This window comes from Ixodes scapularis, unplaced genomic scaffold (assembly GCF_016920785.2).
Source record: "Ixodes scapularis isolate PalLabHiFi unplaced genomic scaffold, ASM1692078v2 PGA_scaffold22__2_contigs__length_789307, whole genome shotgun sequence".
NCBI classification, from domain to species: Eukaryota; Metazoa; Arthropoda; class Arachnida; order Ixodida; family Ixodidae; genus Ixodes; species Ixodes scapularis.
Genome location: NW_024609849.1, coordinates 323,597 through 425,105, shown reverse-complemented (window position 1 = coordinate 425,105; position 101,509 = coordinate 323,597). Strand labels below are relative to the sequence as shown.

The following is a 101,509-nucleotide window of genomic DNA, read 5'->3' as shown; positions in this document are numbered from 1 at the left end:
CCCCCTCTTCTTCTTTCAACCCCCCCCCCCTTTTTTCCTTCTCTGCTCCCTCCCCTGAACCTGCTCGATGGCCGTCGTTTGAACGGAGACGAAATAAATCTCGTTGAGAGTTGAAAGAGTTGCATGCGTCTGTTTTCGTCCTGAATTTGTGTTTATTCTACCGGATTTACTTTTCGCCCGAACGACCGAGCGCATGCTAGCACTAAAGTTAGCGCATAAGTTAGCGCGCGCTCTGTCAGGGTGTTTTAGAATAACGTTTCTACACCGCAACGGAAAGGCCTAAGCACCTCGTGCTTGCAACGCCACAAAGATACAGTAACACTTTTTATTTTGCACACAAAATACTGTAACTTGAGAAGAAAAAAAGTTTCTTGGTTCACAGTAATAATTTTAGATTTGTTTAAATATGAGAATGCAACGAAAGCAGTCGACTGGTAATGTCCACCTGCGTCGCCTAAGCAAGAGAGGTCTCGTGTACTGACCTTCGCACTCCATAACTTCACCGAGAAACGTTTGCGCGTCGCAAGTTGCCGGCAGTTGTTGCCCACCTTGTTGGGTCCTATTAAACGTTTCTGACGCTCACCTCCTATAGCAGTGGTCTCAAACTCATTTGAGTCTAAAGGCCAGATATCCCATACCGGAAAGGTCGAGGGCCAAAGCAACGGGGGGGGAGTTAGACGATTTTAAAAATGAAAAGACCTCGTCCTCTATGCTTTTTGTAACTCACAGTTTTGCCAGTGACATGTTTAGATTTGATTGGTTTATATGACTACTTTGGGGCCTCACGTCATGTGATATCAATAATTAAAATGACACCGCCCCGCCAGCATGCTAGCATTTTTAATGGAACAAGAGAGAAATTGCACTGTCGTTTTCGTTGCTTAATTTGCTCGGAAATTCACCAAGTCCAACTTGTCTCTAAAAAATCAATCAGTTAATTTGACAGTCCTTGCTTTCCTGACGATTTTTATTACAACACACTGAGAAAATACTGTGATGGATCTAGTCCTGACCTCGTAGCTTTATCTTTGGCAGCTACTCCTGCTGATAGAGAGTTCGTGCAGCCGAGATGTATCCTGAAACGAATAGTTTGCGCTTGCAGCAGTAGCGTAATTGCTGTACATTACAAAAAAGCCGGGAAGCAAGAAAATAAAGCGAAACAAAGGGCGAATGAGCACAGATAAGTATAAACTATGTGAATATGTTAAAATAGCAGAGCTACTTTTCGAGCGGAAATGAATCTGCGTGATGAGATCACTATGGCGCATGCCATTTCCAGCGCACAGGAACCGGAACGCGTAGCCGGTTGCCTGCGGGCCGCGTCCCAGCGAGTCGCGGGCCGCGTGCTTGAGACCCCTGTCCTATAGGAATGCAATGTCGTCCTGCGTTGTAGATCGCAGCTGAGATGATGTGGTGAGGGTCTAGGACAAATCGTCGACGGTCAACTCGTCGGCGGTTCATTCGTCGAATAGGTCGATTCGTCATAGGGCAATTCGCTGCACGAAAAATCGTTGCAGATGTTAACTGGATGCAGCTTTTTAAAAGCCAAAATATACTTTTTTCCCTGACATTTTAAAGCAAATACTGCACCATAGAAACCCCTAAAATTGCAGCAAGGTAATTTACCCCCATGTGCCCTTCCTTGTCGAAGAAAATAACTTGCCACTTTCACGGTGCCATGCGTAGTATTTTTTAGGAGGGAGGGGGGGGGGTGGCTGGCTGAGGAGGCTGGGATCTTTATGACCAGGGGAGGGAGGGCTGAAGCCCCATAAGCCTCCTCCCTGTCCACGCCACTGCAGTGGGGGACGACCACTATGTTGCACACGTAACACTAAGGCGCGTGTTAAAGGGATACTGAACCGAGATTTCGAGCTAACTAAACAAGGCCGGGCGGATAGGTGGTAAGTTGCAAAACCAAAAAATACCACACATACGGCGATATATCTAACGGATCGCCATATTTTTTTTGGGAAAGAAGTGCGCGATTGAACCCGGCCGACGAGACAAGGCACGTCAGGATTCACATTCTCTCTCCTCGCTACGTCCCGCCAAGCTGGTGAACCGAAGCGAGGAGGAGAGAAGCGAGGCCGCTTCTCCTCATTCTCAAATTCTCCCAGAGGACAGTTACGTCAAAGAACTCGCTTGATCGCGCCCTTCTTTTTGCAAAAGTATGGCCATCCGTTTGAGATATCGATGTACGAGGGATGTTTTGGAGTTCGTAGCATCTGGTTCAACACTTCTGCAGCCTTACTTTGGGAAATCCAAATTTCGGTTCAGTATCTCTTTAACCTACCTGGTCCACCCATTCAAGCCGCTTCGCGGTGACAATCTGCGACGACTTGTTACAAAACGTAAGAAATAAAATTAACAAAAGGATGATTCCGAGATGACACATTTTTCAACTTGTCTCAAGGTCCTTTCCTGTCTTTGCACTCTTGCAATCTTTTTTTTTTTTTTTAGTTTTGTGGTTTAACGCGGGCGCTGCGCTTAGTCCAGATATAGACCCTTTCAGGCAACATTTCATGGGCGCCGCCATCTTGGCGTCACGTGACCCTGCCGCCATAGCCGCCCTTCAGTTTGTCGCCGCTCCTCCGCGTTGTGTGCTGCACCGGCCGCTACCGGAGCTTTGTTTTCGCGTTCTTTTACGTTCCGCATTGAAATCGTGTGTTTTCTTTAGGTCTTTTTGATATTTCGGGCTTTCATTCAATCATTTGATATCTATATTTCAACATAGCTCTTGTGTTTTCTAATTTATGAAATGGAATCGGACAGCGAATGGATCGACGATACAAGATTATGGCTTCAGAGACCATGTAAGTTAATCCCATTCTAACGTTTTTCTCGCTAATAAAAGGCAGTCAACACCATTGCGACATATGCAAATTTCTACTGACGCAGTAAGGCTATCCAGTCGTGCTTCTCGCTGCATGTGCGCGCTCGTTTCCGTAAAGCCGACCCGAATGTAAGCGATTTAGCGTGCGACGAGATGAGCGACGGCGGCGACGACGAGAGTCAGCGACGAAGATTTCTCACTGTCGCCTGTTGCATCGCTCGTTTTTTTGGGTTTCTAGAAAACGTCGCTCACCGTCTTGGTCGCTTGCTCCCATCGCTTCCGTGTAATTTGCCTCATCGCCCGACTGCCCGAGCGACAGCAAAGCGGGTCACCGTCGCTTGTCTCGTTGCTCGCCGAATCGCTTGCATGCGGTTTATACTTAATATCGAGGCGCCAATGGTTCAATGGTGTGTGCATGAAAATTAATTGAGCATAAACCACATGTAAGCTATTTGGCGAGCGACCAGATAAGCGACGCCGACCCGCTTCGCTGTCACTCAGTCAGTCGCGCGACGAGGCAAACCGCATGGAAGCGACGGAGCAAGCGACCAAGACGGTGAGCGACGTTTTTTAGAAATCCCAAAACCGAGCGATGCGACGGGCGACAGTGAGAAATCTCCGTCGCTCGACTGTCACACGCTAAATTGCTTACATGGCGGGTCGGCTTAACGGAAACGAGCGCGCTCATGCAGCGAGAAGCAGAACTGTGATAGCCTTACTGCGTCAGTTGCAATTTAAATATGTCGCAATAGTGTTGACTGCCCTTTATTAGCGGCAAAAACGTAAGAATGGGATTTACTTACATGGTCATTGAAGCCTCATAATCCTGTATCGTCGACCCATTCGCTGTCCGATTCCATTCCATAAATAAGAAAATGCAAGAGCTATGTCGAAATATAAATATCAAATGATTAAATGAAAGTCCTAAATATCGAAAAGACCTAAAGAAAATCCAAGATTTCAACGCGCAACGTAAATGAACACGAAAACGAAGCTCCGGTAGTGGCCTGTGCAGCACACAACGCGGAGCAACGAACGGCGAGAAACTGAAGGTCGGCTATGGCGGCCCGGAAAGCGCGCGAAGGGCGCGCCGACTGGTGGCAGCTCGAGTAACTGACTCGCTGAAAGCGTCTATAGAGTAACTGTATAGGCATTGCAGAGCTAGAGTATAGCATTCCTTTTCCTTTTGCCGCCAACTCAGTATTGGCAGACTTGGTAGCAAAAACCGGGCACATCTTCCCTCCCTCCCCCTCCCCCTCCCCCCTCCCCCTCCCCCCCCCCCCCCCCCCCGAATCAAAATCCTGGCTATGTGCCTAGCTGAGAACATGGAGGCGGTGAGTCTTGTCTTGTTGGCAGCAGAAAAAAAGTGGGCACAATCCTGGGTGTCCGTCTGTAAGTTTCTCTCGAGAAGAAACGAAAACCTTTCTTGCCATTGTAAATGAGCTGAATATTGGAGACTCCAACGAAATCAACGCTGCGTAGCGGCAACACCGAGAAGCTCAGGAGAGGAGGTCGTTTCCACTCTGTCGTCTGTTATCGCTGCTTGGTTCACGTAGGCAGCATAGAAACAAACATTGCTTCCAGTAATTATTGTTATGCTTCCGCCGTGTCATTCCTACGCACTGACTAGAAGGTTTCTACCATCGAAAAATCGCTTTGCTTTCACATGTAACACCGATCTTATGCTGCAGTGAAAGAATTTATGGTGGTCAGCGTGCTGAACAACGAAAGCAACCTCCTTTCGCCCGCCATACTGCCTAACCGGCGCGCCCCTATAGTTCGCTGGAGTCGCAAATAGCTGAGCTGCTCGGCGAGGGCGGCACCCACTCTGGCCTTGTGCATCGGAGGGAGCCCCTAGAGTAAGTTGTAAGCAGGAATGGCGTCGTGAGCTCAAAGTGCTGGTACTGCAGAAAAAGTAGTTCCTACCTCAGTGCTGCTCCTGCTTGCACTGGAACCTCTCGTCCTTGTGGTCCAACCATGGTCGAAGTAGCTGTAGTGTCTTGAAAGCCGTTGGAAACGATCTTGCTCGCCATGTCGTGTGCAGTATTGTTCCCTCGGTTCTAGAGTGGCAAGGCCCAGAACTATCAGCGCTTTCTTGCATCCTGTAACTTCTTGCAGAGCATCAAAGACCGTGGTTAAGATCTTTATGCTATCAGAAAGGCCACCGCATGCGGAACACCAGACAGAAAATTTGATTACAATGTTCGGCTTGAGTTGGAAATGCTGGTTTAACTTTGAGATGTGACACAACATGGTGCCATCTTAGCATAGGACTTGAGCATTAAAGGGACCTTGCAATGACTTTTTTACTGGTTTTTAATTTGCACCGAACTTAAGCGCACTAAACATAGTAACTTAATGAAACTTTTTTTCCCCTCGAATTTCGCTTTATCTTAAAAGTTATAGGCAAATTAATATAACAAAAACAAGCAAAAAATAACTTCCTTCGTGACGTCTTTGGCCACTTCAGTGGCCGTGAACTAGAGGAGGGGTAGTGAGCGCAGCAAGCGCTCATGGCTGCCGCACTCTGCGTCGACAGCTCGAGAGGGTGCCACAAAAGCATGTTCTGGATAGGCTGTAGGAGCAGGCAGCCAGGGCGGCTCGCATTGCATTTGCTGCACAATTAAACACTAATTCGGCATGACACTTGATTGGCCACAAACGACAGCAAACACGGGGTAAAGACCAGTTCAGAACAGGAGCCACTTTGCGCTGCCATACCGCGAAACAGCCAAACTGCAAGCCAAACCTGTGCCGAACGCTCGGAACCGGTCAAATCCTCGAGTCCGTAAATGACCGCAGTGCCACCGCATACATCCGGGACCTTTCTACGCTAGCCACCCGTTGGAGCCAGATCCTACTATTCGTTTCTAGTATGCGCCGCCTTTTTTACCGCTTGGTGGCGGGTATGTCGACGGGTCATTTCTGGTTTCCGGACTTTATAAACTGCATTTGTTTCTTTTCTGATCTAAAATACTGAACAAAAACTACTTGCATAAATAATTGAGACGGTTCTTGCCACTTATATTTTGTATTTCGACTAAAAGAAGCTTTTAGCGGCTCTCACCAGTAGTAAGCCCAGGACCAAAGACGTAACATTTCGTGCACTTTCGGTACCGCGGGGCGCCCCCGTAGGTGGAGGAGGTTTCCGCGTCGTCCGGTTAAAATATGACGCAATGATATTTGGTTACTCTTTCCATACCCGCTGGCTTGCCCGGACCACAAGAGAAGTGGAAACCGCAAAAAAGGTTGACGCTTAAATATGATTGCAGGGCCCCTTTAAGGTGAATGCTGGCGTATCGGCTTAATTCTGAGAATAATTAAAGTCTACGCACTCAAGTCGGATTTATGTAAACGTGGCAAACTTGGACGACATAAACGGTTATTGAAGGTAACAATACTGGACAGGAGACTAAGAGAGAAGGGGAAATGAGAGAGCGTGGGGACATCAGAATGCCAAGCTTTCGTTTGAATGATTAGTGGGTAGATCTAAATTTAGCTGCCTTTGTCTTCATTGCACTTGTCGAACCAGCTAGAATGCGTCTGGCGTTATGCTCTTGCATCAGAATGTGTTCGACACGTGCAGTGCAGACCAAGGTACCTGGCTTTAGGTCTACCCACTAATCAATCCGACCAGAGCTCAGCGTTCTGACGTCCTCGCGCACTCGTCTCTTCCTCTCTCTCAGTCGCTTGGCGCATTCGACACACTGAAAGCCGGGACAGGTAAAGGACAAACACAACGTCGCTATCCAGCAAACCGGCCCAGGTCACAAGCATACTAGTAGCCCCTCCCTTGGCAAATAGCACGCGCTCGCCGGGCGGATTCTTGTGCCGCTGGTAAATCTGGAGCCGGTAGAGCGCTCGGCGAGCGGCCGTGTTTTCAGACCACGCTATTCGTAGCGGGAGCTCGCGCTGCCACTTCGATGCATGCTCTGAAGCGCGCGCCCGTAGCAGTACAGAGCCTCTGAAAACGATCTACTAAAAGTCTAGCTCCAACCGATCCGTGGGAAAGGGGCGGAGCGCGTCGAGCGAGCCACAGAAGTTCTCTGCCTTTTTCGGAGCAGTTTATTCGGAAATCACTCGCAACATTTCAGCTTCAATATTTCTGTTGGCGATGTTGTGGCACTCACGAAACTGATTATGCCAGTGCCACTTCACAATAGAAAGTTGCGTGGACATCTGAGGGATGCGGTACTGTTACAAGCCCAGTTACGAGCATCAGAAGTAGGCGAATCCGATACAACGCGGTGCCGTCGCACAACCACGAAGACGAGTCCAAGTGCGAAACAAGCGCTCGCGATTTGCCAGGGAAAGGGGCTCAAGGTTAGAGCATAGCTTAGCAAGCTTACGGCAAAAGTAACACTTCGTTCTGAACAAAGAAAAGAGTTGTGCTCACCGGCCGTTTGAAGTTTTCGTAGCCTCTCGCTGCCAGCCAACGGTCTATGACTAGACGCGGCGTCTCCGAGATACCGTTTGACACTCTTGAACAAGGTACTAGTAAGAAACGCCCATTATTAAGGTTCTTAAAAGTAAAAAATAAGCGGCGAACGCCGGCACAAGACGACGACACCCACACCCGACGACTCGCCTCTGAGAGCAAAGTTATGGACGCCCATTCAAAACAAGATATGAGCGGGGAGATTTTGGGCGATAGCTAGCGCCACCTGTCATAGGCACCCTGTTTCGGTTTCGGTTTCAAAACCGAAAAATATAAAATCGCTTTATCGGATACAAATAGTACTTAAAACCACTAAAATTATCGGAACCTGAATTTGAAAGGTAGATTGAAGATAATGCTGCCTATCGCTTTGATACAAAATCTTTTTTTTTTTTTTTGCAAATGAATTTTTGAACATATTTATTTTTGCACGTGATTAGGAATGCCGCGAACCACCCTAGGGTCGATTTCGAAAGGTTTCGATATTTTCGACCCGAACTGATGCTCGAATTCGAAAGGCTTCTATATTTTCGACCATACGGAGGTTTGAAATCGAAAAATTCGCAGCTTTCCTAAATCGCGGGGTTCGAAATCGAAAAGTTCGAAGCTTTCACGGTTTCTAAAAGTTGGGGTCGATTATATCGAATTTTTGTTTACTTGAGGTTCGATAAATTTGAAGATTTCGAACTTCCCTAATTTGAAATTCGAGAGATTTGAACGTTTCGAATTGCTTTAGATCTAAAATTCGAGCGTTTCGAATTTTTAAAGACAAAGGTCGATAAATTCGAAGATTGCGATTTTCTTTTTACATAAAGTTCGAAAAGGTCGAAGGTTTCGATTTTCTTTCAAGACTAAATTTAAAAAGAAAAAAAAAACTTTTAAGGTTTTAAGTTTTTTTTATGTCCAAGTGCGCAAAGTTCGAAGTCGGGTTTTCATGTTCCGCCACCAGTTTCAGTTTCAAATAACGTTTTCACACCACACTGGTTTTCACGAAATCAGGTTTAGAAAAGTTCGGGTGTGATATTTAGACTGCGCGAAGTTGGTCAGGCAATTAAATGAGACGACGAGTGTCCGGGATGTGCTGGAATATTTGCCAGTGCAGAGTGACGTGTGACAATAGATCAGTAATTGTGACTGCCAGCCCGGGGTGGTCATTAACGTGCATCACGAAGTAGTGATCCTACGAACGCACTGTTTAACGATACTCATCCAGTTCAAAACGGCCGGGGACAGGCAGGTGGTTGAGGCTCAGAGAAACCTTGAAGTGATCTGGCAAACTGCCCCCCTACCCCCTTGCACGCTGGTACTAATCCGATCAAACGCCGCCCGAGTGACGCTGCCATATAGTAAGTTTAGTTTGTACATGATGCAAAATCCTGAGACTGGGAATGAAATTTTGAAGAAAAAGTGTAAGAAGGCAGAAAGAAAGGGACAGGACAACGCCTCAAACTCAGCTCTGGGAATGAAATTTTAAAGAAAAATTGTAAGAAGACAGAAAAAAAGGGGACAGGACAACGTCTCAAACTCAGCTCAGGAAAACGTCTCAAACTCAACTCGGCTGAGTTTGAGACGTTGTCCTGTTCCTTTTTTTTCTTTCTTTTTACACTATTTCTTGCGAATTTCATTCCCAGTCTCGGGATTTTGTATCATGATCAACATACACCAGCTTGCCTGCATCTTGACATTTTTTTTCTTTTGTTTGTAATTGCTTTGGAGGTTTATTTTCTGGAACTGATGAAACGCCGAGCAAAAAGCACAGAAGCTGACGCAACTTGAGGTCGAGGAGCGTTCTACAATACCAGTGGCGCCGGAAGCGGAAAAACGGAGGGGGGGGGGGGCGAAATATCTGGGAGGGGGGGGGGGGGGGCTCCAGTCCCTCCCCCCCCCCCCTCCCAGATATTTCGGGCTGTTAAAGAAAACAATACAGGGAAAGAGGGCATGGTCTAGCTTCTTTTAATCTGAAATTATCTATGCATATGTATAGCTACTGTCGCTCTTCACTGCATAAAAGATCGCGTAGATGGTCATTGTTAGAAACTCGTTGTCAGAAGGCACTACTCGTCACATGCTCGGTGGCTCGGAAGTTAAAAGCTATGTCTTTTCGCCCTAAATAACTGTGCCATTGGTAAAAAATAATCAATAAATAAACATAACAATGAATGCGAAAATAAAAAGCTGGAGAGAAAAAGTAACTATCAAGAACCAGCCGGAAGTGTTGTATTCTTGCATATTCAGAGGCCCAGAACTATGAAACAAGTTTCTTCCACCAAAATGTGCACAGGCCAAAAGAAACACGTCCCAAAAACGTAAATTGAGAAAAAAAATGTGTTTTTTTTTTATGACGTGCTGAACTTGAACAATTTAAGAAACACGTCCCAAAAACGTAAATTGAGAAAAAAAATGTGTTTTTTTTTTTTTATGACGTGCTGAACTTGAACAATTTTAGAAATCTTCCCCCATGAGTTAATTTGTTCCTCAACGGGGGGAAAAAAGAAATACATTATCTTGTAATCTGCAGATGGTAATGATATGTACTGTCTCTGGTGTTAATTTAACTGCGATACCTAAAGAATGTAGGCGAAAAAAATTACGAAGTTTAGGGCATAATTGCCCGTAGGTATATGTTTTGATATTTCTTCGAAACTCGTCTTGAACAACAATAATCATATCTTAAGACGACACTTACCTAAGCTATACATAGATCATTCTTAAAAAAGTTTAACATCTCTACCATAAATAGCTTCGGCTATAGCGCGCTTCAAATACGGCCCGAACGACAATTGTCAAAAACCCGTCGTTCTTCCTCGCTCCTTCGGGAATCTATTTCTTTAAAACCAAGCATGCCAGATGATTGAAATAAACGGCATTGTCTTTCGCAAGGAATGTGGCAACGCATGTAAAATTGCGAAAAAAAATTGCGAATGTACCTCACTGCTTGAATCCAAATGAAACCGCCCGCCGGTTTTTTTAAGTTCGACGAACTTGGAACTTTTACCCTAAAAGCTCGAAGTTCGTCAAACCTTTGACGTTTCAGGAATCGAAAGTTCGACAATTTTTGAATTCTGTAGATTAATAAGTTCGAAAGTTCGTAAATTTTCGAATTTCTTAGCGTAGGAAGTTTGAAAGTTCGAAAAGCTTCGAACTTTTTAGTGCAAGAAGGTCGAAAGTTCGAAAATCATCGATTTTTTAGTCTATCAAGGTCGAAAGTTCGACAAGCATCGAATTTTGCCGGGTAATAAGTTCGAAATTTCGGAAAGCGTCGAACTTCTTAGTTTAATAAGTTCGAAAATTCGACTTCCGTCGAATTTCTCAATATGGAAAGTTCGAAAATTCAAAATCTTTTGAACCACTTGAATCGATCATCGAAACTTCGGTCGAAAAAAGTTCGCGGCATACCTACACGGGATTAAATATAAAGATGCACGACTTTGATTCACAGTATGATTGATTTTGTTTATGTGCCTAAATCTTGTCACTTTACCTGTTGATATTTCACGCACATTTTACGCCATATCGAAATAAAAGGGCACGGCGAGATTGGTGCGTTTTCCACCCATCGGAGATAACACGCCAGCTCGTTGTCCTTTTCGAGCATTGCACGGCGATCCGGTACGCGAACAGTCAGAAAGCAGTCCGCCAGTGCCGTAGCCAGGAAATGTTTTCAAGGGATGCTTTCCTTTGCCCAGACCATTCAAAAGTAGGAAAAAAAATATGAAGAAAGAGGAAAAGAAATCCCGCAAACACAATTTTAGTTGCTATTTTTCTGTTTCTCAGAAGACAAGAATTCAACCTTTTTTATTTCGTCCCTCCGATCTTTAGAGAGGGGAACTTTACTGTGGAGCAACGAAAACACGCAATCATAAAATATAATAATGCGCTTTGAACAAAAAAGTCTAGACAGGCTCACAAAATATTCCGGTGCGTTCCCTTCTCTGTGGAACACTGGGGTATCCAATGACTGAAAACTACGTAAGACTGCCAAAGAATAGCGAAGTTTAGAATACGATTACACATAAAAACTCCAACGCGCACTGACCGGGGCAACGAGCAAGTGAAACGTCACGCTCATTGTTCCTGCGCACATTTTTCAGAAATGATCGTGTTGTGGTCATGTTTCTGATTTTTTCCGTTCTTCGTTGTGGTTTTCCGAGAAAGTGGCAGAGAAAAGTACCAGTTTCTATCGTTTTGTGGGGTCTAAACATTTAGTGGAAGCCGCGGTCGGTCGATCGAAAGAAGCGAGAGGACCCTTTCGGAGCTGTCTTGGATGTTCCCGTGAATGTTCAAAAGCGCAACCCCTATACTCCGTTCACCCTTAGCTGAGACTAGAAGCTCCGCCTTCAGCGCGAGCTTTCTGCTCTTGCTGGCACAAGTCTGAACGCGCAGGCGCGCGCAAACAAAGCACAGCGGAAGCCAGCGAGCTCGTGCTGAAGGCGGAGCTTCTGGTCTGAGCTAAGAACGGAGTAGCAAGCGCTCCGGGGACGTTGATGCTCTCAGGTATGGCTCCCGTCTTCGGAGTCTCGAGACCGAACGTTCCGCCTCAGCGGCGCTAACGGGCATGGTGGCCAGGATTTGCAGCAGGCGGTTGACATTAGAATACAAGACCTGGGGACCAAGGCAAGTTGTCTCTACCGGTGACACGCGCTAAGCGGTGCGGTCCCTTCACATCTGTGTCCAAACCAGAACTTCCTCAGACAGTTTGTTTAATGAAACGAATGCTCCGCACAGGCTGGTGATTGGCCAAACCCGAGGATTGCGACATTGATACCGACGTCGTTGGCCATGACATTGCTCTCGCCTAGGGCGGACGATGCTGCCTGACGTGAATGTGCCGACTCTGTTGGAGACGTTGATGGCACGCTTGAAGTTGTAGGTCAATAATCATTATTTAAAAAAGCGTCAAGCGACAGCTTTGGCTATTGAATTAATTTTTGAGTGTCTATATACGTAAAGGAACTTTCACGACTCACGTGTTGAACGCAAGATTATAAACATTACCCACTGCAGTGATTAAAGAAGTAACCTCGGTACGCTTTGAAACCAAAAGAATTATGAGCATTCCAAAGTGCTTCTAGGGTGCATATGCTGCCGCATTTCTCTCCCGCTTTTTTTTTTCTTTCTTTTTTACATTTTGGTATGCCCCCAAAACAAATAAAAGACGGGACGAAACAAAAAAAAAAAAAAAGAAAGCTAAGCTGTTTGTCATTTTGTCGTCCTGTTTGTAGGGTTGTAGGGTTTGCAAAGTCAAAGTATTGCTATTTTGAAATTTTGTTTCGCTGCCCTGATAGTGGCGTGGAGTCCTTGAGGCTCAAAGAGTAGAGGAACTTTATTCAAGCCGCCTGCATTCTCCGAGGCGAGGCCAGCGTCCTTCGAGTTCAGGATATCGCGGCTTATGTGACGTCAGGAGCGGAGTCATCCGCACCTGCGAGCCCGAAGAAAGGCTTAGGTTGCTAATAACACTGTCGAGTTTGGCGAGAGCTCTTCGGAAAGCCGGAGCCGGACTTCTATTTCTCACGCTCACGCAGTCCACGGACAGTGTTGTCATCTTCGTTTTGCTTTGGAATGTTCCGGCCCCTCGCCGTAGTGGGTTGTCGAACAGAAAGAGAAGCACATAGGACTTTTAATGCCTTCACAAAACAAAAACAAAAAAAAAAAAAGAAAAAAAAAGTTGACAATGAAAAAGGGAAAGGGGGAAAGAGGAAAACCATGCAATTTCGAAGGTGCTTCGACCCTTGAACACGACCTGGCTACGCCAATGTCTGGTTTATCAGCGCGGCCAGCCAGCGCATCCCGACGAGCTGCCACCTTGAGCATGCGTGTCTTCGCGGCAACCGCGTCGTATTTACACGTACCGTATGTCGGATTCCCAGTCGGTACCTTTTCGTTCCCGTGGTTTGGACCCGCTTTAAAACAACGATTCGGAGTAGTGGTTAGCAGATCGAAAACAAACAAATGTTGGGGGATAACGAATGCAGACCAGCATTTATTTTCTCCAAAATCTCACACAAATGTGACAAAACACAAATCACACTATCTGGTTTGTCGAAACTAGCTGCTTGGCGGATTTTCCGGAGTGGTGTCAAGCGACTCTGGTGATTCCGCCGGAATGCTTCAATGAAATCGATATTCCACAGCAACCTCTTTCTGACAGATGGCCAGTCTGTTCGCCGAGTCAAGAAACTGACACCGAAGAAAGCGGACGAAGCCTAATTACACAACGTACGCGTTTGAAATTGTAGCGCATTTCACAGAACCTTTGCAAACAATGCAAAAATTCAGTCCCACTTTCATCGCGGACCGCTACTATCGTTCACCTAGCCGAGACACTCCAGATGAAAATTTCTGGCCGGCTTGGTAAAATGTTTCATTGGGTCCACCGTTCCCGTACATTCGATGGCGCTTGTTTCGACCGGGAACGGCTGCCATTACGTACGACTAGCACATGATAAAATATAGCACACACACACATGAGGTCATCCTTAATTCGAATTAACTCTACCTTTGGCGCGTCATGGAGATTCCCGCTTGTGCCGGCACCCCACCACCACCACCACCGGCTGTTAGGCCTATGGGCCCGAGCTCGCTAGACAGATAGGCCTAATGGCGGTAGCACATCCTCGGAGCAGTCCACGTCCACGCGCACAATCGCCCAGTCGAGCGCACGAACGTTAGAAATGCACACCAGCACGGAAAAACGTGTACAGCAGACGACACGCGGCAAGAACGGCAGATTCAGATCGCAGAAGTGAGCGCCTCGAGCACCACACTGGCCCCAGCTGCCCCGAATTCCGTTCCCGTACATTCGATGGTGCTTGTTTCGACCGGGAACGGCTGCCTTAACGTACGACTAGCACATGATAAAATATAGAACACACATGAGGTCATCGTTAATTCTAATTAACTCTACCTTTGACGCGTCATGGAGCTTCCCGCTTTCGCCGGCACACCACCACCACCACCGGCTGTTAGGCCTATGGGCCCGGGCTCGTTGGACAGATAGGCCTAACGGCGGTAGCACATCCTCGGAGCAGTCCACGTCCACGCGCACAATCGCCCAGTCGAGCGCACGATCGTTAGAAGTGCACACCAGCACGGAAAAACGTGTACAGCAGACGACACGCGGCAAGAACGGCAGATTCAGATCGCAGAAGTGAGCGCCTCGAGCACCACATCTGGCCCCACCTGCCCCGAATTCCCGAATGGGGCGCTCGCGCGTGGGCTTCTGGGTAGTCACCGCCGTCGGGCAGCGCTCTCCGGGCTCGTTGATGACGCGAATAGAGCATTCTTGGCGGCGGCGTGCAACGTTCGCGCTCGTCGCTACGAGTGCACAAAAATCGAGAAAGCTGCCACGCGCCACCGATCTGTGCGCACCCGAACTCGTGTGGACCAAGAAAACGCAACCTACGTATCCATCCGTGGATCGCGCCGTGTTTATTTACTTTTTTTCTGCTGTGGCTTGGAATCGGGAAGAAATCTGGCCCCGCCAGGTACCGACGCAGGTATTTTCAGAGAGGGGAGGTTAGCGTATCAGATGTCTTTTGAAACCCCCTCCTCCCCCCCCCCCCCCACCCTTTCCCTTTGTTTTCCCGCCCTAAATTTTTACACATGCACAAATCAGGAGGAAGTCAGAACATCTGGACAGACCGCCCCCCCTCCCCTCCCTCTTAAGCCGGCTCGCTTATCCTTTTGAGATCGCGTGAAAGCTTTCTCGAGAGGCCGTTGGCTGTGTTTTTCGTGAAAACCCAGGGAGATGCAGACACACATTTTTCGGTCCTGTTCAGACGGCGTATTCACTTCACGAAACTCGTTTCGCGAGTCAAAATGCGCCAGAAAAATGCACCGTGTGAAAGGGCCTTTAAACAACACACAATGGTTGCACTATACTTGAGTCTGCCCGAAAAAGAGCTGGATTGTCTTCTGCTTCCCCATAGTACACTCAACTTTTGAGTATTCGCCAGATTGAGCGAAAAGTTCGTATTTTGTGATTGTTTTTTCACTGGTGTAATATTTGTTGTTCGAGAGCGTCGGGATTTTGGACAAAAACCAGCCCCAAAACGTCTTGGACCCATTATAACGACCTCTTCCACGACGGGAAACCCGTTGGTGCCAGAGCCGGGACTGAGCGGGACGGGGGAAACGCCGGCTGCGTCAATGGCGGCCGATCTCCGGCAGACGGGTGGACGGATGGGGGTATTTTCAACTCCCATTTCGTCTTGCGGAGGGTTGTCATACAAGAACTCCAGTTTAAAATGGGAGTAAAATCAGGTGTTGTCGCTTTTATACCTCGTCTCTTAGCGACCAGAGTAAAGTGGTGGTTTCTAGTTTTTGTACTCCCATGTGCGGGAGTGAATGCTTTAGGCTTGGGAGTTTAATCGGTATCTTATTCTTTAAAACCCCCATCCGGGCTACTTTTCGTTTACAGTGCAGAGCGCCCGAAAACTTGTTTTGCCTTCCAAGTAAGTGGTTAGATCAAAATATGAAGAAGAATAACTCCGTTTAAATTCAAATAATTTTGACACCTATTAGAGAAGTTCATTAGCTTTCGGAAAATATATACTTCGCTATGCGTAAAAATATTTTTCGTTGCGTTAGAGAGTGAAACAGGTCAAGCTGTAGAGTCCGGCGCGCGCTCGAGCCGCGATTCGATCGTCCAAGATCAGGCAAAAATTAAAGATAAAAAGAACTACTCGCTTCAGAAGAGTCTCTTTTTCTGTGCTCTTAGCGCACACGTTTTTTTAGCGGCACACAAAATTAAGAATCTGCATCTGCGTTTATTATTACCTTTTTAAACTCAAATCGACCATCCACCCAGAGCGCCCGAAAACTTGTTTTGCCTTCCAAGTAAGTGGTTAGATCAAAATATGAAGAAGAATAACTCCGTTTAAATTCAAAAAATTTTGACACCTATTAGAGAAGTTCATTAGCTTTCGGAAAATATATACTTCGCTATGCGTAAAAATATTTTTCGTTGCGTTAGAGAGTGAAACAGGTCAAGCTGTAGAGTCCGGCGCGCGCTCGAGCCGCGATTCGATCGTCCAAGATCAGGCAAAAATTAAAGATAAAAAGAACTACTCGCTTCAGAAGAGTCTCTTTTTCTGTGCTCTTAGCGCACACGTTTTTTGAGCGGCACACAAAATTAAGAATCTGCATCTGCGTTTATTATTACCTTTTTAAACTCAAATCGACCATCCACCCAGAGCGCCCGAAAACTTGTTTTGCCTTCCAAGTAAGTGGTTAGATCGAAATATGAAGAAGAATAACTCCGTTTAAATTCAAATAATTTTGACACCTATTAGAGAAGTTCATTAGCTTTCGGAAAATATATACTTCGCTATGCGTAAAAATATTTTTCGTTGCGTTAGAGAGTGAAACAGGTCAAGCTGTAGAGTCCGGCGCGCGCTCGAGCCGCGATTCGATCGTCCAAGATCAGGCAAAAATTAAAGATAAAAAGAACTACTCGCTTCAGAAGAGTCTCTTTTTCTGTGCTCTTAGCGCACACGTTTTTTTAGCGGCACACAAAATTAAGAATCTGCATCTGCGTTTATTATTACCTTTTTAAACTCAAATCGACCATCCACCCAGAGCGCCCGAAAACTTGTTTTGCCTTCCAAGTAAGTGGTTAGATCAAAATATGAAGAAGAATAACTCCGTTTAAATTCAAATAATTTTGACACCTATTAGAGAAGTTCATTAGCTTTCGGAAAATATATACTTCGCTATGCGTAAAAATATTTTTCGTTGCGTTAGAGAGTGAAACAGGTCAAGCTGTAGAGTCCGGCGCGCGCTCGAGCCGCGATTCGATCGTCCAAGATCAGGCAAAAATTAAAGATAAAAAGAACTACTCGCTTCAGAAGAGTCTCTTTTTCTGTGCTCTTAGCGCACACGTTTTTTGACCGGCACACAAAATTAAGAATCTGCATCTGCGTTTATTATTACCTTTTTAAACTCAAATCGACCATCCACCCAGAGCGCCCGAAAACTTGTTTTGCCTTCCAAGTAAGTGGTTAGATCAAAATATGAAGAAGAATAACTCCGTTTAAATTCAAATAATTTTGACACCTATTAGAGAAGTTCATTAGCTTTCGGAAAATATATACTTCGATATGCGTAAAAATATTTTTCGTTGCGTTAGAGAGTGAAACAGGTGAAGTTGTAGAGTCCGGCGCGCGCTCGAGCCGCGATTCGATCGTCTAGGATCAGGCAAAAATTAGAAATAAAAAGAACTACTCGATTTAGAAAAGTCTCTTTTTCTGTGCTTTTAGCGCACACTTTTCTCTAGCGGCACACAAAATTAAGAGTCTTTATCTAGCTTTTTTTAAACTTAAATCGACCAGCCACCCAGAGCGCCCGAAAACTAGATTTGGCTTCCAAGTAAGTGGTTAGATCAATATATGAACAAAAATAACTCTGTTTAAAATCAAACGCTTCCTACACCTATTGGAGAAGTTCATTAGCTTTCGGAAAATATATATTTCGATATGCGTAAAAATATTTTTCGTTGCGTTAGAGAGGGAAACATGTGAAGCTGTAGAGTCCGGCGCGCGCTCGTGCCGCGATTCGATCGTCTAAGATCAGGCAAAAATAAAAATAAAAGTACTCGCCTTAAAAGAGTTTCTCTTTTTTGTGCTGTTAGTACACACTTTTCTTTCGCGGCACACGAGATTAAAAGCCTGTATCTACGTTTATCATTGCATTTTTTAAACTTAAAATAAGAACACTCGAATTTAAAAGCAAGTTATTTGATACAACCGTGGCTCTAAAAAGAAAAACGCTGCAACTCGAAAACACAACACTTTGGAGTATGGGCTCCCAACGGCTAAAAACCACGCGAATATATCCTTTACATACGCGAGCGATGTGCAATATTTAGGAAGGTCACTCGTGCCCTCAAAAGCAATGAAATACAATGTTTTTTTTCACCGAAACAAAATAAACGACATCCGACTGTGGCTACAAGAAGCCAAGTTCGACTGCACAACAAGAAAAAAGACATACTCTTTGCAAACATGCGCGATGCAGAAGCACTGGGTACTCACATATTTCTTGAAAAGAGAGACACGGGAGTTGGAAGTCATCGAGAGACGGCCGTTTTGCAGGGATGAGTATGGCCCTCAAAAGGGCCGTTTGTACATACAGTAGGGAGATAGCTCCTGGGTGTTACTTGGAACTGGTGTACTTGGTGACAGCCTTGGTGCCCTTGGACACCGCATGCTTTGCCAGTTCACCCGGCAGCAGGAGCCTCACAGCTGTCTGGATCTCCCGACTCGTGATGGTCGAGCGCTTGTTGTAGTGAGCCAGCCGAGACGACTCTGCTGCGATGCGCTCGAAGATGTCGTTCACGAAGCTGTTCATGATCGACATGGCCTTGCTGGACACTCCGGTGTCGGGATGGACCTGTTTGAGCACCTTGTAGATGTAGATGCTGAAGCTCTCCTTCCTCTTGCGCCTCTTCTTCTTCTTGTCGGTGGCACGCACATTTTTCTGTGCCTTGCCCGCCTTCTTCACTGCTTTTCCGCTCGGTTGGGGGGGCATCCTCGCGCGACTTGTCTTCGGGAGAAGATCGACGTTGTTACTCGCAAAAAGATGGCGAAACAACAACTGGGGCAACCTGAAATTTTTAGTTAGTTAGAGTATTGGGAGGAGGAAATCAAAGGAAGTGTTGCTGAGCCGGAAGCTCAATATGTCACCTTTGTTTTGGGGAAGGGGAAGGGGAGTAAAAGATAAAGATAGAAAGGGTTGTTGCGCCAGCTTCGCGCCGCCAATGCGCGCTGCCGCGCCACGCAAGCCGCACGAAGAAGCCCCCCCGGCCGAGCAGAGCGGCCGGTGAAATGCGCTTCTTCTAAGTTGAAGTTGGGCAGAGTCCCACTTGATTCTTGAGATAGTCTTCAGAGGTCTTCCTTAAATGGGCCGTCACAAAACACACCAGCGCCAAGCACCACCCAGGAGCCCTGTTGTACAAACCTAATATTAAGCCGAATTAGGACCGAATCAGAATGGCAAATAAATAAATAAGTAATTAAATAAAGTTGGGCCGGAATGATAAAAAAAAAATGTGGCCAGGAGGGAGTTTGTTCCCAATAGTCTTGCGCCGCGATTGAAGTGTCAATCGCGGTGGCAATTTGTTACCGAGGGGCCCAAGCGAGCCGTCTCATAACGGCCGACCGTCCTAGGTCAGGACGGTCGGAGCTCCTATGAATCAGGCCGCGGTGCGAGGAGAACGCAGCGCGGTGAGAATTCAGTTACCTCCGCTAGCGATGCAGAGGCCCCGCGAGCAGAGAGTCCCGCGCGAGAAGCTAAGTCAGCGCGAAGGACAAGGGAGCGGATCGCAAAGATAAAGTCTCCGCGATCGTAAGGAGAAATACCTTTGAGTTTGGTATCAATCCAGATGTGAGGGTCGCCCGGTGGTCCGGAACGCCAGGCGGTCGCTTCCCAGAGCGGCAGCAGCGAGCGAGCCGTTCAGGAGGACAGCGGCGCCGGGGAGAATCCAGGCGCCCGACTAGGGCATTCCAGACGACAGGCGACCGGCGCGATGTCCGGGAGGGAGAAGCGGCGGTGAGTCACCGCGCGATGCAGTCAGACGAAAACATCACGTGATGAGGAGAGGGGTACTCGGTCAGTGAGAGTAGTTTTGTGGGGGCGGCGAAGGCGTCGCGGCAAAGGCGCGGCGCCAACGCCGCCTCCTGGTGGCGACGAGAGACACCACCCGCCCCGCCGAGGCGGTAGCCCCCCGCACCGCGCGCCGCCCGGAAACCGGGAGGCGCGCGATGCCAGAGTAAGCGAGCCGATGCCTCTCCCCACCCCCTACGTCACGGCGCAGGGGCTAGTCGGCCAGCGGGCCGCTGAAACCAGGAGAGCAGAATTTGTAGATTAAATAGATACTAAATAACCTGGGGGATCGACCTCGATGATGGTGAACCTCTTGCCTTTAGCGCGCGCACCACCACCGATGAAGATCCCACAGTTTCAGCCAATGGCGAGCGAGGCCCGCGTCTGGCCAATAGCGGCGGCCGCAGCTCCTGCCTCGCGCGTTCCCGGCCGCGCGCTGGCCAATCAGCGACCAGTCGGCAGCGGGGTGCAGAGGCGCACGGTCACGGACAGTCCTCTCCTTGCAGCGAAGCGCGCCGTCTCCGCGATCTCCGTGCTCGTCGGTGGTTTACAAGTTATTTTCCAGGCGTGTTTCCACCAGGAATTTTGCCAGGGCCTTTAGCGCTGTCTCTGCCGCAGGTCCTCTCGGTCTGACGACGTCCTCCAAGGTGTCCGTGGTGCATCCCAGGGCGGCGTATCTCCGCCGCAGTTCCGTGCGCTCGCGGGCGAGCGGGCGACATCGGAGTACAAGGTGGCTGTCGTCCGCGTCTGCCTCTCGGCAGAGCGGACAGGGGCTGTCTCGACTTCCATTCCAGCGAGCCAGGTTGGTCGGGGAGAAGGTACTTTTCGTGCGAAGTCTGTGCATAACTGCGGCGACTTTTCTTGGCAGGTTCTTCGGGAGTCTGGGCGGTATGGGGCCGTGCTCGAGCTCGGGATGGCGCATGCGGATGGACCGCGCAACCAGGAGCCGTGCGTCGGAAAAAGCAGCCACGCTTGAAGTGGGGAAGGCCTCGTCACGCTGGGCCGTGGTGGCCAAGCGGTCTGCAGCCTCGTTTCCCCGGATGCCGCAGTGGGCGGGCAGCCACTGGAAAGCAATGGTCCAGCCTCGGCGCTGCATGAGTATCGCCGTGTTCCCGACTTCTCGGCCGAGCGGGGTTGCTCGGTCGAGGTTAGCCAGCTGGGTCAGCGCCGCCTTGGAGTCACTGAGCAGTACCAGACTTCCAGGCGTGCTCTCTGCCTCGGCCACGGAGAGGGCGAGCCGCAGGGCTGCAAGTTCTGCTGTCGTCGACGACGAGAAGAAGGAGAGACGCTCTGCCGCGCTGGATCCAAGGTCCGCTGCCACAACTGCGGCAGTGGCTGTGTGTGCATCGGGGTCAACCGACCCGTCCGTGTAGCACCTCGCCCAGCCCCGGAATTGTTCTTCTAAGTAACCCTTCTGCCAGTTGTCTGGCCACCGATGGTGCCAGCCTGTTCTTCGGGCCCCCGAGGCCTGCATCGAGTTCGACGCGGAGTGGTGGTGGCTCGCTCGGCGGCGGCGGTCTTGGGTTCGGGCCAGGGCTGCCTGCCAGTCTGTGAAGTTCTCTGGCAAGTGTAGAAAGGTGCGATTGGGTGCGTGCCCAGATTCGCTCTGGCAGCCCTGTGTTGTGCGTGTTGCCCAACCGAATCAGGTGTCTCATTGCTCGCTCGTCGGCGGCGAGCCTCACCGTTGTCACTCCGGTCTCGTTCAGTGTGTGGCGTGAGCTTGCTCCGCGTGGAACGCCGAGACACACCCTGAGTGCCGTGCGCTGTGCCATCTCCAGTTGTGCCCAGTGTTTGGGTGAGAGTTTGAGTAGTGGCAGTGCGTAGAGGGCACGTGAGAGTATGAGCCCCTTGTACAGTGTGATAAGCATAGCTTGCGATGCTCCGCGTCGTGTTCCCGCGAGCATTCGGATTACGTTTAAGTGCCGCTTCATTTTTTGGATTACATCGCGGACTGCGGGGCTCCATGTGGGCCCCCTGTCCAGCGTCACCCCAAGGTAAGTCGCATGTTTTCGAATTGGAATTGTTGCTCCGCCTGCTCGAATGTTCATTGCGAATTTGTATGTCTGATGTCGCGCACTGCTTAGTACTACCGATTTTGCGGGTGAGAGTGTCAGACCGAGGCGAGTTAAGTAGAATTCAGTGTTTGTTACGGCGCGTTGTAGGACTGTTCTGACTGCCTCCCTGTTCCATCCTCGGCCTGTGACGAATAACGCGATGTCGTCCGCGTATATAGCGATCCCTGGTCGTATGATTCCTTCGCTTCCTAATCCGATAATTTGGGGGAGAGCGGCTAGGGCAACGTTGAACAGGAGGGGGGATAACACACCGCCCTGGGGGACACCCTGATTGATCGGACGCGCGGTGCTCAGCTGGCCCGAGGAACGAACTTGAGCAGTCCTGCCCGACAGGTAGGCTCTCACGTAGTTGAGTGGGCGACCCCCCTGAAATTTTCGTTTTCTTTGCTCTTTTTATAGGTTTTCACAGCATTCTGAAAAATGTGCTCCGATTGGCCAGCATTCTAGAGTGCGGGAAACAGTGCGCTGTGATTGGAGTACGCCCAAAATAAAGCTTCGCGATTGGTTGCTGCGCGAACCAATGAGCAAGCAGTTGAAACTACAATTTTTTGGGAGAGGAGTGCTATGAAGCAGAGGCAGTGCAAGGCGAAAACGCGCTCTTGCAGCGCCCCCCAAGCGGAGAGGACTGGCACTTCCTTTGATTTTCTGCTTCTCGATGCGCTGACTCCCTCACTCACTCAGTGTTCGTTGGTTTGTTCGGTTGTCCACTTCTCACCTCCACCAAGATGTCTGGGCGCGGAAAAGGAGGCAAGGCAAAGGGCAAGAGCAAGACCCGTTCCAGCCGCGCGGGGCTCCAGTTTCCCGTGGGAAGGATCCACCGACTACTGCGAAAGGGCAACTACGCGGAGCGAGTAGGTGCCGGTGCCCCCGTCTACTTGGCGGCCGTACTCGAGTACCTGGCTGCCGAAGTGCTCGAGCTGGCAGGAAACGCGGCCAGGGACAACAAGAAAACTAGGATCATCCCTCGACACCTGCAGCTGGCCATTCGCAACGACGAAGAGCTCAACAAGCTGCTGTCCGGCGTTACCATCGCGCAAGGAGGTGTCCTGCCCAACATCCAGGCCGTCCTCCTTCCCAAGAAGACCGAGAAGAAGGCCTAAACCATCCCGCGGCATCCGCTACAGAAAAACGGTCCTTTTCAGGACCACTCATGACTTGAGTACAGGATACTCATTTCCGTGCGCTAGTCTTCCGTGTCTCTAAACGCTCGGGTATGTGCATTTCAATTTCCTTTTTGTGCAATGCCGACAGTGTTTCTCTTTCATCACCTACAGGCCTTGAATGCCACCCTTAGGCATTCTCCCATGCATAATATTTACGCTGCGTTTAATGCCAAATTCTTTCACGTGTGCGAATTGCCCGAACAAGACTTGCTGTCGGGTGCAAAGGCCAGCATTGCTTGTTATTTGAACTCGTAAAACCACCGCTGCACTGCCTCGCTTTGAGAGGATTTGAAGCTGTTTCTACGAGAGTCAACAATCGGAGCAGCATTTCCCCGAAACCGGCAGAGGGCAATAAATGTTGTGGACATCCCTCAAAAACAGATAATTACTCCACGGGTTTTTGTTGGTCGAATCTATAATCGTGATATTCGCTGATTGCTAGAAAATGAACCCTGTAATGTCTCGGGAAAGGTTTTTTTCTTCTTTATTTATTTCATTCAACAACACTTTAGAAAACAAGGAACACATGAAGGAATCGTTGGAAGCAACTGCGAACGGAGCACTTGGCACAATGCAAACTAGTTCAAAATGGGAGAATAAATAGAAAGTACTCACAGCTTTTGAACTCCTGCACTTGGAACAAGTCAGCATCGGAGATTGAGACACGGGAGGACGTCGCTTTACACATGTCCGAAAAGCATGTCTGATGTGGCCCTGAAGAGGGCCGTTTTTGTGGCGTTGCCTGCCGCTTCCAAAGAAGCGACATTAAGCGCGTTCACCGCGGATGCGACGAGCCAGCTGGATGTCCTTAGGCATGATGGTTACCCGCTTGGCGTGGATGGCACAGAGGTTGGTGTCTTCGAAGAGACCGACCAAGTAGGCCTCGCTGGCCTCCTGCAGGGCCATTACAGCCGAGCTCTGGAAGCGGAGGTCCGTCTTGAAATCTTGCGCGATCTCCCGCACTAGCCTCTGGAAGGGCAGCTTGCGGATGAGCAGCTCAGTCGACTTCTGGTAACGACGAATCTCACGCAGCGCGACCGTGCCCGGCCTGTAGCGATGCGTCTTCTTGACTCCACCGGTTGCAGGAGCACTCTTCCGGGCGGCCTTCGTAGCCAGCTGCTTGCGCGGTGCTTTTCCTCCCGTGCTCTTGCGGGCGGTCTGCTTCGTACGGGCCATTCCGAAACGTTGGGACAATAAAACGAGAGAGCTAGCAAACAGCAACACACCTCGACTCCTGACGACCAACTGCCTCAGCGCGAGTGGCGAAACTTCCTTCCCGACAAGGCCTCTCGGCCAATCAGAGAGCTTGTTCATTCTGGATGCTGTTTTGGGCAAGTTTCTTGCGAGGGACAGCGCACGTGGCTCGCTAGGACAATATTTCACGATTGAAGTGATCTAAACTTGTGGGGATAATGTGGAACCAACGTTAGAGCACAGAATCGAGCAAAAATTAGACTCCCAACCTTGTTATTTTAGAAACGGCACGGTTATAAACATTCGTTACCTTCTCCAGTGGGCCGCGCTCGCCTCTCGTCCAATCAGCGCGCTTGTTCATTCTTGGATGCTGTTTTGGGCGACTTTCTTGTGAGGGCCTATGCGCTTGGCTCCGTAAAATAATTTTTCTCGATCGAAGTAACTCAGACTTGTGAGGATAATGTGGAACCTATATTAGAGCACAGAATCGAGCAAAAATTAGACTCCAAACTTTGTTATTTTAGAAACGGCATGGTTACAAACATTCGTCACCTTCGAAGGGCTTCTCCCGGAGGTTCGCGCTCGCCTCTCTCGGCCAATGAGCGCTTGTTCTAGACGGTTTTTTTTCAGTCTCTCTCTGCTTACGATTAGAGTGGGTCATGTCCGAAGAAGTGTCCGCTCCTGCTGGGGTCGCGGCCCCCGCTGCCCTCAAGAGCCCCAAAAAGGCTTCCACGAAAGTGTCCAAGGGAAAGGCAAAGGCCGTGCCAACGCATCCCAAGGTGTCCGCAATGGTGACAGCATCCATCAGTGCGCTTAAGGAACGTGGTGGTTCATCTCTACAAGCCATCAAGAAATACATGTCTGCCAACTACAAGGTGGACGTCGAGAAGCTGTCTCCTTTCATCCGCAAGTATCTCAAGTCTGCCGTGGCTGCGGGAGCATTGGTGCAGACCAAGGGCAAGGGAGCTACCGGATCGTTCAAGCTGTCAGCCAAGTCCGACAAGCCCTCACCTGCTGCTAGGAAGCCCAAAAAGGAGGCCGGTGCTGCAAAGAAGCGCCCAGCCTCGGCAACTGCCGGTGCGGCCAGGAAGAAGAAGCCCGGGACTGCCAAGAAGTCGCCCGCAAAGAGGGCCAAGTCGGCCAAGCCCAAGTCGGCCAAGCCGAAAAAGCCAAAGGCAGAGAAGAAGGCTGCAGCACCCAAGAGCCCCAAGAAACCCAAGGCAGCAAAAAAGACCCCTGCCAAGAAGCCGGCTGCAAAGAAGGCTTCCTCCAAGAAATAGGTCTTCTCCTGGATATCCAGAGCGAAAAACAAAACGGCCCTCATCAGGGCCATAATTCGTTTGCATATCGGGGGATATGCACTTGCGTGGCATGCAGCTCCCGTGTCTCTCGCCACCTCTCTGTTCCAGCCTCGGTAAGCTGATTCCTGCTCTTTTTCAATGTGCACGAGGCATACTTGGTGTTATATTATTGTTTGTTCCCCTGTTAGCAGCATTTTATCTTTGTGTGTGGTACTCGTGAAGTCGTGGAGGCCCGCTTCACGCTCGAGCCGCGATTCGATCGCCTAAGATCAGGCGAAAATAAAAACAAAAAAAAAAACTACTCGCTTTAGAACAGTCTTTTTTTCTGTCCTCTTAGCGCACACCTTTTTTTTCGCGGCACACGAAATTAAGAATCTGTATCTACGTTTATTACTACCTCTTTTAAACTTAAATCGACCAGCCGCCCTGACCGCTTGAAAACTAGTTTTGGCTTCCAAGTAAGAGGTTAGATCGAAATATGAAGAAAAATAACTCCGTTTAAATTCAAATAATTTTTACACCTATTAGAGAAGTTCATTAGCTTTCGGAAAATATATACTTCGCTATGCGTAACAATATTTTTCGTTGCGTTAGAGAGTGAAACAGGTCAAGCTGTAGAGTCCGGCGCGCGCTCGAGCCGCGATTCGATCGTCCAAGATCAGGCAAAAATTAAAGATAAAAAGAACTACTCGCTTCAGAAGAGTCTCTTTTTCTGTGCTCTTAGCGCACACGTTTTTTTAGCGGCACACAAAATTAAGAATCTGCATCTGCGTTTATTATTACCTTTTTAAACTCAAATCGACCATCCACCCAGAGCGCCCGAAAACTTGTTTTGCCTTCCAAGTAAGTGGTTAGATCAAAATATGAAGAAGAATAACTCCGTTTAAATTCAAATAATTTTGACACCTATTAGAGAAGTTCATTAGCTTTCGGAAAATATATACTTCGCTATGCGTAAAAATATTTTTCGTTGCGTTAGAGAGTGAAACAGGTCAAGCTGTAGAGTCCGGCGCGCGCTCGAGCCGCGATTTGATCGTCCAAGATCAGGCAAAAATTAAAGATAAAAAGAACTACTCGCTTCAGAAGAGTCTCTTTTTCTGTGCTCTTAGCGCACACGTTTTTTTAGCGGCACACAAAATTAAGAATCTGCATCTGCGTTTATTATTACCTTTTTAAACTCAAATCGACCATCCACCCAGAGCGCCCGAAAACTTGTTTTGCCTTCCAAGTAAGTGGTTAGATCAAAATATGAAGAAGAATAACTCCGTTTAAATTCAAATAATTTTGACACCTATTAAAGAAGTTCATTAGCTTTCGGAAAATATATACTTCGCTATGCGTAAAAATATTTTTCGTTGCGTTAGAGAGTGAAACAGGTCAAGCTGTAGAGTCCGGCGCGCGCTCGAGCCGCGATTTGATCGTCCAAGATCAGGCAAAAATTAAAGATAAAAAGAACTACTCGCTTCAGAAGAGTCTCTTTTTTTGTGCTCCGAGCGCACACGTTTTTTTAGCGGCACACAAAATTAAGAATCTGCATCTGCGTTTATTATTACCTTTTTAAACTCAAATCGACCATCCACCCAGAGCGCCCGAAAACTTGTTTTGCCTTCCAAGTAAGTGGTTAGATCGAAATATGAAGAAGAATAACTCCGTTTAAATTCAAATAATTTTGACACCTATTAGAGAAGTTCATTAGCTTTCGGAAAATATATACTTCGCTATGCGTAAAAATATTTTTCGTTGCGTTAGAGAGTGAAACAGGTCAAGCTGTAGAGTCCGGCGCGCGCTCGAGCCGCGATTCGATCGTCCAAGATCAGGCAAAAATTAAAGATAAAAAGAACTACTCGCTTCAGAAGAGTCTCTTTTTCTGTGCTCTTAGCGCACACGTTTTTTTAGCGGCACACAAAATTAAGAATCTGCATCTGCGTTTATTATTACCTTTTTAAACTCAAATCGACCATCCACCCAGAGCGCCCGAAAACTTGTTTTGCCTTCCAAGTAAGTGGTTAGATCAAAATATGAAGAAGAATAACTCCGTTTAAATTCAAATAATTTTTACACCTATTAGAGAAGTTCATTAGCTTTCAGAAAATATAAGAACTGGTACAAAAGGACACAACCCTCCAAGAGAGCAGAAAAAAAAAAGAAAAATGCCATCAGCACTCCGTGTTCCCAGGTGGTCACCCTCCCAAGTACTGACGGAGCCCGATGCTGCTTAGCTTCGGTGATCGGACGAGAACCGGCGTATTCAGCATGGTATGGCCGATGGCAGGTACTAGGGCAACGAATGTTCGACTGCTGCCTGAGAAGATTGGTACACTCGGCTGTGGCGCACAAAATGGTAGAGACCCGCGGCAAAACAACACTCATGACAAAAGAGGAATCACTCACCCAAAGCAGTGCTTGTTTTCAGGATTACAGAGAGACACGGGAGGGAGGCGTTGGAATGAAAACCCGTTTCCAAGATAGATCGGTACTGGTTTGGCCCTGAAAAGGGCCGTTTTCGATGTGTGTCCGACGGCGAGACGGCTGTTAACCACCGAAACCATAGAGGGTACGGCCTTGCCTCTTGAGGGCGTACACCACATCCATGGCCGTCACGGTCTTCCTCTTGGCGTGCTCGGTGTAGGTGACGGCATCGCGAATGACGTTCTCCAGGAAGACCTTGAGGACGCCGCGGGTCTCTTCATAGATGAGGCCGGAAATGCGCTTGACACCACCGCGGCGGGCTAGGCGACGGATTGCAGGCTTGGTGATCCCCTGGATGTTATCGCGAAGAACCTTGCGATGGCGCTTGGCACCACCCTTGCCCAGGCCCTTGCCGCCCTTGCCTCTTCCAGACATGTTTGCTGCAAAAACAGGGACGGAAAACACGACCGCACCGTTCGCCTACTTCAACAAAGACTGGCGGCAATGCTCTACGGGTCCGACCAAGTGAACCCACGACGCCCTCCTCCTCTCCCGCCGACGAATGGGAGCAGTCCTGCAGCTTCGTATTGTGGCCGACAGGTGGCTGCGCACTGGAAGCAAGCGTGTGTTGATGAAATGCATGGCTTTAGCAAAGGCATTCATACACCTCGCCCATTTTGAGTCTTCATAGTTGTATGTGCAAAACATTGTTTTTTCTAGGTTCCAGGAGATATATATTTTAGCGGGATTAAGATTCGTTTTCGCTAAGTCAATGGGAGAAACATGTCAACTCAGGAGTGCCGAGCTTCGCACCGATGCAGCTAGTCAAGGGCCCGTTTTCACATGCGAATAAAAAAGAGTTTTATAAACGTTCGAGCAATCTATTCATCGGAACTTGTACAAGACACACTCTTCTCACGGCACACAAAAATTAAAGTTTCTTATCACTGGCGTTTTTAAGCGCGCAGTGCAATTCACCGCCATGGTGAGCCGGGTCGACAGCAAGTTGGGTCACCCAAGAACACAGTTTGATCAAAATATTGACTTATATAAAAGGGTCCGGTTTTAAGTGCTCATTACACGGGACGAAAAGTCTTTTTGGCTGGCAGAAAATTTGATACTGAAAAACTTTTTACCAAGCCTTCGGTCTGTTAAGAAGCAAAACCTGCCACCCGAAAGCGGCCAGTTCGTGCCGCTGCCGCGAATCGCGCAAATGAAGTAAAGTAATAAAACAATTTCGTCTAAATTCAAATGCTTTTTACACCTACCGAAGAATTTCATTAGCTTTCAGAAAATATACACTTCGGTAAGCGTAAAGATATTTTTCGTTGCGTTAGAGAGCGAAACAGGCGAAGCCGTAGGGCCGGCTTCGCGCTCGGGCCGGAATTCGATCGTCCAAGATCAGGCAAAAATTAAAAATAAAAAAAAACTACTCGCTTTAGAAGAGTCTCTTTTTCTGTGCTCTTAGCGCACACCTTTTTTAGCGGCACACGAAATTAAGAATCTGTAGCTACGTTTTTTATTACCTTTTTTAAGCTTAAATCGACCAGCCGCTCTTAGCGCCCGAAAACTAGTTTCGGCTTCCAAGTAAGCGGTTAGATCGAAATATGAAGAAGAATAACTCCGTTTCAATTCAAATGCTTTTTACACCTATTGAAGAAGTTTATTAGCTTTCGGAAAATATATACTTCGATATGCGTAAAAATATTTTTCGTTGCGTTAGAGAGTGAAACAGGTGAAGTTGTAGAGTCCGGCGCGCGCTCGAGCCGCGATTCGATCGTCTAGGATCAGGCAAAAATTAGAAATAAAAAGAACTACTCGCTTTAGAAAAGTCTCTTTTTCTGTGCTTTTAGCGCACACTTTTCTCTAGCGGCACACAAAATTAAGAGTCTTTATCTAGCTTTTTTTAAACTTAAATCGACCAGCCACCCAGAGCGCCCGAAAACTAGATTTGGCTTCCAAGTAAGTGGTTAGATCAATATATGAACAAAAATAACTCTGTTTAAAATCAAACGCTTCCTACACCTATTGGAGAAGTTCATTAGCTTTCGGAAAATATATATTTCGATATGCGTAAAAATATTTTTCGTTGCGTTAGAGAGGGAAACATGTGAAGCTGTAGAGTCCGGCGCGCGCTCGTGCCGCGATTCGATCGTCTAAGATCAGGCAAAAATAAAAATAAAAGTACTCGCCTTAAAAGAGTTTCTCTTTTTTGTGCTGTTAGTACACACTTTTCTTTCGCGGCACACGAGATTAAAAGCCTGTATCTACGTTTATCATTGCATTTTTTAAACTTAAAATAAGAACACTCGAATTTAAAAGCAAGTTATTTGATACAACCGTGGCTCTAAAAAGAAAAACGCTGCAACTCGAAAACACAACACTTTGGAGTATGGGCTCCCAACGGCTAAAAACCACGCGAATATATCCTTTACATACGCGAGCGATGTGCAATATTTAGGAAGGTCACTCGTGCCCTCAAAAGCAATGAAATACAATGTTTTTTTTTTCACCGAAACAAAATAAACGACATCCGACTGTGGCTACAAGAAGCCAAGTTCGACTGCACAACAAGAAAAAAGACATACTCTTTGCAAACATGCGCGATGCAGAAGCACTGGGTACTCACATATTTCTTGAAAAGAGAGACACGGGAGTTGGAAGTCATCGAGAGACGGCCGTTTTGCAGGGATGAGTATGGCCCTCAAAAGGGCCGTTTGTACATACAGCAGGGAGATAGCTCCTGGGTGTTACTTGGAACTGGTGTACTTGGTGACAGCCTTGGTGCCCTCGGACACCGCATGCTTTGCCAGTTCACCCGGCAGCAGGAGCCTCACAGCTGTCTGGATCTCCCGACTCGTGATGGTCGAGCGCTTGTTGTAGTGAGCCAGCCGAGACGACTCTGCTGCGATGCGCTCGAAGATGTCGTTCACGAAGCTGTTCATGATCGACATGGCCTTGCTGGACACTCCGGTGTCGGGATGGACCTGTTTGAGCACCTTGTAGATGTAGATGCTGAAGCTCTCCTTCCTCTTGCGCCTCTTCTTCTTCTTGTCGGTGGCACGCACATTTTTCTGTGCCTTGCCCGCCTTCTTCACTGCTTTTCCGCTCGGTTGGGGGGGCATCCTCGCGCGACTTGTCTTCGGGAGAAGATCGACGTTGTTACTCGCAAAAAGATGGCGAAACAACAACTGGGGCAACCTGAAATTTTAGAGAGAGAGAGAGAGAGAGAAGTCTTGCAAAAGAGGAAAAACCATCGTTGGAGTTACAGCCATGGGCCGAACGGTCATCGTTGGATTGGGGGGAAGGGAAGGGGATAAAAGCTGATAGAAGAAAAAATTGTGAAAAAAAAAGAGAGAGGGAGGTTGTTCGCCAAAGCCGACAAGCGGGGCGCGAGGAGCCACAGAAAGTGGCTGGCAGAAAAGGGGGCGGAGCCGAGGAAGGAAGGAGATCCTTTAAATGTCCAAGTGTCTTGTCCAGAAGCCTGTAGCACATCTTCACAGAGTCCAGGGTGAACGAATCGGGTTCGGCACGCGGTGTCCGAATTTCCAAGCACTGTCACCAGTCACACCAACACCAAGTTTCCCAGTATTCCGAGCCAAAGTGCAATGGGTCGGCGAGCATCTCTCTGCTGCATGTATACACAACACGGCGTTGCGAAAGGATTGGGGGGAACATTAATAGATTCCGTTCCCTCAACAGGGGCGGTCGAGCCTATTGTATGCATAAGGGACATTCTTTGCCTGTGTTTGGCTGAGTGACCCACGCGATTTAACGCGTGGTTCACCAAACGCAAAGGTAGAAATTACTTGTATGGCATTTTCTGAAAATGCCTGACCCTTGGCTTGCCTAGGGTTTACTAGCTTCCGAATCTATCATTCGAAAACTTTTCACTGCTGGGCGAGGTTAGTTCCTGCCCATTAAAAGGAAAAAAAAAAGAATTCCGAATTTATTATTCGAAACTCTGACTCAGTAAGGTTATTCCTTGCCTGCGAGAGAAGAATCAACATAAATAAGAAAAATGGCACGGCGCCAGAGCGGGACAGCGCGCGGGGAGATTGTTTTGCCAAAGCAAAAGGGGCCCCGCGCGAGGGGCAGACCTGGCGAGAATAAAGAATAGAAAAACAAGGCGCCGGAGGGAAGCTATCAGTTAGGATTTGCACAAGAGCAGTCCCTGCTGCGAGGCAGGAAAGAAGAGATCAAAAATAAAGCTAAAAGCAGACAAAGAACGCGAGAGAGAGGCTGTCAATCAAGTCGTGCGCGAAGGACGCACCCGACAAGAAGCGAAGCCAGAGAAAGAAAAGATAGCCAATACAGTCTAAAAGTGTTAAGTGGTTCAGGGGGCCCTCGCAAAGGGTGGGCCTGCGCGCGCGTTCTAAGTGGAAGGCAGTTAAGTAAACAGAAAGAAAAGAGAAGCTGAGTCTAAAGAGGAGGCTACAAGAAAGGAGAGAGAAAAAATAACAGCCGGGGGTGCAGCGCGAGGGAGAACCAAGGCGAATAAAGTAAAGAGAAGAAAAACGCGAGAGAGGAGCTGTCAATCAGCTCGGCAGCAAGGAGGAGAGATTACGGGAGAGGAGGACGCGACGCCCTGCAGGCCCTGCCTGGATAGCGATCGCGTCCCCCTCCGCCACGCGACCGGCGGAGAAACCGAGTTTCCCCGAAGGAGGGAAAGGAGGAGCGTTTTCGGCGGGCGGGCAGCAGCGCCAGGCCAGGCCTTCCTAGTGGGGTGAGCTTTCCCCGAAGCTCTGCGGCTGTCGTCTGCTACAGATCCTTTGTCTCTTGCGCGACCGTTGCAGCCTAGATCTCGCCGGCCAGCCCCGTCTCGACGAGGAATCCTGCGAGCGCTGTTAGGGCACTTTGCGCCGCCTTACCTTGCGGTCTGATTAGAGTTTCAAAGCTGTTCGTGCTACATCCAAGAGTGATGTAGCGACGAAACAATCGCTCACGTTCCTCGCCGAAGTCCGGGCACTCGCGGAGGAGATGATCGGCGTCCGCGACGGCCGCCGCGCATCTCGGGCAGCTTCGGTCGCCGTCGGCTCGCCACCTCGCTCTGTAGTCGGGGGTGAAGGCGCTGCTCGTGCGCAGCCTGTGGATCACCGCCGCTTCGCCTCGCCGCATGTTCCTCGGGGGCCTCGGGGGCAGGGGCCCGTGCTCGAGCTCGGGGTGGCGGGCGGCCACCACTCTTCTGACCAGCAGGCGTGCATCGGAGAAGGCCGGGACCTCGGAGATCGGGTATGCAGGATCCTCCTGCGCTTCGGCGGCAAGGCGATCTGCTCTTTCATTACCTGCTATTCCACAGTGTGCAGGAACCCATTGGAAGGCCAGCGTCCATCCCCGGCGCTGCAGCTCGATGGCTTTTTGGGTCACCACCTTGGCCAGTGCTGGGGCCCTGTCCAGGTTCTTCAGGAGTCCGAGAGCAGCCTTGGAGTCACAGAGTATCACCAGGCGGTCTGGCTGCCCCTCGGTGTCCACGATGGACAGTGCCAGGATCAGCGCCGCCAGCTCAGCTGTCGTGGAGGTCGCCTGGAAAGAGAGCCTCTCGGCGGCCGTGCGGCCGGTGTCCTCCGACACGGCCGCGGCGCTGGCCGAGTGGCTCGCCGGATTTACAGACCCGTCCGTGAACGTCTTCGCCCAGCCCAGGAAGTGCTCGTGGATATGATGCTCCGCGTGCTGCCTCGCCGTCGTCTCAGCCATGTGCCTCTTTGGTGCATCGAGACCTGCGTTCAGTTCGACTCGCAGCGGGGGCTCCTCGCTCGGTGGTGGTGGTGTAGGGTTGTTCCCCGGGCCGCCCGCGATCCGAAAAAGTTCCCTCGCGTGCGCGGCGAGTTGGGACCGTGTGCGTTGTAAAATACGCTCGGGCAGCCCGGTTGTGCCCCTCGACTCACCGATCCGGATGAGGTGCCGCATCGCTCGTTCGGCCGCTGCGAGTCTTACCGTGGTGACGCCTGCATCGTTCAGTGTGTGGCGCGAGGAGGCCGTGCGGGGGACTCCGAGGCAGACGCGAAGTGCAGTGCGTTGCATCCGTTCGAGCAGTTCCCACTGGTTCTCTGTGAGTGTTAGTAGCGGCAGTGCGTACAGTGCGCGAGAAAGAATCAATCCCTTGTAGAGGGTCAACAGCATACCCTGTGAGGTTCCGCGGCGAGTACCTGCAAGCATTTGGATTATACGCGCGTGGCGTCGGCACTTACGGATTACCTCTGCAACCGCAGGAGCCCATGTGGCTTTCCTGTCCAGTTGCACCCCCAGGTAAGCTGCTTGCTTCTTGATTGGAATTTCTGTGCCGCCTGCTTTGATTGACATTGAGAAGCGATATGTGTAGTGGGGGGCATTGCACAGAACGACGGACTTGCTCGGGGAGAGGGACAGGCCGAGCAGGGAAAGATAGTGCTCAATGTTGGTGACCCCTCTCTGCAAAGCTTTCCGCACGGCCCCTCGGTGCCATCCCCGAGCAGTTGCCCAAAGTGCAATGTCGTCTGCGTAAACCGCTATTTGGAGGCGCTTGACTCCCTTTTGGCCAATGTTTATGATTTGCGGGAGGGCCGACATAGCCACATTAAATAGCAAGGGGGAAAGCACGCCCCCCTGGGGGACGCCACACCTGATCTTCCTGGGAGTGCTGAGTCCCTTGGCTGCTCGTACCTGCGCCTCTCTGCCGCTGAGATATGCCCTCACGTAACGGAGCGGTCGGCCCTCGATTCCTGACAGCCTGAGCATGTCCAGAATTGCTGAGTGTTTGACGGCGTCGAATGCTTTAGACACATCGAGAAGGACGACTCCCGTCGTCCATCTCTTTGCCTTGCTTTCCTCGAGCGTGGTCACCAGATCCGCGATGGCGTCTGCGGTGCAGTGATGCCGTCGGAATCCACACGTGCTTTCCGGGTATCCGCCCACCTACTCGAGATGGTATTCGAGTCGGCTTTTCACCATTCGTTCGAGTAGTTTCCCCATGCACGACGTGAGCGCGATGGGTCGGAACGAGCTGGGATCTTTTCTGGGCTTACCCGGCTTGGGGATCGGGACGACGACTGCCGAACGCCATTCGGAAGGGATGTTGGCGTCTCGCCACGCTCGATTGAACAATTCTAGCAGCGCTGGGTAGCTCGCTTTGTCGAGGTTTCTCAGCGCTGCAGCGGTGACGCCGTCTGCTCCGGCGGCCGACTTTTTACGTGGGAGCGATGCCAGGGCGCGTTCCAACTCGTGTAGCTGGAAGTCTCCGAGCCCCTCTGTCATCTGGGGCTTCGCGTGCCACTTCCAGTCTCGCCATCCGGGCGGTGCATCTCGGGCGGCAGGCGCGGGTGGGGGGGAGAGCAGTGCGTCCGCTAGAAGTTCTCGGACGTCTGCATCGGAAACGTTAAGCGCGAGTGCCATACCTGCAATAGGATCTCGCGGTCCCGGTCGGTTGCAGAGGGTCTTGGCCATTTTCCACGCCTTGGTGGCCCCGCGGGGGCCGTCGAAGGACTCACACTTCTGCTTCCACTGCTCCCTGGCGAGCCTCTTACCGTGTCGCTTGAAGAGTGCATCCTGGCGTCGGTAGCGGAGTGTGTCCTCGTGACGGCCCGTCCGCAGGGCCACCCTCTGTGCCTGGCGTCTTTGTGCTCGGAGTTGGAGCCAGCGAAAGTCAGGATTAGGACGCTCAACGGGGATACTCACTGACGTGGTGGCCTCTTTGAGTGCGGCGCCGATGGCCTGGCTGTCAAGGGGCCAGCCCATCGCCTCGTACTGGCGGAGGAAGGCACGATACCTGTCCCAGTGGACCACCTTGCACGTTCGATTGGGTGGCCGTGGGGCAGGTCCCGATGTTATGGGAACGTGGTCGCTCCCCCAGCTGTCTTGCTCGAGCACCGTGGTCAGTGGGAATCGCGCCGAGCAGAACGTTAAATCGAGTACGCTCCGCTCGACGCCTCGTCCGATGAATGTGGGCTGCCCTGTTCCGCTGTACTCCAAGTCGGTTTGGGCGAGGGCCTCCTGCAAACGCTTGCCGCGCGCGGTCGTTTTCCTGTCCCCCCACAGCTCGTTGTGCGAGTTAAAGTCTCCGCCGAGAATGATTATGCCCTGCTCTCGCGCGTGAATTTGTTTTACAACCTCTCCACCCCACGCCGCGTTGGGGTGAACGTAGCAAGAAAAGATAGAAAATGTCTGGTTATTTTTCTTTACCCGAATACCTACAAGTTCCGAAGTGTCCGAGCAGTAATCGGCGCTCTCGATCCGGCAGTGGGTCGCGTCTTTGTGGACGAGCACGGCCGCCCAGGGTTGTTTTTCCCGGCCGGGGCAGCAGTAGGTGGTGTAGCTGGGAATGGTTAGTTTGCTCACGTCCATTTTTGGCTCCTGCAGCAGCACCACCTCGTACGGCCTTGCCAAGAGTTCTGCCCTCAGGTGGGTGAGGCGGTTGCCGAGCCCGTTCGCGTTCCACTGGAGGATCGAGGGACAACCTTTCACAGCATTAGGCTTACTTGTTTTCTTAGGGCCTGTAGGAATTCTCAGTTCCTTGCCGCGAACGTTGCATCCCCGCGGTGATGCTGTGTAGTAAGGTCCCCTCCGGGATCATGGCTGTAGCCTGCCGATTCTTGAGGAAAAGCGGGATTAGTGTTTGGAGCAGATCCTCCAGGGTGTGGATCATGTCGCGCATTTCCTGCGCGGTGGGGGGCGTGTCCGTCTCGTCCCGCCGAGGGGAATCCCCGGCGCTGTCTCCTGGGGAGGCTGCGGGGAAGGGGGGTGAGGGGGGCACCTGTTCTTGCTGGGGGAGAGGCCTTTCCCTCTCGCCACCGGGTCGGTCGTCCGCGCGGGGAGAGGAGGATCCTCGCAGGTGCCGTGCGTCAGCTGGGCGCCGGTCATTGACCCCTCGCTGCTGCTGTTGGCTGTCTGGACGGTAGGACCTGCGATAGACCTCCTTCCGCCGCTGCGGCTTACCGACTTCGGGGATTTTGGCGCTGGGTTCCGTGTTAGTGGAGGCCTCTCTTGTCTTGACTTGCGGGGGCTGTGGGGCGACTGGGGGGATTAGTTCGCGAGTCGCACTCACCGCGTTTGGCCGACTGCGCGCTTCCAGCGTTGGGAAAGTGTCTCCCCAGACTGAGCTCGCTGGGAGCACGCTGGTCTGCCACGCGGGAGTCTGGCTGGCTCCGCTGTGCATCCAGGGGGGCGGGGTGGCGGTCTGCTCCTGCGCGCGCTGCGTGCTGCGCTCGCTTGCCTTTTTCTTGTGGAGTTCGGCGGCGACACGTTTGGCCTCCTTCCAGCTGCAGCCGGTGTCGCGGACCGCCTCGGCCTCGCGCTTGTGTTGTTGGTACACGCTGCATCCCTTGTCGAATGCAGCGTGTCTGCACTTGCAGTTGGGGCAAATGGGGGTGAGTTTTGTCGCGCACTTACCCCGAGGGTGCCTGCCCCTGCATGTAGGGCAGGCAGTGGGCAGCGTGCACGCGGACTGCACGTGGCCGAAGCGTCCGCATCCCCAGCACTGCGTTGGCCGGACGTGTCGTGCCTCCACGACAAACTCGATGTCGTAGATCAGGACCGTGGCTGGTAGGGGTCCGCCGAAGAAGAGCTCCGCGTACCGCCCTCCGCTGAACCGTCTGATGTGGTCCACGGGTACCTCGCTTTCGAGGCCTCGGGTCAGCTGTTCTGTTGCGTCATTGGGGCAAAGTCCGCGGATTACGCCGATACTCACCGCTCTGGCCGGCGCGAGGGTGGCATGGAGAGGGAGGCTCGCCAGCTTGTCGGTGCCTAGGAGGCGGTGGGTCATTGCCGCGCTCGTTGTCTCGACCGCCATCACGTTTCGCCTGAGATTGAAACGTGTGGCGGCCGCCTTGCCGCCCGTGACTTGTCGAAGGCCCTGCGCCAAGGAGACTCTGTTCTCCAGGGTTAGCTTACCTGTTCCCGTTGGGCGGAGCAGGACTGTGGACCCCTTTGCGGGGAGTTCGTCTAAGGAGGGAATTGGTTGGTTAGCCTTGCCTGTGTTTTTCTTACGTGAGGCCCCGGATGTTGGGGGGCTTGTCACTGTGGGGGGGGTTGTCGCTCGGGGAGGGGTTGCTGCACCGTCCTTCCTTTTTTGGTGCAGTTCCTCGATGAGGGTGTTGCAGTCCTTGCTGCCTGCTTCCAGAAGTGCTGCAAACTGGTTGGAGGTGTTTACAGTCACCTGGAGTTGGTCGTCGTCCTCCTCGGAGGTGTTGTCAGGTGTGGAGTCACTGGGGCTCGATGTTGTGTCCCCGCTTGCTTCAGAGGGGCTGTCGCTGTTCTCGCAGCCGTGGAACAGCTCCACGACTTCGTCCGGGAGCCGATCTGCATTTGGGTGTACTAAACCGGCACTTTTCAGTACACCTAGGATGGCGTCCGGTCGGGGGACGCCATCCTTCGGGGGCTCGTCGCGCTCCACGTGGGCGCCGTCCTCGTGGCTCTCGGGTGCCACGCGGAGGCTAGCCTCCGCGCGGGATCCGGTCCCCACGAGGTTTTCCGCGTTGTCCACGTGGCTCGCGCCGGCTGGCGGTAACGAATGGTTACCGTCTGTGTTTGGTTTGGGCTTCATGGCCCTGCTCCGCAGCAGGTACCCCGAGGGGTCCTCTGTCTCCTTTGAGTGGTCCGTGGTCAGTTGGTCCGGGGGCATGCCTGCGTCGGTGCCCTCCCGAGGGAGGGCGGGGGGAAACTACAAACTGTTTAAATAAAGGTCCCTCCGCCTCTTTAAGGCAGAAGGATCTTTAACACTAACTAGCTCTACTCTATCTTAATTCTTCTTCACATTACGAAGTTAGGGTTAAAGCTAAGACTAAATTCAAAATGGCGCTTAAATTGGAGCTAACAAATCACACGTCTACTTTATTTGCCAACTCTTCTCACCTCCTGACCTCACCTCCTGAAATTTTCGTTTTCTTTGCTCTTTTTATAGGTTTTCACAGCATTCTGAAAAATGTGCTCCGATTGGCCAGCATTCTAGAGCGCGGGAAACAGTGCGCTGTGATTGGAGTACGCCCAAAATAAAGCTTCGAGATTGGTTGCTGCGCGAACCAATGAGCAAGCAGTTGAAACTACAATTTTTTGGGAGAGGGTTTTGGGAGAGGAGTGCTATGAAGCAGAGGCAGTGCAAGGCGAAAACGCGCTCTTGCAGCGCCCCCCAATCGGAGAGGACTGGCACTTCCTTTGATTTTCTGCTTCTCGATGCGCTGACTCCCTCACTCACTCAGTGTTCGTTGGTTTGTTCGGTTGTCCACTTCTCACCTCCACCAAGATGTCTGGGCGCGGAAAAGGAGGCAAGGCAAAGGGCAAGAGCAAGACCCGTTCCAGCCGCGCGGGGCTCCAGTTTCCCGTGGGAAGGATCCACCGACTACTGCGAAAGGGCAACTACGCGGAGCGAGTAGGTGCCGGTGCCCCCGTCTACTTGGCGGCCGTACTCGAGTACCTGGCTGCCGAAGTGCTCGAGCTGGCAGGAAACGCGGCCAGGGACAACAAGAAAACTAGGATCATCCCTCGACACCTGCAGCTGGCCATTCGCAACGACGAAGAGCTCAACAAGCTGCTGTCCGGAGTTACCATCGCGCAAGGAGGTGTCCTGCCCAACATCCAGGCCGTCCTCCTTCCCAAGAAGACCGAGAAGAAGGCCTAAACCATCCCGCGGCATCCGCTACAGAAAAACGGTCCTTTTCAGGACCACTCATGACTTGAGTACAGGATACTCATTTCCGTGCGCTAGTCTTCCGTGTCTCTAAACGCTCGGGTATGTGCATTTCAATTTCCTTTTTGTGCAATGCCGACAGTGTTTCTCTTTCATCACCTACAGGCCTTGAATGCCACTCTTAGGCATTCTCCCATGCATAATATTTACGCTGCGTTTAATGCCAAATTCTTTCACGTGTGCGAATTGCCCGAACAAGACTTGCTGTCGGGTGCAAAGGCCAGCATTGCTTGTTATTTGAACTCGTAAAACCACCGCTGCACTGCCTCGCTTTGAGAGGATTTGAAGCTGTTTCTACGAGAGTCAACAATCGGAGCAGCATTTCCCCGAAACCGGCAGAGGGCAATAAATGTTGTGGACATCCCTCAAAAACAGATAATTACTCCACGGGTTTTTGTTGGTCGAATCTATAATCGTGATATTCGCTGATTGCTAGAAAATGAACCCTGTAATGTCTCGGGAAAGGTTTTTTTCTTCTTTATTTATTTCATTCAACAACACTTTAGAAAACAAGGAACACATGAAGGAATCGTTGGAAGCAACTGCGAACGGAGCACTTGGCACAATGCAAACTAGTTCAAAATGGGAGAATAAATAGAAAGTACTCACAGCTTTTGAACTGCTGCACTTGGAACAAGTCAGCATCGGAGATTGAGACACGGGAGGACGTCGCTTTACACATGTCCGAAAAGCATGTCTGATGTGGCCCTGAAGAGGGCCGTTTTTGTGGCGTTGCCTGCCGCTTCCGAAGAAGCGACATTAAGCGCGTTCACCGCGGATGCGACGAGCCAGCTGGATGTCCTTAGGCATGATGGTTACCCGCTTGGCGTGGATGGCACAGAGGTTGGTGTCTTCGAAGAGACCGACCAAGTAGGCCTCGCTGGCCTCCTGCAGGGCCATTACAGCCGAGCTCTGGAAGCGGAGGTCCGTCTTGAAATCTTGCGCGATCTCCCGCACTAGCCTCTGGAAGGGCAGCTTGCGGATGAGCAGCTCAGTCGACTTCTGGTAACGACGAATCTCACGCAGCGCGACCGTGCCCGGCCTGTAGCGATGCGGCTTCTTGACTCCACCGGTTGCAGGAGCACTCTTCCGGGCGGCCTTCGTAGCCAGCTGCTTGCGCGGTGCTTTTCCTCCCGTGCTCTTGCGGGCGGTCTGCTTCGTACGGGCCATTCCGAAACGTTGGGACAATAAAACGAGAGAGCTAGCAAACAGCAACACACCTCGACTCCTGACGACCAACTGCCTCAGCGCGAGTGGCGAAACTTCCTTCCCGACAAGGCCTCTCGGCCAATCAGAGAGCTTGTTCATTCTGGATGCTGTTTTGGGCAAGTTTCTTGCGAGGGACAGCGCACGTGGCTCGCTAGGACAATATTTCACGATTGAAGTGATCTAAACTTGTGGGGATAATGTGGAACCAACGTTAGAGCACAGAATCGAGCAAAAATTAGACTCCTAACCTTGTTATTTTAGAAACGGCACGGTTATAAACATTCGTTACCTTCTCCAGTGGGCCGCGCTCGCCTCTCGTCCAATCAGCGCGCTTGTTCATTCTTGGATGCTGTTTTGGGCGACTTTCTTGTGAGGGCCTATGCGCTTGGCTCCGTAAAATAATTTTTCTCGATCGAAGTAACTCAGACTTGTGAGGATAATGTGGAACCTATATTAGAGCACAGAATCGAGCAAAAATTAGACTCCAAACTTTGTTATTTTAGAAACGGCATGGTTACAAACATTCGTCACCTTCGAAGGGCTTCTCCCGGAGGTTCGCGCTCGCCTCTCTCGGCCAATGAGCGCTTGTTCTAGACGGTTTTTTTTCAGTCTCTCTCTGCTTACGATTAGAGTGGGTCATGTCCGAAGAAGTGTCCGCTCCTGCTGGGGTCGCGGCCCCCGCTGCCCTCAAGAGCCCCAAAAAGGCTTCCACGAAAGTGTCCAAGGGAAAGGCAAAGGCCGTGCCAACGCATCCCAAGGTGTCCGCAATGGTGACAGCATCCATCAGTGCGCTTAAGGAACGTGGTGGTTCATCTCTACAAGCCATCAAGAAATACATGTCTGCCAACTACAAGGTGGACGTCGAGAAGCTGTCTCCTTTCATCCGCAAGTATCTCAAGTCTGCCGTGGCTGCGGGAGCATTGGTGCAGACCAAGGGCAAGGGAGCTACCGGATCGTTCAAGCTGTCAGCCAAGTCCGACAAGCCCTCACCTGCTGCTAGGAAGCCCAAAAAGGAGGCCGGTGCTGCAAAGAAGCGCCCAGCCTCGGCAACTGCCGGTGCGGCCAGGAAGAAGAAGCCCGGGACTGCCAAGAAGTCGCCCGCAAAGAGGGCCAAGTCGGCCAAGCCCAAGTCGGCCAAGCCGAAAAAGCCACAGGCAGAGAAGAAGGCTGCAGCACCCAAGAGCCCCAAGAAACCCAAGGCAGCAAAAAAGACCCCTGCCAAGAAGCCGGCTGCAAAGAAGGCTTCCTCCAAGAAATAGGTCTTCTCCTGGATATCCAGAGCGAAAAACAAAACGGCCCTCATCAGGGCCATAATTCGTTTGCATATCGGGGGATATGCACTTGCGTGGCATGCAGCTCCCGTGTCTCTCGCCACCTCTCTGTTCCAGCCTCGGTAAGCTGATTCCTGCTCTTTTTCAATGTGCACGAGGCATACTTGGTGTTATATTATTGTTTGTTCCCCTGTTAGCAGCATTTTATCTTTGTGTGTGGTACTCGTGAAGTCGTGGAGGCCCGCTTCACGCTCGAGCCGCGATTCGATCGCCTAAGATCAGGCGAAAACAAAAAAAAAACTACTCGCTTTAGAACAGTCTTTTTTTCTGTCCTCTTAGCGCACACCTTTTTTTTCGCGGCACACGAAATTAAGAATCTGTATCTACGTTTATTACTACCTCTTTTAAACTTAAATCGACCAGCCGCCCTGACCGCTAGAAAACTAGTTTTGGCTTCCAAGTAAGAGGTTAGATCGAAATATGAAGAAAAATAACTCCGTTTAAATTCAAATAATTTTGACACCTATTAGAGAAGTTCATTAGCTTTCGGAAAATATATACTTCGCTATGCGTAAAAATATTTTTCGTTGCGTTAGAGAGTGAAACAGGTCAAGCTGTAGAGTCCCGCGCGCGCTCGAGCCGCGATTCGATCGTCCAAGATCAGGCAAAAATTAAAGATAAAAAGAACTACTCGCTTCAGAAGAGTCTCTTTTTCTGTGCTCTTAGCGCACACGTTTTTTGAGCGGCACACAAAATTAAGAATCTGCATCTGCGTTTATTATTACCTTTTTAAACTCAAATCGACCATCCACCCAGAGCGCCCGAAAACTTGTTTTGCCTTCCAAGTAAGTGGTTAGATCGAAATATGAAGAAGAATAACTCCGTTTAAATTCAAATAATTTTGACACCTATTAGAGAAGTTCATTAGCTTTCGGAAAATATATACTTCGCTATGCGTAAAAATATTTTTCGTTGCGTTAGAGAGTGAAACAGGTCAAGCTGTAGAGTCCGGCGCGCGCTCGAGCCGCGATTCGATCGTCCAAGATCAGGCAAAAATTAAAGATAAAAAGAACTACTCGCTTCAGAAGAGTCTCTTTTTCTGTGCTCTTAGCGCACACGTTTTTTTAGCGGCACACAAAATTAAGAATCTGCATCTGCGTTTATTATTACCTTTTTAAACTCAAATCGACCATCCACCCAGAGCGCCCGAAAACTTGTTTTGCCTTCCAAGTAAGTGGTTAGATCAAAATATGAAGAAGAATAACTCCGTTTATATTCAAATAATTTTGACACCTATTAGAGAAGTTCATTAGCTTTCGGAAAATATATACTTCGCTATGCGTAAAAATATTTTTCGTTGCGTTAGAGAGTGAAACAGGTCAAGCTGTAGAGTCCGGCGCGCGCTCGAGCCGCGATTCGATCGTCCAAGATCAGGCAAAAATTAAAGATAAAAAGAACTACTCGCTTCAGAAGAGTCTCTTTTTCTGTGCTCTTAGCGCACACGTTTTTTGAGCGGCACACAAAATTAAGAATCTGCATCTGCGTTTATTATTACCTTTTTAAACTCAAATCGACCATCCACCCAGAGCGCCCGAAAACTTGTTTTGCCTTCCAAGTAAGTGGTTAGATCAAAATATGAAGAAGAATAACTCCGTTTAAATTCAAATAATTTTGACACCTATTAGAGAAGTTCATTAGCTTTCGGAAAATATATACTTCGCTATGCGTAAAAATATTTTTCGTTGCGTTAGAGAGTGAAACAGGTCAAGCTGTAGAGTCCGGCGCGCGCTCGAGCCGCGATTCGATCGTCCAAGATCAGGCAAAAATTAAAGATAAAAAGAACTACTCGCTTCAGAAGAGTCTCTTTTTCTGTGCTCTTAGCGCACACGTTTTTTGAGCGGCACACAAAATTAAGAATCTGCATCTGCGTTTATTATTACCTTTTTAAACTCAAATCGACCATCCACCCAGAGCGCCCGAAAACTTGTTTTGCCTTCCAAGTAAGTGGTTAGATCAAAATATGAAGAAGAATAACTCCGTTTAAATTCAAATAATTTTGACACCTATTAGAGAAGTTCATTAGCTTTCGGAAAATATATACTTCGCTATGCGTAACAATATTTTTCGTTGCGTTAGAGAGTGAAACAGGTCAAGCTGTAGAGTCCGGCGCGCGCTCGAGCCGCGATTCGATCGTCCAAGATCAGGCAAAAATTAAAGATAAAAAGAACTACTCGCTTCAGAAGAGTCTCTTTTTCTGTGCTCTTAGCGCACACGTTTTTTGAGCGGCACACAAAATTAAGAATCTGCATCTGCGTTTATTATTACCTTTTTAAACTCAAATCGACCATCCACCCAGAGCGCCCGAAAACTTGTTTTGCCTTCCAAGTAAGTGGTTAGATCAAAATATGAAGAAGAATAACTCCGTTTAAATTCAAATAATTTTGACACCTATTAGAGAAGTTCATTAGCTTTCGGAAAATATATACTTCGCTATGCGTAACAATATTTTTCGTTGCGTTAGAGAGTGAAACAGGTCAAGCTGTAGAGTCCGGCGCGCGCTCGAGCCGCGATTCGATCGTCCAAGATCAGGCAAAAATTAAAGATAAAAAAAACTACTCGCTTCAGAAGAGTCTCTTTTTCTGTGCTCTTAGCGCACACGTTTTTTGAGCGGCACACAAAATTAAGAATCTGCATCTGCGTTTATTATTACCTTTTTAAACTCAAATCTACCATCCACCCAGAGCGCCCGAAAACTTGTTTTGCCTTCCAAGTAAGTGGTTAGATCAAAATATGAAGAAGAATAACTCCGTTTAAATTCAAATAATTTTGACACCTATTAGAGAAGTTCATTAGCTTTCGGAAAATATATACTTCGCTATGCGTAAAAATATTTTTCGTTGCGTTAGAGAGTGAAACAGGTCAAGCTGTAGAGTCCGGCGCGCGCTCGAGCCGCGATTCGATCGTCCAAGATCAGGCAAAAATTAAAGATAAAAAGAACTACTCGCTTCAGAAGAGTCTCTTTTTCTGTGCTCTTAGCGCACACGTTTTTTTAGCGGCACACAAAATTAAGAATCTGCATCTGCGTTTATTATTACCTTTTTAAACTCAAATCGACCATCCACCCAGAGCGCCCGAAAACTTGTTTTGCCTTCCAAGTAAGTGGTTAGATCAAAATATGAAGAAGAATAACTCCGTTTAAATTCAAATAATTTTGACACCTATTAGAGAAGTTCATTAGCTTTCGGAAAATATATACTTCGCTATGCGTAAAAATATTTTTCGTTGCGTTAGAGAGTGAAACAGGTCAAGCTGTAGAGTCCGGCGTGCGCTCGAGCCGCGATTCGATCGTCCAAGATCAGGCAAAAATTAAAGATAAAAAGAACTACTCGCTTCAGAAGAGTCTCTTTTTCTGTGCTCTTAGCGCACACGTTTTTTGAGCGGCACACAAAATTAAGAATCTGCATCTGCGTTTATTATTACCTTTTTAAACTCAAATCGACCATCCACCCAGAGCGCCCGAAAACTTGTTTTGCCTTCCAAGTATCAATCAATCAATCAATCAATCAATCAGCGTTTATTTCAGCTTGAAATACAAACTGAGGGTGGCAAGAAAAAAGCAGTGTCGTCCACTGCTTGACGGGCCTCGCCACCCTTACAAGTCAGCAGTGTAAACGCGGTAAAAAATAATATATATATATAAAATGAACAATACAGACAAAAATGAGAAGTACAGACAAATTATAGAAATTATAGAAAAGCGTTCCTAAGGACAGAAGAAGACATACCATTCAAGTGATCACATAGAGGAGTATTCAAAAACTTAGGCAAGATATATCGCAACATTGTAAAGCCATAGTTCGTTCTACATCTAGGTAAAACAAAGCTGTCTTTTTCCCTGGTTGCATAAGGCGTATTGTGGGGCACAGTAGAAACAATACGTGAAAGAAAATTATCGTTTTTAGCTATACTATTTTTGTAAAAACACGCGAATCTATATTCAAATAAATTATATACAGGCACAATTTTAAACTGCGAGTAAGCCTGCCCGGTTGGGGAATTATATGGAGCTTTTGTAATAGCACGTAGCATTTTCTTTTGCAAGATCAGAAGCTTCTGAATATTGGATGCTGTGGTATTACCCCAGACAAGAAAACAATAGCTTAAATATGAATAAAAGAAAGCGTAATACAAAGTAAGTTTAGTTTTTTCAGGTAGAACGTACTTATTACGCGAGGTTATTCCTACAACCTTAGAAAGGGCAAGACAAACCTCGTTTATGTGGGCGTCCCATGTCATCGTTGCGGTAAAACTTACACCGAGGGATCTAAACGTTTCTACATACTCGATAATGGTGTCACTCAAAACTAAAGGCGGTGGGTGCATTACAAGCTTTCCTTTAGGACGAAATATTACAGCTTTAGTTTTTTCTTTGTTGATTTTCAATGAGTTGACTAATGACCACCGTGATAATAATGCCAATACTCGGTTAGCAGTGCCAGTTAGTTGTTCAACGTCAGAGGAGGAAAAGAAAAGGCTCGTATCATCAGCGTAAATAACGTACTTTGCAAGGGTACTAATATTGGAAATGTCATTTATATATATATTAAACAAGAGTGGTCCAAGGATGCTACCCTGAGGGACACCATTAAAAATTTGAAGGGAATCGGAGCGAGAGTGGTTTATTACAACATATTGTAATCGTGAGCTTAAATATGATTTTATAAGGTTGAGGGCGTGTCCTCGTACGCCGTAATGCTCGAGCTTAGCGATAAGTATTTTATGATTTACAGTATCGAATGCCTTACTAAAGTCAATAAAAATGCCAAGAGTAAGACGTTGTGATTCAAAATTGTTCAAAATATATTCTTTTTGGGCAAGCAAGGCGTGTTCCGTTGATCTATTTTTAGTAAACCCATATTGGCAATCGGATATTACAGAATGCTTTAAGAAGAAATGATTGAGGCGGCGATGAATTATTCGTTCTAACCCTTTAGAAAAAAACGGAAGTATAGATATTGGTCTATAGTTACCGAAGTCGTTCTTATTTCCTTTTTTATAAATTACGGCTACTCTGGCTAGCTGCATAGCTGTTGGAAAGTGTCCCGTCATAAGCGCTACATTATAAATATGTGTTAGACATGGTGTAATTATTTGTAAAACATATTTTACTGGGCGACTTTGTATATTATGAGAGTCGAGGCTATTCGTATCTTTCAGACTTTTGAAAATTGAAAAAACCTCAAGCTCGTCAGTCGGTTCAAAAAATATTGATTCTGTTAACCTATCACTTAGAAAATCAAAAATGCCGGAATTATAGTGACTGTCACCTACAGTCGAAAAAAAGTAATTGAATGATGCAGCGAGATCTGAACCCGATAGCTCAGTTCCATTAACCGTTAAGCTTGTGATCGCTTGGGTATTAGTATGTCCATTCAGGAGCAAATTTAGACGCCTCCATTTTTCCTTAAGATTGCTAGAAGTCTGGCGACCAAAGAAATTATTATAATACATGTTTCTCGCCAATTTAATTTCCCTGTTTAGTCGGTTGCGTAAGGACTTATATTCTGCGAGCACGGTAGGATTTTTGTTTTTAATAAATATTGCAAATAATTTGTATTTCTTTTTAACGAGTCTAATTAAACGTCTAGTCATCCATGGTTTACGCGCACTTTTGCATGGTTTTATTTCTACAGTGGGAAAACATTCATTATATACTGATGTGAAGAGCTCTAGAAACCTGTTAAAAGCATCATCTGCAGCTGGCTCATTATAAATAGGGCTCCAATCCACCAAGGAAATACGGTACTTAAATAGGTCGAGCCTTTCTTGAGATATTAGCTGGCGTCTCAATTTAGCGACATCGTTCGAACAAGTTGCTTTTTCTATACGCAAGAAAACAGGTAAGTGATCGCTAATATCGGCAGCGATGCGACCGGAAAAGAATGCGTTGTCATTATTAGTAATAATTAAGTCTAAAGTGGAAGCAGAAGAAGCTGTAATGCGCGTTGGACTGTTAATGACATTTTGAAAACCTGTTGAATGAAGTGTGAGTAACATTTGCTGTTGCATTGGGCTATTCGTACCCATATCAATATTAAAATCGCCAGCTATGATGGACAAATAATTTTCAGAACTAAATAAAAACGTTTCACGTCCAAATATCTCCCAAAATTCGCCAAAGTGGTTAGATCGAAATATGAAGAAGAATAACTCCGTTTAAATTCAAATAATTTTGACACCTATTAGAGAAGTTCATTAGCTTTCGGAAAATATATACTTCGCTATGCGTAAAAATATTTTTCGTTGCGTTAGAGAGTGAAACAGGTCAAGCTGTAGAGTCCGGCGCGCGCTCGAGCCGCGATTCGATCGTCCAAGATCAGGCAAAAATTAAAGATAAAAAGAACTACTCGCTTCAGAAGAGTCTCTTTTTCTGTGCTCTTAGCGCACACGTTTTTTGAGCGGCACACAAAATTAAGAATCTGCATCTGCGTTTATTATTACCTTTGTTAAACTTAAATCGACCATCCACCCAGAGCGCCCGAAAACTTGTTTTGCCTTCCAAGTAAGTGGTTAGATCGAAATATGAAGAAGAATAACTCCGTTTAAATTCAAATAATTTTGACACCTATTAGAGAAGTTCATTAGCTTTCGGAAAATATATACTTCGCTATGCGTAAAAATATTTTTCGTTGCGTTAGAGAGTGAAACAGGTCAAGCTGTAGAGTCCGGCGCGCGCTCGAGCCGCGATTCGATCGTCCAAGATCAGGCAAAAATTAAATATAAAAAGAACTACTCGCTTCAGAAGAGTCTCTTTTTCTGTGCTCTTAGCGCACACGTTTTTTTAGCGGCACACAAAATTAAGAATCTGCATCTGCGTTTATTATTACCTTTTTAAACTCAAATCGACCATCCACCCAGAGCGCCCGAAAACTTGTTTTGCCTTCCAAGTAAGTGGTTAGATCAAAATATGAAGAAGAATAACTCCGTTTAAATTCAAATAATTTTTACACCTATTAGAGAAGTTCATTAGCTTTCAGAAAATATAAGAACTGGTACAAAAGGACACAACCCTCCAAGAGAGCAGAAAAAAAAAAGAAAAATGCCATCAGCACTCCGTGTTCCCAGGTGGTCACCCTCCCAAGTACTGACGGAGCCCGATGCTGCTTAGCTTCGGTGATCGGACGAGAACCGGCGTATTCAGCATGGTATGGCCGATGGCAGGTACTAGGGCAACGAATGTTCGACTGCTGCCTGAGAAGATTGGTACACTCGGCTGTGGCGCACAAAATGGTAGAGACCCGCGGCAAAACAACACTCATGACAAAAGAGGAATCACTCACCCAAAGCAGTGCTTGTTTTCAGGATTACAGAGAGACACGGGAGGGAGGCGTTGGAATGAAAACCCGTTTCCAAGATAGATCGGTACTGGTTTGGCCCTGAAAAGGGCCGTTTTCGATGTGTGTCCGACGGCGAGACGGCTGTTAACCACCGAAACCATAGAGGGTACGGCCTTGCCTCTTGAGCGCGTACACCACATCCATGGCCGTCACGGTCTTCCTCTTGGCGTGCTCGGTGTAGGTGACGGCATCGCGAATGACGTTCTCCAGGAAGACCTTGAGGACGCCGCGGGTCTCTTCATAGATGAGGCCGGAAATGCGCTTGACACCACCGCGGCGGGCTAGGCGACGGATTGCAGGCTTGGTGATCCCCTGGATGTTATCGCGAAGAACCTTGCGATGGCGCTTGGCACCACCCTTGCCCAGGCCCTTGCCGCCCTTGCCTCTTCCAGACATGTTTGCTGCAAAAACAGGGACGGAAAACACGACCGCACCGTTCGCCTACTTCAACAAAGACTGGCGGCAATGCTCTACGGGTCCGCCCAAGTGAACCCACGACGGCCTCCTCCTCTCCCGCCGACGAATGGGAGCAGTCCTGCAGCTTCGTATTGTGGCCGACAGGTGGCTGCGCACTGGAAGCAAGCGTGTGTTGATGAAATGCATGGCTTTAGCAAAGGCATTCATACACCTCGCCCATTTTGAGTCTTCATAGTTGTATGTGCAAAACATTGTTTTTTCTAGGTTCCAGGAGATATATATTTTAGCGGGATTAAGATTCGTTTTCGCTAAGTCAATGGGAGAAACATGTCAACTCAGGAGTGCCGAGCTTCGCACCGATGCAGCTAGTCAAGGGCCCGTTTTCACATGCGAATAAAAAAGAGTTTTATAAACGTTCGAGCAATCTATTCATCGGAACTTGTACAAGACACACTCTTCTCACGGCACACAAAAATTAAAGTTTCTTATCACTGGCGTTTTTAAGCGCGCAGTGCAATTCACCGCCATGGTGAGCCGGGTCGACAGCAAGTTGGGTCACCCAAGAACATAGTTTGATCAAAATATTGACTTATATAAAAGGGTCCGGTTTTAAGTGCTTATTACACGGGACGAAAAGTCTTTTTGGCTGGCAGAAAATTTGATACTGAAAAACTTTTTACCAAGCCTTCGGTCTGTTAAGAAGCAAAACCTGCCACCCGAAAGCGGCCAGTTCGTGCCGCTGCCGCGAATCGCGCAAATGAAGTAAAGTAATAAAACAATTTCGTCTAAATTCAAATGCTTTTTACACCTACCGAAGAATTTCATTAGCTTTCAGAAAATATACACTTCGGTAAGCGTAAAGATATTTTTCGTTGCGTTAGAGAGCGAAACAGGCGAAGCCGTAGGGCCGGCTTCGCGCTCGGGCCGGAATTCGATCGTCCAAGATCAGGCAAAAATTAAAAATAAAAAAAAAAACTACTCGCTTTAGAAGAGTCTCTTTTTCTGTGCTCTTAGCGCACACTTTTTTTTAGCGGCACACGAAATTAAGAATCTGTAGCTACGTTTTTTATTACCTTTTTTAAGCTTAAATCGACCAGCCGCCCTTAGCGCCCGAAAACTAGTTTCGGCTTCCAAGTAAGCGGTTAGATCGAAATATGAAGAAGAATAACTCCGTTTCAATTCAAATGCTTTTTACACCTATTGAAGAAGTTTATTAGCTTTCAAAAAATATATACTTCGATATGCGTAAAAATATTTTTCGTTGCGTTAGAGAGTGAAACATGTGAAGCTGTAGAGTCCGGCGCGCGCTCGAGCCGCGATTCGATCGTCTAAGATCAGGCAAAAATTAGAAATAAAAAGAACTACTCGCTTTAGAAAAGTCTCTTTTTCTGTGCTTTTAGCGCACACTTTTCTCTAGCGGCACACAAAATTAAGAGTCTTTATCTACCTTTTTTTAAACTTAAATCGACCAGCCACCCAGAGCGCCCGAAAACTAGATTTGGCTTCCAAGTAAGTGGTTAGATCAATATATGAACAAAAATAACTCTGTTTAAAATCAAACGCTTTCTACACCTATTGGAGAAGTTCATTAGCTTTCGGAAAATATATATTTCGATATGCGTAAAAATATTTTTCGTTGCGTTAGAGAGGGAAACATGTGAAGCTGTAGAGTCCGGCGCGCGCTCGTGCCGCGATTCGATCGTCTAAGATCAGGCAAAAATAAAAATAAAAGTACTCGCCTTAAAAGAGTTTCTCTTTTTTGTGCTGTTAGTACACACTTTTCTTTCGCGGCACACGAGATTAAAAGCCTGTATCTACGTTTATCATTGCATTTTTTAAACTTAAAATAAGAACACTCGAATTTAAAAGCAAGTTATTTGATACAACCGTGGCTCTAAAAAGAAAAACGCTGCAACTCGAAAACACAACACTTTGGAGTATGGGCTCCCAACGGCTAAAAACCACGCGAATATATCCTTTACATACGCGAGCGATGTGCAATATTTAGGAAGGTCACTCGTGCCCTCAAAAGCAATGAAATACAATGTTTTTTTTTCACCGAAACAAAATAAACGACATCCGACTGTGGCTACAAGAAGCCAAGTTCGACTGCACAACAAGAAAAAAGACATACTCTTTGCAAACATGCGCGATGCAGAAGCACTGGGTACTCACATATTTCTTGAAAAGAGAGACACGGGAGTTGGAAGTCATCGAGAGACGGCCGTTTTGCAGGGATGAGTATGGCCCTCAAAAGGGCCGTTTGTACATACAGCAGGGAGATAGCTCCTGGGTGTTACTTGGAACTGGTGTACTTGGTGACAGCCTTGGTGCCCTCGGACACCGCATGCTTTGCCAGTTCACCCGGCAGCAGGAGCCTCACAGCTGTCTGGATCTCCCGACTCGTGATGGTCGAGCGCTTGTTGTAGTGAGCCAGCCGAGACGACTCTGCTGCGATGCGCTCGAAGATGTCGTTCACGAAGCTGTTCATGATCGACATGGCCTTGCTGGACACTCCGGTGTCGGGATGGACCTGTTTGAGCACCTTGTAGATGTAGATGCTGAAGCTCTCCTTCCTCTTGCGCCTCTTCTTCTTCTTGTCGGTGGCACGCACATTTTTCTGTGCCTTGCCCGCCTTCTTCACTGCTTTTCCGCTCGGTTGGGGGGGCATCCTCGCGCGACTTGTCTTCGGGAGAAGATCGACGTTGTTACTCGCAAAAAGATGGCGAAACAACAACTGGGGCAACCTGAAATTTTCAGTTAGTTAGAGTATTGGGAGGAGGAAATCAAAGGAAGTGTTGCTGAGCCGGAAGCTCAATATGTCACCTTTGTTTTGGGGTAGGGGAAGGGGAGTAAAAGATAAAGATAGAAAGGGTTGTTGCGCCAGCTTCGCGCCGCCAATGTGCGCCGCCGCGCCACGCAAGCCGCACGAAGAAGCCCCCCCGGCCGAGCAGAGCGGCCGGTGAAATGCGCTTCTTCTAAGTTGAAGTTGGGCAGAGTCCCACTTGATTCTTGAGATAGTCTTCAGAGGTCTTCCTTAAATGGGCCGTCACAAAACACACCAGCGCCAAGCACCACCCAGGAGCCCTGTTGTACAAACCTAATATTAAGCCGAATTAGGACCGAATCAGAATGGCAAATAAATAAATAAGTAATTAAAAAAAGTTGGGCCGGAATGAAAAAAAAAAATTGTGGCCAGGAGGAAGTTTGTTCCCAATAGTCTTGCGCCGCGATTGAAGTGTCAATCGCGGTGGCAATTTGTTACCGAGGGGCCCAAGCGAGCCGTCTCATAACGGCCGACCGTCCTAGGTCAGGACGGTCGGAGCTCCTATGAATCAGGCCGCGGTGCGAGGAGAACGCAGCGCGGTGAGAATTCAGTTACCTCCGCTAGCGATGCAGAGGCCCCGCAAGCAGAGAGTCCCGCGCGAGAAGCTAAGTCAGCGCGAAGGACAAGGGAGCGGATCGCAAAGATAAAGTCTCCGCGATCGTGAGGAGAAATACCTTTGAGTTTGGTATCAATCCAGATGTGAGGGTCGCCCGGTGGTCCGGAACGCCAGGCGGTCGCTTCCCAGAGCGGCAGCAGCGAGCGAGCCGTTCAGGAGGACAGCGGCGCCGGGGAGAATCCAGGCGCCCGACTAGGGCATTCCAGACGACAGGCGACCGGCGCGATGTCCGGGAGGGAGAAGCGGCGGTGAGTCACCGCGCGATGCAGTCAGACGAAAACATCACGTTATGAGGAGAGGGGTACTCGGTCAGTGAGAGTAGTTTTGTGGAGGCGGCGAAGGCGTCGCGGCAAAGGATGGATGGATGGATGGATGCATACGGCTGAACCCTTTGGATCGGGCGGTAGCTTACGCCACCTAGCCATTTTGTTTTACCATTTAAGCTTAGAATATTTAAATGTGAAATCTATATTCACTCCGCAGTGCAAAGAAAGTGAGGCTATGAAACCCCCTTGCCATCAGTGATTAAGAAAATACCTAGTTTCCTCTCGATTTCTGCCACCATTCACTTAATCTTTGCTTGGTAATCTCTACAGTCTTGAAATCCACTCTCCCTTCGCTGTCTCTAAAACCCAATGACTTTATTAAATCTATGTTGTCTTCGGTAGGCATAGGGTGAAGCCCTTTACAGTAGAGTATCAAGTGCTCAGCCGTCTCGTCCTCCTCTCCACAAGCAGTGCACACTGTATCAATTTCCTGGTACTTCACTCTGTATGTTCTGGTTCGCAGAACACCCGTTCTTGCCTCAAACAGCAATGAGCTTCCCCTAGAATTGTCATAAATGCTTTCTTTGGCAATAACTCTTTTGTTTAATCTATAGCTTTCCAGAGCAGTCTTTGTCTGCATTCCCTCTAGCCACCGATCTCTTTCTGTGGCCTTAACTTTCTTCTTAACTGAGACTTGCTCTTCCGTATCTTCGCTATAGCCCAAAAACCTTCCTCTTAATTTCCTAGTGCGCTGTCTCCACTTTGTGTCTACACTCCTCATGTATAAATAGCTGAAAACCTTTCGTGCCCATTGCTCCCCATCCATTAGCCTCAACCTATCCTCAAATTCTACCTTGCTCACCGCTTCCCTGCTCTCAAATGATGCCCATCCCATGTCTCCTTGTACTCCCTGGTTTGGCGTTTTGCAATGCGCCCCCAAAGCCAGTCTACCTACTCCGCGCTGTTTTATTTCTAGTTTCGCATGCACTTCGGATTTCATGCATAGCACTGCGTTTCCAAAAGTCAAGCCAGGCACCATGACCCCTTTCCAAATCTCTCTCACCACCTCATACCTGTTGTAATTCCAAAGTGCTCTATTTTTCATTACAGCTGCATTTCTGTTGCCCTTACCTATTATATACTTTTCATGGTCTCTGAGATATTCTGCACCATCACATATCCATACTCCTAGATACTTATATTTACTAGCTCTCTCAACTGTAATATTCTGTATCTTCAGCCTCTCAACTTCATCCTCGTTAAAAATCATGACTGCCGATTTTTCGCTACTGAATACTGAAAGGCGCGGCGCCAACGCCGCCTCCTGGTGGCGACGAGAGACACCACCCGCCCCGCCGAGGCGGTAGCCCCCCGCACCGCGCGCCGCCCGGAAACCGGGAGGCGCGCGATGCCAGAGTAAGCGAGCCGATGCCTCTCCCCACCCCCTACGTCACGGCGGAGGGGCTAGTCGGCCAGCGGGCCGCTGAAACCAGGAGAGCAGAATTTGTAGATTAAATAGATACTAAATAACCTGGGGGATCGACCTCGATGATGGTGAACCTCTTGCCTTTAGCGCGCGCACCACCAACGATGAAGATCCCACAGTTTAAGCCAATGGCGAGCGAGGCCCGCGTCTGGCCAATAGCGGCGGCCGCAGCTCCTGCCTCGCGCGTTCCCGGCCGCGCGCTGGCCAATCAGCGACCAGTCGGCAGCGGGGTGCAGAGGCGCGCGGTCACGGACAGTCCTCTCCTTGCAGCGAAGCGCGCCGTCTCCGCGATCTCCGTGCTCGTCGGTGGTTTACAAGTTATTTTCCAGGCGTGTTTCCACCAGGAATTTTGCCAGGGCCTTTAGCGCTGTCTCTGCCGCAGGTCCTCTCGGTCTGACGACGTCCTCCAAGGTGTCCGTGGTGCATCCCAGGGCGGCGTATCTCCGCCGCAGTTCCGTGCGCTCGCGGGCGAGCGGGCGACATCGGAGTACAAGGTGGCTGTCGTCCGCGTCTGCCTCTCGGCAGAGCGGACAGGGGCTGTCTCGACTTCCATTCCAGCGAGCCAGGTTGGTCGGGGAGAAGGTACTTTTCGTGCGAAGTCTGTGCATAACTGCGGCGACTTTTCTTGGCAGGTTCTTCGGGAGTCTGGGCGGTATGGGGCCGTGCTCGAGCTCGGGATGGCGCATGCGGATGGACCGCGCAACCAGGAGCCGTGCGTCGGAAAAAGCAGCCACGCTTGAAGTGGGGAAGGCCTCGTCACGCTGGGCCGTGGTGGCCAAGCGGTCTGCAGCCTCGTTTCCCCGGATGCCGCAGTGGGCGGGCAGCCACTGGAAAGCAAGGGTCCAGCCTCGGCGCTGCATGAGTATCGCCGTGTTCCCGACTTCTCGGCCGAGCGGGGTTGCTCGGTCGAGGTTAGCCAGCTGGGTCAGCGCCGCCTTGGAGTCACTGAGCAGTACCAGACTTCCAGGCGTGCTCTCTGCCTCGGCCACGGAGAGGGCAAGCCGCAGGGCTGCAAGTTCTGCTGTCGTCGACGACGAGAAGAAGGAGAGACGCTCTGCCGCGCTGGATCCAAGGTCCGCTGCCACAACTGCGGCAGTGGCTGTGTGTGCATCGGGGTCAACCGACCCGTCCGTGTAGCACCTCGCCCAGCCCCGGAATTGCTCTTCTAAGTGCCCTTCTGCCAGTTGTCTGGCCACCGATGGTGCCAGCCTGTTCTTCGGGCCCCCGAGGCCTGCATCGAGTTCGACGCGGAGTGGTGGTGGCTCGCTCGGCGGCGGCGGTCTTGGGTTCGGGCCAGGGCTGCCTGCCAGTCTGTGAAGTTCTCTGGCAAGTGTAGAAACGTGCGATTGGGTGCGTGCCCAGATTCGCTCTGGCAGCCCTGTGTTGTGTGTGTTGCCCAACCGAATCAGGTGTCTCATTGCTCGCTCGTCGGCGGCGAGCCTCACCGTTGTCACTCCGGTCTCGTTCAGTGTGTGGCGTGAGCTTGCTCCGCGTGGAACGCCGAGACACACCCTGAGTGCCGTGCGCTGTGCCATCTCCAGTTGTGCCCAGTGTTTGGGTGAGAGTTTGAGTAGTGGCAGTGCGTAGAGGGCACGTGAGAGTATGAGCCCCTTGTACAGTGTGATAAGCATAGCTTGCGATGCTCCGCGTCGTGTTCCCGCGAGCATTCGGATTACGTTTAAGTGCCGCTTCATTTTTTGGATTACATCGCGGACTGCGGGGCTCCATGTGGGCCCCCTGTCCAGCGTCACCCCAAGGTAAGTCGCATGTTTTCGAATTGGAATTGTTGCTCCGCCTGCTCGAATGTTCATTGCGAATTTGTATGTCTGATGTCGCGCACTGCTTAGTACTACCGATTTTGCGGGTGAGAGTGTCAGACCGAGGCGAGTTAAGTAGAATTCAGTGTTTGTTACGGCGCGTTGTAGGACTGTTCTGACTGCCTCCCTGTTCCATCCTCGGCCTGTGACGAATAACGCGATGTCGTCCGCGTATATAGCGATCCCTGGTCGTATGATTCCTTCGCTTCCTAATCCGATAATTTGGGGGAGAGCGGCTAGGGCAACGTTGAACAGGAGGGGGGACAACACACCGCCCTGGGGGACACCCTGATTGATCGGACGCGCGGTGCTCAGCTGGCCCGAGGAACGAACTTGAGCAGTCCTGCCTGACAGGTAGGCTCTCACGTAGTTGAGTGGGCGGCCCCAGACTCCGAGCTGCTTGAGTGCTTTTATGATCGCGGAGTGTTTGACGGCGTCAAAAGCTTTAGAGATGTCTAGCAGGACGACTCCCGTCGTCCTGCTCAGCGCTCTACCCTTTTCGAGCAGCGTGGCAATTTCTGCGATGGCATCGGCCGTGCATCGGTTCTTTCGGAAGCCACAGGTGTTCTCGTGAAAGGCTCCGACTGACTCGAGATGGTGCTCGAGCCGTCGTTGCACGAGTCGCTCGAGAAGCTTCCCAACGCACGAAGTGAGTGCGATGGGCCTGTAGGAGCTAAGTTCGGTAGCTGGCTTGTTTGGCTTCCTAATGGGCACGACCACGGCCGATCGCCAGGACTCCGGTAGATCCGCGTCCCGCCACGCCTTATTGAGAAGCTCTAGGAGAGCAGGGCGGCTGCTTTTGTCAAGATTTCTGAGCGCTGCGTTAGTGACGCCGTCCGCTCCGGGGGCCGTCTTCTTGCGCGAGAGGCCTGCCAGGGCGCGGTCTAACTCGTGCAAAGTAAAATCCTCCTGGCCAGCGGTCATCTTAGTAGCTCTCACAGGCAACCAGCCTCTCCAGCCATAGGGGGCTCTTCGCGCTGGCGGAGGAGGGGGGGCACTGAGCAGCGTGTCTGCCAGCTTTTCCAGCATGTCGGCATAGGAGATGCCGAGGCGTATAGCTAATCCTTTGAGGGGATGTCTCGGCCCTGGCCGATTGGCCAGGACCCGCGCCATTCTCCACGCCTCGGCTGCTCCTCGGGGTGCGGCAAAGGAGTCACACTTGAGGTCCCATTGCTCTCTGCTGAGGCGCAGAGCGTGCCGTTTAAAGAGCGCGTCGAAGCGCCGGAACCCGAGTGTGTCCACGTGCAGGCCGGTCCGATTTGCTCTCCTCTGAGCCTGCCGGCGCTTGGCTCGTAGCTGCAACCAGCGAAGGTCGGGGTTTGGCCGATTCACCGGAACGCGCACCGTTTGCGTGGCCTCTTTTAGGGCTTGGGCGATCGTTTCTGCTGTGAGGGGTTTACCGAGAGCTTCGAGGCGCCACAGGATCGCTCGATAGCGGTCCCAGTGTACCACTTTACAGAACTTGACGGCCGGTTTGGGGGCGGGGCCCACGAGAATCGGGGTGTGATCGCTCCCCCAGCCGTCTGGTTGTGTCTGAGGTACTCCTGTGAGTGGGAGGCTCGCCGTGCAGATCGTTAAATCTAGGACGCTACTCTCTACTCCCGCCCTTAGAAACGTCGGGGCTCCCGTCCCACAATGAGCCATGTCGGTGCGGTCTAGGGTGCACTGAAGCTGCCTACCCCTCGCACTCGTCCGTTTGTCCCCCCACAGCTCATTATGCGCGTTGAAGTCGCCCCCGAGAATGATGTGTCCAGCCTCCCGCGCTCTTATAGTCGCGAGTACGCGGGAACGCCAATGTCCGACGGGGTGGACGTAACACGAGAATACAGAGAATTCGTGCTCACCCCTTCTGATGCGGACACCGACGATCTCCGCCCTCGCTGAGCAGTAGTCCCTTGTGTCGATTCCGCAGTGGGGCACCGAGTTTTTCACGTAGAGGACGGCCCAGGGATGTTTCTTGGCTCCACAGCAGGTGTACGACGTGTAGCCCGAGATGTCCAGTTTGGACGCCTCGAGCTTGGGCTCCTGGATCAGGAGCACGTCGTAGGGCCTGCGTGAGAGTTCGTCCCTTACATGAGCGAGCCGTCCGCGGAGACCGTTGATGTTCCACTGCAGAATCGAGGGACAGCTGGGAGACTGGACGCTCGTCCTCTTTCTTGTTTTAGGCTGTGCTGGCATAGTGGCTCATCGGAGGGAAGGTGTGATGCCTGTTGAGCGTGAGCACGGGGGAGTCAGCCGGGAGGGTAGACTGGAGATGCGAGTACTGGACCAGAGCAGGGCCGATCACCCGAAGCAGGTGATCGATCTGGTGCAGAGTGACAACCAGCAGCTGTTCGAGGGGATGAATGGGGGGGCGTTGCCCGTCGCACCAAGGGGATTCCCCTGCAGCTGCTGGGGGGAGAGGGAAAGGTGGCGGAGGCGCGCCGTTAGAGGAGGGGAGGAGGCCACCGCCGGTCCAGACAGACTCGTGAGGGAGAGAGGGGCCAGTCCATTCCGCTTGCGGGAGGGACGGAGGGAGTTGCTGCTGCAGGCGGCGTGCAGCGCTCGCCTCGTCTTCCGGGTGGAGAGGAGGGTGCGGGCGCTGCTGCGCCTCTTGTTCCGCAGGAGAGGGGGGGGGAGGAGGCTGCCTCGGTTTGTTTACATCGACCTCTCCGTCTGTCTGGGCCGCCGGGGCGCTCTTGTTTTGATGGCGCTCAGCCTGTCTTTGGCGCTTCCGCTGTCGCTTCGAAGTTCTCGCCGGTCCGAAGGTCTCCTTGTAGACTTGAGGGCTTTGTCGGGTTGACTGCTCCTTGCGTTGGGAGATCCTCTCCTCCGGTTGAGTTTGTTGATTCTGTTCTGTCTGCCGATCCTGGTCCTCACTCCTGGTCGGCTGTTGGGGCTGTACAGGGGCTGCAGGGGGCGTGGTGCTCCGCGGTGCGTTCCCTGTTGGCTGTGGGCTCTGGTCAGGGGCTGTGTGGGCTGCGCTCCCTGTTGGCTGTGGGGTAGGGCCTTGTGTCGCTGCTCTCGCGGGGCCTCGCTGAAAGGGGGCGGGTGGGGCTGCGAGGGGGTTTGAATCCGTGAGGAACGGGAATTCCCGCCGTGACTCTTCGCTCGGGTGGCGGGTGAGGAGGAACGTCGTGAGGGACGGGTGCATCCACGCGGCACAAGAGAGTGGGCGTGGCGTCCGGACTTCCTCCCGTCGGTCTTGTGCTTGGGGCCGACGTTTTTGGTCCTCTGCGAAGGCCACGGCGTGTTTTCGGGCTTCCGGCCTCGTGCAGCCCGTGCCGCGGAAGATGGTTTCTTCGAGCCTGGCGCGCTGGTAGGCGGGGCATCTTTTGTCGGTGGCTCGGTGCAGGTATCCGCAGTTGGGACACTTGGGGTTGGCGGCGCGCGGACACTCTCCTCGGGGGTGCTTTTGTGGGCAAGTTGGGCAGGCGGTGGGCATGGTACACGCAGATCGTACGTGCCCAAGTCTCCCACACGCCGTGCATTGCGTGGGGCGCACCTTCAGGGGCTCGACGTAGAAGCGCACCTGGAACAGCTCGACGAACCTCGGGCGAGGTCCGTCAAAGCGGAGTTCGGCGCACCTCCCTTCGCCGAACCTCCTCAGGTGCACGATGGGGGTGTCGGCTATCAGCCCGTCCCTCAGAAATGCGTCGCTATCCCTGGGGTTGAGGCCGCGGATAGTCCCGCATTCCTGAGCTGTGGGAACGGGCGTGAAGGCGTGAACCTCCATCTCTCCCAGTTTTTGGGTCCCGAGGAGGGTCCGTCGGGTTGCCGCTTCCTCTGTGTCCACGGCCAGGACGTTTCTCGCAAGGTTAAAGCGAATGGCCGTCGTCTTCCCGGGCACGATCTTCTGCACGTAGCTGGCAATGCGCAGCCTGTTTTGTATGGTGAATTTCGCCTGTCCAGCAGGACGAAACAGGACAGTGCAGGGGCCTTCTTCTGCCAGCTCCGTGCCTCGGTCAGTGACGCCATCTTGTGTAGTCGGGGAGGCCTTTTCTTGTGGTGTGGCCTTACCACGCTCGAGAGCGGCCTTGGTCGGTTGTCCGACGGCCTTGTCATTGGAAGGGGAGAGGAGGGCGAAGCTGTTGTGCACGGGCAGGGAGTGGTGCACGTCATCGTTCTCCTCCTCGCTCTCGTTGTCATTATCGGTGGGGGGGTGGGTCTCTTGTTGAATTTGGTTCCCTTCCTCCGTCGGGGGGGTGGGAGAGGGTGTCACGCCTTCCGTCCGCTGGCCGTCAGGCGAGGCAGGGGGGAGGGGGTTGTTTACGTGCGTTCGCGGAGGGCCGCCTGATGTGCTGGCGCCCTGCGAAACGGGTGAGAGGGGCTCACCTCCTGGTGTCTTGGGGAGGCCGGCAGAGGCCGGCTCGCCATCTTGGGAGTTTGGGGACGCATGTCCGCCATTGTCATGTCCCGTGAGGTCCGGGTTTGCGTTGGAAGATGGCTCCGCGAGGAGCTCTTTGGTGTCCCTCGCCAGCGTCTGGCTGGCGATTGAATCGAGGATAATGGCCTCAAGGCAGGCCTCTTTATCGGAGTTGCGCATGGCCACGCTTCTTGTAACGTATGGGGGCTCCTTTGTGCCCTCCATTTGGGCTTTGTCTTGCCCCTCCCGAAGGAGGGGCGGGGGGGAAAGGTTGGATTAAATGAAAAGAAAAAAGGTTTGGGTCCCTCTGCCCTGGGGCTCGGGGTTCCCTTTTACCTGTACCCCTCCAGGGGGATGAGGTGTTCTACGTTCTTAACGATTAATTAAATTAAATTATTGTGCTATTTGGTGTCTCTCTGCCGCCTCTTTAAGGCAGCAGTTTAACCTTAACTTTACTTCTAACTTTAACTAACTTCTATTAACTTTAAGCTACCAAAAAACGTGTGTGCTCACTTTGGTACCTCAAAAACTTTTCCTAAACAAAAAAAAACCCTGAAATTTTCAGTTTTCTTTGCTCTTTTTATAGGTTTTCACAGCATTCTGAAAAATGTGCTCCGATTGGCCAGCATTCTAGAGCGCGGGAAACAGTGCGCTGTGATTGGAGTACGCCCAAAATAACGCTTCGCGATTGGTTGCTGCGCGAACCAATGAGCAAGCAGTTTGAAACTACAATTTTTTGGGAGAGGGTTTTGGGAGAGGAGTGCTATGAAGCAGAGGCAGTGCAAGGCGAAAACGCGCTCTTGCAGCGCCCCCCAAGCGGAGAGGACTGGCACTTCCTTTGATTTTCTGCTTCTCGATGCGCTGACTCCCTCACTCACTCAGTGTTCGTTGGTTTGTTCGGTTGTCCACTTCTCACCTCCACCAAGATGTCTGGGCGCGGAAAAGGAGGCAAGGCAAAGGGCAAGAGCAAGACCCGTTCCAGCCGCGCGGGGCTCCAGTTTCCCGTGGGAAGGATCCACCGACTACTGCGAAAGGGCAACTACGCGGAGCGAGTAGGTGCCGGTGCCCCCGTCTACTTGGCGGCCGTACTCGAGTACCTGGCTGCCGAAGTGCTCGAGCTGGCAGGAAACGCGGCCAGGGACAGCAAGAAAACTAGGATCATCCCTCGACACCTGCAGCTGGCCATTCGCAACGACGAAGAGCTCAACAAGCTGCTGTCCGGCGTTACCATCGCGCAAGGAGGTGTCCTGCCCAACATCCAGGCCGTCCTCCTTCCCAAGAAGACCGAGAAGAAGGCCTAAACCATCCCGCGGCATCCGCTACAGAAAAACGGTCCTTTTCAGGACCACTCATGACTTGAGTACAGGATACTCATTTCCGTGCGCTAGTCTTCCGTGTCTCTAAACACTCGGGTATGTGCATTTAAATTTCCTTTTTGTGCAATGCCGACAGTGTTTCTCTTTCATCACCTACAGGCCTTGAATGCCACTCTTAGGCATTCTCCCATGCATAATATTTACGCTGCGTTTAATGCCAAATTCTTTCACGTGTGCGAATTGCCCAAACAAGACTTGCTGTCGGACGCAAAGGCCAGCATTGCTTGTTATTTGAACTCGTAAAACCACCGCTGCACTGCCTCGCTTTGAGAGGATTTGAAGCTCTTTCTACGAGAGTCAACAATCGGAGCAGCATTTCCCCGAAACCGGCAGAGGGCAATAAATGTTGTGGACATCCCTCAAAAGCAGATAATTACTCCACGGGTTTTTGTTGGTCGAATCTATAATCGTGATATTCGCTGATTGCTAGAAAATGAACCCTGTAATGTCTCGGGAAAGGTTTTTTTCTTCTTTATTTATTTCATTCAACAACACTTTAGAAAACAAGGAACACATGAAGGAATCGTTGGAAGCAACTGCGAACGGAGCACTTGGCACAATGCAAACTAGTTCAAAATGGGAGAATAAATAGAAAGTACTCACAGCTTTTGAACTCCTGCACTTGGAACAAGTCAGCATCGGAGATTGAGACACGGGAGGACGTCGCTTTACACATGTCCGAAAAGCATGTCTGATGTGGCCCTGAAGAGGGCCGTTTTTGTGGCGTTGCCTGCCGCTTCCAAAGAAGCGACATTAAGCGCGTTCACCGCGGATGCGACGAGCCAGCTGGATGTCCTTAGGCATGATGGTTACCCGCTTGGCGTGGATGGCACAGAGGTTGGTGTCTTCGAAGAGACCGACCAAGTAGGCCTCGCTGGCCTCCTGCAGGGCCATTACAGCCGAGCTCTGGAAGCGGAGGTCCGTCTTGAAATCTTGCGCGATCTCCCGCACTAGCCTCTGGAAGGGCAGCTTGCGGATGAGCAGCTCAGTCGACTTCTGGTAACGACGAATCTCACGCAGCGCGACCGTGCCCGGCCTGTAGCGATGCGGCTTCTTGACTCCACCGGTTGCAGGAGCACTCTTCCGGGCGGCCTTCGTAGCCAGCTGCTTGCGCGGTGCTTTTCCTCCCGTGCTCTTGCGGGCGGTCTGCTTCGTACGGGCCATTCCGAAACGTTGGGACAATAAAACGAGAGAGCTAGCAAACAGCAACACACCTCGACTCCTGACGACCAACTGCCTCAGCGCGAGTGGCGAAACTTCCTTCCCGACAAGGCCTCTCGGCCAATCAGAGAGCTTGTTCATTCTGGATGCTGTTTTGGGCAAGTTTCTTGCGAGGGACAGCGCACGTGGCTCGCTAGGACAATATTTCACGATTGAAGTGATCTAAACTTGTGGGGATAATGTGGAACCAACGTTAGAGCACAGAATCGAGCAAAAATTAGACTCCCAACCTTGTTATTTTAGAAACGGCACGGTTATAAACATTCGTTACCTTCTCCAGTGGGCCGCGCTCGCCTCTCGTCCAATCAGCGCGCTTGTTCATTCTTGGATGCTGTTTTGGGCGACTTTCTTGCGAGGGCCTATGCGCTTGGCTCCGTAAAATAATTTTTCTCGATCGAAGTAACTCAGACTTGTGAGGATAATGTGGAACCTATATTAGAGCACAGAATCGAGCAAAAATTAGACTCCAAACTTTGTTATTTTAGAAACGGCATGGTTACAAACATTCGTCACCTTCGAAGGGCTTCTCCCGGAGGTTCGCGCTCGCCTCTCTCGGCCAATGAGCGCTTGTTCTAGACGGTTTTTTTTCAGTCTCTCTCTGCTTACGATTAGAGTGGGTCATGTCCGAAGAAGTGTCCGCTCCTGCTGGGGTCGCGGCCCCCGCTGCCCTTAAGAGCCCCAAAAAGGCTTCCACGAAAGTGTCCAAGGGAAAGGCAAAGGCCGTGCCAACGCATCCCAAGGTGTCCGCAATGGTGACAGCATCCATCAGTGCGCTTAAGGAACGTGGTGGTTCATCTCTACAAGCCATCAAGAAATACATGTCTGCCAACTACAAGGTGGACGTCGAGAAGCTGTCTCCTTTCATCCGCAAGTATCTCAAGTCTGCCGTGGCTGCGGGAGCATTGGTGCAGACCAAGGGCAAGGGAGCTACCGGATCGTTCAAGCTGTCAGCCAAGTCCGACAAGCCCTCACCTGCTGCTAGGAAGCCCAAAAAGGAGGCTGGTGCTGCAAAGAAGCGCCCAGCCTCGGCAACTGCCGGTGCGGCCAGGAAGAAGAAGCCCGGGACTGCCAAGAAGTCGCCCGCAAAGAGGGCCAAGTCGGCCAAGCCCAAGTCGGCCAAGCCGAAAAAGCCAAAGGCAGAGAAGAAGGCTGCAGCACCCAAGAGCCCCAAGAAACCCAAGGCAGCAAAAAAGACCCCTGCCAAGAAGCCGGCTGCAAAGAAGGCTTCCTCCAAGAAATAGGTCTTCTCCTGGATATCCAGAGCGAAAAACAAAACGGCCCTCATCAGGGCCATAATTCGTTTGCATATCGGGGGATATGCACTTGTGTGGCATGCAGCTCCCGTGTCTCTCGCCACCTCTCTGTTCCAGCCTCGGTAAGCTGATTCCTGCTCTTTTTCAATGTGCACGAGGCATACTTGGTGTTATATTATTGTTTGTTCCCCTGTTAGCAGCATTTTATATTTGTGTGTGGTACTCGTGAAGTCGTGGAGGCCCGCTTCACGCTCGAGCCGCGATTCGATCGCCTAAGATCAGGCGAAAATAAAAAAAACTACTCGCTTTAGAACAGTCTTTTTTTCTGTCCTCTTAGCGCACACCTTTTTTTTGCGGCACACGAAATTAAGAATCTGTATCTAAGTTTATTATTACCACTTTTAAACTTAAATCGACCAGCCGCCCTGACCGCTTGAAAACTAGTTTTGGCTTCCAAGTAAGAGGTTAGATCGAAATATGAAGAAAAATAACTCCGTTTAAATTCAAATAATTTTTACACCTATTAGAGAAGTTCATTAGCTTTCGGAAAATATATACTTCGCTATGCGTAAAAATATTTTTCGTTGCGTTAGAGAGTGAAACAGGTCAAGCTGTAGAGTCCGGCGCGCGCTCGAGCCGCGATTCGATCGTCCAAGATCAGGCAAAAATTAAATATAAAAAGAACTACTCGCTTCAGAAGAGTCTCTTTTTCTGTGCTCTTAGCGCACACGTTTTTTTAGCGGCACACAAAATTAAGAATCTGCATCTGCGTTTATTATTACCTTTGTTAAACTTAAATCGACCATCCACCCAGAGCGCCCGAAAACTTGTTTTGCCTTCCAAGTAAGTGGTTAGATCGAAATATGAAGAAGAATAACTACGTTTAAATTCAAATAATTTTTACACCTATTAGAGAAGTTCATTAGCTTTCGGAAAATATATACTTCGCTATGCGTAAAAATATTTTTCGTTGCGTTAGAGAGTGAAACAGGTCAAGCTGTAGAGTCCGGCGCGCGCTCGAGCCGCGATTCGATCGTCCAAGATCAGGCAAAAATTAAATATAAAAAGAACTACTCGCTTCAGAAGAGTCTCTTTTTCTGTGCTCTTAGCGCACACGTTTTTTGAGCGGCACACAAAATTAAGAATCTGCATCTGCGTTTATTATTACCTTTGTTAAACTTAGATCGACCATCCACCCAGAGCGCCCGAAAACTTGTTTTGCCTTCCAAGTAAGTGGTCAGATCGAAATATGAAGAAGAATAACTCCGTTTAAATTCAAATAATTTTTACACCTATTAGAGAAGTTCATTAGCTTTCGGAAAATATATACTTCGCTATGCGTAAAAATATTTTTCGTTGCGTTAGAGAGTGAAACATGTCAAGCTGTAGAGTCCGGCGCGCGCTCGAGCCGCGATTCGATCGTCCAAGATCAGGCAAAAATTAAATATAAAAAGAACTACTCGCTTCAGAAGAGTCTCTTTTTCTGTGCTCTTAGCGCACACGTTTTTTTAGCGGCACACAAAATTAAGAATCTGCATCTGCGTTTATTATTACCTTTGTTAAACTTAAATCGACCATCCACCCAGAGCGCCCGAAAACTTGTTTTGCCTTCCAAGTAAGTGGTTAGATCGAAATATGAAGAAGAATAACTACGTTTAAATTCAAATAATTTTTACACCTATTAGAGAAGTTCATTAGCTTTCGGAAAATATATACTTCGCTATGCGTAAAAATATTTTTCGTTGCGTTAGAGAGTGAAACAGGTCAAGCTGTAGAGTCCGGCGCGCGCTCGAGCCGCGATTCGATCGTCCAAGATCAGGCAAAAATTAAATATAAAAAGAACTACTCGCTTCAGAAGAGTCTCTTTTTCTGTGCTCTTAGCGCACACGTTTTTTGAGCGGCACACAAAATTAAGAATCTGCATCTGCGTTTATTATTACCTTTGTTAAACTTAGATCGACCATCCACCCAGAGCGCCCGAAAACTTCACTCTAAAAAAAAGGGTGTAGTACTTACACCCAGTGGGGTGTATGTGACTTGTCCCATATACGACACCCCCATGGGTATATATGCGACTACCCAAAAAGGGGTGCATACATGCACCTCATTTTGAGGTGCACATGTGCACCTCAGCGGGTGCATAAGACACACCCCACCCCGGGGTGTACATATATTCCGTTTCTCACTTACTGGGAATACTGATACACCCCATTTTCAGGTGTACATATATTCCGTTTCTCACTTGCTGGGAATACTGATACACCCCAATCTTAGGTGTATGTGTATTCCGTTTCTCACTTCCTGGGAATACCGATACACCCCATTCTTAGGTGTACGTATATTCCGTTTCTCATTTACTGGGAATACTGATACACCCCTCTTTTAAGTGCACATATATTCCGTTTATCACTTACTGGGAATACTCATACACCCCATTCTTAGGTGTACATATATTCCATTTCTCACTTACTGGGAATACTGATACACCCCATTCTTAGGTGCACAGATATTCCGTTTCCCACTTACTGGGAATGCAGTTACACCCCATTCTTAGGTGTACTTATATACCGTTTTCCACACCGTTCTCACTTACTGGGAACCGATAAACCCCACTCTTAGGTGTAGATGTGCGAAGTCAACAAAACTAACACTAGAACATTTTCCATCAAATTGACAGGAAATGTCTTTGCAGCTCTTTTCCAAGCTTTTAATCGTCAAACGACGGTGTTTTGTGTCATTTTCATGTCCCATTTGTCAACCCGAAAACAATTAAGCTGCCAATCCCACATTCTATCGTCATTTCATTATCTGGCCTGGCATCATTTTGACGTCCTAACTGTCAACCTGAAAAACAATTGAGAGCTTTTGTGTCACTCCTGCGAATATAATATTGTTAGGATCATGCAATAATTTATAAAATAAGCTACGAAAATTGGTATCTGTTCCTACATATTTATTGCTCATAAACACTGGGTGAAACATATACTACAAAAATACACATTGAATGCATGCACCAGAAACGTCGCTTGTTTCCTTCCTTCTTCTTTTTGCATGTCTTATCTTTTAGTCTTGTGCCTTGGGTGTTGACCACCAAAAAGAGCCATGGAGCGTTCCTGAAAAGCAAAACCCAGTTGTATACCATGATTAGATACATATAGGACACTGTCAAGGCCCCACACCTTACTTAATGAGCATTACCAAAAACCAGGAACTCAGCCAACTTCATAAATATTTTGCACACCATTGAAGAATAGTGGGGTGGAAAGTTTACCACTTTAGATACAGGTGCAAGGCTGGCAAACCGAAAACACAGATAAAAAGCATGTGTTTTCAATATACTTAAACAACTGATTTTGGCGGTTTTCAACAATGCCAGCCTGTTTCTTATTGCAACTGTGTTTATTTTTTACTAATAAAATGCACAATTAGCCGAAAAATGCCATAAGCAACCTTGTACTGTGGCGCCTAACCAGATAAACGAATGTCAACATCAGAGGTGTCCTAATGCAAGCTTCCTTTAACAAAATTTTGGACCATCTAAAACAGTGCTCTCAAACACATTTGAGTGTAGAGGCCAGATAGCCCACCCCCAAAAGATCGAGGGCTTCTGTAAGGCATGGGGGTCAAGAAATTTGTTAAAGGGACCTTGCGCTCTCCACATTTTGTAACTTGCAATCTTGACAGTGACATTTTTAGCCGTGATTCATTTGTAGTGCTCCCCTTATCCCTTTCCTGATGCAATCACAAGAATTAAAGTGGTACTGCCGCCAACACACTGGGATTTTGTACGAGGACAAGAGAACAAGTACACTGTTGTTGCCGTTGCTTATTTCACTCAGGATATATTCAAGCTCAACATGTCTCGAAAGAATGCCTTTTGCTTTTCTGAGAATTTCTGATAGCACCAGTCTGAGCGAATACTTGTATTTTAATGGTGATATTTTCTGAGGGCGAGAATCCAGAGCTCATGAATTTATCTTTGGTGGTTGCTTCTGACAAGCGAGAGTTCATGCAGTTGAAGTGCATCTTTAGGCAAAGAGCTCGTGGTTGCCGCCTACCAGCGGAATTGTCGTGCAGGTGCTATATACTAAACAAAAAGACGGGAAGGAAAAATAGAGACTAAACACCTAAAAAATAAAAACGAAACTACATTAACTATGTGGATATGTTATAAGAGCATAGCTACGTTTCCAGCGTAAATGAAGAGACCGATCCCACCAAGTTTTCCACGCATGCGTGACGCCGCCATAACTGTAGTTCGTAAGAGGCAGACTCCAGTTCACGCGACAGCTCATGCTGCCTCGTGGTCTGCTCGCGAAAACCTCCAGCATGGTTGTCGCGCGTGTAGAAAGACTACAGCTCCCACGATGCATATCGGCAGCGGTGGCGTACTCAAATTAGCTGGTGAGATCGGTCTATTAGCGACATATTATAATGCATGCCATTTGTAATGCTCGTTATGAGAACGGGAGGTTGCAGCTGGTTTCCTGTGGGCCGTGTTCAAGCAAGTCGCGAGCTGCGTCTTCAAGCACTGAGCAGATTAATTTTACCCAGTTATCTATTACCTGCCAGTGAATCATAATCTGTACAATGGTGAATATATTCCGAGTCACTACTTGCGCGCCGCACAGGCTAAGGCAATGCCCGAAGAGGGGAAAGGGCAAGCGCTAGAAAGGCGGGTGAGGAGAGTAACCTCCTCTCCTATATAAGATTCGTAGTGCTTTTCCCCTCTCCCCCAGCCCTGCCCTCCCCTCCCATATGCCTTCCTAGTGCTCGCCTTTTCTCTCTTCGCATGGCCGTTGCATTCACCTGCACTACACACAACTAGTGACACGGAGTATATTTGAAGGACGTTACACTCACAGATGTCAAAGCACTTGAAGAGTTCGCAACTTCGGTGCAATGCCACTGGTTGCACTTCTGTACCGCACTTCAGATGGGTTGATTTGCCCGAAGTACCTGGAAAATAATAAGAATGATAGAATAAATTAATGTGCCATAAACCAGGGCTGGGCAGACACACTCCAAAAAGTATTCGGGAATACTGAGATACATCTGCTTTAAGGCCAAAAATACAGATACTGAGATACATTGTCTTTTATGCAATGCTATATCCCCGAGACACTTCCGCGAAACTGGTGAAAAAGTATTCAGGAATACAGATACAATGTGTAGTTGTATCTGTATTGTAGAGGGTGTAGTTCGTAGGGAATATGTACGGTCAGTGGCGTTCCAACTTGTTTTCGAGTCAGGAAGGGGGGGGGGGGGAGTGCTCTTAGTACCCCTTGGGCGCCGCCGGCCAGTCTTTAACCTGCCCTGTGGCGGCTGTTTTAGGGGGGTGGCAGGGGGGGGGGGGGACAACACATGACAGGAGGAGGCAAAAGCGGGGGTATGCACACCGAGGCGCTTGCACAGTCGGCGAAGCCGCCGTGCCGGTGGCTTTCTTGCACGGCATTTGGAGTCTGCTCCTCACGTGATCGGATATCGGCAAATAGCGGCGCGGCGGCACGTGGAAACCAGACGCGCAACTCTGCAGCTGGAGCCTATAATCTCAATGCTACACTAGAGTACCAGTTCCTGTATAGGCTCCCTGCGGGAGCCAGAGTTGCGCGTCTATTTTTTACGTGCCGCCGCGCCGCTATTTGACGAGATCCGACCACGTACCGTGCAAGAAGGTACTATCGGGGAAAAATGAAATGCGAACAGAGGAGCGCGTGCCTCGCGGTACAGGCTGCGCCGCCTGGAAGTGAGCCTAGGGGCGAGGGTGCGTGGTATACTCCGATGTGTTCACGCCCCTCGATTGGCGCTCCCCCAGCTTCGGCAATGCGCCTCTCAGTGCGCTGAAAGCTATCACCGCTATCTTTGCTGGCTCAGCGCGTGCGATGCAAAGAAGAGTGCCGCACTCGCCGAGCAGGCAAAGATAGCGGTGACAGCTTTCAGCGCACTGAGAGCCGCACTGCCGAAGCTGGGGGAGCGCCAATCGAGTGGCGTGAACACATTGAAGTAGGCCACGCACCCTCGCCCCTAGGCTCACTTCCAGGCGGCGCAGCCTATACCGCGAGCCACGCGCTCCTCTGTTCGCATTTCATTTTCCCCCGATAGTACGTTGCACGCGCCCCGCCGTACGCACCCCTGCTTTTGAGCGCGCCGCGCCGGTTCGAGAGTCAATAGTTCCAGTACCCTCTCCCTCTTCGAAGTGGCCGAGCAGGGAGGGAATATGGTTTCGTTGTGTCGACCTCGGGGGCGGAAGATTACGCACGATGGGGACAAAGGCGAGTTTGGGGAAGCAGTATCTAGGTCACAGCGCCTCAATGGTTGAACAGGATGTAGCTGACGTTTTGGGTGTGGAACGGGTGGGAGAGGCCTTGCGCGAGCGTTGTTTTCTCGACACTTATTCGCAGCATATATTTGGCAGCACATATTCGCCAAGAGGTCCAAAAGTCGCGTGAGGAGCTGGATCAACATGCCGTGCAGGAAAGACGGCGCTACGAAGATGAACGCGCAACTCTGACTCCCGTAGGGAACCTATAAAAGAACTCTAACTGCCTTGTCTTGGAGCGCCACCTTAGTTCCATCATCCCCACTGAAAATCGCATTGCATAACCATACGTGCGAGCGAAGCCGGTAACAAGCGCGAGCATGTTGCTCTGCAATCGAACGTTTCACCGACAGATCGTTTTATAGATACCAGAATGCTTCATCGACAGCACAAACTACCTTTTTTCTGTAAGGAGCTGCCTCACACTGTTGCCACGAAGCGGATAGTACGTGTAGGATACACCCGCGACGAAATGTCCCTACAACGCTAAATCCGCGTAACGACTGTCGATGGAACGGTAGTGTCGACGAACGAGAGTCCATGAAACATCTGTCCACAAAAAGTGTTTTTTGGCGAAACGATAGAGACCCGTTGCTCTGAATGACGCCAGCTCTACACGCAAGAATAATGTCTCGAAGCTGCGATGTCGTGCTCGTTTGTACACTCAGAGAACCGGGCACCGCCACCGCGCACACATGCCACAAATACAAAAGCGAAGAAACTCTGACATAAACAGGAGAAAAAGGAAAGCACGTCCCCAGCTAGCAGGCCCCATGCCTCGCAAAACGCAGCATCCAACGAGTGCATGTAAACGGCAGACTTACCTTTATCGGGCGGGCACATCTTGGTTTGTGACTGCAGTGCAGCTACGTGCCAAGCATCGCTTCGTGAACACGATCCGCTTTGTCCAACCACCTTCTAAAAAAACACGCAATTCAAAATAGCGCGAATGAACAAAGGCGATGTCACCCGCCAACCGAAGCAAAAGTATGGCCGCCGAAGCACGCCGAGATGGAATGCAGGAGGTGAGGAGGTCAAGTCTCCTAGCAACACGAAGGCCAGATAACGCGCGAAACGCGATCGCTATCGTGATAGGTTGTCAGTCGGATGACGTGTAACCAGTGACTGCTAATCAGGACGCGCGCTCTACTCAATTACCGCGCGCATTTTGTTTGTTTTCTTGCGCTCTCCTGATAGCACTCCCTCTCCCCTATTTGAAAAAGGAAAGGGGAGGGGAGGGGTGTAATGGTGCACCTGGCAACACCCTCGCCTCGCCCGCCGATTCCTTTGGGAGAGGAGGATTCGCGTGATGGGAGTGCGATTACGCTCGCCGGGTGTCTCCAGTCGAAGGGGGGTGTAAGGGTGCGCGATACACCCACATACACCCTTTTTTTCTGAGAGTGTTGTTTTGCCTTCCAAGTAAGTGGTCAGATCGAAATATGAAGAAGAATAACTCCGTTTAAATTCAAATAATTTTTACACCTATTAGAGAAGTTCATTAGCTTTCGGAAAATATATACTTCGCTATGCGTAAAAATATTTTTCGTTGCGTTAGAGAGTGAAACAGGTCAAGCTGTAGAGTCCGGCGCGCGCTCGAGCCGCGATTCGATCGTCCAAGGTCAGGCAAAAATTAAATATAAAAAGAACTACTCGCTTCAGAAGAGTCTCTTTTTCTGTGCTCTTAGCGCACACGTTTTTTTAGCGGCACACAAAATTAAGAATCTGCATCTGCGTTTATTATTACCTTTGTTAAACTTAAATCGACCATCCACCCAGAGCGCCCGAAAACTTGTTTTGCCTTCCAAGTAAGTGGTTAGATCGAAATATGAAGAAGAATAACTACGTTTAAATTCAAATAATTTTTACACCTATTAGAGAAGTTCATTAGCTTTCGGAAAATATATACTTCGCTATGCGTAAAAATATTTTTCGTTGCGTTAGAGACTGAAACAGGTCAAGCTGTAGAGTCCGGCGCGCGCTCGAGCCGCGATTCGATCGTCCAAGATCAGGCAAAAATTAAAAATAAAAAGAACTACTCGCTTCAGAAGAGTCTCTTTTTCTGTGCTCTTAGCGCACACGTTTTTTGAGCGGCACACAAAATTAAGAATCTGCATCTGCGTTTATTATTACCTTGGTTAAACTTAGATCGACCATCCACCCAGAGCGCCCGAAAACTTGTTTTGCCTTCCAAGTAAGTGGTCAGATCGAAATATGAAGAAGAATAACTCCGTTTAAATTCAAATAAATTTTACACCTATTAGAGAAGTTCATTAGCTTTCGGAAAATATATACTTCGCTATGCGTAAAAATATTTTTCGTTGCGTTAGAGAGTGAAACATGTCAAGCTGTAGAGTCCGGCGCGCGCTCGAGCCGCGATTCGATCGTCCAAGATCAGGCAAAAATTAAATATAAAAAGAACTACTCGCTTCAGAAGAGTCTCTTTTTCTGTGCTCTTAGCGCACACGTTTTTTTAGCGGCACACAAAATTAAGAATCTGCATCTGCGTTTATTATTACCTTTGTTAAACTTAAATCGACCATCCACCCAGAGCGCCCGAAAACTTGTTTTGCCTTCCAAGTAAGTGGTTAGATCAAAATATGAAGAAGAATAACTACGTTTAAATTCAAATAATTTTTACACCTATTAGAGAAGTTCATTAGCTTTCGGAAAATATATACTTCGCTATGCGTAAAAATATTTTTCGTTGCGTTAGAGAGTGAAACAGGTCAAGCTGTAGAGTCCGGCGCGCGCTCGAGCCGCGATTCGATCGTCCAAGATCAGGCAAAAATTAAATATAAAAAGAACTACTCGCTTCAGAAGAGTCTCTTTTTCTGTGCTCTTAGCGCACACGTTTTTTGAGCGGCACACAAAATTAAGAATCTGCATCTGCGTTTATTATTACCTTTGTTAAACTTAGATCGACCATCCACCCAGAGCGCCCGAAAACTTGTTTTGCCTTCCAAGTAAGTGGTCAGATCGAAATATGAAGAAGAATAACTCCGTTTAAATTCAAATAATTTTTACACCTATTAGAGAAGTTCATTAGCTTTCGGAAAATATATACTTCGCTATGCGTAAAAATATTTTTCGTTGCGTTAGAGAGTGAAACAGGTCAAGCTGTAGAGTCCGGCGCGCGCTCGAGCCGCGATTCGATCGTCCAAGATCAGGCAAAAATTAAATATAAAAAGAACTACTCGCTTCAGAAGAGTCTCTTTTTCTGTGCTCTTAGCGCACACGTTTTTTTAGCGGCACACAAAATTAAGAATCTGCATCTGCGTTTATTATTACCTTTGTTAAACTTAAATCGACCATCCACCCAGAGCGCCCGAAAACTAGTTTTGGCTTCCAAGTAAGAGGTTAGATCGAAATATGAAGAAAAATAACTCCGTTTAAATTCAAATAATTTTTACACCTATTAGAGAAGTTCATTAGCTTTCGGAAAATATATACTTCGCTATGCGTAAAAATATTTTTCGTTGCGTTAGAGAGTGAAACAGGTCAAGCTGTAGAGTCCGGCGCGCGCTCGAGCCGCGATTCGATCGTCCAAGATCAGGCAAAAATTAAATATAAAAAGAACTACTCGCTTCAGAAGAGTCTCTTTTTCTGTGCTCTTAGCGCACACGTTTTTTGAGCGGCACACAAAATTAAGAATCTGCATCTGCGTTTATTATTACCTTTGTTAAACTTAAATCGACCATCCACCCAGAGCGCCCGAAAACTTGTTTTGCCTTCCAAGTAAGTGGTTAGATCGAAATATGAAGAAGAATAACTACGTTTAAATTCAAATAATTTTTACACCTATTAGAGAAGTTCATTAGCTTTCGGAAAATGTATACTTCGCTATGCGTAAAAATATTTTTCGTTGCGTTAGAGAGTGAAACAGGTCAAGCTGTAGAGTCCGGCGCGCGCTCGAGCCGCGATTCGATCGTCCAAGATCAGGCAAAAATTAAATATAAAAAGAACTACTCGCTTCAGAAGAGTCTCTTTTTCTGTGCTCTTAGCGCACACGTTTTTTGAGCGGCACACAAAATTAAGAATCTGCATCTGCGTTTATTATTACCTTTGTTAAACTTAGATCGACCATCCACCCAGAGCGCCCGAAAACTTGTTTTGCCTTCCAAGTAAGTGGTCAGATCGAAATATGAAGAAGAATAACTCCGTTTAAATTCAAATAATTTTTACACCTATTAGAGAAGTTCATTAGCTTTCGGAAAATATATACTTCGCTATGCGTAAAAATATTTTTCGTTGTGTTAGAGAGTGAAACAGGTCAAGCTGTAGAGTCCGGCGCGCGCTCGAGCCGCGATTCGATCGTCCAAGATCAGGCAAAAATTAAATATAAAAAGAACTACTCGCTTCAGAAGAGTCTCTTTTTCTGTGCTCTTAGCGCACACGTTTTTTTAGCGGCACACAAAATTAAGAATCTGCATCTGCGTTTAATATTACCTTTGTTAAACTTAAATCGACCATCCACCCAGAGCGCCCGAAAACTTGTTTTGCCTTCCAAGTAAGTGGTTAGATCGAAATATGAAGAAGAATAACTACGTTTAAATTCAAATAATTTTTACACCTATTAGAGAAGTTCATTAGCTTTCGGAAAATATATACTTCGCTATGCGTAAAAATATTTTTCGTTGCGTTAGAGAGTGAAACAGGTCAAGCTGTAGAGTCCGGCGCGCGCTCGAGCCGCGATTCGATCGTCCAAGATCAGACAAAAAATTAAATATAAAAAGAACTACTCGCTTCAGAAGAGTCTCTTTTTCTGTGCTCTTAGCGCACACGTTTTTTAGCGGCACACAAAATTAAGAATCTGCATCTGCGTTTATTACTACCTTTGTTAAACTTAAATCGACCATCCACCCAGAGCGCCCGAAAACTTGTTTTGCCTTCCAAGTAAGTGGTTAGATCGAAATATGAAGAAGAATAACTCCGTTTAAATTCAAATAATTTTTACACCTATTAGAGAAGTTCATTAGCTTTCGGAAAATATATACTTCGCTATGCGTAAAAATATTTTTCGTTGCGTTAGAGAGTGAAACAGGTCAAGCTGTAGAGTCCGGCGCGCGCTCGAGCCGCGATTCGATCGTCCAAGATCAGGCAAAAATTAAATATAAAAAGAACTACTCGCTTCAGAAGAGTCTCTTTTTCTGTGCTCTTAGCGCACACGTTTTTTTAGCGGCACACAAAATTAAGAATCTGCATCTGCGTTTATTATTACCTTTGTTAAACTTAAATCGACCATCCACCCAGAGCGCCCGAAAACTTGTTTTGCCTTCCAAGTAAGTGGTTAGATCGAAATATGAAGAAGAATAACTACGTTTAAATTCAAATAATTTTTACACCTATTAGAGAAGTTCATTAGCTTTCGGAAAATATATACTTCGCTATGCGTAAAAATATTTTTCGTTGCGTTAGAGAGTGAAACAGGTCAAGCTGTAGAGTCCGGCGCGCGCTCGAGCCGCGATTCGATCGTCCAAGATCAGGCAAAAATTAAATATAAAAAGAACTACTCGCTTCAGAAGAGTCTCTTTTTCTGTGCTCTTAGCGCACACGTTTTTTTAGCGGCACACAAAATTAAGAATCTGCATCTGCGTTTATTATTACCTTTTTAAACTCAAATCGACCATCCACCCAGAGCGCCCGAAAACTTGTTTTGCCTTCCAAGTAAGTGGTTAGATCAAAATATGAAGAAGAATAACTCCGTTTAAATTCAAATAATTTTTACACCTATTAGAGAAGTTCATTAGCTTTCAGAAAATATAAGAACTGGTACAAAAGGACACAACCCTCCAAGAGAGCAGAAAAAAAAAAGAAAAATGCCATCAGCACTCCGTGTTCCCAGGTGGTCACCCTCCCAAGTACTGACGGAGCCCGATGCTGCTTAGCTTCGGTGATCGGACGAGAACCGGCGTATTCAGCATGGTATGGCCGATGGCAGGTACTAGGGCAACGAATGTTCGACTGCTGCCTGAGAAGATTGGTACACTCGGCTGTGGCGCACAAAATGGTAGAGACCCGCGGCAAAACAACACTCAGGACAAAAGAGGAATCACTCACCCAAAGCAGTGCTTGTTTTCAGGATTACAGAGAGACACGGGAGGGAGGCGTTGGAATGAAAACCCGTTTCCAAGATAGATCGGTACTGGTTTGGCCCTGAAAAGGGCCGTTTTCGATGTGTGTCCGACGGCGAGACGGCTGTTAACCACCGAAACCATAGAGGGTACGGCCTTGCCTCTTGAGCGCGTACACCACATCCATGGCCGTCACGGTCTTCCTCTTGGCGTGCTCGGTGTAGGTGACGGCATCGCGAATGACGTTCTCCAGGAAGACCTTGAGGACGCCGCGGGTCTCTTCATAGATGAGGCCGGAAATGCGCTTGACACCACCGCGGCGGGCTAGGCGACGGATTGCAGGCTTGGTGATCCCCTGGATGTTATCGCGAAGAACCTTGCGATGGCGCTTGGCACCACCCTTGCCCAGGCCCTTGCCGCCCTTGCCTCTTCCAGACATGTTTGCTGCAAAAACAGGGACGGAAAACACGACCGCACCGTTCGCCTACTTCAACAAAGACTGGCGGCAATGCTCTACGGGTCCGACCAAGTGAACCCACGACGGCCTCCTCCTCTCCCGCCGACGAATGGGAGCAGTCCTGCAGCTTCGTATTGTGGCCGACAGGTGGCTGCGCACTGGAAGCAAGCGTGTGTTGATGAAATGCATGGCTTTAGCAAAGGCATTCATACACCTCGCCCATTTTGAGTCTTCATAGTTGTATGTGCAAAACATTGTTTTTTCTAGGTTCCAGGAGATATATATTTTAGCGGGATTAAGATTCGTTTTCGCTAAGTCAATGGGAGAAACAAGTCAACTCAGGAGTGCCGAGCTTCGCACCGATGCAGCTAGTCAAGGGCCCGTTTTCACATGCGAATAAAAAAGAGTTTTATAAACCTTCGAGCAATCTATTCATCGGAACTTGTACAAGACACACTCTTCTCACGGCACACAAAAATTAAAGTTTCTTATCACTGGCGTTTTTAAGCGCGCAGTGCAATTCACCGCCATGGTGAGCCGGGTCGACAGCAAGTTGGGTCACCCAAGAACATAGTTTGATCAAAATATTGACTTATATAAAAGGGTCCGGTTTTAAGTGCTTATTACACGGGACGAAAAGTCTTTTTGGCTGGCAGAAAATTTGATACTGAAAAACTTTTTACCAAGCCTTCGGTCTGTTAAAGGGGCAGTGCAACGATTTTCAGACTTTGGCCAGTTAAGTGCGGAAGTTAATCTGCGTCACCTATGGAACGAAAAACCGAAAGCCGCATTTTCTTGCGAGCGCTAGTTCTTATTTAAAAAAATGAAACAAATCGAAGGTCGAAGTGCCTCTCAACTCTCCACGCCGATTTTCGAGTGACGTCTCTGGGGGTTCACGTGGTTTCCCCTTGGGCCCTCTCTTCAGAGACCCCAGCCGCTTCCTCCGCGATTGTGGACTTTCAAAGGATTAGCCTCGTCGAAGGTCGCGGCGAGCGATGGACACAAAGGACGGTTCTCTATGGGGCTGACAGCGAGTGTAGCAGCGGAGGGGGACAGGGTTTGTTGACTTCCGCGTATCCCCCAGAGACGCCGTCATTTTAGTTCCCGTAGCCGCCACCGGCGGCTGCAGATCGGCAAATAATTCGTTTTTTGCCTTGCGATTACGCAGCAGAATAGCCGTTTTTTTTTGGGAAAGGTGACGCGTTTTTGGTCACTTGGGCTTGTATGAACAATATAAAAAATGCAAACTGGCAATTCTTTCAGCATTAAAACCGTTGCACTGCCCCTTTAAGAAGCAAAACCTGCCACCCGAAAGCGGCCAGTTCGTGCCGCTGCCGCGAATCGCGCAAATGAAGTAAAGTAATAAAACAATTTCGTCTAAATTCAAATGCTTTTTACACCTACCGAAGAATTTCATTAGCTTTCAGAAAATATACACTTCGGTAAGCGTAAAGATATTTTTCGTTGCGTTAGAGAGCGAAACAGGCGAAGCCGTAGGGCCGGCTTTGCGCTCGGGCCGGAATTCGATCGTCCAAGATCAGGCAAAAATTAAAAATAAAAAAAAACTACTCGCTTTAGAAGAGTCTCTTTTTCTGTGCTTTTAGCGCACACCTTTTTTTAGCGGCACACGAAATTAAGAATCTGTAGCTACGTTTTTTATTACCTTTTTTAAGCTTAAATCGACCAGCCGCCCTTAGCGCCCGAAAACTAGTTTCGGCTTCCAAGTAAGCGGTTAGATCAAAATATGAAGAAGAATAACTCCGTTTCAATTCAAATGCTTTTTACACCTATTGAAGAAGTTTATTAGCTTTCAAAAAATATATACTTCGATATGCGTAAAAATATTTTTCGTTGCGTTAGAGAGTGAAACAGGTGAAGCTGTAGAGTCCGGCGCGCGCTCGAGCCGCGATTCGATCGTCTAAGATCAGGCAAAAATTAGAAATAAAAATAACTACTCGCTTTAGAAAAGTCTATTTTTCTGTGCTTTTAGCGCACACTTTTCTCTAGCGGCACACAAAATTAAGAGTCTTTATCTACCTTTTTTTAAACTTAAATCGACCAGCCACCCAGAGCGCCCGAAAAGTAGATTTGGCTTCCAAGTAAGTGGTTAGATCAATATATGAACAAAAATAACTCTGTTTAAAATCAAACGCTTTCTACACCTATTGGAGAAGTTCATTAGCTTTTGGAAAATATATATTTCGATATGCGTAAAAATATTTTTTGTTGCGTTAGAGAGGGAAACATGTGAAGCTGTAGAGTCCGGCGCGCGCTCGTGCCGCGATTCGATCGTCTAAGATCAGGCAAAAATAAAAATAAAAGTACTCGCCTTAAAAGAGGTTCTCTTTTTTGTGCTGTTAGTACACACTTTTCTTTCGCGGCACACGAGATTAAAAGCCTGTATCTACGTTTATCATTGCATTTTTTAAACTTAAAATAAGAACACTCGAATTTAAAAGCAAGTTATTTGATACAACCGTGGCTCTAAAAAGAAAAACGCTGCAACTCGAAAACACAACACTTTGGAGTATGGGCTCCCAACGGCTAAAAACCACGCGAATATATCCTTTACATACGCGAGCGATGTGCAATATTTAGGAAGGTCACTCGTGCCCTCAAAAGCAATGAAATACAATGTTTTTTTTTTCACCGAAACAAAATAAACGACATCCGACTGTGGCTACAAGAAGCCAAGTTCGACTGCACAACAAGAAAAAAGACATACTCTTTGCAAACATGCGCGATGCAGAAGCACTGGGTACTCACATATTTCTTGAAAAGAGAGACACGGGAGTTGGAAGTCATCGAGAGACGGCCGTTTTGCAGGGATGAGTATGGCCCTCAAAAGGGCCGTTTGTACATACAGCAGGGAGATAGCTCCTGGGTGTTACTTGGAACTGGTGTACTTGGTGACAGCCTTGGTGCCCTCGGACACCGCATGCTTTGCCAGTTCACCCGGCAGCAGGAGCCTCACAGCTGTCTGGATCTCCCGACTCGTGATGGTCGAGCGCTTGTTGTAGTGAGCCAGCCGAGACGACTCTGCTGCGATGCGCTCGAAGATGTCGTTCACGAAGCTGTTCATGATCGACATGGCCTTGCTGGACACTCCGGTGTCGGGATGGACCTGTTTGAGCACCTTGTAGATGTAGATGCTGAAGCTCTCCTTCCTCTTGCGCCTCTTCTTCTTCTTGTCGGTGGCACGCACATTTTTCTGTGCCTTGCCCGCCTTCTTCACTGCTTTTCCGCTCGGTTGGGGGGGCATCCTCGCGCGACTTGTCTTCGGGAGAAGATCGACGTTGTTACTCGCAAAAAGATGGCGAAACAACAACTGGGGCAACCTGAAATTTTAGTTAGTTAGTTTAGTTAGAGTATTGGGAGGAGGAAATCAAAGGAAGTGTTGCTGAGCCGGAAGCTCAATATGTCACCTTTGTTTTGGGGTAGGGGAAGGGGAGTAAAAGATAAAGATAGAAAGGGTTGTTGCGCCAGCTTCGCGCCGCCAATGCGCGCCGCCGCGCCACGCAAGCCGCACGAAGAAGCCCCCCCGGCCGAGCAGAGCGGCCGGTGAAATGCGCTTCTTCTAAGTTGAAGTTGGGCAGAGTCCCACTTGATTCTTGAGATAGTCTTCAGAGGTCTTCCTTAAATGGGCCGTCACAAAACACACCAGCGCCAAGCACCACCCAGGAGCCCTGTTGTACAAACCTAATATTAAGCCGAATTAGGACCGAATCAGAATGGCAAATAAATAAATAAGTAATTAAATAAAGTTGGGCCGGAATGATAAAAAAAAAATTGTGGCCAGGAGGGAGTTTGTTCTCAATAGTCTTGCGCATCGCGATTGAAGTGTCAATCGCGGTGGCAATTTGTTACCGAGGGGCCCAAGCGAGCCGTCTCATAACAGCCGACCGTCCTAGGTCAGGACGGTCGGAGCTCCTATGAATCAGGCCGCGGTGCGAGGAGAACGCAGCGCGGTGAGAATTCAGTTACCTCCGCTAGCGATGCAGAGGCCCCGCAAGCAGAGAGTCCCGCGCGAGAAGCTAAGTCAGCGCGAAGGACAAGGGAGCGGATCGCAAAGATAAAGTCTCCGCGATCGTGAGGAGAAATACCTTTGAGTTTGGTATCAATCCAGATGTGAGGGTCGCCCGGTGGTCCGGAACGCCAGGCGGTCGCTTCCCAGAGCGGCAGCAGCGAGCGAGCCGTTCAGGAGGACAGCGGCGCCGGGGAGAATCCAGGCGCCCGACTAGGGCATTCCAGACGACAGGCGACCGGCGCGATGTCCGGGAGGGAGAAGCGGCGGTGAGTCACCGCGCGATGCAGTCAGACGAAAACATCACGTGATGAGGAGAGGGGTACTCGGTCAGTGAGAGTAGTTTTGTGGAGGCGGCGAAGGCGTCGCGGCAAAGGATGGATGGATGGATGGATGAATACGGCTGAGCCCTTTGGATCGGGCGGTAGCTTACGCCACCTAGCCATTTTGTTTTACCATTTAAGCTTAGAATATTTAAATGTGAAATCTATATTCGCTCCGCAGTGCAAAGAAAGTGAGGCTATGAAACCCCCTTGCCATCAGTGGATAAGAAAATACCTAGTTTTCTCTCGATTTCTGCCACCATTCACTTAATCTTTGCTTGGTAATCTCTACAGTCTTGGTAATCTCTACAGTCGCCACCAAGGCGCGGCGCCAACGCCGCCTCCTGGTGGCGACGAGAGACACCACCCGCCCCGCCGAGGCGGTAGCCCCCCGCACCGCGCGCCGCCCGGAAACCGGGAGGCGCGCGATGCCAGAGTAAGCGAGCCGATGCCTCTCCCCACCCCCTACGTCACGGCACAGGGGCTAGTCGGCCAGCGGGCCGCTGAAACCAGGAGAGCAGAATTTGTAGATTAAATAGATACTAAATAACCTGGGGGATCGACCTCGATGATGGTGAACCTCTTGCCTTTAGCGCGCGCACCACCACCGATGAAGATCCCACAGTTTCAGCCAATGGCGAGCGAGGCCCGCGTCTGGCCAATAGCGGCGGCCGCAGCTCCTGCCTCGCGCGTTCCCGGCCGCGCGCTGGCCAATCAGCGACCAGTCGGCAGCGGGGTGCAGAGGCGCACGGTCACGGACAGTCCTCTCCTTGCTGCGAAGCGCGCCGTCTCCGCGATCTCCGTGCTCGTCGGTGGTTTACAAGTTATTTTCCAGGCGTGTTTCCACCAGGAATTTTGCCAGGGCCTTTAGCGCTGTCTCTGCCGCAGGTCCTCTCGGTCTGACGACGTCCTCCAAGGTGTCCGTGGTGCATCCCAGGGCGGCGTATCTCCGCCGCAGTTCCGTGCGCTCGCGGGCGAGCGGGCGACATCGGAGTACAAGGTGGCTGTCGTCCGCGTCTGCCTCTCGGCAGAGCGGACAGGGGCTGTCTCGACTTCCATTCCAGCGAGCCAGGTTGGTCGGGGAGAAGGTACTTTTCGTGCGAAGTCTGTGCATAACTGCGGCGACTTTTCTTGGCAGGTTCTTCGGGAGTCTGGGCGGTATGGGGCCGTGCTCGAGCTCGGGATGGCGCATGCGGATGGACCGCGCAACCAGGAGCCGTGCGTCGGAAAAAGCAGCCACGCTTGAAGTGGGGAAGGCCTCGTCACGCTGGGCCGTGGTGGCCAAGCGGTCTGCAGCCTCGTTTCCCCGGATGCCGCAGTGGGCGGGCAGCCACTGGAAAGCAAGGGTCCAGCCTCGGCGCTGCATGAGTATCGCCGTGTTCCCGACTTCTCGGCCGAGCGGGGTTGCTCGGTCGAGGTTAGCCAGCTGGGTCAGCGCCGCCTTGGAGTCACTGAGCAGTACCAGACTTCCAGGCGTGCTCTCTGCCTCGGCCACGGAGAGGGCGAGCCGCAGGGCTGCAAGTTCTGCTGTCGTCGACGACGAGAAGAAGGAGAGACGCTCCGCCGCGCTGGATCCAAGGTCCGCTGCCACAACTGCGGCAGTGGCTGTGTGTGCATCGGGGTCAACCGACCCGTCCGTGTAGCACCTCGCCCAGCCCCGGAATTGTTCTTCTAAGTAACCCTTCTGCCAGTTGTCTGGCCACCGATGGTGCCAGCCTGTTCTTCGGGCCCCCGAGGCCTGCATCGAGTTCGACGCGGAGTGGTGGTGGCTCGCTCGGCGGCGGCGGTCTTGGGTTCGGGCCAGGGCTGCCTGCCAGTCTGTGAAGTTCTCTGGCAAGTGTAGAAAGGTGCGATTGGGTGCGTGCCCAGATTCGCTCTGGCAGCCCTGTGTTGTGCGTGTTGCCCAACCGAATCAGGTGTCTCATTGCTCGCTCGTCGGCGGCGAGCCTCACCGTTGTCACTCCGGTCTCGTTCAGTGTGTGGCGTGAGCTTGCTCCGCGTGGAACGCCGAGACACACCCTGAGTGCCGTGCGCTGTGCCATCTCCAGTTGTGCCCAGTGTTTGGGTGAGAGTTTGAGTAGTGGCAGTGCGTAGAGGGCACGTGAGAGTATGAGCCCCTTGTACAGTGTGATAAGCATAGCTTGCGATGCTCCGCGTCGTGTTCCCGCGAGCATTCGGATTACGTTTAAGTGCCGCTTCATTTTTTGGATTACATCGCGGACTGCGGGGCTCCATGTGGGCCCCCTGTCCAGCGTCACCCCAAGGTAAGTCGCATGTTTTCGAATTGGAATTGTTGCTCCGCCTGCTCGAATGTTCATTGCGAATTTGTATGTCTGATGTCGCGCACTGCTTAGTACTACCGATTTTGCGGGTGAGAGTGTCAGACCGAGGCGAGTTAAGTAGAATTCAGTGTTTGTTACGGCGCGTTGTAGGACTGTTCTGACTGCCTCCCTGTTCCATCCTCGGCCTGTGACGAATAACGCGATGTCGTCCGCGTATATAGCGATCCCTGGTCGTATGATTCCTTCGCTTCCTAATCCGATAATTTGGGGGAGAGCGGCTAGGGCAACGTTGAACAGGAGGGGGGATAACACACCGCCCTGGGGGACACCCTGATTGATCGGACGCGCGGTGCTCAGCTGGCCCGAGGAACGAACTTGAGCAGTCCTGCCCGACAGGTAGGCTCTCACGTAGTTGAGTGGGCGGCCCCAGACTCCGAGCTGCTTGAGTGCTTTTATGATCGCGGAGTGTTTGACGGCGTCAAAAGCTTTAGAGATGTCTAGCAGGACGACTCCCGTCGTCCTGCTCAGTGCTCTACCGTTTTCGAGCAGCGTGGCAATTTCTGCGATGGCATCGGCCGTGCATCGGTTCTTTCGGAAGCCACAGGTGTTCTCGTGAAAGGCTCCGACTGACTCGAGATGGTGCTCGAGCCGTCGTTGCACGAGTCGCTCGAGAAGCTTCCCAACGCACGAAGTGAGTGCGATGGGCCTGTAGGAGCTAAGTTCGGTAGCTGGCTTGTTTGGCTTCCTAATGGGCACGACCACGGCCGATCGCCAGGACTCCGGTAGATCCGCGTCCCGCCACGCCTTATTGAGAAGCTCTAGGAGAGCAGGGCGGCTGCTTTTGTCAAGATTTCTGAGCGCTGCGTTAGTGACGCCGTCCGCTCCGGGGGCCGTCTTCTTGCGCGAGAGGCCTGCCAGGGCGCGGTCTAACTCGTGCAAAGTAAAATCCTCCTGGCCAGCGGTCATCTTAGTAGCTCTCACAGGCAACCAGCCTCTCCAGCCATAGGGGGCTCTTCGCGCTGGCGGAGGAGGGGGGGCACTGAGCAGCGTGTCTGCCAGCTTTTCCAGCATGTCGGCATAGGAGATGCCGAAGCGTATAGCTAATCCTTTGAGGGGATGTCTCGGCCCTGGCCGATTGGCCAGGACCCGCGCCATTCTCCACGCCTCGGCTGCTCCTCGGGGTGCGGCAAAGGAGTCACACTTGAGGTCCCATTGCTCTCTGCTGAGGCGCAGAGCGTGCCGTTTAAAGAGCGCGTCGAAGCGCCGGAACCCGAGTGTGTCCACGTGCAGGCCGGTCCGATTTGCTCTCCTCTGAGCCTGCCGGCGCTTGGCTCGTAGCTGCAACCAGCGAAGATCGGGGTTTGGCCGATTCACCGGAACGCGCACCGTTTGCGTGGCCTCTTTTAGGGCTTGGGCGATCGTTTCTGCTGTGAGGGGTTTACCGAGAGCTTCGAGGCGCCACAGGATCGCTCGATAGCGGTCCCAGTGTACCACTTTACAGAACTTGACGGCCGGTTTGGGGGCGGGGCCCACGAGAATCGGGGTGTGATCGCTCCCCCAGCCGTCTGGTTGTGTCTGAGGTACTCCTGTGAGTGGGAGGCTCGCCGTGCAGATCGTTAAATCTAGGACGCTACTCTCTACTCCCGCCCTTAGAAACGTCGGGGCTCCCGTCCCACAATGAGCCATGTCGGTGCGGTCTAGGGTGCACTGAAGCTGCCTACCCCTCGCACTCGTCCGTTTGTCCCCCCACAGCTCATTATGCGCGTTGAAGTCGCCCCCGAGAATGATGTGTCCAGCCTCCCGCGCTCTTATAGTCGCGAGTACGCGGGAACGCCAATGTCCGACGGGGTGGACGTAACACGAGAATACAGAGAATTCGTGCTCACCCCTTCTGATGCGGACACCGACGATCTCCGCCCTCGCTGAGCAGTAGTCCCTTGTGTCGATTCCGCAGTGGGGCACCGAGTTTTTCACGTAGAGGACGGCCCAGGGATGTTTCTTGGCTCCACAGCAGGTGTACGACGTGTAGCCCGAGATGTCCAGTTTGGACGCCTCGAGCTTGGGCTCCTGGATCAGGAGCACGTCGTAGGGCCTGCGTGAGAGTTCGTCCCTTACATGAGCGAGCCGTCCGCGGAGACCGTTGATGTTCCACTGCAGAATCGAGGGACAGCTGGGAGACTGGACGCTCGTCCTCTTTCTTGTTTTAGGCTGTGCTGGCATAGTGGCTCATCGGAGGGAAGGTGTGATGCCTGTTGAGCGTGAGCACGGGGGAGTCAGCCGGGAGGGTAGACTGGAGATGCGAGTACTGGACCAGAGCAGGGCCGATCACCCGAAGCAGGTGATCGATCTGGTGCAGAGTGACAACCAGCAGCTGTTCGAGGGGATGAATGGGGGGGCGTTGCCCGTCGCACCAAGGGGATTCCCCTGCAGCTGCTGGGGGGAGAGGGAAAGGTGGCGGAGGCGCGCCGTTAGAGGAGGGGAGGAGGCCACCGCCGGTCCAGACAGACTCGTGAGGGAGAGAGGGGCCAGTCCATTCCGCTTGCGGGAGGGACGGAGGGAGTTGCTGCTGCAGGCGGCGTGCAGCGCTCGCCTCGTCTTCCGGGTGGAGAGGAGGGTGCGGGCGCTGCTGCGCCTCTTGTTCCGCAGGAGAGGGGGGGGGAGGAGGCTGCCTCGGTTTGTTTACATCGACCTCTCCGTCTGTCTGGGCCGCCGGGGCTCTCTTGTTTTGATGGCGCTCAGCCTGTCTTTGGCGCTTCCGCTGTCGCTTCGAAGTTCTCGCCGGTCCGAAGGTCTCCTTGTAGACTTGAGGGCTTTGTCGGGTTGACTGCTCCTTGCGTTGGGAGATCCTCTCCTCCGGTTGAGTTTGTTGATTCTGTTCTGTCTGCCGATCCTGGTCCTCAGTCCTGGTCGGCTGTTGGGGCTGTACAGGGGCTGCAGGGGGCGTGGTGCTCCGCGGTGCGTTCCCTGTTGGCTGTGGGCTCTGGTCAGGGGCTGTGTGGGCTGCGCTCCCTGTTGGCTGTGGGGTAGGGCCTTGTGTCGCTGCTCTCGCGGGGCCTCGCTGAAAGGGGGCGGGTGGGGCTGCGAGGGGGTTTGAATCCGTGAGGAACGGGAATTCCCGCCGTGACTCTTCGCTCGGGTGGCGGGTGAGGAGGAACGTCGTGAGGGACGGGTGCATCCACGCGGCACAAGAGAGTGGGCGTGGCGTCCGGACTTCCTCCCGTCGGTCTTGTGCTTGGGGCCGACGTTTTTGGTCCTCTGCGAAGGCCACGGCGTGTTTTCGGGCTTCCGGCCTCGTGCAGCCCGTGCCGCGGAAGATGGTTTCTTCGAGCCTGGCGCGCTGGTAGGCGGGGCATCTTTTGTCGGTGGCTCGGTGCAGGTATCCGCAGTTGGGGCACTTGGGGTTGGCGGCGCGCGGACACTCTCCTCGGGGGTGCTTTTGTGGGCAAGTTGGGCAGGCGGTGGGCATGGTACACGCAGATCGTACGTGCCCAAGTCTCCCACACGCCGTGCATTGCGTGGGGCGCACCTTCAGGGGCTCGACGTAGAAGCGCACCTGGAACAGCTCGACGAACCTCGGGCGAGGTCCGTCAAAGCGGAGTTCGGCGCACCTCCCTTCGCCGAACCTCCTCAGGTGCACGATGGGGGTGTCGGCTATCAGCCCGTCCCTCAGAAATGCGTCGCTATCCCTGGGGTTGAGGCCGCGGATAGTCCCGCATTCCTGAGCTGTGGGAACGGGCGTGAAGGCGTGAACCTCCATCTCTCCCAGTTTTTGGGTCCCGAGGAGGGTCCGTCGGGTTGCCGCTTCCTCTGTGTCCACGGCCAGGACGTTTCTCGCAAGGTTAAAGCGAATGGCCGTCGTCTTCCCGGGCACGATCTTCTGCACGTAGCTGGCGATGCGCAGCCTGTTTTGTATGGTGAATTTCGCCTGTCCAGCAGGACGAAACAGGACAGTGCAGGGGCCATCTTCTGCCAGCTCCGTGCCTCGGTCAGTGACGCCATCTTGTGTAGTCGGGGAGGCCTTTTCTTGTGGTGTGGCCTTACCACGTTCGAGAGCGGCCTTGGTCGGTTGTCCGACGGCCTTGTCATTGGAAGGGGAGAGGAGGGCGAAGCTGTTGTGCACGGGCAGGGAGTGGTGCACGTCATCGTTCTCCTCCTCGCTCTCGTTGTCATTATCGGTGGGGGGGTGGGTCTCTTGTTGAGGTTGGTTCCCTTCCTCCGTCGGGGGGGTGGGAGAGGGTGTCACGCCTTCCGTCCGCTGGCCGTCAGGCGAGGCAGGGGGGAGGGGGTTGTTTACGTGCGTTCGCGGAGGGCCGCCTGATGTGCTGGCGCCCTGCGAAACGGGTGAGAGGGGCTCACCTCCTGGTGTCTTGGGGAGGCCGGCAGAGGCCGGCTCGCCATCTTGGGAGTTTGGGGACGCTTGTCCGCCATTGTCATGTCCCGTGAGGTCCGGGTTTGCGTTGGAAGATGGCTCCGCGAGGAGCTCTTTGGTGTCCCTCGCCAGCGTCTGGCTGGCGATTGAATCGAGGATAATGGCCTCAAGGCAGGCCTCTTTATCGGAGTTGCGCATGGCCACGCTTCTTGTAACGTATGGGGGCTCCTTTGTGCCCTCCATTTGGGCTTTGTCTTGCCCCTCCCGAAGGAGGGGCGGGGGGGAAAGGTTGGATTAAATGAAAAGAAAAAAGGTTTGGGTCCCTCTGCCCTGGGGCTCGGGGTTCCCTTTTACCTGTACCCCTCCAGGGGGATGAGGTGTTCTAGTTTTCTTTGCTCTTTTTATAGGTTTTCACAGCATTCTGAAAAATGTGCTCCGATTGGCCAGCATTCTAGAGCGCGGGAAACAGTGCGCTGTGATTGGAGTACGCCCAAAATAACGCTTCGCGATTGGTTGCTGCGCGAACCAATGAGCAAGCAGTTTGAAACTACAATTTTTTGGGAGAGGGTTTTGGGAGAGGAGTGCTATGAAGCAGAGGCAGTGCAAGGCGAAAACGCGCTCTTGCAGCGCCCCCCAAGCGGAGAGGACTGGCACTTCCTTTGATTTTCTGCTTCTCGATGCGCTGACTTCCTCACTCACTCAGTGTTCGTTGGTTTGTTCGGTTGTCCACTTCTCACCTCCACCAAGATGTCTGGGCGCGGAAAAGGAGGCAAGGCAAAGGGCAAGAGCAAGACCCGTTCCAGCCGCGCGGGGCTCCAGTTTCCCGTGGGAAGGATCCACCGACTACTGCGAAAGGGCAACTACGCGGAGCGAGTAGGTGCCGGTGCCCCCGTCTACTTGGCGGCCGTACTCGAGTACCTGGCTGCCGAAGTGCTCGAGCTGGCAGGAAACGCGGCCAGGGACAACAAGAAAACTAGGATCATCCCTCGACACCTGCAGCTGGCCATTCGCAACGACGAAGAGCTCAACAAGCTGCTGTCCGGCGTTACCATCGCGCAAGGAGGTGTCCTGCCCAACATCCAGGCCGTCCTCCTTCCCAAGAAGACCGAGAAGAAGGCCTAAACCATCCCGCGGCATCCGCTACAGAAAAACGGTCCTTTTCAGGACCACTCATGACTTGAGTACAGGATACTCATTTCCGTGCGCTAGTCTTCCGTGTCTCTAAACACTCGGGTATGTGCATTTAAATTTCCTTTTTGTGCAATGCCGACAGTGTTTCTCTTTCATCACCTACAGGCCTTGAATGCCACTCTTAGGCATTCTCCCATGCATAATATTTACGCTGCGTTTAATGCCAAATTCTTTCACGTGTGCGAATTGCCCGAACAAGACTTGCTGTCGGGCGCAAAGGCCAGCATTGCTTGTTATTTGAACTCGTAAAACCACCGCTGCACTGCCTCGCTTTGAGAGGATTTGAAGCTCTTTCTACGAGAGTCAACAATCGGAGCAGCATTTTCCCGAAACCGGCAGAGGGCAATAAATGTTGTGGACATCCCTCAAAAACAGATAATTACTCCACGGGTTTTTGTTGGTCGAATCTATAATCGTGATATTCGCTGATTGCTAGAAAATGAACCCTGTAATGTCTTGGGAAAGGTTTTTTTCTTCTTTATTTATTTCATTCAACAACACTTTAGAAAACAAGGAACACATGAAGGAATCGTTGGAAGCAACTGCGAACGGAGCACTTGGCACAATGCAAACTAGTTCAAAATGGGAGAATAAATAGAAAGTACTCACAGCTTTTGAACTCCTGCACTTGGAACAAGTCAGCATCGGAGATTGAGACACGGGAGGACGTCGCTTTACACATGTCCGAAAAGCATGTCTGATGTGGCCCTGAAGAGGGCCGTTTTTGTGGCGTTGCCTGCCGCTTCCAAAGAAGCGACATTAAGCGCGTTCACCGCGGATGCGACGAGCCAGCTGGATGTCCTTAGGCATGATGGTTACCCGCTTGGCGTGGATGGCACAGAGGTTGGTGTCTTCGAAGAGACCGACCAAGTAGGCCTCGCTGGCCTCCTGCAGGGCCATTACAGCCGAGCTCTGGAAGCGGAGGTCCGTCTTGAAATCTTGCGCGATCTCCCGCACTAGCCTCTGGAAGGGCAGCTTTCGGATGAGCAGCTCAGTCGACTTCTGGTAACGACGAATCTCACGCAGCGCGACCGTGCCCGGCCTGTAGCGATGCGGCTTCCTGACTCCACCGGTTGCAGGAGCACTCTTCCGGGCGGCCTTCGTAGCCAGCTGCTTGCGCGGTGCTTTTCCTCCCGTGCTCTTGCGGGCGGTCTGCTTCGTACGGGCCATTCCGAAACGTTGGGACAATAAAACGAGAGAGCTAGCAAACAGCAACACACCTCGACTCCTGACGACCAACTGCCTCAGCGCGAGTGGCGAAACTTCCTTCCCGACAAGGCCTCTCGGCCAATCAGAGAGCTTGTTCATTCTGGATGCTGTTTTGGGCAAGTTTCTTGCGAGGGACAGCGCACGTGGCTCGCTAGGACAATATTTCACGATTGAAGTGATCTAAACTTGTGGGGATAATGTGGAACCAACGTTAGAGCACAGAATCGAGCAAAAATTAGACTTCAAACTTTGTTATTTTAGAAACGGCATGGTTACAAACATTCGTCACCTTCGAAGGGCTTCTCCCGGAGGTTCGCGCTCGCCTCTCTCGACCAATGAGCGCTTGTTCTAGACGGTTTTTTTTCAGTCTCTCTCTGCTTACGATTAGAGTGGGTCATGTCCGAAGAAGTGTCCGCTCCTGCTGGGGTCGCGGCCCCCGCTGCCCTTAAGAGCCCCAAAAAGGCTTCCACGAAAGTGTCCAAGGGAAAGGCAAAGGCCGTGCCAACGCATCCCAAGGTGTCCGCAATGGTGACAGCATCCATCAGTGCGCTTAAGGAACGTGGTGGTTCATCTCTACAAGCCATCAAGAAATACATGTCTGCCAACTACAAGGTGGACGTCGAGAAGCTGTCTCCTTTCATCCGCAAGTATCTCAAGTCTGCCGTGGCTGCGGGAGCATTGGTGCAGACCAAGGGCAAGGGAGCTACCGGATCGTTCAAGCTGTCAGCCAAGTCCGACAAGCCCTCACCTGCTGCTAGGAAGCCCAAAAAGGAGGCTGGTGCTGCAAAGAAGCGCCCAGCCTCGGCAACTGCCGGTGCGGCCAGGAAGAAGAAGCCCGGGACTGCCAAGAAGTCGCCCGCAAAGAGGGCCAAGTCGGCCAAGCCGAAAAAGCCAAAGGCAGAGAAGAAGGCTGCAGCACCCAAGAGCCCCAAGAAACCCAAGGCAGCAAAAAAGACCCCTGCCAAGAAGCCGGCTGCAAAGAAGGCTTCCTCCAAGAAATAGGTCTTCTCCTGGATATCCAGAGCGAAAAACAAAACGGCCCTCATCAGGGCCATAATTCGTTTGCATATCGGGGGATATGCACTTGCGTGGCATGCAGCTCCCGTGTCTCTCGCCACCTCTCTGTTCCAGCCTCGGTAAGCTGATTCCTGCTCTTTTTCAATGTGCACGAGGCATACTTGGTGTTATATTATTGTTTGTTCCCCTGTTAGCAGCATTTTATCTTTGTGTGTGGTACTCGTGAAGTCGTGGAGGCCCGCTTCACGCTCGAGCCGCGATTCGATCGCCTAAGATCAGGCGAAAATAAAAAAAAACTACTCGCTTTAGAACAGTCTTTTTTTCTGTCCTCTTAGCGCACACCTTTTTTTTCGCGGCACACGAAATTAAGAATCTGTATCTACGTTTATTACTACCTCTTTTAAACTTAAATCGACCAGCCGCCCTGACCGCTTGAAAACTAGTTTTGGCTTCCAAGTAAGAGGTTAGATCAAAATATGAAGAAAAATAACTCCGTTTAAATTCAAATAATTTTTACACCTATTAGAGAAGTTCATTAGCTTTCGGAAAATATATACTTCGCTATGCGTAACAATATTTTTCGTTGCGTTAGAGAGTGAAACAGGTCAAGCTGTAGAGTCCGGCGCGCGCTCGAGCCGCGATTCGATCGTCCAAGATCAGGCAAAAATTAAAGATAAAAAGAACTACTCGCTTCAGAAGAGTCTCTTTTTCTGTGCTCTTAGCGCACACGTTTTTTGAGCGGCACACAAAATTAAGAATCTGCATCTGCGTTTATTATTACCTTTTTAAACTCAAATCGACCATCCACCCAGAGCGCCCGAAAACTTGTTTTGCCTTCCAAGTAAGTGGTTAGATCAAAATATGAAGAAGAATAACTCCGTTTAAATTCAAATAATTTTGACACCTATTAGAGAAGTTCATTAGCTTTCGGAAAATATATACTTCGCTATGCGTAAAAATATTTTTCGTTGCGTTAGAGAGTGAAACAGGTCAAGCTGTAGAGTCCGGCGCGCGCTCGAGCCGCGATTCGATCGTCCAAGATCAGGCAAAAATTAAAGATAAAAAGAACTACTCGCTTCAGAAGAGTCTCTTTTTCTGTGCTCTTAGCGCACACGTTTTTTGAGCGGCACACAAAATTAAGAATCTGCATCTGCGTTTATTATTACCTTTTTAAACTCAAATCGACCATCCACCCAGAGCGCCCGAAAACTTGTTTTGCCTTCCAAGTAAGTGGTTAGATCGAAATATGAAGAAGAATAACTCCGTTTAAATTCAAATAATTTTGACACCTATTAGAGAAGTTCATTAGCTTTCGGAAAATATATACTTCGCTATGCGTAAAAATATTTTTCGTTGCGTTAGAGAGTGAAACAGGTCAAGCTGTAGAGTCCGGCGCGCGCTCGAGCCGCGATTCGATCGTCCAAGATCAGGCAAAAATTAAAGATAAAAAGAACTACTCGCTTCAGAAGAGTCTCTTTTTCTGTGCTCTTAGCGCACACGTTTTTTGAGCGGCACACAAAATTAAGAATCTGCATCTGCGTTTATTATTACCTTTTTAAACTCAAATCGACCATCCACCCAGAGCGCCCGAAAACTTGTTTTGCCTTCCAAGTAAGTGGTTAGATCGAAATATGAAGAAGAATAACTCCGTTTAAATTCAAATAATTTTGACACCTATTAGAGAAGTTCATTAGCTTTCGGAAAATATATACTTCGCTATGCGTAAAAATATTTTTCGTTGCGTTAGAGAGTGAAACAGGTCAAGCTGTAGAGTCCGGCGCGCGCTCGAGCCGCGATTCGATCGTCCAAGATCAGGCAAAAATTAAAGATAAAAAGAACTACTCGCTTCAGAAGAGTCTCTTTTTCTGTGCTCTTAGCGCACACGTTTTTTTAGCGGCACACAAAATTAAGAATCTGCATCTGCGTTTATTATTACCTTTTTAAACTCAAATCGACCATCCACCCAGAGCGCCCGAAAACTTGTTTTGCCTTCCAAGTAAGTGGTTAGATCAAAATATGAAGAAGAATAACTCCGTTTAAATTCAAATAATTTTTACACCTATTAGAGAAGTTCATTAGCTTTCAGAAAATATAAGAACTGGTACAAAAGGACACAACCCTCCAAGAGAGCAGAAAAAAAAAGAAAAATGCCATCAGCACTCCGTGTTCCCAGGTGGTCACCCTCCCAAGTACTGACGGAGCCCGATGCTGCTTAGCTTCGGTGATCGGACGAGAACCGGCGTATTCAGCATGGTATGGCCGATGGCAGGTACTAGGGCAACGAATGTTCGACTGCTGCCTGAGAAGATTGGTACACTCGGCTGTGGCGCACAAAATGGTAGAGACCCGCGGCAAAACAACACTCATGACAAAAGAGGAATCACTCACCCAAAGCAGTGCTTGTTTTCACGATTACAGAGAGACACGGGAGGGAGGCGTTGGAATGAAAACCCGTTTCCAAGATAGATCGGTACTGGTTTGGCCCTGAAAAGGGCCGTTTTCGATGTGTGTCCGACGGCGAGACGGCTGTTAACCACCGAAACCATAGAGGGTACGGCCTTGCCTCTTGAGGGCGTACACCACATCCATGGCCGTCACGGTCTTCCTCTTGGCGTGCTCGGTGTAGGTGACGGCATCGCGAATGACGTTCTCCAGGAAGACCTTGAGGACGCCGCGGGTCTCTTCATAGATGAGGCCGGAAATGCGCTTGACACCACCGCGGCGGGCTAGGCGACGGATTGCAGGCTTGGTGATCCCCTGGATGTTATCGCGAAGAACCTTGCGATGGCGCTTGGCACCACCCTTGCCCAGGCCCTTGCCGCCCTTGCCTCTTCCAGACATGTTTGCTGCAAAAACAGGGACGGAAAACACGACCGCACCGTTCGCCTACTTCAACAAAGACTGGCGGCAATGCTCTACGGGTCCGACCAAGTGAACCCACGACGGCCTCCTCCTCTCCCGCCGACGAATGGGAGCAGTCCTGCAGCTTCGTATTGTGGCCGACAGGTGGCTGCGCACTGGAAGCAAGCGTGTGTTGATGAAATGCATGGCTTTAGCAAAGGCATTCATACACCTCGCCCATTTTGAGTCTTCATAGTTGTATGTGCAAAACATTGTTTTTTCTAGGTTCCAGGAGATATATATTTTAGCGGGATTAAGATTCGTTTTCGCTAAGTCAATGGGAGAAACATGTCAACTCAGGAGTGCCGAGCTTCGCACCGATGCAGCTAGTCAAGGGCCCGTTTTCACATGCGAATAAAAAAGAGTTTTATAAACGTTCGAGCAATCTATTCATCGGAACTTGTACAAGACACACTCTTCTCACGGCACACAAAAATTAAAGTTTCTTATCACTGGCGTTTTTAAGCGCGCAGTGCAATTCACCGCCATGGTGAGCCGGGTCGACAGCAAGTTGGGTCACCCAAGAACACAGTTTGATCAAAATATTGACTTATATAAAAGGGTCCGGTTTTAAGTGCTCATTACACGGGACGAAAAGTCTTTTTGGCTGGCAGAAAATTTGATACTGAAAAACTTTTTACCAAGCCTTCGGTCTGTTAAGAAGCAAAACCTGCCACCCGAAAGCGGCCAGTTCGTGCCGCTGCCGCGAATCGCGCAAATGAAGTAAAGTAATAAAACAATTTCGTCTAAATTCAAATGCTTTTTACACCTACCGAAGAATTTCATTAGCTTTCAGAAAATATACACTTCGGTAAGCGTAAAGATATTTTTCGTTGCGTTAGAGAGCGAAACAGGCGAAGCCGTAGGGCCGGCTTCGCGCTCGGGCCGGAATTCGATCGTCCAAGATCAGGCAAAAATTAAAAATAAAAAAAAAACTACTCGCTTTAGAAGAGTCTCTTTTTCTGTGCTCTTAGCGCACACCTTTTTTTAGCGGCACACGAAATTAAGAATCTGTAGCTACGTTTTTTATTACCTTTTTTAAGCTTAAATCGACCAGCCGCCCTTAGCGCCCGAAAACTAGTTTCGGCTTCCAAGTAAGCGGTTAGATCGAAATATGAAGAAGAATAACTCCGTTTCAATTCAAATGCTTTTTACACCTATTGAAGAAGTTTATTAGCTTTCAAAAAATATATACTTCGATATGCGTAAAAATATTTTTCGTTGCGTTAGAGAGTGAAACAGGTGAAGCTGTAGAGTCCGGCGCGCGCTCGAGCCGCGATTCGATCGTCTAAGATCAGGCAAAAATTAGAAATAAAAAGAACTACTCGCTTTAGAAAAGTCTCTTTTTCTGTGCTTTTAGCGCACACTTTTCTCTAGCGGCACACAAAATTAAGAGTCTTTATCTACCTTTTTTTAAACTTAAATCGACCAGCCACCCAGAGCGCCCGAAAACTAGATTTGGCTTCCAAGTAAGTGGTTAGATCAATATATGAACAAAAATAACTCTGTTTAAAATCAAACGCTTTCTACACCTATTGGAGAAGTTCATTAGCTTTCGGAAAATATATATTTCGATATGCGTAAAAATATTTTTCGTTGCGTTAGAGAGGGAAACATGTGAAGCTGTAGAGTCCGGCGCGCGCTCGTGCCGCGATTCGATCGTCTAAGATCAGGCAAAAATAAAAATAAAAGTACTCGCCTTAAAAGAGTTTCTCTTTTTTGTGCTGTTAGTACACACTTTTCTTTCGCGGCACACGAGATTAAAAGCCTGTATCTACGTTTATCATTGCATTTTTTAAACTTAAAATAAGAACACTCGAATTTAAAAGCAAGTTATTTGATACAACCGTGGCTCTAAAAAGAAAAACGCTGCAACTCGAAAACACAACACTTTGGAGTATGGGCTCCCAACGGCTAAAAACCACGCGAATATATCCTTTACATACGCGAGCGATGTGCAATATTTAGGAAGGTCACTCGTGCCCTCAAAAGCAATGAAATACAATGTTTTTTTTTCACCGAAACAAAATAAACGACATCCGACTGTGGCTACAAGAAGCCAAGTTCGACTGCACAACAAGAAAAAAGACATACTCTTTGCAAACATGCGCGATGCAGAAGCACTGGGTACTCACATATTTCTTGAAAAGAGAGACACGGGAGTTGGAAGTCATCGAGAGACGGCCGTTTTGCAGGGATGAGTATGGCCCTCAAAAGGGCCGTTTGTACATACAGCAGGGAGATAGCTCCTGGGTGTTACTTGGAACTGGTGTACTTGGTGACAGCCTTGGTGCCCTCGGACACCGCATGCTTTGCCAGTTCACCCGGCAGCAGGAGCCTCACAGCTGTCTGGATCTCCCGACTAGTGATGGTCGAGCGCTTGTTGTAGTGAGCCAGCCGAGACGACTCTGCTGCGATGCGCTCGAAGATGTCGTTCACGAAGCTGTTCATGATCGACATGGCCTTGCTGGACACTCCGGTGTCGGGATGGACCTGTTTGAGCACCTTGTAGATGTAGATACTGAAGCTCTCCTTCCTCTTGCGCCTCTTCTTCTTCTTGTCGGTGGCACGCACATTTTTCTGTGCCTTGCCCGCCTTCTTCACTGCTTTTCCGCTCGGTTGGGGGGGCATCCTCGCGCGACTTGTCTTCGGGAGAAGATCGACGTTGTTACTCGCAAAAAGATGGCGAAACAACAACTGGGGCAACCTGAAATTTTCAGTTAGTTAGAGTATTGGGAGGAGGAAATCAAAGGAAGTGTTGCTGAGCCGGAAGCTCAATATGTCACCTTTGTTTTGGGGTAGGGGAAGGGGAGTAAAAGATAAAGATAGAAAGGGTTGTTGCGCCAGCTTCGCGCCGCCAATGTGCGCCGCCGCGCCACGCAAGCCGCACGAAGAAGCCCCCCCGGCCGAGCAGAGCGGCCGGTGAAATGCGCTTCTTCTAAGTTGAAGTTGGGCAGAGTCCCACTTGATTCTTGAGATAGTCTTCAGAGGTCTTCCTTAAATGGGCCGTCACAAAACACACCAGCGCCAAGCACCACCCAGGAGCCCTGTTGTACAAACCTAATATTAAGCCGAATTAGGACCGAATCAGAATGGCAAATAAATAAATAAGTAATTAAATAAAGTTGGGCCGGAATGAAAAAAAAAAATTGTGGCCAGGAGGGAGTTTGTTCCCAATAGTCTTGCGCCGCGATTGAAGTGTCAATCGCGGTGGCAATTTGTTACCGAGGGGCCCAAGCGAGCCGTCTCATAACGGCCGACCGTCCTAGGTCAGGACGGTCGGAGCTCCTATGAATCAGGCCGCGGTGCGAGGAGAACGCAGCGCGGTGAGAATTCAGTTACCTCCGCTAGCGATGCAGAGGCCCCGCAAGCAGAGAGTCCCGCGCGAGAAGCTAAGTCAGCGCGAAGGACAAGGGAGCGGATCGCAAAGATAAAGTCTCCGCGATCGTGAGGAGAAATACCTTTGAGTTTGGTATCAATCCAGATGTGAGGGTCGCCCGGTGGTCCGGAACGCCAGGCGGTCGCTTCCCAGAGCGGCAGCAGCGAGCGAGCCGTTCAGGAGGACAGCGGCGCCGGGGAGAATCCAGGCGTCCGACTAGGGCATTCCAGACGACAGGCGACCGGCGCGATGTCCGGGAGGGAGAAGCGGCGGTGAGTCACCGCGCGATGCAGTCAGACGAAAACATCACGTGATGAGGAGAGGGGTACTCGGTCAGTGAGAGTAGTTTTGTGGGGGCGGCGAAGGCGTCGCGGCAAAGGCGCGGCGCCAACGCCGCCTCCTGGTGGCGACGAGAGACACCACCCGCCCCGCCGAGGCGGTAGCCCCCCGCACCGCGCGCCGCCCGGAAACCGGGAGGCGCGCGATGCCAGAGTAAGCGAGCCGATGCCTCTCCCCACCTCTACGTCACGGCGGAGGGGCTAGTCGGCCAGCGGGCCGCTGAAACCAGGAGAGCAGAATTTGTAGATTAAATAGATACTAAATAACCTGGGGGATCGACCTCGATGATGGTGAACCTCTTGCCTTTAGCGCGCGCACCACCAACGATGAAGATCCCACAGTTTAAGCCAATGGCGAGCGAGGCCCGCGTCTGGCCAATAGCGGCGGCCGCAGCTCCTGCCTCGCGCGTTCCCGGCCGCGCGCTGGCCAATCAGCGACCAGTCGGCAGCGGGGTGCAGAGGCGCGCGGTCACGGACAGTCCTCTCCTTGCAGCGAAGCGCGCCGTCTCCGCGATCTCCGTGCTCGTCGGTGGTTTACAAGTTATTTTCCAGGCGTGTTTCCACCAGGAATTTTGCCAGGGCCTTTAGCGCTGTCTCTGCCGCAGGTCCTCTCGGTCTGACGACGTCCTCCAAGGTGTCCGTGGTGCATCCCAGGGCGGCGTATCTCCGCCGCAGTTCCGTGCGCTCGCGGGCGAGCGGGCGACATCGGAGTACAAGGTGGCTGTCGTCCGCGTCTGCCTCTCGGCAGAGCGGACAGGGGCTGTCTCGACTTCCATTCCAGCGAGCCAGGTTGGTCGGGGAGAAGGTACTTTTCGTGCGAAGTCTGTGCATAACTGCGGCGACTTTTCTTGGCAGGTTCTTCGGGAGTCTGGGCGGTATGGGGCCGTGCTCGAGCTCGGGATGGCGCATGCGGATGGACCGCGCAACCAGGAGCCGTGCGTCGGAAAAAGCAGCCACGCTTGAAGTGGGGAAGGCCTCGTCACGCTGGGCCGTGGTGGCCAAGCGGTCTGCAGCCTCGTTTCCCCGGATGCCGCAGTGGGCGGGCAGCCACTGGAAAGCAAGGGTCCAGCCTCGGCGCTGCATGAGTATCGCCGTGTTCCCGACTTCTCGGCCGAGCGGGGTTGCTCGGTCGAGGTTAGCCAGCTGGGTCAGCGCCGCCTTGGAGTCACTGAGCAGTACCAGACTTCCAGGCGTGCTCTCTGCCTCGGCCACGGAGAGGGCAAGCCGCAGGGCTGCAAGTTCTGCTGTCGTCGACGACGAGAAGAAGGAGAGACGCTCTGCCGCGCTGGATCCAAGGTCCGCTGCCACAACTGCGGCAGTGGCTGTGTGTGCATCGGGGTCAACCGACCCGTCCGTGTAGCACCTCGCCCAGCCCCGGAATTGCTCTTCTAAGTGCCCTTCTGCCAGTTGTCTGGCCACCGATGGTGCCAGCCTGTTCTTCGGGCCCCCGAGGCCTGCATCGAGTTCGACGCGGAGTGGTGGTGGCTCGCTCGGCGGCGGCGGTCTTGGGTTCGGGCCAGGGCTGCCTGCCAGTCTGTGAAGTTCTCTGGCAAGTGTAGAAAGGTGCGATTGGGTGCGTGCCCAGATTCGCTCTGGCAGCCCTGTGTTGTGCGTGTTGCCCAACCGAATCAGGTGTCTCATTGCTCGCTCGTCGGCGGCGAGCCTCACCGTTGTCACTCCGGTCTCGTTCAGTGTGTGGCGTGAGCTTGCTCCGCGTGGAACGCCGAGACACACCCTGAGTGCCGTGCGCTGTGCCATCTCCAGTTGTGCCCAGTGTTTGGGTGAGAGTTTGAGTAGTGGCAGTGCGTAGAGGGCACGTGAGAGTATGAGCCCCTTGTACAGTGTGATAAGCATAGCTTGCGATGCTCCGCGTCGTGTTCCCGCGAGCATTCGGATTACGTTTAAGTGCCGCTTCATTTTTTGGATTACATCGCGGACTGCGGGGCTCCATGTGGGCCCCCTGTCCAGCGTCACCCCAAGGTAAGTCGCATGTTTTCGAATTGGAATTGTTGCTCCGCCTGCTCGAATGTTCATTGCGAATTTGTATGTCTGATGTCGCGCACTGCTTAGTACTACCGATTTTGCGGGTGAGAGTGTCAGACCGAGGCGAGTTAAGTAGAATTCAGTGTTTGTTACGGCGCGTTGTAGGACTGTTCTGACTGCCTCCCTGTTCCATCCTCGGCCTGTGACGAATAACGCGATGTCGTCCGCGTATATAGCGATCCCTGGTCGTATGATTCCTTCGCTTCCTAATCCGATAATTTGGGGGAGAGCGGCTAGGGCAACGTTGAACAGGAGGGGGGACAACACACCGCCCTGGGGGACACCCTGATTGATCGGACGCGCGGTGCTCAGCTGGCCCGAGGAACGAACTTGAGCAGTCCTGCCTGACAGGTAGGCTCTCACGTAGTTGAGTGGGCGGCCCCAGACTCCGAGCTGCTTGAGTGCTTTTATGATCG

General features: G+C 50.1%; 24 protein-coding genes, 4 non-coding genes and 4 pseudogenes across 28 annotated transcripts; 8 read left to right on the top strand and 24 right to left on the bottom strand.

Annotated features, from left to right (window-relative positions):
• Positions 1-18,425: 18,425 nt before the first annotated feature.
• LOC120837245 (histone H2B-like) lies at positions 18,426-18,877 on the bottom strand. Its single transcript, XM_040206488.2, has one exon. The coding sequence runs from the start codon at positions 18,798-18,800 to the stop codon at positions 18,426-18,428; it is 375 nt and encodes a 124-aa protein (XP_040062422.1). The 5' UTR covers positions 18,801-18,877.
• Positions 18,878-19,950: 1,073 nt separating this feature from the next.
• On the bottom strand, positions 19,951-22,028 carry LOC121836282 (annotated as a pseudogene).
• A 521-nt stretch (positions 22,029-22,549) lies between these two features.
• On the top strand, positions 22,550-23,226 carry LOC120837244 (histone H2A-like). The gene has a single exon (XM_040206487.3). The coding sequence runs from the start codon at positions 22,675-22,677 to the stop codon at positions 23,047-23,049; it is 375 nt and encodes a 124-aa protein (XP_040062421.1). The 5' UTR covers positions 22,550-22,674; the 3' UTR covers positions 23,050-23,226.
• Positions 23,227-23,441: 215 nt separating this feature from the next.
• On the bottom strand, positions 23,442-24,638 carry LOC115321504 (histone H3). The gene has a single exon (XM_029981725.3). The coding sequence runs from the start codon at positions 24,424-24,426 to the stop codon at positions 23,878-23,880; it is 549 nt and encodes a 182-aa protein (XP_029837585.3). The 5' UTR covers positions 24,427-24,638; the 3' UTR covers positions 23,442-23,877.
• A 77-nt stretch (positions 24,639-24,715) lies between these two features.
• On the top strand, positions 24,716-25,643 carry LOC120839045 (histone H1-III-like). The gene has a single exon (XM_040209251.3). It carries the CDS (start codon positions 24,966-24,968, stop codon positions 25,584-25,586), a length of 621 nt encoding a protein of 206 aa, XP_040065185.1. The 5' UTR covers positions 24,716-24,965; the 3' UTR covers positions 25,587-25,643.
• A 2,115-nt stretch (positions 25,644-27,758) lies between these two features.
• On the bottom strand, positions 27,759-27,877 carry LOC120848512. The gene has a single exon (XR_005717708.1). It is a non-coding gene; the product is annotated as a 5S ribosomal RNA (ribosomal RNA).
• A 205-nt stretch (positions 27,878-28,082) lies between these two features.
• LOC120847698 (histone H4) lies at positions 28,083-28,533 on the bottom strand. The gene has a single exon (XM_040219562.2). The coding sequence runs from the start codon at positions 28,449-28,451 to the stop codon at positions 28,140-28,142; it is 312 nt and encodes a 103-aa protein (XP_040075496.2). The 5' UTR covers positions 28,452-28,533; the 3' UTR covers positions 28,083-28,139.
• Positions 28,534-30,708: 2,175 nt separating this feature from the next.
• LOC120837246 (histone H2B) lies at positions 30,709-31,213 on the bottom strand. The gene has a single exon (XM_040206491.2). The coding sequence runs from the start codon at positions 31,139-31,141 to the stop codon at positions 30,767-30,769; it is 375 nt and encodes a 124-aa protein (XP_040062425.1). The 5' UTR covers positions 31,142-31,213; the 3' UTR covers positions 30,709-30,766.
• Positions 31,214-32,671: 1,458 nt separating this feature from the next.
• On the bottom strand, positions 32,672-34,888 carry LOC120837235. The gene has a single exon (XM_040206476.2). The coding sequence runs from the start codon at positions 34,728-34,730 to the stop codon at positions 32,814-32,816; it is 1,917 nt and encodes a 638-aa protein (XP_040062410.1). The 5' UTR covers positions 34,731-34,888; the 3' UTR covers positions 32,672-32,813.
• Positions 34,889-39,131: 4,243 nt separating this feature from the next.
• LOC115321501 (histone H2A-like) lies at positions 39,132-39,864 on the top strand. Its single transcript, XM_040206490.3, has one exon. It carries the CDS (start codon positions 39,226-39,228, stop codon positions 39,598-39,600), a length of 375 nt encoding a protein of 124 aa, XP_040062424.1. The 5' UTR covers positions 39,132-39,225; the 3' UTR covers positions 39,601-39,864.
• A 560-nt stretch (positions 39,865-40,424) lies between these two features.
• On the bottom strand, positions 40,425-41,070 carry LOC120837247 (histone H3). The gene has a single exon (XM_040206492.3). The coding sequence runs from the start codon at positions 40,975-40,977 to the stop codon at positions 40,429-40,431; it is 549 nt and encodes a 182-aa protein (XP_040062426.2). The 5' UTR covers positions 40,978-41,070; the 3' UTR covers positions 40,425-40,428.
• A 76-nt stretch (positions 41,071-41,146) lies between these two features.
• Positions 41,147-42,194, top strand: LOC120837242 (histone H1-III-like). The gene has a single exon (XM_040206484.2). The coding sequence runs from the start codon at positions 41,517-41,519 to the stop codon at positions 42,135-42,137; it is 621 nt and encodes a 206-aa protein (XP_040062418.2). The 5' UTR covers positions 41,147-41,516; the 3' UTR covers positions 42,138-42,194.
• Positions 42,195-49,249: 7,055 nt separating this feature from the next.
• Positions 49,250-49,368, bottom strand: LOC120837271. Its single transcript, XR_005714835.1, has one exon. It is a non-coding gene; the product is annotated as a 5S ribosomal RNA (ribosomal RNA).
• A 207-nt stretch (positions 49,369-49,575) lies between these two features.
• On the bottom strand, positions 49,576-50,003 carry LOC120837253 (histone H4). Its single transcript, XM_040206497.2, has one exon. It carries the CDS (start codon positions 49,940-49,942, stop codon positions 49,631-49,633), a length of 312 nt encoding a protein of 103 aa, XP_040062431.2. The 5' UTR covers positions 49,943-50,003; the 3' UTR covers positions 49,576-49,630.
• Positions 50,004-52,201: 2,198 nt separating this feature from the next.
• LOC120837258 (histone H2B) lies at positions 52,202-52,730 on the bottom strand. The gene has a single exon (XM_040206503.3). It carries the CDS (start codon positions 52,632-52,634, stop codon positions 52,260-52,262), a length of 375 nt encoding a protein of 124 aa, XP_040062437.1. The 5' UTR covers positions 52,635-52,730; the 3' UTR covers positions 52,202-52,259.
• A 2,681-nt stretch (positions 52,731-55,411) lies between these two features.
• Positions 55,412-57,075, bottom strand: LOC121836276. The gene has a single exon (XM_042291136.1). It carries the CDS (start codon positions 56,967-56,969, stop codon positions 55,470-55,472), a length of 1,500 nt encoding a protein of 499 aa, XP_042147070.1. The 5' UTR covers positions 56,970-57,075; the 3' UTR covers positions 55,412-55,469.
• Positions 57,076-58,630: 1,555 nt separating this feature from the next.
• On the bottom strand, positions 58,631-59,208 carry LOC121836279 (annotated as a pseudogene).
• Positions 59,209-62,096: 2,888 nt separating this feature from the next.
• On the top strand, positions 62,097-62,691 carry LOC120837259 (histone H2A-like). Its single transcript, XM_040206504.3, has one exon. The coding sequence runs from the start codon at positions 62,247-62,249 to the stop codon at positions 62,619-62,621; it is 375 nt and encodes a 124-aa protein (XP_040062438.1). The 5' UTR covers positions 62,097-62,246; the 3' UTR covers positions 62,622-62,691.
• A 401-nt stretch (positions 62,692-63,092) lies between these two features.
• LOC121836278 (histone H3-like) lies at positions 63,093-64,302 on the bottom strand. Its single transcript, XM_042291138.1, has one exon. The coding sequence runs from the start codon at positions 63,996-63,998 to the stop codon at positions 63,450-63,452; it is 549 nt and encodes a 182-aa protein (XP_042147072.1). The 5' UTR covers positions 63,999-64,302; the 3' UTR covers positions 63,093-63,449.
• Positions 64,303-64,324: 22 nt separating this feature from the next.
• Positions 64,325-65,215, top strand: LOC121045971 (histone H1-III-like). The gene has a single exon (XM_040499489.2). It carries the CDS (start codon positions 64,538-64,540, stop codon positions 65,156-65,158), a length of 621 nt encoding a protein of 206 aa, XP_040355423.1. The 5' UTR covers positions 64,325-64,537; the 3' UTR covers positions 65,159-65,215.
• Positions 65,216-77,306: 12,091 nt separating this feature from the next.
• LOC120837270 lies at positions 77,307-77,425 on the bottom strand. Its single transcript, XR_005714834.1, has one exon. It is a non-coding gene; the product is annotated as a 5S ribosomal RNA (ribosomal RNA).
• A 207-nt stretch (positions 77,426-77,632) lies between these two features.
• LOC121836280 (histone H4) lies at positions 77,633-78,333 on the bottom strand. Its single transcript, XM_042291141.1, has one exon. The coding sequence runs from the start codon at positions 77,997-77,999 to the stop codon at positions 77,688-77,690; it is 312 nt and encodes a 103-aa protein (XP_042147075.1). The 5' UTR covers positions 78,000-78,333; the 3' UTR covers positions 77,633-77,687.
• A 2,513-nt stretch (positions 78,334-80,846) lies between these two features.
• LOC120837257 (histone H2B) lies at positions 80,847-81,351 on the bottom strand. Its single transcript, XM_040206502.3, has one exon. It carries the CDS (start codon positions 81,277-81,279, stop codon positions 80,905-80,907), a length of 375 nt encoding a protein of 124 aa, XP_040062436.1. The 5' UTR covers positions 81,280-81,351; the 3' UTR covers positions 80,847-80,904.
• Positions 81,352-83,157: 1,806 nt separating this feature from the next.
• On the bottom strand, positions 83,158-84,788 carry LOC121836275 (annotated as a pseudogene).
• A 1,555-nt stretch (positions 84,789-86,343) lies between these two features.
• Positions 86,344-86,921, bottom strand: LOC8039774 (annotated as a pseudogene).
• A 2,794-nt stretch (positions 86,922-89,715) lies between these two features.
• Positions 89,716-90,197, top strand: LOC115327908 (histone H2A-like). Its single transcript, XM_040206499.3, has one exon. The coding sequence runs from the start codon at positions 89,763-89,765 to the stop codon at positions 90,135-90,137; it is 375 nt and encodes a 124-aa protein (XP_040062433.1). The 5' UTR covers positions 89,716-89,762; the 3' UTR covers positions 90,138-90,197.
• Positions 90,198-90,695: 498 nt separating this feature from the next.
• Positions 90,696-91,648, bottom strand: LOC120837260 (histone H3-like). The gene has a single exon (XM_040206505.3). The coding sequence runs from the start codon at positions 91,512-91,514 to the stop codon at positions 90,966-90,968; it is 549 nt and encodes a 182-aa protein (XP_040062439.2). The 5' UTR covers positions 91,515-91,648; the 3' UTR covers positions 90,696-90,965.
• A 113-nt stretch (positions 91,649-91,761) lies between these two features.
• Positions 91,762-92,474, top strand: LOC121836277 (histone H1-III-like). Its single transcript, XM_042291137.1, has one exon. The coding sequence runs from the start codon at positions 91,812-91,814 to the stop codon at positions 92,415-92,417; it is 606 nt and encodes a 201-aa protein (XP_042147071.1). The 5' UTR covers positions 91,762-91,811; the 3' UTR covers positions 92,418-92,474.
• Positions 92,475-94,580: 2,106 nt separating this feature from the next.
• On the bottom strand, positions 94,581-94,699 carry LOC120837269. The gene has a single exon (XR_005714833.1). It is a non-coding gene; the product is annotated as a 5S ribosomal RNA (ribosomal RNA).
• A 207-nt stretch (positions 94,700-94,906) lies between these two features.
• Positions 94,907-95,316, bottom strand: LOC120847784 (histone H4). The gene has a single exon (XM_042291142.1). The coding sequence runs from the start codon at positions 95,271-95,273 to the stop codon at positions 94,962-94,964; it is 312 nt and encodes a 103-aa protein (XP_042147076.1). The 5' UTR covers positions 95,274-95,316; the 3' UTR covers positions 94,907-94,961.
• Positions 95,317-97,531: 2,215 nt separating this feature from the next.
• On the bottom strand, positions 97,532-98,159 carry LOC120837256 (histone H2B). The gene has a single exon (XM_040206501.3). The coding sequence runs from the start codon at positions 97,962-97,964 to the stop codon at positions 97,590-97,592; it is 375 nt and encodes a 124-aa protein (XP_040062435.1). The 5' UTR covers positions 97,965-98,159; the 3' UTR covers positions 97,532-97,589.
• Positions 98,160-99,526: 1,367 nt separating this feature from the next.
• LOC121836274 lies at positions 99,527-101,190 on the bottom strand. Its single transcript, XM_042291135.1, has one exon. The coding sequence runs from the start codon at positions 101,082-101,084 to the stop codon at positions 99,585-99,587; it is 1,500 nt and encodes a 499-aa protein (XP_042147069.1). The 5' UTR covers positions 101,085-101,190; the 3' UTR covers positions 99,527-99,584.
• Positions 101,191-101,509: the final 319 nt, after the last annotated feature.

Bases quoted from the DNA above. Each gene is read 5' to 3' on its own strand.
- LOC120847698 (XM_040219562.2), bottom strand. From the start codon at position 28,451: ATGTCTGGAAGAGGCAAGGGCGGCAAGGGCCTGGGCAAGGGTGGTGCC.
- LOC121045971 (XM_040499489.2), top strand. From the start codon at position 64,538: ATGTCCGAAGAAGTGTCCGCTCCTGCTGGGGTCGCGGCCCCCGCTGCC.
- LOC120837260 (XM_040206505.3), bottom strand. From the start codon at position 91,514: ATGAACAAGCTCTCTGATTGGCCGAGAGGCCTTGTCGGGAAGGAAGTT.
- LOC120837259 (XM_040206504.3), top strand. From the start codon at position 62,247: ATGTCTGGGCGCGGAAAAGGAGGCAAGGCAAAGGGCAAGAGCAAGACC.
- LOC120837246 (XM_040206491.2), bottom strand. From the start codon at position 31,141: ATGCCCCCCCAACCGAGCGGAAAAGCAGTGAAGAAGGCGGGCAAGGCA.
- LOC121836276 (XM_042291136.1), bottom strand. From the start codon at position 56,969: ATGAACATTCGAGCAGGCGGAGCAACAATTCCAATTCGAAAACATGCG.
- LOC120837245 (XM_040206488.2), bottom strand. From the start codon at position 18,800: ATGCCCCCCCAACCGAGCGGAAAAGCAGTGAAGAAGGCGGGCAAGGCA.
- LOC120837235 (XM_040206476.2), bottom strand. From the start codon at position 34,730: ATGCTCAGGCTGTCAGGAATCGAGGGCCGACCGCTCCGTTACGTGAGG.
- LOC121836280 (XM_042291141.1), bottom strand. From the start codon at position 77,999: ATGTCTGGAAGAGGCAAGGGCGGCAAGGGCCTGGGCAAGGGTGGTGCC.
- LOC120837242 (XM_040206484.2), top strand. From the start codon at position 41,517: ATGTCCGAAGAAGTGTCCGCTCCTGCTGGGGTCGCGGCCCCCGCTGCC.
- LOC120837247 (XM_040206492.3), bottom strand. From the start codon at position 40,977: ATGAACAAGCTCTCTGATTGGCCGAGAGGCCTTGTCGGGAAGGAAGTT.
- LOC115327908 (XM_040206499.3), top strand. From the start codon at position 89,763: ATGTCTGGGCGCGGAAAAGGAGGCAAGGCAAAGGGCAAGAGCAAGACC.
- LOC120847784 (XM_042291142.1), bottom strand. From the start codon at position 95,273: ATGTCTGGAAGAGGCAAGGGCGGCAAGGGCCTGGGCAAGGGTGGTGCC.
- LOC120837253 (XM_040206497.2), bottom strand. From the start codon at position 49,942: ATGTCTGGAAGAGGCAAGGGCGGCAAGGGCCTGGGCAAGGGTGGTGCC.
- LOC121836274 (XM_042291135.1), bottom strand. From the start codon at position 101,084: ATGAACATTCGAGCAGGCGGAGCAACAATTCCAATTCGAAAACATGCG.
- LOC120837257 (XM_040206502.3), bottom strand. From the start codon at position 81,279: ATGCCCCCCCAACCGAGCGGAAAAGCAGTGAAGAAGGCGGGCAAGGCA.
- LOC120837256 (XM_040206501.3), bottom strand. From the start codon at position 97,964: ATGCCCCCCCAACCGAGCGGAAAAGCAGTGAAGAAGGCGGGCAAGGCA.
- LOC115321504 (XM_029981725.3), bottom strand. From the start codon at position 24,426: ATGAACAAGCTCTCTGATTGGCCGAGAGGCCTTGTCGGGAAGGAAGTT.
- LOC120837258 (XM_040206503.3), bottom strand. From the start codon at position 52,634: ATGCCCCCCCAACCGAGCGGAAAAGCAGTGAAGAAGGCGGGCAAGGCA.
- LOC120837244 (XM_040206487.3), top strand. From the start codon at position 22,675: ATGTCTGGGCGCGGAAAAGGAGGCAAGGCAAAGGGCAAGAGCAAGACC.
- LOC120839045 (XM_040209251.3), top strand. From the start codon at position 24,966: ATGTCCGAAGAAGTGTCCGCTCCTGCTGGGGTCGCGGCCCCCGCTGCC.
- LOC121836277 (XM_042291137.1), top strand. From the start codon at position 91,812: ATGTCCGAAGAAGTGTCCGCTCCTGCTGGGGTCGCGGCCCCCGCTGCC.
- LOC121836278 (XM_042291138.1), bottom strand. From the start codon at position 63,998: ATGAACAAGCTCTCTGATTGGCCGAGAGGCCTTGTCGGGAAGGAAGTT.
- LOC115321501 (XM_040206490.3), top strand. From the start codon at position 39,226: ATGTCTGGGCGCGGAAAAGGAGGCAAGGCAAAGGGCAAGAGCAAGACC.